Source organism: Malania oleifera, chromosome 1, assembly GCF_029873635.1.
Source record: "Malania oleifera isolate guangnan ecotype guangnan chromosome 1, ASM2987363v1, whole genome shotgun sequence".
Classification (NCBI taxonomy): Eukaryota; Viridiplantae; Streptophyta; class Magnoliopsida; order Santalales; family Ximeniaceae; genus Malania; species Malania oleifera.
This window is the reverse complement of record NC_080417.1, coordinates 92151411-92295589: the sequence shown is the minus strand read 5'-3', so window position 1 is coordinate 92295589 and position 144179 is coordinate 92151411. Positions and strand designations below refer to the sequence as shown.

At 35.7% G+C, this 144179-nt stretch overlaps 1 protein-coding gene across 3 annotated transcripts; it reads right to left on the bottom strand.

The window, feature by feature from the left end:
* Window positions 1-30156: 30156 nt before the first annotated feature.
* LOC131163366 (vacuolar protein sorting-associated protein 54, chloroplastic) lies at window positions 30157-126485 on the bottom strand. 3 transcript variants are annotated; one of them, XR_009139065.1, is made up of 19 exons: window positions 125325-126485; window positions 109680-109742; window positions 108375-108454; window positions 101344-101461; window positions 97142-97216; window positions 89289-89445; window positions 89006-89094; window positions 82444-82700; window positions 65723-65894; window positions 65547-65630; window positions 65042-65466; window positions 63684-63837; window positions 62204-62285; window positions 60821-60900; window positions 57856-58017; window positions 50794-50861; window positions 48318-48398; window positions 47969-48222; window positions 30157-30700 (listed from the first exon to the last, which is right to left on the bottom strand). XR_009139065.1 is itself a non-coding variant. In XM_058119966.1 (18 exons), the coding sequence occupies exons 1-18, from the start codon at window positions 126147-126149 to the stop codon at window positions 48093-48095; spliced, it is 3102 nt and encodes a 1033-aa protein (XP_057975949.1). In that variant the 5' UTR covers window positions 126150-126467; the 3' UTR covers window positions 47785-48092. The 3 variants fall into 3 exon arrangements, 1 of the variants encoding a protein (XP_057975949.1); XR_009139064.1 differs by lacking the exon at window positions 30157-30700 and adding an exon at window positions 38229-38561 and having other exon boundaries at window positions 125325-126467; XM_058119966.1 differs by lacking the exon at window positions 30157-30700 and having other exon boundaries at window positions 47785-48222; window positions 125325-126467.
* Window positions 126486-144179: the final 17694 nt, after the last annotated feature.

Sequence of the window (144179 nt, the reverse complement as noted above, 5' to 3'; positions counted from 1 at the left end):
TCCCATGTATCTGTGATAAAATAAAATAAAAAGATTTAGAAATTAAGGAATTGGAAAAAAAAATTGAAAGACAACTAAAAATATTCATAAATTCACAAAGGGCCAAAGTAACTTTGAAAGACTCCTTGGGGCACAAAGAAATTCCCAAGATAAAGAAGGACTTGGTTTTAATGGAAAGGAAAACTTGAAATAAAAACATTTTTACATGGGTTACTTTATAAGAGAATTAAAGCTTATGCTCCATCTAAAGACTCTTATAAATACACTACATGCTTTAAATGTAAAAGAATGGGTCATATAAAATTTGATTGTCCTTTTAAGAATAAATATGTTAAAATGAAAAAGGCATGGAGAGTTAAAAGAGATTCAAGCACTAACCCCCATGGACCCAAGAAAAAATAGGTACCAAAAACAGTTACTTAAATGTCTATTGCAGGTATGCTTGAGATCATCCTCCTCGAAAGATAAATGGTATAAGGACAGCGAATGTTCATGGATAAAACTAAATTCGCATCCATCACACCAAAGGACGGATGATTTGTCACTTTTGAGGACAATACAAAAGGAAAGATCATAGGAGTAGGTAAAGTTGGTAATGATCCATCACTTATTATAGATGATGTTTTATTGGTTGATGGTTTAAAACATAACTTATTAAGTATAAGTCAACTATGTGATAAAGGTTATAAAGTATCTTTTGAACATGATAAGTGCATTGTTGATTATAAAACTGATAACAAAATTCTATTCACTGTTAAGCGTCATGAAAATGTATATACCATAAGTTTTGATAACTTAACTTCTTAATGTATGACATATGTCTCTACTATGAATGAAATTAGTTGAATTTGGCATAGGAGACTAGGACACGCAAACATGGACTTAATGTCAAAACTAATTAAGGGAGACTTAGTTAAGGGATTGCCTAAGACGACATTCGTGAAAGATAAAATTTGTGATGCATGTCAATTAGGAAAACAAGCAAGACCTAGTTTTAAGAAGAAAAAAGTAATCTTTACTACTAGGTCACTTCAAATGCTACACTTAGATTTATTTGGACCAAACCCAATTCAGAGTTTAGGAGGAAAATCATATGCATTTGTTATCGTTGATGATTATTCTAGATTCACATGGGTACTATTTTTAGGTCACAAATATGAAGGGTGTGAACAAATTATTAAAGTGTGCAAAAAATACAAAATGAAAATGGATTTACTGTCACTAAAATCCGAAATGATAGGGGTAGAGAATTTAAAAATCAAGGTATGGACGAATACTGCGATTCATTAGGAATATCACATAACTTTTCAGCTCCTAGAACACCTCAACAGAATGGTATAGTTGAAAGAAAGAATAGGTATATACAAGAAATGGCTAGAACTATGTTTAACGAGCACAAATTACCTAAGTACTTCCAAGCAGACACTATAAATACCGCCTGTTATGTTCTAAATAGAGTCCTTATTAGACCATCTCTAAATAAGATTCCATATGAATTATGGAATAGTCATAGACCAAACATCTCATATTTCCATGTCTTTGGCTGCAAATGCTTTGTACTTTGAAACAATGAACATTTACGAAAGTTTGATGTGAAATCTGATGAAGGTATTTTTTTAAGATATGCCTTAGATAGTAAATCCTACAGGGCATATAATAAACGAACATTAACCTTTGTAGAATCCATTCACATTGTATTTGATGAGTCCAATCCATTTGCTTAAAATACTGATGAAGATGAAATTGAGATAAATAAAGAATTTGAAAATTTGTCTATTGAAAATAATTCAGATAAGAACACTAAAGTTAAGGAAATATCTTCTGAAGACAATCAAGTACAAAAAGAGGTTAATGAACTACTTAAAGAATGGAAGTACATAAAGAATCATCCTATAGATCAAATTATTAGAGAACCATCTCGTGGAGTAATCGTACGATCCTCACTTAGAAATATGATTAGTCGTTTTGCTTTCTTATCACAAGAAGAACCTTAGGATAAGACAGTTATTGGAACAAAATGGATATATAAGAACAAGAAAGATGAACATGGAATAGTTGTTATAAATAAGGCATGACTAGTAGCTCAGGGATATAACCAGGAAGAAGAAATAGATTTTGAGGAAACCTTCGCACATGTAGTTAGAATGGAAGTCATTCGAATGCTATTAGCTTATGCTGCTTTTAAGGATTTTAAGTTATATCAAATGGATGTCAAAAGTGCATTTTTAAATGGTACATAAGTGCAGAAGTATGTGTAGAACAACCCCCAGGTTTTGAAAACCATAAGCATCCAAATCACATTTATAGACTAACTAAAGCCTTGTATGGTTTAAAGCAAGCTCTTAGAGCTTGGTATGAAAGGCTAAGCGGTTTTCTATTAGAAAATGATTTTACTAGAGGAAAGATTGATACAACACTCTTCATAAAAGCTAAAAATGAAAATTTGCTCCTAGTACAAGTATACGTAGATGATATCATATTTGGAGCAACAAATGAAGAGTTATGCAAAGAGTTTGCAAAGTGTACGCAAAACGAATTTGAGATGAGCATAATGGGAAAACTTAACGTCTTCCTAAGACTTTAGATCAAACAAGTAAAATATGAAATAATTATAAATCAATCAAAGTATATTAGAAACTTGCTCAAAAGGTTTAATATGGAAGATGGTAAAATTCTAGGAACACCTATGAGCTCTTCTTTAAAATTAGACAAAGATGAACAAGGTATACCAGTAGATGTTAAGCTCTATTGTGGGATGATTGGGAGCTTACTATATCTGACTACCAACATGGCTGACATAATGTTTAGCATATATTTATGTGCAAGATTTCAGGCTGCACTTAAAGAGTCCCATTTATTAGCTGTCGAAAGGATACTTAGATACCTAATCGGAACCACTGAACTTGGATTTTGGTATCCTAAGTATACCTCCTTTGCAATCATTACTTATTCAGATGCTAATTTTTCCGATAATAAAGTGGATAGAAAAAGTATGAGCCGCACATGTCATTTCTTAGGACATTCTTTATGTTGACCTTATAGGTTACGCCCGATTTTGATTATGACAAATACTCATTGTATCTAATGAATGTTTAAAACTTTGTGCAGGAACCTTAATTTGCCAAGATCGAGATGGGCACAAAGCAAGTGAAACTTGAAGATCAATTCATGTTTATAATTGTAATATATATTCAATTGTGTAATTGGTCTGTAATAGTAATTAGGGCTTTTTGTATGTAATAATCACACACATCACATGCATGGTCAAATACGTAAACTCATAATACAAATGACCTTAGAATGACCTTAGGGTTACACCGGATTTTTTCGGTGTCTTCAAATTGGACCTAAAGAGACCTTAGGACACTCACCTTTGCACTTACAAATGTTAAGCACTTCAATATGGTGAAAGTGTATTTGAATAAGGACTGAAATGTACACTTTGTGCACTTTCGGTTGACCGACCTTGGAAGTTCATTCTGCCCCAGTCGACTGTATCATTGTAGTTCAAAAACCCCCAGTCGACCGAAACCTCCTAAGGTCAACATTTTGACCACCTCGTCAACCAAGCCCAAATTGCATTGCAACTGTCTGGTCGACCGAGGGTCCTCGAGAGAAATCTCAACTACCTGGTCAACTGAATCACCCAGTTCAAAATAGTTTGGTCGACCGAACCTCGAAAAAATGGAAAAATCGCCTCGGACATACACATCCTATCGATCGAGTCCCAAGTTCAAAAATGGCTCAATCGACCGAGCCATATAAACTTCGGTCAACCGAAAGTGTTCTGGTCGACCGGGTCTCTCAGGTTGCTGTGAATTTTTATCGTGGTTTAAAACATGGTTAAAATGGCTAATGCATCATTAAAATTTTCTAACAATCCCGGCTATGTGCCCAACAGTTATATTTCATGGGGTGTCTATAAATACCCCTTTATTAGGAAAAATTAGCAGCTTGATTAGCATACAAAAATTGAAAATCTTCTCTCAAGCAAAATAGTCTCTACTACCCATATTCTTTCTCAAAATCACTCAAGCTTACCTTCTCAAGTTCATATATCCTCTGTAAATGTATTGAGTGTTGGTATTATAGGTTTGCTCTCTCATTGCTTGTGATTGAATTGATTTTCATTGAGAGCTAAATCTAAGTGTTCTTAGGGAGCTTCACTCATAAGTCTATCCTAGGAAGACTTGTCTAAGCTTCTGAGTATTGCATTTGTACTGCAATATCTTAGGAAGCTTGTATTTTTTTTATTTTTATTTTTTGGCTTGAAAAAACATTTTCAAACTTACTCAAATATCTTGTGGGATTTACATTGATATATTTGTGAAAAGATATTTGTGTTTTTGATATTAATCTTTGTGGCAATATTTGTTCAAATATACATCATTTGTTGAATACAAAGATTGCATAGCTTTTGCAAAACAAGCATATACACTATATTCGTCATGAAGACATCCTACTGCTTGACACACATGAAACTCACTTGATATTCTATGTAAACACATTTTGATTAAACATTTTGAGATACACAGATTGTTGTTGACACTCTCACGTACTCACTACAATGATAGAAAATACATTTGAGAGTAGAAATATTGGACCACACTGAGCTTACGTATTAAATCATTTGTGGGGTATGTGATTGAACACATTTGGGTACAAATCTGCTTTATGTGAAATCACTTCTCTGTTGTACCATTTGATTGTAAAATCTGAGTGATTCCAGGAGTGGCCTGAGGGGGCGGTAATCCAGCTCAGTAAGGATTGTTAAAAAGGTTGAGGTCAACCCTGTGCTAATTGACCTAGTTTGTATTGGTGTCGCTCCACCCATTTAAGTGAGCAAGTTATAGTGATAATCCTTGTGCTTGTTAGCCAAGGCGGGGACATTGGCAATTGGCCGAACCACGATAACATTTCTGCTTGTCACCCTTTCTTTACTATTTTCTGGTGCTTGTGTGATTGATTAAATTGCATTATTTACTTTCTAGTATACATTTACTTTACTTGCACTAGATTGACCATAAGATTGTGAATATACTGGTGTTAGGAGATTGACCTAGGGATTAAATTTTAAAAATACCAATTCACCCCCCACCCCCCCCCCCCCTTCTTGGGATCACGGTAAAGCTAACACTTTAATATCTTGGTTTTCAAAGAAGCAAAATTCAGTTGCTTTTTCCATAGTCAAGGTAGAATATATAGCCGTAGAAAGTTGTTGTGCTCAAATTTTGTACATGAAATACAAACTTATGGATTTTGGATTACACTATGACACAATTCCTATAAGATGAGATAATACGAGTGTAATAAACATCTCAAAGAATCCTATATTACATTCACGAACTAAATACATAGAAATTAGATATCATTTTCTTTGTGATCATGTGCAAAAAGGAGATGTGACACTTGAGTTTGTATGCACAAATGAACAATGGGCAAACATATTCACGAAACCACTTCCGGAGGAAAGGTTTATCCAAATTAGATATGAATTAGGTCTGATGCATAGTCGAGAAGTTGCCTAAATTTACATTCGACTACATAATTAATCAGCAGTAACTTACATTAACATTAACATTTGGTTCAATTTTTCTTTTTTAGATACATGACACATGTTGATGCTCAAATAAAAACTTTTGGACATTAATGGACTTATTTGCTTATCCATGTCTATGAAAATTGAAATATTATGTATGTTTACATTGAAATTTAATTCAACAACACAGATATACATTAGAAATGATGAGAAGTAAATTGAGTAACACAATGAGATATATTTCGTAGTACAATTTTGAAACTTAAAGGTTGAATTGTATTTCATTTTTTTTTTGTTTTTTTTTTTTGCAAAGATGAGATATATTCATGTCAGAACAATTTTTTTTGTATACCTTTTTGTTGATGTCAAAAAGGGGGAGAAATTAGTAAGCAAAAATGGTAAAATGATTTTTTGGAGAAGTTAATAAGAAAAAATAAATTATGATTTTTATTTTGTCAAAAAGAGGGAGAAGTAAGGAAATTTTTTTCCCTTTGAAATAAAGGGGGAGAAGAGTATAGTATAGGCGTATATACTAACAAAAATATTGCATATTCTACAATGTGTATGAACTTCATTGTGTGTAAACTACATTGCTGAATTCTAATTTATGCATTATCTGAGGGGGAGTCTTATTAGGCCTAACCCATTTTTGCTCGTGTGTTTGTCATCATCAAAAAGGTGGAGATTATTAACTCTATGAGTCCAATCCTATTTTGATAATGACAAATCACTTGGAATTTGACATATGAAATTGAGTTTGTGAATAGGATCATGATTTAGAATGCATGAACGGTAAACTTAATATGGAAGCCATGAGGAATCTGAAGTATATATCATTTAACTCAACCCATTGAACTACAAGAATAAAATGATGAAGAAGTGAGCTTCAAGTTCAAGATTTTTCAATGGGAATGGGTATTTAGAATTGAATGTATTCACATATGTCATATAATATAATTCGAAGCTCAAATATACCTTAGGACTCATGCATTTCATGAAAAATACATTTACATTATGTTGACTCTATGAGTCCAATCTTGTTTTGATAATAACAAATCACTTGATATTTGATATGTGCATTGAGAGTGTGAACATGAATATTATTTAGCATGCACAAAAGTTGAGGAAGTCCTGGAAGCCATGAGGATTAAAGAATATACAACCAGGCATAATCCATGGAACTAAAAGAGTAGAAGAATGGAGATGCAAGCGTCAAGCTCAAGATAGACATGGGAATGGGTACTTAGATTTCATTATATTTGCATATTTTAAATGATATAGCTAAAATCTCAAAATCATACCTTAGACTGACCTTAGGACACATGTATATCATAAATAATTTATTTTAAAAAGTCTAAGTTAAACTGAATTTTGAAGGCAAATTTTTTGAGGCCTCGTCGACAAACCCAATGGCCTCATCGACGACACATGAAGGCTACTCGGCGATGAACACCTTGTTCTCACTGACGAGAAAATATCGAGAGCACAAAAATTTCAGATAGGTCTCTTGTCGATGAACGAGTGTTGAACACTTATTGACGAAGGTGTCCTTTCATCGACGAATGTCGGGTGAAAAGCTGCAATTCAGCGGGGATACGTGTGGAATTTTGTCCATTTAAATTGATCTAACGGCTAGGATTGAATATGAGGCCAAGAACACTTATAAACTGGGTCTTAAACCCTAATGCCTCACTTTTGGCAAAATATTGAGAGGCTTGAACATTTCGCACAACTTGGGAGAGCATTGAATACACTACTGAACTCTTGCTTGGGATTTCAAAGCATATACATCAAATCTGAGCTAAGGCTACATTGATTTTCAAAAGGCATTCTAGCAATTGTTGTGCTTTCAACTTGGTAATGAGGTTTGGTAAATCGATCTATTTGTTATTACTTATTCTCAAAGAGTTTTTTTCCATCTCAAAAAAATTTATCATGGAATATTATTTGAGGGATTGATCTTGAGTGTACTTATATATATATATATATATATATATATATATATATATATTGTTTGAAAAGATCACTTTTTGAACAAAGTTCTACCAAAGGTCGAATATTTTGGATTCAAGTGTTTATTCATTTAAAGACTCAATATTTTCGATATTACAAAACTACTTGATTAAATATCCTAAGAGATCATAAATATATATTATTGAGGGATATTTTCTGAAAAATAATATATTAGGTTTTTGTTCTTTGGAACACATATTATATATATATATATATATATATATATATATATACATATTCATATACAAAGATCATATTGTGTTTTGGATATTTGGAACAAAACTGATCAATCTAGATTTTGGGAGCAAAACTAAATTACATATTTGTATTGAGATTATTTAGTTGGATTCGATATTTGAAGCAATAATAATCATATTCTTTTAAACCAAAGATTATCCAGAGATTTTATTGACCACATTGCATACACTTTTTGAGCTTCAAGTTTTATCATATAAATATGTGTTAGGTATTTCTATTGTACTCATCAACTTGTGTAGAAGCGTTATTGAGTTTTTGTAAAGTTGTTATATTGTAATCACGGTTTGGGTTGTGAACCGGGTTTGAGGAGAGAATTGTATCTCTTGTAAGCAGTGGATTAAAAGGACGTTGTACCTCTTGTAAGCAGCGGTTTGTAAGGGAAGCTCCGTCCCAATTAAAGGAGCAGGGATTTAGTGGAATCCTTGAGTGGGTTGCTTAAGGTGAGGATGTAGGCCGGGTTGGCTGAACCTTGTAAAAATTGTGTTTGTCTTCTCTCTTCCCTTACTCTTTTTAATTTTTGCTACACATTTCATTACTTATCTTGCATGCGTGTATGTTAAATAACCTTACAAACACTTGGCAACTAATTGGGTATAACTGAATATAAAATTTTTGGATTGAGTTAATTTCAAACCCTGGTGATTGTTTGTGTTAAATCTTAAAATAGGGACTGATTGATTAAGTAAAATTAAATATTTTCAAAATACCCAATTCACCCCCCTCTTGGGATTACACCTGAATTCACATTTGGTATCAGAGCGTGGTTTACATAGACTTAATCGTTATTTTTGTAAAACGATCACATGGCACACATCGATGTAACTCCAATCGGTGAGGGACACTCGTCCGCTAAACCACCAATTTTATTTGGTGTAAATTACACTTACTGGAAATGTAAGATGGTATATACCTATCAAATGTAGATTAAAAAGTATGGAAAATAGTTTCTAAGGGAAACCATGCTCCCATGAAAGTAGTTTATAAGGTAAATGTTCTTAAGACTAAAGATGAATATACAAAGGAAGACTGGAAATTTGTGCAAATAAATGCTACTGCAATGAACTTGCTATTTCGCGCACTAATGTAAATGAGTTTAATAGAGTGATGGCGTGTAACACTGCTAAAGAAATTTGGGAAAAGTTAGAAGTTACATATGAAGGTACTAAGGAAGTAAAAGATAATAGGATAGACATGCTTGCTAGTGAATATGAGGCAATTAAAATGACTACTGATTGAATCTCTTGGTAAATCTTACCCTACTTATGAGTTGATTAGGAAGATACTTAGGGGACTACTACTAGTTTGGGAAGCTAAGGCCACTGCAACAGTAGAAGGAAGGAATCTGAAGGAGATGTCTATTAATGAATTAATTTGTTCGCTTATTACTTATGAACTAGTAATAAATGAAAGGAACAATGAGCAAAACAGAACTAAGAAAGTTGCAGCGCTTAAGGCATCATCCAACAGCTCAAGTGAGGGAAGCGATTTAGAATCGGATGATAACATGGCGCTTATCACTAAGAAATTCAGAGAGTTCATGTGAAAGAACAAGAAACACACTAGGAAATTCAAGGGCTCAAAAACAGAAAAGGGAGAGTCAAGCAGAAGGAAGCAAAAGGATGATCTTCCCATGTGCTATAACTGTAGAGAAGTTGGACATATCAAGTCGGATTATCCCCAGCTGAAGAAAGTGTCTAAGAAGAAGAAGAAGAAGGCACTAAAGGTTGGCTGGGATACTTACAGTACTAGTAGTTCAGAATCTGAATCCAGTGATGACGAGGTTGAAAATCTATGTCTAATGGCTCACGAAGACCACGAGGTACAATCTTTGTGTTCTGCTTCATCTTCTTATTCCAGTGATTCAGAAAATTAAAGTAGCATGCTTTCTTATGATGAATTGCATCTGAAATATCTGTATACTATTGAAGTGCTTGAGAAAACGAATAAGAAAAATTATGGGTTGAAATTAAAATTGAAAGAACTTTCAAAGTTAGTAGAAAGTCAAAATCAATCTCATGCATCCCTCATGAAAGACAAGGATTTAAAAATTGAAGAGTTATAAAGGGATTTAAAAGATAAATCTAAGATTATCTGTAAATTTACAGAAGGAAAAACTAATTTTGAAAAACTTCTTAGAATTCAAAGAAACCCCCTCGAAAAGGAAGGTCTTGGTTATAATGGAAAGGATAACCTAAAACAGAGACATCTTTACATGGGATATTTCGTAAGAGAGTCAAAATCTTATGTTTTAACTAAAGACTATTATAAAAATATTACATGTTTTAAATGTAAGAAGTTGGGTCACATAAAATTTAATTGTCCTTTTAAAAATAAAGATGTCAAAATTAATAAAGTTTGAAAAGTCAAAAGAGAATCTAGTACTAATCCCCATGGACCCAAGAAAATATGGGTACCAAAAGTAGTTATCTGATTATGTCGTGTAGATGTGCTTGAGATTGTCCTCCTCGAAGGACAAATGGTATATGGATAGCAGATGCTCGCAACATATGATAGGAGATAAAGCTAAATTTGTATCTATCATATCCAAAGATTAAGGATTTGTTACATTTGGGTATAACTCAAAAAGGTAAAATCATTGGAGTTGGTAAAGAACCTTCACTTGTCATTGATAACGTGTTATTAGTTGATGGATTGAAACATAACTTATTAAGTATAAATCAACTATGAGATTAAGGTTAAAAAGTCTCATTTGAACATGACAAATGTACCGTAGAGAATAAATCCGAAAACAAAGATTGTTTATGGCTAATCATCATGAAAATGTCTACACCACTAGCTTTGACAATCTTACTTCTCAACATGTTACTTGTTTTCTGCTATGAATGAGATTAGTTGGATTTGGCATAGGAGACTAGGACACGTATACATGAACTTAATATCTAAACTAGTTAAGGGAGACTTAGTTAAAGTTTTTCCTAAGGCTAAATTCGTGAAAGATAAAATTTGTGATGCATGTCAACTAGGAAAACAAGCAAGATCTAGTTTTAAGAAGAAAAAAGTTATCTTTACTACGAGGCCACTTCAAATGTTGCACTTAGACTTATTTGGTCCAAACCCAACTCAGATTTTAGGAAGAAAATGATACGCCTTCATCATAGTTGATGATTATTCAAGATATACATGGGGTATTATTTTTAGATCACAAAGATGAAGTGTGTGAACAATTCATAAATCTGTGAAAGAAAATTCAAAATGAAAAGCGATATACTATCACTAAAATCCGAAGTGATCATAAGAGGGGGGGTGAACTGGGTTTTAAAAATATTTCACCGAATTTAAACATTCACGCTAATTCATCACGTCTTATATCCTATTTTAATTATGATCATGTATGTAAAATTGAATAAGCAATATGTGCAGACATACATGTGTATCTCATTTAAAAAAAATGTGTGCATGAAATTAGTTATAACCATAAATGAACAAGCATACACATGCTGAATTTAAAGCACAGAAATTAAATGAGATAAAGAGAGAGAGACACACGATATTTGTTATCGAGATTCATCCAAACCAGCCTACGCCCTTGCCTTGGGCATACCCCCTCCCCCCCCCCCCCTAAAGGATTCCACTAACCCTGCTCACTTAAACAGGAAGAGCATAAGCCATCTACAACCTTTCCTTATGGGGCAAGGTAAACCCTAGGTCAGATTACAAGACTGACCCCAACCTTCACACCTCTCATTACGGGGCAAGGAATACCTCAGCTTAATTACCAAGTTGAGCCGAACTGGTCTCCCTTACGGGGCAGAGACTCCCCAGTTCAATTATGAGCTGAACCCAACTGATACAATAAAAGTCATTTTTGTACATAATACAATGCTTCTAAATACAATCAGAAATGTACACATTAAAGCTTAATGCACTCTCTAATATGATATGAATAATGCTCAGTAGAGTAAAGGTGTTTTTCTTAAAAATATTTTTTACACACAAAAATTCATATGATCTTTGATTTCAAAAATGAAATATGCAATAAGCATTTTCAAAGATCTGAATGTGATGAATATGTCCAATAAAAATCATGCAATGAAAATGTTTGGAGAAGTTAGGAGTTAAGCTCAAAAATATTTGTGCAATGAATACTATTTGAGCATTTGAATCTTGCAATATAAGTGCAAAGATTCAAAAGCTACGAAGAGTTTTTCCACAAAATATTTATCAAAGAAAATAATATGGGAAGAACTCTAAACCTACTCTCAAAAATAATTTTCAAACTAGAAGTTCAAGAGAGTAAATGATTTTGAAAAACAAAATGCCCCAACAAAATAAAATGCTCTCTTTCAAAATATTTTCCAAAGAGTAATAAAAAGAGTTGAAGAGTGTAAAATTTTACCTCAAAATGATTTTGCAATTTAAAATGTAAGTGGGGGAACTTTGATTAAGAAAATAATTTGAGAGAAAAATTAGTTATTCAAAGTTACTAATTAAACAAATGGAAGGAATATTTATAGTTTTTCTAAAAAATATGATATTGGGGACACGCTCGTCATTTTAAAAAATGTTTAATAAAAATTAAAACGTGATTAGCACTAAACAATTAAGTCAACCTGAGAGGTTCGATCGACCCAAGCAAGGGTCGGTCGACTGACCATGCAAGTTCGGGTGACCGAACACAAGGCCGGTCGACTTAGCACTCATAGTGAATTTGAATTTAAAAAATGGGTTGATTGACCAATGGAAAAGTTGGTCGACCTAACGAGAGGCGACTAGAGTCTTTTGTAGGTTCGTTCGACCAATGCACAAAGGCCGGTCGGCCACTCTGGAGGTTCGGTCGACCATGGTGATTTTGAACTGATTGGCTAGTCGATTGAGGGAAGTGGAAAGTCAGTTTCTTAAGGGCCGATCGACCGTGAATGTAATGCCCTAGAAAATGATATACTTGGGTATGTAAAAAAAATATTAATTAATATTAAATTGAATTAATTAAATTAAGTAATATGGTGGTTATATATATATACATATATATATATGTATATATGTATATGTATATAATATGATTAATATTATAATATTATCTTAAAATAAAAGACATAAGGAATGTCTTAGGAAGGATCCTGAGACATCCTTCCTAAGATTTGCGTCCGTTCACTCTTTCTCTAGGCGCCTCTCCCACTCTCAGTCTCTCTCCTCGTTCTCTCTCTCACTCTCCTCGATTTTTCCAACCAAATGGGCGTCAATCAAAGATCAACAATACTAGGCTCCATTCTTCGCTACCAACATTTCTATCAGAGCAGATTTGTCGTAGGAACGACATAGGCATATCCCCTGGGGTAAGGTAAATTCTCGTTTTTTCCTCAATTTTTCTTATATCTTAAACCAAATTGACAATCAGACACCACCATGAGAATTTAGGGATGATTTTCTACAAGTCTAGCAGAGCAAATTTCTCATGTAGTCATCGTAGGCATAGTCTCAAAATTAGGATAAGGGGGTTTTTTAGAGATTAATTGTTATTTGATTATTGTAGATTTGGAAATGCTAAAATATTGGGCATTCTAGGGTTGAACTAAGTAAGTAGGATTTTTTTTTTTTTGGAATTTAGGGCTCGGGTAAGCACTGCGAGTATAATTTTGGAATCCCTGTAGGTGTAGTTCAAGAAACAAGGTAAGGGAATAGATTAAGTTAGATTTTTCAGAAAATTTAACTTTTATTATTCAATATATGTTTCAGAAATGTTATGTATGTTATAATTAGTTTTGGGAAATACTGATGTTGAACTGAGAAAATCATGATTTTATATTTAATAATATTTTATCAGTAAATTATGTTTTCTAGACTAGATAATATTATATATAATTATTCACTCGTGTGGCATAAGTATAAATTGAATGTATTAACGGTATATTAGAATATGTTTATATTTCATAAAACAAGCATAATATTATAGTGAATTTAGAAATATGATAATCAGTACAAAAATTAAGATATTTTTCAGTATATTATGATATGACAGCCAACACAGATGCTGTGATAGTATAGCTGGTGCAGATGCAGAGATATAATAGTCAACGCAAATGCCAAGATATGATTGTCGGCGTAGATGTCATGATTAGTAATATTATGATGTTATGATTCAAAAATTATGAAAGAACTTTTTTATTCAGAACTATATAAAAACTAGATTCTATTTCATGAATATGATAATGCTATTTATGCATAGAAATATATATTATGTGAAATGTACTATATAGTATCAAAACTATGATGGTTACTCATGTTAAGAGTACAGTACCGTAGCTAGCTATTCAGATTGATGTAGTCGGATACCCACTGAGTGCCAACCCCCAAAGGTTTTCGGTGAGTAGGTTAGGCGGACCAGATTAGGTATAGCCGACAATGTAACCACACAAGTAAGGAAGTGTGGGTTGGCGTCCGATTAGCCCGAAAGTGTAGGCGATGAAGTAGGATACCCACTATGTTACTGACCCCTTGAGGTTGTTGGTGTAGTAAGCTGGGCAGGTTAAGTTGGGTGGCCAATCGAACATAGTTATGTTATGTTCCACATAACCTAGTAGGGCAGCCAGGTTAGGTCCAGCCTTTGGGCCGCACAACCCAGATCATAAGGGGTGGAGTCATGATACACAGACATCTAAGGTATAATTTCAGTATAGTACAGATTTAGCAAGTGATTTAAATGTTGTGGAAATTCATTATGATATAGTAAGATTATGTTTATAAGTACAGATTTTCATGTAATATCAGTTACAACTTAAGTTATATTACAATTATAATATTTGCAGTATATGTTTATAATATGATAAACTCACGTTACCACACACTGATATTAGTCTATTTCCCTTACTAAGAGTCTCACCCCAACATTATAAATATTTCAGGAAATCCCAATAGACGAGTGGAGTGAGCTCTATGATTGAGGAGTTCGTTGGTTTTACCCAATAGCAAGGTAAGTAGATGAGTCGGGGACATGATGGATTTTTGGGGTTTATATGTTTATACATAGGAATAGTGAAACTCTGGTTATTGTATATATGTAAATTGTATTTTGGTTCTAGTGCTTAGGTAATATGTAAGTATAACCAGGTAAATCATTAGTATCTATGGGTCCAAGTTAACTTTTATTATTTATCATGGTATCAAAGTATTATTAGAGTAATAATATTTTATTAAAAAATGGTTCTAAAATCAAGGCGTTACATTTTGGTATCAAAGCCTAGGTTGTTAGATTCTGTAGACTTTAGTAAATAGCAGAATACAATACTAGAGTATAGGAATGGATTTTGATGAGAATAGGATATGAGTGGATTGAGATATGAGTTAGTGATTGTAAGAGGATGAGTTTGGAATTTAGGGTTCTATGTTGTGACCTGGAGGCAAGAGTTCCATGATTGTTTCTGTGATTTGCCTAGGGGGACGACTTCAGCAAAATCATAGTAAATTATCGCTGGTTCTTGTTTCTGAGTGGTGGGACTGAATCTTATATTGGGATTGAGGATGTTATGATGAATGGTTATAGAAGAATGTTTCATGAGTTATAGTTTGATAAGTGTATTGGTTTCGTGATGGTAATTGAGTTCTGAGACTGGTTGTTCCCTTTTCAGGATAGACCCCTGGAATAACAATGTAAACACTGAAAGTAGTGGCAACGAGAGGGCTTCCAGCATAGGTGGCAATGACCTTGAATAGGTGTTGTGTAGTGCAGGCCAAGAGGTCATGGCAGGGATTGTGTGGAACTATGGGGGATAGAACTGCCCACCAGCTGACCCGGGCTGCACTATTGAACAATTTATCCACATGAATCCCCCAACTTTTATGGGGAGAGCCGATTAAATCATTGTGAAGGAATGGATCCAAGAGATGGAAGATATGTTAGCATGTCTCCGCTGTGCAGACGAGTAGAACGTGTTGAGTCAAGTGTAATCCCAAGAGGGGGGGTGAATTGGGTATTTAAAAAATTATATGACACTAATTTACCTCTTGACCCTTCTTTTATATTTACCAATAAATTCTTGCCACTCAATTACTTAAGTGTAAGACTATCCTATCTATGCATGCAATATATACAATTTAAATGCAATGCTAAAAATAAAGAGTGAAGGGAAGAGAGAGGACAAACACAGTTTTATGAGGTTTAGCTTACTTGGCCTACGTCCTCGCCTTGAGCAACCGCTCAAGGATTCACTAAAACCCTGCTCCTTAAAGTGGGACGGAGCTTCCCTTACAATCCGCTGCTTACAAGAGGCACAGCTTCCTCCTACTCTGCTGCTTACAAGAGATACAGCTCTCTCCTCACACATCGATTCACACACCGAACCATGTATACAATAGAATCTGAAAAATAACACTCAAAACAATGCTTTTAACAAAAGCTGGTGAGTACAATTCAATTTCCTAATACATTAACATATGATATAACTTGAATCTCATGAATATATGAAAAATGATACAATCGTTTTATGTATGATATGCTTCAACACACAAATCCCTAATTAACCAAAACTCTCAAGTAAAGATATATTCAAACTGTTTTGGAGTAAACTAGGGTTCTTGGTTCACTTTGCAAAAATGCACAAATATATTGGAAGTGAACTAGTTAGCAACAACTTTGTCTTGAATATAAACTCAATCAAAATCACAAAGTTTTATTTCATGTACACAATCACAAACTGAGTGTATTAATTTTCAGAAAATATCCCTCTATTAAAAATATAGTTATAAGTACCAAGGATATTTAATCAAGCTCTAATATATCTAAAATATAAATCCTTTGAAAAACACACACTTGAATCAAACCTTTCAATCAATCACACACCATAAATCAAATAATGATCTTGTTTAAAATAGTTATGTATATGTATAGGTACTTTCAAGATCACCCTTTTAATTAAACTAGATTTTTCAATAATAAGCTCTTTGAAAAATATATGTATATTTATATGCTCTTGAATCAAAATTCAATCTACCAAGTTAGATAAACTTTCTCAAGTAATGATCTCTTCAAAAATTGATTTTTGTACGAATAGGCACACTCAAGATCAAAACTTTTCAATACTAGTCAAGAACAAGCAATGAGATGAGATGAAAAGTTCACAAGACTAATAACTTGAAAGATCAAACCTCAATACTAGATTGAAGTACAGTAGAGTAAACAAGTTCCCTTTGAAAATTTGATTTGATATACCCAAGCTTGAAGGATAGAGATTGAGGTGTAGGCAATTGTATAGCACTAGGAGTAGATTTTCAAGGTTCTTGCAATAAGGTGTGTTCTTCTCTTTCTTGTGTGTCTAACCTCTTCTCTAGGGTTTAGATATTCATAATATATAATATATTACCCTTAGGATTGATCTCAGCCATTGGATCAATAAAAAAAGCTCACGAGTTTTTTTAATAAAAATCTGAATTTTAAGTTTTTCACAGGTTCAGGCAACCGAAGTGGGGTTCAGGCTCCTGAAGTGACAACTTCAGGTGCCTAAGGTTCAGGCGACCGAAGTACCTCTACCAGGTTCTGTCTTTCCCATTTAGTTCTTCAGGCTACCGAACTAAATCTTTAGGCTACCGAACTAAATCTTCAGGCTACCGAAGAAATTCTTCAAGCGACTGAGGTTGAGTTCAGGCTACGGAAGTCCCCTTTTCTCAATTTTTATTTTCTAACTTAAAAATTTGCTTTGCTTTCTTTCTTGGCTCTTTTATAAAAACTTTTTCCAAGATTTTAACAACATTTCTAAGTCCATGAATGTCCCCTAATGATGTACATGAAATGCATGAATCTTAAAAATCATTCTAAGTTATGAGCCTCAAATTAAATCATATGGAAATGTAAGTACTTGAGTTATAAATACCCATTCCCAAGATATTCTTGAACTTTTCTGCTTGCATCTTGATTCTAATACTCTTTAAGTTCCATGATGCTTTCCAAGATTTGTAAGCTTTACATGAACGCTTCCATCGTTATCTTTTCGTGCATGCTTAATATAATTCCTGTTCACAAACTCAATGCACAGATCAAATATCAAGTGATTTGTCATTATCAAAACAAGATTAGACTCATAGAGTCAACAGAACATTTTGTATGCTGTTTTAAAAATGACTAGGGAGGTTAAGCGTTGGTGGATGTCGGTAAAGCTACTTGAAAAACAAAAGCCAGAACCAGCAACCCTAACATGGAACCATTTTAAGGAAATTTTGTATGATCAATACATTTATTTTTCTACCATAGATGCCCATGTGGAGGAGGCATGATATCAGAGGAGGTCAGAGACAGGGGATGGGAGGTCGAGCGGTACAGGACAGATCGATGCCCCCTCTTTGTTCCATATGCTACCGGAGACACCCAGAAGAGTGCTAGGTCAGAGAGATGGTATGTTATCGATGTCATCAGCCTGGACATATGGTGAGAGATTGCCGAGCACCGCCAGTTTTTGTTCCTGCTTCTAAACCATACCGAGGAGGTTATCAAGCACCCCAAGGTTGCTAGTAGAGGAATACCGCCTAAGCGCAGGTGTATACGCTTACACTAGAAGAGGCATAGAATGTAGGTGACATGATGACAAGTATTATAGTTATAATTTCAATTAAAGTTATTGTTTTATGTGATTTAGAAGCAATATGTTTGTTTATTTCTTGGGAATATATCAGACTATGTAAGATGGAAACTTAATTATTAGACATCAAATTATTTGTAGTCATACCAATAGGAACAATGGTAAAATGTAGAAATGTGTTTAAGGATTTTCCAGTGGATAGTCAGGGAAGGATATTATCCGTTGGTCTTGAAGTGCTTTATAGGCACTGGTTTATTCTAATCTTGGCAATGGACTGGCTAACTGTCAGTTATGCTAGTTTTGACTGCTATCTGAAAGAGGTAATGTTCAAACCTCCAAGAGGATGAGAGTATAGATTTATGGGGTCATGTGTGCGCGCCCCACCACTATTGTTATCTGCCATTCAAGTGAGGAGGTAGTTGTTGAAGGGTTGTCAGGGATTTATGGCTTGTGTGAAGGAAGTATCAAAAGGGTAAATTAAGGATATTCCAATAGTCAGGGATTTTCCTGGTGTATTCCCTGAGGATTTGTTAGGACTACCTCCTGATCGTGAGGTAGAATTTGTTATTGATCTAGTTCCGAGAACAACACCAATTTCTAAAGCGTCATATAGAATGGCACTGACAGCACTAAAAGAGTTGAAGGAACAGTTGTAGGAACTGTTGGATAAGGAGTTTATTCGGCCAGCATGTCGCCTAGGGAGCACCGGTATTGTTTGTGAGATAGGAAGATGGGTCGATGAGAGTGTGCATCGATTAGATATTTCCATGTTTCAATAAGTTAGCCAAAATATTAGGGACAGTGTAATCCTAAAATTAAGGTGCCCATAAAAATTTAAGATACTAAGTGGGCAACAATTGGACTCCTATATTCTATGGAAATTCTTTATTCCTAGGGAAGTGGGGTCATCACCATAACCTAAAACTAACCATGGGAACAAGATGCCTTGGACTTCACTTTGCCAAGTCTTCCAAAGGATCCTGTGAATCAAATAATACCTAACAGAATCATCTTTATCAAATTACCTAGAAGAAAAGTCATAATGATACTCAGATCTTTAACAATCTGTTATCTAGAAGGAAAACCATGTATGATATGACCTGGAGTTTTATTTTTTCTCTCTATCCATGCGAATCCTACTTGGAAATGGGACACCAATTTAACCGCTTAAGCATCGGCTTGATTGGGATTTAACTTGTATACAGTTTCATGTTAAATCTTCTATGGTTATCTGCAGTTGATTATGGCTTTTGAAGCCATCTTCAAAATCTAATCCTTTTACCTTTAGCAACTCTCTAGTACAAATAAATGCCACCCTTTCCTTCCTAGTCCATTTTACACAAGATTTATGTTACCAAACAATGTTCGATCACTAATCATAGCTTACTAAACAATTTCAGTAGTATTGTATTCTATACTAAAAACCAAGACACATGTGTATTGCATATTTGTCCAGCCAATGGAACAAGATCAGAGTTGGCTTGAGTCAGTACACTAGGACTTAGACTTGCTATAATTGCAGTCCATGCTTTTCATTGAGGATATTTTTCAACTACGTTTTGATATTCAACGTGTGTTACCATAGGTTAGAAGTTGAGTCTAAAAAAAAAAAAAAGGAAAGAAAGAAAGAAAGAAAGAAAGAGACTGTAGGAATCAATTTGGTAGGAAAATGATACTTTACCTTGATTTAAAAGTGAAAGCCTGTGCATTAGTTTGGTATTGAAAGGAATTAGATGATTAGAATTCCAGGGAATGTTTGGGAGTTCATATAATTTTTACTCAAACAAATTACAAAGTTATGATGAGAGTTTTGAAATGTCTTTTATACAATTGATCTAACGGGTAAATGATTACACATCTTGGTCTGAGATGTTCTAGCAAGTATGGTTCTTGATGAGTATAAGTCACTATTGCAAGTTCTCTGTTTAAAGATGAGGCTAACCATTGGTTGTTATCTATTGATCATTCACCTAGTTGTTCGTTTTTAAAAGAAAATAGTACTTAGAGATCCAAATGGAGTGAGGCTTTTCTTTCCAACTAACAAGCTCTCATATTTGACATCTTGAGTGCTTGTGAAAGGATAGAATTTGGGCACATGTCTGGGGTTTGTAGTTGCAATGAAAGAAATATACGAGTTAACGAATCTCGACTTCTTTACCCATAAGTGATGAATTTTTAGATATTTTTCCCAAATGATTTATCGGGGCTACCTCCAAGAGGAGATTGAATTTAATATTGATTTGGTGCTAGATACAGAGCCTTTGTCAACTGCTTCATATAGAATGACATTAACTGGACTAAAGCAACTTAGGGTGCAACTAGAAAATTTCCTCGACAAGGAATTTTTTCGATCTAGTACACCATCATAGGTTGCACTTGTGCTATTCACTAAGAAACATAATGGGGCCTTGAGGTTATGTCAATGTTAGATCTTTGGAAGACTAGAGATGAAAATTGAAATTGTTGAGTATTAGTGTTAAAGTAAGGTGCATTAGAACAAGATGTATAATCCATCAATTTATGTTAGCTATCAGTTCTAATGGACTTGTTTAAAAGATTAACTCAAAACTTATTAGGTTAATGATGGAGTTGACTTGGGGTCGTATTCAACAAATTTCGAAGACAAATTTTTTATTAGGAGGGGAGAATGTAACACCCCAGAAAATGATATACTTGGGTATGTAAACAAAAAGATTAATTATTAATTAATTATTATTAAATTAAATTAAATTAATTAAATTAAGTAATATGGTAGTTTTATATATATATATATATATATATATAAGTATATAATATGATTAATATTATAATATTATCTTAAAATAAAAGACATAAGGAATGACTTAGGAAGGATTATGAGACATCCTTCCTGAGATTTGCGTCTATTCACTCTTTCTCCAGTCCCCTCTCCCACTCTCCGTCTCTTTCCTCATTCTCTCTCTCTCTCTCTCTCTCTCCTCGATTTTTCCAACCAAACAGGCTCCAATCGAAAATCAGAAAATACTGTTGGGTTTCTATCTCCCCACTGGATGTCTCCTTTAGGCTAGCAAGTCAAAAACTGAGACTAATATGTATAAAGAGTATCCAGAACAAACAAACAAAAAAAAGTTGAGTTTTATGAACTCCACACTAACGTCAAAAACTCAAAAGAGCGATAAATGGCTCAACAGTACCTCACAAGGTGTCAAAGTCGCCACGGACGCTCTCTCAGTGCTCAAAAGGAATCCTAAGTGCTACAAGTCACGTGAATGTGTATTTTTAATCTCATAAGATACCATGTAAATACAAGAGTTTATATAGTCAGATTAACATGAATGAACTACCAGTCAACCTTCATGGAGTTACAATTCCTATATTAGTCATATAAAGAGAAACTACACATAAATAACCGACTATACAGCCTAAGTGTATAACTCTTAGGTTATATGCAAGTTTGTGAAGGGTATAAGTCAGTGTTAATCATGGCATAATCATCCATCTTCAATAATCTTTCTTTTATAAAAAAAAAATAAAAATTCTAAAAACTCGGCAAATGGAAATGTACAATATCAAATGCAAATTCTTACCCCCCCCCAAAAAAAAAAAACTAAAGTCGAACATTGTCCTCAATGTGAAAACATAGGGGGAATAAAAAAAATTGTTCACAGGGGAAACAAGCTAATAGAAAAAAAAAATAAAAATAACACAGAAAATACCAACTAATGCAACAGAAAAATAAAAGTAAGGTGCAAATAAAACAAAAAGAAAAAGAAAAGTAATAAGAGAGAGGTCAGAAAACTCCCCTAGGGTCTTGTAGAAGCAAGACCTCTCCATTTGGATCGAAGGGAGTCATGAAAGGGTTGAGCCACTGTCCATTGACCATGAAGCTATTACCATTCGTTGGACCCACAATTTCTACTGTGTCATGGGAATGAACGTGTTTAATGATGTATGGGCCAACCCATCCAGCTTCCCAAGGAATAGATGTAGTCTCAAGTCATAGAAAAGAACTTGTTGATTCGGAAAAAGATGTTTATCCTCGATTTTCCTATCATGCGGTAGCTTCATTCGTTCCTTTGCTAAGCAAGCATTGTCATAGGTTTCCCTCCTGGATTCTTCAAGCTCACATACTTGCAACTTTCTCCAACCTTTGGCATCATCAAGTGAAAAGTTAATTTGTTTTATAACCCATAATGCATGATGTTGAATCTCAACAGGTAAATGACATGCCTTACCATAAACCAACATGTAGGAGGACATCCCTAAATTTGTCTTGAATGCAATTTGGTAGGCCCAGAGTGCATCAACCAATTTCTCTGACTAGTCTTTTTTATTAGGAAAACTCGTCTTCTCAAGTATGATCTTGACTTCTGCAAAGAACTTACGCTTATCCTGAGTTACCCCATGTTCTAGCATTCGATTGATGACAAGGTTGTTCACAATATCATCAAACCAAGGCGCGCATGACATGTTAGTGATAGGATAGATGATGTCAGCATCTAACATTTTCAACACTTCTTTCTTTACCACCTCCATCATGGTTGGGTTCAGTCTCCATTGCGCATCACAAGCTGGTATTGCATCTATCTCTGTGGATTACCCTTCTGATTCTAGCAACTCTCTAATCAAGGGAACTTTTTCATCAAAAACCTCAGGCTGCTTGGGAGATTCACTTTCAAATGCACCATCAGAATCAAATGCCAACAATAGCTCTGAAATATCCAAGTCACCTACCAAATCAACTGCATGTACCTCTGAATCATCACACCTAGTCAGCATCTTGTGAGCATTAAACACGTTCATCTCCAATATCATATTTCCGAACGTGAGCTTAAGTACTCCACTTCGACAATTAATCAAGGCATTAGAAGTATAAAGGAATGGTAACCCAAGAATAATAGGGGCTTAGTATATGGTGGAGGTAGGTTGCTGCATGTCCAAAACAACAAAGTCCACTAGGTAGTAAAATTTGTCAACTTGAACCAATACATCCTCAATAACACTTCGTGAAACTATTACTGATTAGTCTACCAATTGTAGCCTCATGGATGTTTTCTTTAACTCACCTAAACCCAACTACTTATATATCGAAAATGGGAGCAAGTTCACACAACTCCCCAAATCAAGTAGAGTCCTCCCAATACGATATTTACCAATCATAATAGAAATAATAAGAGAACCAAGATCTCTAAGCTTGTGAGGAGTCTGACTCAATATCAACGCACTAACTTGTTCAGTCAAGAAAGTTTTCTTCTTTACGTTCAATTTCCTTTTCACTATGCACAGATCCTTCAAAAATTTTGCATACGCAATAACTTGCGATATGGCTTCCAAAAGTGGAATATTGATCTTCTCTTGCTTGAAGATTTCTTGAATTTCATTATGATATTTGTTCTTCTGACCAGCTACCAAACGCTGAGGATAGGGTACCACAGGTCGGTCCTCCTTATAAGTCTCGTCCTCCACATTAACTGACTTCTTTGAATCTGATCTTGTTTTATCTGATTTTTCTTTTGCTTCATCTGTCTCAGTTGCAACGTCAGGTGTTGGGGCAACTATTTGTTGATCAATAGGTATCTCAAGACAGGAAACTTCTTTTCTGTTCCTCAAGGTGATAACAGCCTTTGTCGTTTCAATAGAATCCCCTGAAATAGTATGCACTGGTTGCTATTGTTGTCGATATATCTGAGGATTAGATTGAGGTTGTGCTGGAAATTTTCCTTTTTCTAAGGTATTCAGATGTGTGCTTATCTTATTAATAGTTTCTCTCAGATCATTGATGGCTTGATTATTCTGACTATTGGTCGTGACGTGAATCTGCATGAATTGATGAAATATATTCGTCATCGTCATGCTATCATTAGAAGATTTATTTGATGAAATAGAAGCTAAATTAGGTTGAAATCCTGGAGGTGCGTAACTTTGAGAAAACTATTACGGCTAATACTACTGTTGAGGAGCTGCAACTGGATGACATAACAGCTGCGGAGGTGGTGCATAAGATTGAGGAAGTTGTTGAAACTGTGAGGAAGATGGACCAGACTAATCATTCCTCCATGAGAAGTTTGGGTGATTCCTCCATCCCAGATTATAAGTGTTCAAGAATGGCTGATTTTGAGATTTGTTGACCCAATTTGCTGATTGCTTCTTATCAAATCTACTCTCCTGAAATACTGGTAGAAGCGGGTAATCCTCCACCGATTTCGCAGCTTTCACTTTCTCTAACTTCATAGCCTCTATTTTCTTAAACAAAGCAACAACAAGAGCCTATAGATGAGTCTCCTCTTTGACCTCATAATTACTTCCACCACCAATTGCTCTAAGAGGTTGTGCTACCATTGGTGTCCGATCATATCATGTGTTCCATTATTGGGCACTTTCAACTAAGTAATCAAAGAATGATAGAACCTCATCTGGTTCTTTGTTGAAGAACTCCCCGTTGCACATAGTCTAAAAAAATTATTTACATTCAGGGATAAGAGCAGTATAGAAATAATTTACTAACCTCCAAGATTCGAATCCGTGATGTGGACATATATTCATTAGATCCTTGAACCTCTCCCAACTAGCCTGGAAGGTCTCGTCACTTTTCTGCATGAACTGACTAATCTGCTCCTATAGGTACTGGGTTCTCTGAAAAGGAAAGAATTTTTGTAAGAACTCATGCTGCATTTTAGCCTAACTAGTAATAGAATTAGGTCTTAGAGAGTTAAATCAGATTTTCACCTTATCTTTCAAAGAAAAAGGAAATAATTGAAACTCGACATACTCATCAGTTCTAACCCTATTAATGAAAATGGTACAGACCAACTCAAAATATGTCCAATGCTGATATGGATTCTTATAATCTATCCCGTGAAACTGGGTATCACAGATAACATATCATGCTTAATTGTGAAATTTGGTGCATCTTGTGGTAAAACAATGCAAGAAGGTGTAGAAATGCGTGTAGGCTGCAAAAAATCCTGAAGTGTATGTGGTTCAAGTGGAGCCATAACTACCTCAAAAATTTCTCCAAAAAGATCACTCAAATCAATTTCAGAATCAATCGTAAAAGTAATAAGAGAACAATTAGATTTTGTACTCTGTGTGTCACTACTGGTGCTATGTGAAATTTTAGACAGTTTATTCAAAAGATATCGAACCTAAGGCATCAAACATCAATTTAAAAGGCAGAAATTCACCAATACAGCAGCAAACAAGCATGATCAAAATTTTTAAATTTTTAAATTTTTAAATTTTTAAATTTTTTTTATTTTTTTCCTATTTTTAATTAAAAATCAAAAATAATTGGTAAAGCACAAATTTTGAAATTAAATCTAGCACTCCTCGGCAACGGCACCAAAAACTTAACTTACTCTAAAAAGAAGTAGCTCAGAAGTTATCCCAAGTATAGGAGTTCAATCATGTAATAATTAGCCCAAAGGCCAAATCATCTCCTCAGAGAATGCAATTTAGTTCCAAAATTTTGTGTAATTCCAAAAGAAAATAAGAAACGAAAATTTTACTAAACACAGTTCGAATTCGGGTTTCTAGGATTTTTGAGATTTTTTCTATGAAATTTAAACCCTAACTAAAAATTAAATACGCATGGAATAATGAAATAAAAGTCAGACGCAACACTAGAATAACGAGATAATTAAACACTACAATCATCCAAAATAAAAACAAACTAAACTCATTAATAAATAAAGCTCAACCAGATAAAAGTACCAAATTTAATAACAAACTCAAACTAGATTAAACGAAATAAAAACACTGACTTTAATAATAAAAACACCCAAATAAATATTTGGATTCCAACGAAAACTTTAAATAAGATAACGACAAACTAAAATTAAAATAACAATGCTCAACTAAGAATATAAATGCAAGTGAGAAAGAAAAACACAAATCAAATCAACACCAGTTAATAACAAAAAAAATAAACTGACTTTTTAATAATAGAAAAATAGACCCAAATAATTATTCAAGATTCAAATAAAAAAAGAAAGAATAGAGAGAGAGAGAGAGAGAGAGAGAGAGAGAGAGAGAGAGAGAGAGAGAGAGAGAGAGAGAGAGAGATGCAAGCCGTCAAGTTAAGGAGAGCTAGGCCGTAGTAGCAGCACAAAAGCCTTGCTCTCGGGTTCATAGGATATTGAGCACAGCAACAGGACTCTCGAGTTGCAGCAGATGGAAGTAGTAGCGGCAGTAGTAGGGCAAAGAGGGAGAGAGAGCTGAGACTAAGGGATAGGAAAGGGGGCACACTCACTTCACACCCAGCCTCACGTGCATGGTCGGGTCAAATCAAGCCTTGACTTTTTCTTCCTTTTTTTTATTGTTCTCAACACACACACGTGCATGGCCCTTGCACACATGGAGGCCCACTCTTCACTTGTTTAGCTCCCTTTGCTTCAAGGCCCACGTGGCTTTTGCATGCTGCCACACACAAAGCTCACGTACACAGCACCTATGCACAATCACGGCACATCCACACGCATGGCTTCCACATGAACTTTAATTTCGACTTCAATTCCCACAAATTATCCTTTAATATCCAGGAAAACCCCAGATGCTCACGGCCTTAATTTGGGCTCCGGCTCACATACACGGTTCTCCACGAACACAGTTCAGCTTCCTATCTTTGACGCATAATCTCATTTAATGCTCACACACACGGCACCTCTTCATGCTCATGATTCACATACATTCTAATCTCGAGTTTAATTTCCAGAATCTTTCCTGCAGTAATAAAATGCTAAAATCCAGAAATTATTTGAAATAAGATTAAATATTACAAATTGGGCACAATGCTAAAATATAGAACATACTTAGGCATTTTATTAAGAATATAATCTTGAATGTACAATTTTAAACGCCTAATTACGCAACTTTGATGCATAATCAAAGAGTACAAGAGAGGTAAAGAGACAAGGCAGGTTTAGGCACTTAGAAAATCAGTATATATGTGTTCAGTGTTGTTTCATAAATTAGCAAAATAGAATTCATGTAATCGACCCCACCTAGTGGGACTTAAGGTTTGGTTTGTTGTTGTTGTTGTTTACGTATTATCTCCTATTCTCTATGCTTTGGAGGGTATATATAGAGTTTGAGAAAAAATTAGTCATTTTAGGCCCATTAGAAAAGTTTTTAGTATAGGTTGGTCAAACGCGTACAGAGCTCAATCGACTTAGAACTAGTTGTTAAAATTAAAAATCAAATCACTATAAGGCAAAACTAGACAAACTAGTCAATCGCCCCCTAAGAACCAATCGACTACCCTAAGCTAAAAGATTGGTTTCGATCTATTTTTTATTCTTGTTTTCAAATTTAAGTTCAAGATCATGTCTTTAATATTTTTAGAGTATTACATAATAAAACAAATTATAATTTGAGAGAATAACAATATAAATTGATCATTCTAAGTCTTCAAAGAAATTTCTCTCTCTTTAACTCCTTACTACCTATAGAAAAAGAGCTAAAGCACAAAGTCCTTAAACCATAATATAGTTTGTTATCATCAAAATTAAGTTAATGATATCCAAGCTGACAAAATTTTAATTTTTAGACACATCCTTTATTATTAAAATTTAATATTTTGAATTTATGATTTAGTAATTTTAGATACAGGTTTGACCTCAAAAGATATAGGTAGGTGTACAATATATCTTATAAGGATCTCTCAATCAACTTGACAAACATTATGCAAAATTCAAGCACTAAATAGGTCCCAATGTCTTTTATCCCTCTAATCTCTTTGTCTATTTCTTTCTCACTTTATTCTCCCCTTAGTCTCCTACCTCTTTTAATCCAAGTTTTTTCACCTCCTTTTTTTTTCTTCCACCTTATTTTTACCATTTTTATGATCTTACCATTGCTATTCTTGCACTTTTGATGAGAGTTCACATAATGAGTCCATTCACAACCAACCTACCATCTATCCATCTAAATCCACACCATCCCTTAAAAAAATTTAAATTTTTTATCAAACATATTTTAAAATGTCATTCACCTTGCAATCTCTTTTTTTCCAAAGCATCACCTATGATGATTTCAACTAGAATCAATAGCATAGAAAGCAACGAGTTTTTGTTACAAATAATATTTGGCTAAAAAGATCATAAGAATGATCTATTGTCAAATTATATAGAAGAAGTTGAATAGGCTAATCCCACCATTGGCCAACATCATGAAGACTCCTTGGCAGCTGATTATAATAAGGAGAAGGTAGACTCTTAACTTGACCAAGCATGAAGAATTTAAGAATTCTTTCTGAACTGAGGACCCAAATTTCACTAAAGGGCAAGGCCATATTGTGAACAAAGATGATCTCAAGCTTGGTCTAGAGATGGCAAACTCTGAAGAGAGAAAAAAAAAAAAAAAATGAGTTAGGTGAGGACCATCCTTTGGCCTAGACTAGATCCAATTAGGTAATTGTTCTCTATCCTGCATTCTTGGTCAATTAAAACATGCTCTAAGAATTATTTACAAAATAATTTGACCAATCAAGAAATTATTTGGTCTAGGAAGAAAGTGAATATAATACATTAAATATTATAAATAAATAAAATTCAATAAAATAAATAGCATTACGACTACTTATTTATAAAAAGTAATTACAAGTAAATGGAACTAGGGAATTGTTTATGTCATCTTTATCCTTCTTGCCTCTTCATCTTTTTCTGTCACGATTGCTTCTCCCTTTAATCTCTTCCCTCTCTATCTCGCCTGACTTCTTTTAATCTAAGTCTTTTCATCTTTCTTTTTCCCTCCTACAATTTCCACAATTTATATGATTTTTACTATGACTATCATTACACTTAAGTTGACAAAGTGATTCCATTCACAACCAATCCATCATCTACCCATTAAAATCCACATGTTCCATTGCCAGTATAATAATAAAATCGATTGTAATGTCACATAAAAATCAGATTTTTGTTGATTAATTCATTACATTTTTTTTTTTTTCACTTTTTTTAAGACCAAATATGAAAAAATAAATTTTTCCATACTATTTTTTTTTTCTCAATATTTTTAAAGTAGCTATAACAAAATCCAAATCTATTTTATTCATGAGAATTACTCAAAAAATTTAGCTCACTAGTACTCAAAACATTAGATGTCTAATTTTGTTGATCACTCCATCTCATTTTTGGGCTGTTTAAATAAAAACCAGTACATAATTTGAACGAAAGCACGACCACACAAATGGAGGAAAGAAAGGAATAGAGAAAGAGGAAAAAGAAAAAGCCAACATACATGGACATGGGCGGTTCTTGAAAAATATCCTCAAATTCTGTGTAGGTATACATATTGTACCATGTATTATAGATTCATTACCACACATATTGGGTATGACTTCTGAAATGAAATGACATACAAAAAGACTAAAATATTAATTTAAATGAAGTGCATAACATAATCAAGTGATAAATTTTATTTCATTTCCAAATTTCATTCTTTGTTGCATCAACAATTTCATTTAAGAAAAAGAAAAACAAAAGCTCATTATATTTATCCTGTCAAATAATGTTAAAAATAAAAATTTATTTTAATATAATTAAAAAAAGTAAAAGTTTCAACGTTAACCATGTATAAAAATTAAGATTTTATTCATTGATTTACTATATATTTTATTCCCTTTTCACTTTTTCAGTAACCAAACATAAATAAATTTCTTTATATTTTTCTTTTATCTCCCTTGTATTTTTCAAATTTCAAATGGAAGCTGAATGAATTCATCCATACATCAATTAATTAATAATTAATAAACTAATTCAAAATAGTTGATGGCACATAACAAAAGAACAATAATAAGAAGAAAGCAAGAAATAAAAATCTGTTAGTACTATGACAAAGAACTAAACAAGAAAAAAAATGCTTTTATTTTTATGATTTCAGTATAGCAGATACCGATACAATATGATCCTTGCCGCCTCCCCCCCCTCTTCTCCTTTTTCCCCCTTTCGGGGGGGAAATGAAGACAAGGAAACCTGAAAAAGAACCCAATACTAAATTTTGTCTCCTAAAACAATCAAATCAGCCTGCTCCATCTAAAAACCCAAAAACCTACATGCCAGAGAGCAGAAAATCGAGGGTCTTATATATTCAGAATGACTTACAAACACAATTGCTGTTGACAAGAAAATGACTTAGCCCTCGCAAAATGAAAAATAACACTAAAAACAAACAAATTAGTTTACTCCATCTAGGCCACAAGCTACAGGCAAAAGAGCAGAAGGTCGAGGGCCCTATTCATTACAGATTTTGTACTCTCCAGTACTCTAGTATGACTGCTACAAAAAAATAAAAACCTCTTTGCTCCAATATGCTTCACGCCGCAACATTCAAATGTGATACAGTAGTGGTTTGTCTATAATATATACCTGAAAAGCAAGCCAGACGCCTGGAACATTTTCCAATCGTTAGCAGTCTAGACTCAAGATCACAATGCAAACTTCTCTATGTCAGGGTACAAGGAAGAAATGATGAACAAGTTCAAACTACACAATCAACCACTGTTTAAAAAAACATGCACCAACTGATATAGCATACATATATCTAATCTCCAATAATACAGTATGCAAAAGGTATCTGATTCATCCACTCACTTCTAGCATTGGTAAATTTGCCAAAACTTTTATCAGTGAAATTGCACTCTAGCACCCACAATATAGTATGCGAGGGCATCATGAGTTGATCATTCACTTCTAACCTCAGTAAAAATTGGGGCAACCCATGGATTTATAGCCGTTTGATCAGGGGGGAGCCATTTTTGCATAGAATGAGTAACTTGCATCTGAAATACAAAGATATGCTCATCAGATTGCTACCATCATGACCGAGTGAGTTCAGCCTGAATGAGGTCTGATAAGTATCATGAAGTGTGCACATGCACCCTAAATTAGGGCTCTATCTGAATATCATTTCGAAGAAATTAGCACAACCCCCTTTATCCAAAAATGAGAAGTCCTGATCCATCCAAAAGTAGGCTACAGCTCCAAAAGCTCTACAACTCTTCTCCAACCAAAAGGCCACATACAATGGCATGAAAGAACTCAATCCCTATAACTTTGCTTCCTTCCCTAAGTATTTAGCTCATCAAACACTAATCTTGATTGTGTCCATTTTATTACGGGAAAGAGAAAAACAAAGATAAATCACCTCCCACATCTAAAGGAGCAATGTAAAAAGAATATGATAGATTCGACATTATTATTATTATTATTTTTTTTTTTTTATAATAATAGAAGATTTCATTAATAGATAGAGAATTTACAAGAAAGAGAATGACCTCTCGAGACAAACTAGGACTATGATAGATTCTTCACCCCACTACAGATATAGCATTTGTTGACCAAGACATGCACTGGGTCTTTTTAAGTTCTCAAGATTCAAGAGCCTTATGCCACAAGGTTTCCTACAAATAAGAAAAGGACTGTAGGAGGAACTTTCGACTTTCAAATAGAGCCATTTTCACAGGAGCTTTCCCAGAAGAAGCTCCTCTTTCCTTGAAAAAATGATAAAATCGTATTCTCTTCAACCACCCTATCTTTAATATTAACAAAACATAGGGGTGCAAAGAGATTTCTTCCACTGCCCAACAAGCACTTCTAAAAATAAGGGACACCAAGACTAAGCTTCCCCTCTAGGTTCCAAGCTAACAAAGAAGCAAATTACAAAATCAACAGGTGAAGTGCAAAGCCACTCATTCCTCCAGAAAGAAATAGCGCAACCACACCCAATGTCAAATCCAAATGCAATGGCTGTGGGACCTACAAGGATAGGGCCATGACTCCCCCCCGCCCCCTCCCCCCCCCCCCCCCCTGCGCAGCCACCCACCCAAAAAAGACCCCTATTCGGCTTTGGTCATTTTTCTCCATTTCCCTGACAAATCTCCTGAGCTGAGCCAACAGAGCCTTAATCCAACACCCAAATCCCCTCTTTTTGTTGGGAGCACAACCACACGTTACCTCAAAAGGTTATATCTTGAATGGGTTCAATTTCTTGGTCTCAAAAGACATAATGGGAAAGAGAATATAAAATATGAGACAAAGGAAAAAAAAAGTACCCTGGGCAAGGGTTATTCTTCCACCGAAGTATGTACAGCTATAGGCAACCAAATACTGAACCGGCATGAGCATTAGAACAAAACCAAGAGTGGGAGCAATAATGTTAGGGCAGTAAAGGCATAGGGTTGAGAGTGTCCAGAGCAAGGCACACACACAATTAGCATTTAACAGACCAGATCTTTATGTCTTCAGGGAAGTAGCGATATACTTCATTTCTAGTGAACAGGTAATGGCCAACCAAGAAACCACCAATGGAGAACTTTAGACATTTATATTGTAGCTACGTTTTTTATTTAAGTCTGGGAAAATTCTAGTTAATTTAGAAGTTTAGTTAATTTAAGTTGATTTGATATTTAGCTGCTTCGGGGTTTTTGTAATTTCTTGTTTTATTGGGGGTTTTATGTAAATATGTGTTAGTAGTTGGTATAAATGCTGGACATGTAAGTTATTGTAACAGTTATTGCTTGACTCAGAATTGCGAGTGCAGCTTCTCTCTCACAGGTTCCTTCTTCTTCCCCCTTTGTTCAGTCTAATTTCTCTCATTTATTTCCTTCTCCCTCTTCTGTTCTCTCCCTATTCTGCTCTGTCCTAACTGGCTGCCCAGCAGCCTCTTCTCTCCTCTTTTGCTCTGTTCTTCTCATCTTCCTTTTTTCCTACTCTCACAATTCTCCCAATTCTCTCTGGTTTCTGATATTATGTCGTTGATCCAACAGCAAATTGGTATCAGAGCAAACCACAATGACCACGCAACCAATGTTCATCACCTCTAACTTTGCCAGAAATTACAGTTGTGGCCCTGATATTGAACACCAATCTCCAAGCACCATTTTACGACACTACCTTCACCAACAAAGGTAGACACTGCTAAAAATCCCTCCCCTGCAATTTCACCATCAACTGACAAGGGACCCAACACCACGTGCCACTTGAAGGAACCCCAGCCAACTACCCCTCAGAATCACCCACTTCCTGCAGTTTTCTTGGCATACTGCCACGGTGCCACCCTCACTGGAACCACCATTTCTCAATCTGCCACCAGCTGGAGAACCATTGCCAGAGATACCTCGCTGGGGGTGCACACGCCCCACATGCCAGCAACCTGCGAGTGAGAAACTGCCAGTGTTCTCCTGCTTCCAGTTTTACAAGAAATTGTTTCCAAATGCAATATTTTCGTTTTTTCCCTGAGATCATGAAGCTGCATCAAGGAAAATTCAAGTGCTAGCGCAGGTTATATGTTTGGGGGGATAATTTCAGCACCAACATTCAGCTTCATTTGTTGCAATTTGTAGGCTTTTATTTTGTGGAGACTTGAGAAATTGGAAAGTTCCTGAGATATTTGGACTGCCAATGCAAATTTCAGTCTTGAATGCCTGCAGCATTCAGATTGAGGCCTAGCTGCAGTATTCTGAGATTTACTGCAACAAATTACTTTCCTTCTAGAGATTTTGATATTGGTTTGAAGAAATCCATCTTCAATTGTTTAATACATATAGTTGGAGGATACATTCAGTGTGCCAGCACCTTTTTCCAAGTACATTTTCATAGCTTATTTGTGAGAAATTGAAGTGAAATATTTGAAGAATCTCTCAAAACTACAAAGTCAGCACAAGGGCCTTTTTGTAATGTTGTATGAACGATTTGGTACTTGTTAGAATTTGCATCAGTCCATATCTGCTCTCCAGTTAAAAGAAGAAGTAGAAAAAATGACTGAGTCAGTTCCATATATTTAGTTTCCCACCTAGTTGGCAATTCTCAAGAATAGAAAAAACCTAGGCGTACAGATTTTAATAGTTGTTTAGATCCTAAGATTTTCTTAGCTTGGTTGGTGGGCACTGAGAATTATTTTAGTTCGTACAGATTGTTTGACCACAAGAGTATCTACTTAGCTAAATCAAAACTTCTTGGTTTAGCAAAGCAATACTAGAAAAAAAGTTGAAAAAGAGACAATAACGTGGAGAAGCTCCTGTCATGGTCTTAAATTTCCCCAAAATTGTTGAAATTTCCGCTTTCCATCACCCTGAAAATCGAAATGGCAGTTGATTTCTATCTTGCATAATTTCCATAGAAATTTCAACGAATCATCTAAAATTTATTGAAATCTCGAAATTTCAGCGAAACTTGTCGAAATTATTAAAGATGAAATTTCTTTCAAATTCAAATGTGAGATTTAGGCACAAAGTGAAATTTCCCTCTTAATTTATCTTATTTTTTATTAACACAAATATTATTACATGGGCATTTGAAACTAAAAAAAAAATTAAATATACAACAAAATTTATCTAATCATTAATGTCTAAATTATCTTAATTTGTATAATATTTACAATTTTCATGTATATTAAGTGGGTATGTTTATATACATATTATATTACAAATTTGTTTAATATTTAATACACATTATATTACAATTATCACACCTCACACACAACATAGATGTATTTAAATTTTAATATACCAATCATAAAACATACATCTTCATAAGAGAATCCATGCTTTATTATTAATTTCCATCGTTTTTTCAAATAAAAAAAAATTAACATTGAAATATCTGTACTTTTAGAGTTCTGAAATTTTAGTCGAAATCGAAATTTAAGACCTTGCCTCCTGTTACCACATGGAGTATTTTTTGTCTTCTTTGTTTTTTTATGATAAATATATAAGAGGGCAGACTCAAGCCATACCTAAGGCTCTAAGAAACAATCGCCAATTTTTTCTATCCTCTGTTATTTTCTTTTTCTTCTCTTCCCTTCCTCTTTTCTTCTCTTCATCATCTCTAACTTTACAACAATTTATTTTTTGTTTCCATGATTTTCCTAATTTTAGAAATAAATAAATAAATGAATAAGGAATGATAACCTATTTGCATATGTTTCATCCTTTTCTGAAACACTGGTCAATTTGTACTTCAAATAACAGTGTAATTTTTAAACATCTTGATCAATTTACTGTTGCAAAATCTAATTTCCTGTAATAAGTCCTTATAAATGCATCTCATGAGTTTAAATGCCATCTCCCTGCATCCAGCTTCCGCACTAAATCTACTTACAATATATTACTATCTCAGTATGTGTAAGTTGCAGTGTCTAGGAGATTACATAAATTTACTGGGGAACTTCCTCACTGAAGTGATATCAGGTCAGGCTACATATTAGTTATCAGCATTCCTAAGCCCAATGACCCCAGCAAAAAGAATTGATTTACCCGTTTTTCTTTTTCATTTTTATGATCAATGAGATTTTAGTTGTTTCAAGTCAAAATTTCTTAAGTGCTTGCTTTTAAGAATAAGGTGATCTGGTGTGATGCACAAATACAGAGACTCGCAAGAAGAGGCACAGTTCAAGTGGAGTGAAGGTCAGCTTACAATAGCTATGCCCCATTCAGGAAAATTAAAGAATTTTATTATTTTTATCTTGTTGGCACATTAAGTAATTTAATTTAATTTAGGAGATTAATCTTTAGTTGTTTATTTCCAATTAGGGCATAGATTTTTCTTCCAGAGCAATAATCATTGTATTTTGGGTTGTAATTGAACGTTTAGTTTAGTGATTATCACCCTCCTAGTTAAATGGTTATGGTGTTTCCCTTGATAGGATCACTTTCTTTGGCATAAAATGATTAGAAGCAAGTATGGAGTGAATGAGAATGGTGTATTACCAATATTAGTTTGAGATGTTCATCGAGAGCCCTTGGGGATCTCTCAAATTTCTCCCTTGTTTTTTCATTTTTAATTTGTGGAGGGGATGGGTTCTCAGATTCGATTTTTGAAAGATCCATGGTTAGGGAATGATATTCTAACCACATATTTTCCACATCTCTTTCATTTGAGCTCAGGGCAAGATAATATGATTTCCTTCTTTGTGATTGATTTAGGTATCCCTTGGAGGGAGATCTTTCGTATCTTACGAGATCTACCAATAATTCCAAACCTAATATTTTCAAAAAAAAATAAAGGAAAAACTTAGTAAATGCGAGAGAGATCCACCAGGGGAAAAAATTGGAATTTTCATTTCAGAAGACTTCTTAACAATAGAGAATGTTGGACCATTCATCTCTGTTATCATTTTTGAACAACTATCATCTTTCTTCAACTATAGATACTTGGTCTTTGGTTTTGGAATGATTCAGGGGTTTACTCTTGCAAATCTTTTTTGAGTTTTTGATCCGTTCTAATTCTTGGTTTCCCCTATATTTCTTCTATTTGGAAGGCAAAAGCTCCCCCAAAAATTAAGGCTTTCATATGGCTGATTGTGCTTAATAAAATCAACACTAATAGCTTGCTGCAGGCCAGGAGACATTTTAAGGTCTTATCTCCAGATGTCTGTGTTATGCTATTTGAATTCTGAAACGGCACCTCATTTACACAGTGACTATGCCTGGAGAGTATGGAATAATTTATTTGGTGTGATGGAAGAATCTTGGGTTTGTCCAGCATCAGTGGAGGAATTGTTGTCAATTTCCTTTGAGGGGCTTGGTAGAAGGAAAAGAGGATGACACTATGGAAGTGTGGTATTTTTGCAGTGCTGTGGGGATCATGGTCGGAGTGCAATGCACAAAGAAAAATTGAATTGGCAGCTAGCTAGGAGAAGATTCATCACCTGGCTTCTTTATGGTGTATTGGACTCGATTCCTTTAAGGGAGTTAGTTTTTCAAATATTCAGTGAAACTGAAGAAATCTTTTGCTCTAATTTTTATGTTTTTTTACAGTGTTTTTTTTATTATTTTATTATTTAAAAAAAAAAAAAAAAGAGAATCCAGAACTTTGATGGGAGAAGTCTTTTTCAACTTCTTGTGAATTCTACTCTTTGGATGAGTAGCAAACTCATTTGGGTCATCCACCAATTCAAAAACTGCAACATGTTTTTCTCATGTCCATGTCTATTTCCCATTTCGAGTATTCTATGTGTCAATTAGGAAAGCATATTAGGACATATTTTTTTCTTGTCCTTATTATTTGACTCCACTTCCACTACATCAATTCCTCAAACATCTCCAATACCTCAAAGCAATACAAGCATTTTCCTACGCCCAAATAAAGAAAGGAGCACAAGAATTCTTGGAAGTCATAGAACTATTTTTAGGAAGACATTCCAAGCAAGGATGACATGTAGCCAAAGGTAATAATTCCGACCCATTTTAATAATTGAGTTCATCATCCTTCCTACATTAATCATACCAATAGAAGATGCTAATTTGACATCATTTGCATTGAGGAGATTAAGCAGGTGCCAGCATCAGTTTGATGTCTAGCATCCTCAAAAATTTCAAAATTTGAGGCTGCTTTTTCCAACTGAGGGAGTGATGGAAGATGCTAGTCCAAACCAAAAATCCAAAACTACAAGTTTCAAAAAAAAAAAAAAAATACCATCCAACTAGGAGAGAATGATGAAAGAGGCAAGTCCAATCTGAAACCCAAACTTGTGAGTTTTGCCCAAAATAAAAACTATTAAGGTGATTTTAGAGGAAATTGTAGTAATTTTACTTTCTGCATTTTTCTAAATTTTTCAGGTTTTTTGGAGCCAAAATTGTAGGGTAATATTTTTTTTTTAATATTCAGGCTTACTGTAGAAATCAATCCTAATTATTAACCCTATTAAATACAAAAATGCAATAGATTTTAACCAAAGTTGAATTATGAAGTAATTGGGTTGTGCGTGCACATGGGTGCTGATGTCCCTTTAATACTTCTCAATCATCACATTTTGTGGAGAAAATGAATGTATAAAGATTCACAAATGTGCCCCAGAATTCCAAAAGATCAATAACAGTTTTATCTCAGAACTGTTTTTAGGCAAAGACATTCTATATCAATAACAGTTTTATCTCAGAAATGTTTTTAGGTAAAGACATTCTATAGTAAGGGTGATTTTTTTATTGGAAAAGATTAAATTTATTAATTTGCACCAACAGGGCACCACCCATGTAAAAACAGTAACAAGAAAAATCATTTTTAAAAAAAGGTGTCAAAAAAGTCAAGAATTGCATTAGTGTCAATGATGTACAAGCCACTATACCAAAAAAGAGTCATAGTCCATCTGTCTTGAATAATATTTAAGGGCATAGCTAATCCTTCGAATGCTTCTTCTATTTCTTTCTTTTTAGGAAATCCAAAAAATGGAAAGGGGAATAAGAGCCAAAGCTTTCCTTCTTTCCTTACTTGAGCCAATGCCTTTCTGTGCCCATACTTCTCCCTCCAATGCTGAAGCAGTAAACAACTGCTGATCAGTAAATTGAGTAGGTTCCAAAGATTTCTGGTCCGAGATAAATGTAAGAGGATATGCTCAATTGTCTAGGCATTTTCCATGCACAAAATACATATATTGACATTGACAAGAAAAAGTACCCTTTTGTGCATGTTCTCTCTTCTAAAGAATCTCCTCAGAAGTTGCTTCCCATACAAAAAGAAAGTAATCTTCTATTTTTTTTTTTTCTTTCTTTTCTTTGATTTTTTTTTTTTTTTTTTTTTGTTTTGGGTGGGGGTGGTGTTCCAAATCACCTTCTGGGGGAATTTGCCGCTAGTTGCAACAGGAGTTAGTTTCCTGTAGTAGAGAGCTGAAGATAAAGCTACATTTTTTTGTCTAGAGTCCCCTTAGGTTCATAGTGATGTTTTCCACAAGGTGATCAAAACTCCCAATCATAGGCATCCTCACCAGTGGAATGTTATGACAAATTCAACAGCCCGATAGTTAGAGGTGATTACTAACTAGAGCATCTCTGTCAGAGGCCAAGCTGAAAATAGAAGGAAACCTTGTGCTAAGGGGTGAAGAGCTGCACCAAGTGTCATGTCAAAAAAAAATTTAATAATAATATCTTCACTTTCCCTGTTAAATTTTAAAAAGGACAAAAAATCTCCTCATCCTCCTTGGATGAATCTACAAACCCCAACATCATAGGATTCATTGACTGCTTTAAAGGCCCAATCATTGTGATGAAGACAGTATTTTGAGGCAAAGATTTTTCTCCAAAAAATAGTCTTTCTCCTTCATGAACCTCCAAAGCCTTTTTCCAAGGAGGGATTTCTAGGTAGCGTGGGAGCCCTAAGCCTCCACTTTGAATAGATTGCTTAACAACCACCCATTTGGCAAGATGGTATTCAAAATCCTCCCCCATGCTTCTCCAAAGGAATCTTTTATGAATGTCCTCCAATCTTTGGGCAATTGAGCGAGGAATGGGAAAGTGGGACATATAATTGACCAAGAGGTTTAAGAGGGTGCTCTTGATAAGAGTGAGTTTACCTATTTCAGAAATATAATTCCTTTTACAGCCAGAGAAAGTTTCTTCTTAAATCTGTTGGGGATGAGAATCATATTCAGACCCGATCAAATGTACCAGAGAAGGCTACGTGAAGCGAGGGACAATAGCATGAGAAGAGTCTGTTGGTCTGAGGGCAAACCGTCAACGGATTGGACCCTAACCGTCGAAGGTTTGAGAAAGAATGCAGAAGGCATTTTTCTTAGCATCAAACCGTTGATGGTTTGGCTAAATCGTCGACGGTTACCGTCGGCATAGATTGTGTATTTTCAAATCGGGAGCTTGTAGAATGGGCTAATCAAAGGGATTTCCTACGAGGGATTGCTACAGAAGTTGTTTAGGTTTACTAGAACTTCTCTGTACGTTTAGGGTTCATACTTAAACAATATTGTAACCTAAAGATGTAAGCTTTGATATTGTTCATAATGAAAACCGAAGTGCTGCTCCCTTGGACGTAGGCTAATGTCGAATCACATAAATCTTGTGCATTCTAGTTGTGTTTTTGCTTCTTCTTATTATTGTTTGATTGCTTCTTGAGTATATTTCATCATTGAGTGATTACATCAGTGGTTGTTGACTGATTCATGTTTGATTGCGTTCTTCTGCTGCATGTATTCAAGTTGAACGAACGTCAACAAGTGGTATCATAGCTATTTGGTTCAACAACGGATAGGGTCTCTTCGATGAAGTTCAATGTGAACAAGCTCGATGGAACCAGTAATTTTGGGCTTTGGCAACGAAGAGTGAAAGATTTGCTAGTGCAACAAGGGATGGTGAAGGCTTTGTACGGAAAGAAGCCGGACGACATGAACGAAGCAACAAGGAAGGATCTTGAAGCAAAGGCAGTTTCCACTATCCGGCATTGTCTGGCCGATGACGTTATGTACAACGTCATGGATGAGAAATCACCGGCTGCGATATGGTTAAAGCTTGAAAGCCAATACCTGTCCAAGTCGCTTAGGAACAAGCTGTATCTTAAGCAAAAGCTTTATTGGCTTAAAATGGCGGATGGTTCAGACCTGACTCAACACATCAATACTTTCAATCAGATCATTAGCGATCTGAAATGCGTTGATGTGAACTTCGAAGAAGAGGATAAAGCATCGATGCTACTGAATTCCCTACCGACATCTCCAACATACGAAAACCTGGTTACAACGCTAATTTGTGAAAAAGAAACCCTAGAGTTGGAGGGCATAATGAGTGCATTACTAGGGTTCCACCAAAGGAAGAAGGCCAGCAAGGATGGTTCACATGCTGAAGTGTTCGTGGCTAAATTTAATCAGGATCGTGGGAGGAGCAATTTCCGAGGTGCATCTAGCAACCATAGGGCTCGGTCCAAATCTAGGAAGAAGAAGGACATCCGGTGTTTTAAGTACGGAAAAATAAGACACATAAAACCCGAGTTTCTGAAGAGGAGGAAGGGAGCTGCTGAAGGCAAAGAAGTTTTGTTAACAATGGCGAATCTAGTTGAAGAAGACTTTGGGAGTGCTGACAGTGATATGCTCTCGATTTTATCAGGGTAGGATGAGTTCGCAGATTCTTGAATTTTGGACTCTGCATGTTCGTATCATATAACGCCCAATAAGGACTAGTTTACTACGTACAGACTGATCAGTTCTAATTCCGCTCTGATGGGGAACGATGCTACGTGCAAAGTGGTCGGGATAGGGAAATATCATAATCAGGATTTACAATGGTGTAGTGCGGATGTTGTGTGATGTGAGACACATACTAAAGTTAAGGAAGAATCTGGTTTCATTAGGCACCTTGGATGGTAACGGTTTCAGTTACAAGTCCAAAGGTGGGATAATGAAGGTGAGCAAGAGAGTTCTGACCATGATGAAGAGGAAGAGAGTGTTGGGTAATATTTACACACTGCTCAGTACCACGGTTGTAGGTGGAGTTGCAGTCGTAGAGTCTAAGTCTGACAGTACTATTATGTGGCATATGCATCTAGGGCATATGGGAGAGCGTGGGATGCAAGAACTTCACAAGAGAAATCTTCTGAATGGGGAAAAATCATGCAAGCTGGAGTTATGCAAGTACTGCGTGCTTGGGAAGTAAAATCGAGTTCAGTTCATGATGGTCATGCACAAGATAGAGGGAGTACTGAACTACATTCATTCAGATTTTTGGGGACCGGTGAGAGTGGCATCATGAGGAGGGACATTTGTATTTTGTGAGTTTTATCGACGACTACTCACGAAAGGTCTGGGTTTACTTCATGCGTCACAAATCGGAAACATTTGTCAGGTTCAAAGTGTGAAAAGCTGCAGTGGAAAACCAGACCAAGAGAAAGATAAAATTTCTCAAGACTGACAATGGGACTAAGTACACAAACTCGGGAACAAAGAGTTCAGGGAGTAGCAGGGCATAAGGAGGCATTTTACCGTACGTCGGACACCACAGAAAAATGGTGTGGCGGAGAGGATGAACCGAACCCTGGTTGAAAAGGTTTGGTGCCTCAGGTTGCATGCTAGGCTCACCATGAATTTCTAGGCCAAGGCGGTTAGTATGACGTGTTTATTGGTAAATAGATCACCTAGGGAATCACAGAATGGGAAAGTTGCTGAAGAGATGTGGATAGGAGAAAAGGTTGACTACTCTAGTCTTAGAGTATTTGGGTACTCGACCTATGCACACATCCCAAGTGAGGAGAGATATAAACTTGAGGCAAAGTCTAGACGGTGGATCTTTCTGGAATATCAAAAAGGCATGAAAAGGTTCAAGTTGTGAGATCTAGTGATCAACAAGGTGATGATCAGTAAGGACATGGTTTTTGATGAGAAAGTCATGTTGCGGCATACTCAGGATGAAATAGAGAAACAGATGCCAGAAAATCGCAACAACAACGAGCATGCGATTCAGGTGGAGTTAGAGACTTAGGGCAAACATGCAAGGAGTCCTAGCCTGAGAGACCAGACAGCAGTGCAGGTGGAGTCAAAAACTCAAGGTGGAGAAGATACAGGGAGTTCTAGCTCAAATGAACAGCAGCCGCATCGGAGCATAACTATAGACAGACCCAGACACGTTGTCAAGCCACCCCCAAGATACGATTTTGATGATCTGATGTCTTATGCGCTTATCACCAGCAGCAAGGAACCTACTACCTATCAGGAGGCGATGCATAGCCAGGAAAAAGGTAGCTAGATAAGCGCTATGGTGGAGGAGATAAAGTCATTGCATAAGAATCAAACGTGGGACTTGATGGAACTTCCAGTTGGAAAGCGGGCAATTGAATGCAAGTGGGTATACAGGAAAAAGGAAGCAGTTTCAGAAAGGAAAGAGAGAAGTATAAGGCTCGCTTGGTAGTGAAGGGGTACTCGCAAAGGAAGAGAGTAGATTATGGTGAAATCTTCTCCCCCGTGGTCAGGCACACTTCCATCAGGGTAGTGTTGGGATTGGCGGCGCAATATGATCTGCATCTGGAGCAAATGGACGTAAAAACGGTGTTCCTCCATGGTGACTTGGAGGAGCTGATTTACATGACACAATCAGAAGGGTCCAACCAACCTGGATGAGCATTTAGTCTACAAACTGAACAAGTCACTATATGGGCTAAAGTAGTCTCCAAGGCAGTGGTACAAGAAGTTTGACGCCTATATGACCCAGATTGGCTGCAGGAGGTGAGTACAATTGTTGTGTCTGTGTGAGAAAACTTGTAGAAGGGTCTCTCGTTTTTCTGCTACTATATGTTGATGATATGCTAATTACTGTTAAAGACATGACCGAGGTAGATCGGTTGAAAACTCTGTTGGGAAAAAAGTTCGACATGAAAGACTTGAGTGCAGCTAAGAGAATACTTGGCATAGAGATTCGCAAAGACAGAACTGTAGGGAGTATGATTGTCTCAGGACGATTATGTTGAGAAGATATTGTAGAGGTTTAGCATTGCTAATGCTAAGCCGGTGAGCACGTCATTGGCGAGTTATTTTAGGTTGTCTATTGCCAAATGCCCAAGGACGTACGAAGAAGTCCGGGATATGTCGAGGGTCCCCTATGCTAGCACAGGGGGGTGTTTGATGAATGTCATGGCGTGTACGAGGCCTGATCTGGCACATGCTGTTAGCGTGGTGAACAAGTTCTTCTCGAATCCAGATCGACAGCACTGGGATGCTGTGAAGTGGATTCTTAGGTACTTGAGGGGTACGACCAGATATGGAATCATGTTCAGTGCACAACAAAGTGATCCGTCGATGGTGGGGTACATGGATGTTGATTACGTGGGAGACTTGAATTACAGGAGGTCTACCACAAGATACGTATTAACCCTTGTGGAAGGACCTATTTGTTGGAGGTCTATGGTGTCACTCGTGGCATTATCTACTACCAAGAAGGAGTACATGGCAGTAGTTGGGGCTGCTAAGGAATTGTTGTGACTTATGGGATTAGTCAGAGAGCTGGATGTCCAGCAAGGTGCAATTCGACTGCAGTATAATAGTCAAAGCGTCATCTACTTAGCGAAGAATCAGGTGTACCATGTGAGGACGAAACAGATTGATGTGCGGTATCACAGGATCAAGGAACAAATTGCTTTAGGGGAACTTCTCCTTAAGAAGGCTCATACGTATGACAATGTGGCAGATATGCTAACAAAACCGATCACGATGGACAAGTTCAAGCATTGCTTGCACTTGATTAACGTCTCCAAGTGCTAGAGGGGAGACGAACACAATCTACAAGCCCAGGAGGAGCAACAGTTGTGCTTTCAAATTTCCAAGGTAGTGAATATTCGCCAAGGTGGAGATTGTTGGAGATGTGGCTCATATTCTGAGCGGATCACATGTACCGGAGAAAGTTATGTGAAGCAAGGGACAATAGCATGAGAAGAGTCTGCTGAGGGTAAACCGTCGACGGATTGGGCCCTAACCGTAGACGATTCCAGACAGAATGCAGAAGGCATTTTTCTCAGCACCAAATCATCGACGGTTTAGCCAAACCGTCAACGGTTACCATCGGCGCAAATTACGTATTTTCAATCGAGGGCTTGTAGATTGGGCTAATCAGAGGAATTTCCTCCGGGGGATTGCTATAGAAGTTGTTTAGGTTTACTAGAACTCTTCTATACGCATAGGGTTCATACTTAAACAATATTATAACCCAAAGATGTAAGCTTTGACATTGTTCATAGTGAAAACCGAAGTGCTGCTCCCGTGGAAGTAGGCTATTGCCGAACCATGCAAATCTTGTGTGTTCTATTTGTGTTTTTGCTTCTTCTTATTATTGTTTGATTGTTTCTTGAGTATATTTCATCATTGAGTGATTGCATTAGTGATTGTTGATCGATTCGTGTTTGATTGTGTGCTTCCACTACGCGTGTTCAAATTGAACGAATGTCAACAAAATCAATCATTGATAGGTACCAATTACTAAACTCCTTTGTCTTTGAATTTAGCTCCCAGAGGGAGACCACAACAGGCTATAGGAAAATCCCCCAATTCGTAGCCCAAATTGCCCACGAGAAGAGCCCCCAAGGTTCTGTCCACCACTAGTATAATTTATGTATTTCCCCAAATAATTTTTTGTCTCAACTCCCAAGACTACTTTAAAGAAGAGCAGAAAGCAACTTAAGTCAAGATGATCATGTAGCTAAATACAATAACTTGCACCCATTCCTATCATTTGTGTTGCGTTTAGTTCACTGAATGCTCTTAGGAATATGATAGATACAATAAGAATGCATTGAAAACAGTATACAGATATTCTAATTTACAAGTCACTCCTGCAAAAGTCTTTGTTATTTCATGCAACATGGAGTACGAAAGGAATACACATTCATATGGTGAAATTTACGAATAGTTATTCCTTGTCTTTTCCATGTTATGGAATCATAAAAAATTTTGTATTGTCATTTACATTAGGACAATGACACATCTACTTTGGTAAGTTATCGAATTTTTATAATATGACCGTTTTATTCTTAGCAATAAACATTTCATGAACCAAGCATAACCTTCGTACGTCATCCCTCTAATATTCATCACAACAATGGAAGAACCAAATTCAACATCGTTCTAATGCATCGTTGAGGAGACTAAGTTGGTGTCAACATTAGTTTGGTGTTTAGCATCCTCGCAAATTTCAAAAATTGAGGTTGAATTTTTTCCAACTGTGTGAGTGATGGAAGATGTGATTCCAAGACAAAATCCAAAACTATGCTACCATCCAACTGGGAGAGAATGACGGAAGATGCAAGTCCAAGCTGAAACCCAAATTTATGAGTTTTAGAACATATATATATAGCTTGGACTTGCATCTTCCGTCATTTTCTCCCAGTATATATATATATATATATATATATATATATATTATAAGGTGATTTATGGGGAATTATAGTATTTTCTTAACAACTGATTTTTTTATTTTTTATTTTAAATCTGCAGGATTTGTAGGGTCAAACTTGTATGGTAATATTCCTAAAAAATAGCCAGGCTATTTAATTTTAGAAGTTAGTCCTAAGCAATGTTTTAAAAGCGAAGGCATAAGGCAACACGTTTTAACCCTTAAGAGGCGCGTAAGCCTTAAGGCGTTGGTGCATAATCCTTTCAAGAATTTTTCTTTTGGACAAAAATATGCAAACAAATTATATATATTTTAAGAATTAAGAAAAACATGCATATAATGTAAACAAATTATACATAGTAAAAAAAATTTGTTGGCCGCTCAAAATTTTCTAACATGAATTCATGACATAAATCATGACAAGCTAACTACTATAAAGTTTAAATTATTTTCATGATCTAAGATACAACTCAGTTATTTTGGAAAGGTTTAGGTTCTAGAGTTTTAGAAACCAACTCATATTATGACATTCATTTATATGAACATGTAGCTAAAATTTTCTAACCAAATCTAACTTGAGAATCGCAACCAAAATGCGTAAGCCTCAATTAAAAACCCACAAAAGGTGTTCATTTTGTAGAAATGCACAAGCCTTAGCGTGTAATGTGTTAGCTTTTTTGGAATTTGGTATTTTAGGTTGAGCCTCAATGCGTTTTAGGCATGCCTTGCCTCAAGGCAAGCCTTAAAAGCCTTTTAAAACAGTGATCCTAAGTACTAGTCCTATAAATATACTTAGATGTAATGAATTTTAAGCAACGTTTTAATTGTGAATTAATTGAGTTGTGTGTGCTCATGAATGCTGGTATCCCTAGCAAAGGTAGCCATATTTTATTGTTTCACTCTCACACTTTCTTCTTCTCCCCAGTGGTCTAGTATTAGATACTCAAACCCCACAACGCCTTGTACCACATATGGTGAAATGATTATCAGTCTTCATTCACTTTTCTATTGGAAAAAGGAATAAAAAAGTAATTTATCATTTTATGATTGTTAAAAACACTTATCATCTTCCATTAAAGATATATTTATTTAATTGAGTTCTAAATTTAAAGATTTTACTTTGAAGTGTAATTACCTTTATTCTTTCTTATTGTTTAAACTTGTTAAAGATTGATACATTGTTGACCCACAACCTAACAGCTTAAGCTTTTAGGTGAAGCAATAATGTAACATGGTATCAAAGCTGTGGTTACGAGGAGGTCCTAGGTTCTAGTCTTGTCGCCCACCTTTATTCTGTGGTATTATTTATCATTAGTTTGTCTCTCCACGTGCTGTTGTGCTGCACGTGCGGGGGAGTGTCAAAGCTTGATATACATTGTTGACCCACAACCTAACAGCTTAAGCTTTTATGTAAAGTGGTAATCTAACAAAACTGTCATCATTTCTAGAGCAAGGATAGCACTTGTACAAGATAGGATAAGGGAAAGAGCAGTTAATAAGATGGTTTGGACACTTGCAACATAGACCAAATAATGCTCCAATCAAACAGCTACTTAATTGTTGTTAGATGCAGTAGAAGGGGAAAAAGTGGATCTCAAATAACTTGGACTAAGGATTTGACAGAACTCCAACTTTCAGAGGATAGTGCCCAAGATCATGTTGAATGAAAAAAAAGGATTCTTGTGGCTCACCCTACCTAATATGTCCCAAGGGGTTTTTTGTTATTGCTGTTGTTGGTTGGTTCTCTCTCTTATATTCAATTAGGTTCTTAGTTTCAAAGTTTTCTATGAAGTGCTTTACCTTTACTTCTTTCTTCAATTTATATAGTGGCTTGATGTTCGGAGCCACAACACAACAAGCCACTCAAATAGCCATCATAAACCCCTAGTTCCATGATAAAATCACCCCACAAATTCCAGTCCAACCGTAGGAGTTCACATTTCAGAACAATATTAAGATCACATTTCCACTGATATCATTTTAAGAAGAAACAAAGAAAAAGAAAGAAAAAATATAGCAATTCATGACACGTTCCATTCAAAATACAATTACTGCACATAACTCTGTTACCTCAATGTAATCGTAGAACACAGATGTGTGGATCAAGTGTGGGTTCTGACATTGCCAAAATGTTCCTCTCAAATCCAGCGAGTCTTTCATCAAGATATGACCAACTAACTATACAATCAATCCATCAAGATGTATCAGCACCAAATCTTTGCAACAAGAACTCATCAAGTTGCCCTGAATTTGGGACACTAGATTTACTATGAGAAGGCAATGATCGAATGCATCCAAGAATATGTTGAATGTCCCGATATAGCCTGGCAAATCAAACAAAACAAGTATTACTTAAAAAAATATATGAAACTATTTTTCATGAGAACATAAACGAGACATGCAATGCAAAAATTAGTACCTGTTCTTTGCTTGTGGAGTGCTGATCTCCAAGTGTGAAAATGCTTCTGAAATTTGTGAATGGAAGATTTTCACCACCTGCCTGAAAAGAGAAAACCAAAGAGATCATTAGATTTCCAAAATAAGCACTCATACCAACATGTAACATGGACACAACACAAAAATCTAGGATATGACATGGTTGGGCACCCCGTACAATATTGAGCTTACGTAAATTTATGATGAATTATAAGCAACATTAATGCACATTCTACAAATAAATTTTAATGGCATTCATTGCCTACTTTCAAATTTCAAAATTTGATACTACATATGTATAAAAGTGAAATCAGATTTATAACATAATCATAAAGGTATCATCTTTAATGAAAAAGCATCCAATAATGAAAAATGAATAACTAGCAGTAAGTAGAATGAAAAATATTGGTCGAAGAACAATAAGTAATAATCTAGAAACAAAATACAAGAAAAACACAAACGTTATGTTAGTCATGTTGGGAAGTGTTAGCATAAGTCAAAAAATAAAATTACTCAATTTAGTTTCAGACACGTATCGGACTGTTGGTGTTCAACAGGTGTCAAATACTCACATTTGAAGGTCCTTGGAGTGCCAATGATCAGAAAAACAGAAACTCAACAGGCAGTAATTTTTATCACGAGTTAGAAAAAGTAACATGCAAGCACCAGAGTCCTTTCAGGCAGTCTAGTTCCCTACAACCAAGCATGTGACAGGAAAATGACGAGGTGAATAAACATGTTTCTCATACAAAATAAAATGGTAGAATCCAATTCGAATTTGCAACAGCTGGTTGCAACTATTAGGTAGCTTGCAGAAAATGCAAGTTTCTATACTACTAAAAAAAGAGTCATTTACCCGACTGCTTTTTGAATGGAAAGAAAACAAAATTGAGAACGAAATTTTTTTTCCTCTAAACTCTTCTCCACAGGATGCAAAAGAATGTGAATCTGAGAAGATTGTATGTTTCCACAATCCATACTTCTATACGACTAATTTTATGCCAGCATGTAGTAGTTTCCACTGAAGCTTTTAAAGCCTGCATCTACTAGTTTCCACACTCCCCACACCTAAATTCTGTATGAAAGATTGAATCCTTTCAAATCCTTTGTGTACATGTTTTCCAAAGCTTTAATGCCCCAATACACAGGTGTCAAATCGAGATTCAAAATTCCAATTTTGGGAATCAAGAATTAAATTGAATTGCAAGATTCGGTACAAATTTCCAAAACCAATTCCAAACAACATGCATATATTGATATGCAAACAAGAAGTAGAATAGTACAATACATTTAAATTTTTCCAATAAAAAAATCATATCTCATGTACACATTTTTCTTAATCAAAAGAATAGGGAATCGAGTCAAGAAATACTAATAAATAAAAAGTGAATCTATGTTGTTTAAGGGAAAGAAATCAAGAAAAAATAAAAAAAAAAACTGAACTATTGGTTTTTATTAACAAAGAAAAAAAAAATCTCATGCACATTGCTTCTCCAAATAAAAATTTTAAAAAATAATAATAACTAACCTAAAAAATGATAATAATTGAATAAACTACTTTAAAAACCAATTTTTGAATGTTAACAATGCAATAAAACATGAGTAACACCTTAGTAGAGTGTTCTACCCCATCTTCTCAATGGCAGAAAACTATACTCCTCCAAGAGTGAAGAATGGTTTTGTGAAGGCAATATAAGACTTAAAGTCCTATGTTCTCTTCTTTTTTGGCACCCAAAAAAAAAAAAAAAACATATAAGGAATGGAAGGCAATCATGTAAAAATAAAAGCAATAAAAAAAAAAAAATGGGGTTTCAAAGTAGTCAGATCTATCAGGATACAACAGTTTTAGAATTGTGTGAATCGGTAGATTCAGATCGATTCTTTTAGATTCGTGAGGTGAATTGATAAATTTGGCAATGGTTCAGCTGTTTTGAGATTCACTAGTAAGGTTTGAATCGATTTGGTGTGGAACTGATACGAATCATGAATCATAAGATTCTAACAACTGTGCCTGCATGTGATAGCTGTCAACCTTCCATAATATTTTAATAATTTTTTTATAAGATGTCCAATTCCATGAAAACAAAAAAAACAAAAAGATTCAGTTCACCATGAGAAACGTTTTTCAATCAACAGAGACCTCAAGCCTTAAAAGAGATAAATGGTCATGCTTGAGGCCTCAGGGCTGTTTTTCTGAGATAAACATGTAATGTCACAAATACTGTTGTGCTATTCAAATTAATAAAATCTACATGCTTCAGCTTTACTGCATTCGGATCAAGATACACAAACAATCAGAACCATATTAAATTGACAGCATAAATGATATCTGCTAATTATATGAAAAGTTCAGTTGCTTCTTGAACATAGAAAGGGGCAAGAATACTGTCAATTTAAAGAAGTTGCTTCCCCAATGACAGATTTCATAAATCTCAGACATTCTATCATGCAAGTATTACCTGAAAATTGCTTGGACATCCACCTCATGTAGAGTTCGAGATAACACACGTTGAAGATAGCCAACTTCCTGGAGACAGTTTGGATAGCGAACGAGGTACAATGAGTAGATAAAATTCTAAATGAAGCAAGAGAGGAAAGGGAAAAATAAAAAAAACTCATAAAAACTTAAAACAGTATTCATAATACACCGTTGGATATTTCTTAGGTTATGTTTCACAAAAGCTGTCTCATTTTAGATAACAGAGGGCACAAAACAAAACATAACAAAGAAAATTTCGTCCAAGGTACAGACAATGGACGATGTTCCAAACCATGACCAATAACAAGAATTGTCCACACACAAACCACTAAGCCACCTCAGTTAAATCAATTGAACAAAATGTATTAAAGCTGCCACCATTACCATAATCATTAGCGAACTCTGCCAATAATGTCTCCCAAGTGGAAATACATTGAGTAAAAAGATCCATGACACATATCTTTCGAAAATTAACCCCCTCGACCATGAGTATGCAAGGTTTCAAATTTCGTTGAAGTTCTGAGAAGTGTCATGATTCTGTTTCACTTCAAAACATTTTAAATATTTCAATATATTTCATATCAACACCTCAGAGGGCAAGTCTTTGATCAAGAGTGAGATTGCTCCTTTGTGATTCATGGGTTACAGCCTCTCTGCATAAGAGTAGAGGTAAGGCAGCATACAATATGATGACCCTTCTGCTACCATCTCAAAGTGGGAAGCCTTGTGGTCCAAGGATGCCCTTTTTATATCAACACTTCAATTGATATGTAATACAAACATGGCCTTAAATTTCCATGAAATTATAGAAATTTTCACTTTCCAGCACCCTTGAAATTGTAATGGTAATCAAATTCTGTTGAAATTCACAAATCATCTGAAATATATTGAAATCTCAAAATATCATATATTTTCTCAAAATTTGGACTCTGGAAAAAAATAATTGCTTAAATTTGAAATTTGAGATTCATAACCCAAGATTAAATTTTTTTTCTCATTTAATACTCTATTTTATTCAAAATGAATAATATTATGAACAAGGATATGAACAACTTCTAGATTTTTGCAATTTATGACAAAATTGATCTCAGGTATTATCTCCAACAATTTGTTCAACATTTTATGTCAAAAATAGCATTATTTGCATAATAAGTGATAATTAACTAATTTATGAATTTCATTTATATTAAATGAATAAGTTTAATACGATTATAGTTGCCTTATATCCCATGTTTAGGCTTGATATACATTGTTGGTCCACAATCTAGCTTAAGCTTTCAGGTAAAGCGGTAATCTACCATGGTATCTAAGCTATGGCTGCCAGCTGGCTCTGGGTCCTAGTCTTCTTGCCCACATTTAATTATTAGTTTGTTTAGAACTATCTTATTCCCAGTAATGGTGATCCTTTGTTTATCTCTACACGTGCAATCGGGCTGCACATGCAAGGGAGTATTAGGGTTTGACATACATCATTGGCGCAGAGCCTAACACCTACATTTAGATGAAGTGGTAATCAAACACATTACATACTTGCCATTGCTATATTTTCTTCACAATATTTTATTTTAAATCTTGCATTACAATGTTTATTACTAGCTTCAGAACTTTCACAATAAAAATTCCAAGATTTACTACTAATTTCGATAAAATTTGTAACTCAAAATTGAAATTGACATAGGCTTCAAAATTTCTATTTAACTTTGTGTACATTTAAAACCTCAAATTTTTTGTTGAATTTGAAATTGAAACTGAAATTTAAACCTTGCCAATGCTTGGACGAGAGTAAGACTTAAATTTATCTTCAAGTCAGAACACAATTGAATACTTTACCATTAAATTCATAAAAAATGAAAGCATTGGGCAAAAGCTCAGTGAGAGGTTATAGCCAAGGTAATGGCTGTGTGAATAAAATTTGAAAGTGAGGACATGGCTATCAGGCTATGGTTACGAATGGAGAGCTGATCATGGTTTTCATGAGCAGCACAATATAATGCCTAGCAAGCGGTGGTGGGAACAGGAGCAAAGGTGGTGGCAGCCAAGAATGGTGATTCTAGTGGTGAAAATGACAGATTTGAGAGTTGACCTGGCTGAAGACCAAAATTTCAATTTTGATGAAAATTTGAGTGTCTCAATTTATAGAAATTTCAATTTAAAGAAACAGCAGAACTTATAAAGGTTATGGAAAGTATGAACAAAATAGGGAAATATTAAAATAATGATTTTGAATATTTCAGAAAAAAATTTAAAAATATATTTTTCTCCTTTTTCTTAGTTTTAGTTTGGACATTTGAAATTTCAGTAGGTGTATCCAAATTTTTGACCAAAAATCCTGAGATTTAGGGAATTATGGTGATATTTCAGTAATTCCTCAAATATCAGATGAAATATTGCAAAAAATAATTTGTATATTGATTTTGTTTTGATCCTCCTGAATCTGAAATTTGGTAAAACTACAGTAATTTGAGATAATGCTCGACATAATATGGTGGTGGCAGTAACGGCAGTGAAAGACTGCTGCAGGCACTGATTAGTGGCATAAAATACAGTGCCAAAGGAGGCCAGTGGTGGGCGCAACATTGAGATTACTGTGCTTAAAGAAAGGTTGAGTTTAGATTAAGATTGTAGTGGTGGCAGGTTAATCAAGGAGGCAATGATAGGTTAGGCCCCCATGCTCTCTGGGATGGTTGTGCTGCCAATGTTTATGGCATAGTGCCAATGGGACATAACAGTCCTGGTAATGATGAGCGCAATAAATTTATTGTACTGATAAAGGCCGCTTCATTCATGTAGGTGACAGTGACTCTGCTATAAGGAATCAAGTATCTAGCAATATGTTACTGCCTCCATCAATATCAAAATCTTAATAAATGTTTCAACCTTAGCATGTTGACGGATTTCTCCATTGTTTGGTCAAATATTTAAATTTTTTGTTACCAACATATTATTGATTGTCATAGTATTATATAAGGCTCAATATTATAGTCAAAATTAGTATTGTTGCATTAAGAATATCCAGTATGGGGGAATCATTATCATAAGGCAACATTTTAATATTATAGGCCATGGGTCTAAAAAAGCAAGTGTTCTCTAGCCAACTGCTTTCTCTCCTCCATAGTACTTTGTAAACTTCACCCTCCTTCTACTTGTATTCCTTTGTCATGACTGATTCCTCTGTTTCACTCCCTTCACTGTATTTGGACTCTTAGCTTCAGTGGAAGCATGCAAAGGATGTAGAAATGTAGACTTTCGCATCTTGAGGGACATAGGAACTGGAAGAACTTCCTCCTCATAAGAAGAGTTTTATATGTCACTAAATAAGCAGTATGAAGTATAATCTTCACGATTCTATTGAAAATTTCAAAGCTGGTTTGATGGCTAGGTGTATATCCAAAAATAAGAGTGTTAAAGATTAGAGGGTAATTTTGATTGGCCATCATAGTAGTTAGATATTAGCAGTGCTTTCTTGTATGGGACCTAGAAGAAGAGATGCACATGGAGCAAGCTGGTATGTTGCTCAGGGAGAGAGTGGTACTAAGGTCAGTAAGTTGTGCAAGACCATTTATGGACTCGAGCAATCTCCTGCGGTTTGGTTTGATGCAGTAGGGTGATTTCCAATTTTTGAATTATGCTTTCCTACTCTCATCATTCTACCTTTTTCTGGGAGATGGAGATAAGAGTTGTTCTTCTGGTGTTTTATGTTGATGGTATAATATCATCAACAGTTAAGTGCATTGCAGTTATTAAATGTTGGCTTCAGAAAACGGTTTCAAAACAAGGACCTGGAAATCTTTGATATTTTCTTGGAATTGAGGTTGTAAGGTGCAGCAGAGACTTAATTTATCTCGAAAATTTACTTTAGACTTGCTAAATGATACATGACAGCTAAACCTAGTCTAGGGACAGTAGATCTGATTTTAAAACCAAGTGTTGGTCTAGGAAAACAGCAACAATTCTTGAAGCCCCAGCTGTCAATATCCAAGACACTCAACACGTGTTAGAACTTAATTTAATTCTTTTCTATTTTCAGTTAATCTAGGAAAACACCAACACTTCTTGAAGCCCCAACTGTCAATATCCAACACACTTAACACGTGTTAGAACTTAATTTAATTCTTTTCTATTTTTGGACACGTTTGAGACACAGCTGGACACACCAGGACAAGGCTGAGGTGCATCCTGGACCTAAAGCGCTGTGTTTTGTTCTCCCTTTTTAATTCTGCCATTGTATAGAACAAAACCCAAAAAAAAAATAATAGATTGGAACAGTTAGGAGAAACAAAAGCAATAGAGTTCAAGCTCTAGACCTTCCAAGCTTTCCTTGCAGAGCCGGAGCAGCCACAACAAGAGAAGTCACTGGAGCAGTGACAGACTAAAGGGGCAGCTGAAGTCAGTAACCAGACAAAGATTTCTTTCTTCAGCTCGAGTTGACAGGTAGGCCAATCTTCTCTCTTCCCCCTATCTTCCTCTCTAAAATCCACCCACTCCCAAAAAAAATAGCAGACATCAGCCACTCTTTTTTTCTTTTCTTTTTTCCTTTTAATTTCTTGATGAGCCACCGCTCACCATCAGCCTTTTACAACAGAACAAAGCCTCTCAGCTCTCTGCCTGACTGCCTCTCCATGTTCTTACGCTTTTTGTTTTCTTTTGGACAAAAGTTTTTAATATTCTAATATGGATTCAGCTAATGAATGTACAATTATAGTTTATACATGAAATTTATTAGTTGAATGTGCATGAATAATACCTATATCTCACTTTAAATATATATAAAAATATTTATTTACATTAATTTATCCCTTCCATGTTAATGTCTTAATTTTTTTCAAAATCGCTGAATGGCCTTGTCCAATATTGTATCATATCCATGTCCCAGGTCGTTATCAGGCATTGGAATAAAATGTTGGTTACAGAGTTGATGTAGAATTTTTCGGTATCTCAAGGGGTCTCATGACAAAGGGTTGGTATACAAGCGTGAAACAAATTTGATATTGCCAGATACTCTGACGCAAATTAGGTTGGTTGGCTTGAAGATCAGATTTGTACTTGTATTTTACATTTAGGCAAGAGGTCATGTTACTTGGTATAGTAAGAAAATAGACTAGAATAGCAAAATCCTATGCTGAAGCAAAGCACCGAGCTATGACACAGTCAGTGAGTTGATTTACCTAGTCTCTTATCTTTGACATGGATTTTTCGGTCACAAAACCAATGGATATGCTATGTGATAATCAGGCTACTATCTTCATTTCCAGTAATCCAGAAGCACATCAAAGTTGACCACCACTTTGTGAGGAATTCTGTGATGAAGAAGATTGAAAACTACTCCATTTCGTAGTTTTCTAATTAGCTAAGAGATTTACTTGCGAAAGCTTTATTTAAACTGCCTATTCTAATTGTTGTAAAAATCTGGGATTAGGTGATATTTACACAACTACAGATTGAGGGGGGTGTTATAGTGGCAGGTCATTGCTTAGGGTATTTTGCATTTTATTGTGTGTGGGGGTCTTTTTTGGCATATAGATACATGATAATATAATAGGTTTCTGGTCTGCAGTGTACAAGTGCGCGCAGGCTGATTGCTTTCTCCCATTAATTTTCCTTTCGATCTCTCTTTCTTCTTCTGACCACCCTAATTTAGTTGTTCCTGAAATGATCAACTAGATTTCCCTGTGGAAACAATGACAACAGCAGTAAAAGAAAGAGTATGGTCATGGTAGAGTGCAGACAAGTGCAGTGAAAATGGCACCAATGCCAGTGGAATTTCAGGTAGTCCTCTCAAAAAAAAACAAAAACAAAAACAAAAAAAAAACAAAAAAACAAAAAACAGTAATACCTAATGTAAACCAACAAATCCATTTCTTTGACATTAAAGCAATACTAGGACATTATTCCTAGCATCCAAAATGTAGCACACAACATACTGTCACAAAATTATCCATATCATCCCAAAATTGACTATATTGTCCCTTCCTATGTAACAGTGTAAATTCAATCCTAATGAAAATTTTCACACCTTGACATCCTTTGTACAATATTATCCATATCAACTGAAATTTGCATTCTACAATCTTCTGCTCAGCACACTTCAGGATCATAAGCACTAATGACATTAGTTATCTCCTCCCAAAACCATTTTAATTTTTTTCTAATTCTATCCCCTGCTCTTTAACATCTGTAACACTATCTTTTAGGTCTTTGTCGGTAATGATGCCCAGCCCAATCCTACATTTTTCTTCCTGGTCTACCAAGTTTTAAATTATGACTTTTCAATTTCTCTAGTTTCCCTCCTATCTGCTGTGTTTCTTTTTTGCCAAATAAGGAAATTTTATTGAAAAGGCATCAAGGGGACACCAGGCCATGGTACAGTAATTCTAGCCACGGTGAAGAGTGTCACACTATTCACAAAACCACTAGCCACCAACGAATGCTTTCTGGATGCCTCCTCAGCACTAGCACTTCTCCTTTCCCCTCCATTTGAACCAAGTGAATGATCCTTGAGAAATACTTTCGTACAATTACCTTTTGTCTGAGAAGAAGAAACAATCAATATATTCTTCTCCTCCTGAGCTGCTTCCAAGTTTAGCAGGACACAAATACCGCTCCGGTTCCAAACAGTTATGCTTAACCAACCTGTTACTACTACAGCACCGTTTAATTAAGTGATGAGCCTTAGAACTCTTCTGAGCAATTTTTCCATTAAAATTGTGGGCCTCTTTAAAAATTAATGTTGGAACACATCAACAAAGCATTTTCTATTGATTCTAGAAAAGATAGTCCCAAAAAAAGGGGGAAAAAGGTTAGAACTTTATTCATCATTTAACAAAGAAAAAAAATTAAAACAAATATATAGATAAGCCTAACAAATCTTTTTTTTTTTTAAGTTTTCTTGGTTGATTGATAATAAAATATCCATACTACTAAATATATCTACATTGTATACTGCAGTAAAATGAGAATAACTGCATACGGTTGCAGAAAAAAGTTTTAAAAAAAACATCAGAGTAAACAACAACACTTATGCATTATAAAGAACTGCAGTTACCTTTGTAAGGGATCGAGCAAACTGACTAGGCTGTGAATCATTATCTTCAGGTCTATTCCAACTCTCAACAATTTGAGGCAAGCTACGCAGATGAAACAACAATCTTTCCCTCATTATTTGAACCAGCTTTGTATGTATCTCATCACGGTGAATTTTATAGTCCTAAATATTGAAGAAATAAATAGTGTAAACAAGAAGTGAATACCAAATTGTAGAACTGCAGATGTTCTTCGCAGAAGTTCTGCGAGAAAAATTACACAAACTTTTCCAGTATTGTAGTTATAACACCTTTTACTTTAGTTTTAACTCATTAGATTCAGTAGCTAACCAATTCTAGTCTTTCTACTCCCTGGCCTATTCATATTAAGAGAATAAATACTGAAAAATAATAAGTTTGAAAACAAAGAGTCAACTCCAAAACCATATAGCCAATTTTTCAATCATACACATCTTTATATTTTAGCAAAATGATGAGAAGAAAAACAAGAAATAATCTACTTAGGTAACATAAATATACAAATACAAAGAGGTCTATACGATTTAGAATAATAGCAACAAAGACTGATGGGACAAAATAGTTCACAATATGCAGCTTACCTTATGAGTATCACAAAACTAGAAGATTCCACATCCAAGTAAAATCATGAGATAATAACCATATTTTTTTTTTTCAAAATATCACACCAATTGCTGCTGAATTAGTTTCCATAAATATTAGTTTCTTGTGTCAAATTTTCATTTTTTTTCCCAGTATAAGAGCTATTCTCAGATATCTTGATTCAATCAACAACTCAACACTGTTTCCAAGAAAACGAGTCTACCACAGTTAATTGGCCATCTTGTTGACAAAAAATGAGATAAAACCACCCATAAAATGCATAAAATAAATAAATAAATAAATAAATAAAATTCATACTTAAAAAAGTAGCGCTGTATCTATTAGACTTTGAGAAATAAACAGTGCCAAGTGACACCAGATAATATTTCTGAATTTTTGCATATATGGGCTGGTAAGAACTCTTAAATATTAGAGAACAAAAGGAGAAGTTGATACTAAAAACCGTTCCGTCCTTACTTTTTGCTTCTTAAATTAACATCACCGACCTGTGCACATGCACACATGTGGATGGACACACATGGAGATGCACACTGTATGTATATTTGCAGGAATGAATGCTAACTGGTAAAAACAATTGAATGCATGAGAAGGATCAGGATTCAGTGTTAAAAAAAATGATTGACATTTATTCTGGCTTTCTAAAATTCGACTTGTCCCACTTTTGCAGAGACACTGAGTGCACAGACATTGACGAGGAGACAAATTGTGTGCACTCATCCATCTCTTTAGCTCCCCTCTCTATACAGCCATGCATACGGATATATACACACGTATACATGTGTATGTGTGGATATATGTACTCGTATTCATCATGCATACACCCAATGTATACAGATAAGAAAATGTGTATGTTTATCAGTGCATGCCTATATAAAAATGCAGGTATATGTGTGTATACAGAAGCATATACACATGCGCATAATATATGCAAATGAGGATGGAACTTGGATCAATGGTAAGGTTGCTCCTTTGTGACTGGTTGGTCATGCGTTCGAGTCCAAGGAAACAGCCTCTCTGCATAAAGTAGGGGTAAGGCTGCGTACACTGTGATGGCCCTCTCCCTACCCTCACAAAATGGGGAGCCTTATGACCCGGGACACCCCTTTACATAATATATAGAGATATTCTTATGTAAATGTATGCATTATGTATGTCTGCCTACATAGTGAGAATGAGAAGACATTTGATGAAACAAGCAACAAAACATAACCATGTTTACGAAAAAAAAAAAGTGTTCCTCCTTTGTTGGACATATATGACTTTTTTAAGTCCAAGATTATAATGACCAAATTCTCCATCAAATGCTGATTAAAATCTACAAAAGAATTTGAAGGATGTAGCAACATGTACCACTTCTCCAGCAAGCAATGCAGCATAGGAGATTAACTCAATTTTGACTTTTTTGAAGCTGCTTTGTTCGTCAAAGGTGTGTAAATGAAGAGGAAATGCAGTTATAGCTAAGGGCATCTTAGGATAGCGATAAAATGCTTACATTTAATTATGAACATTGCAGAATCTACAATGAATTCACAATTGAGGCAACAATATACGTGGAGAAGGCACTACTTCCTGAATTAATGTAAGCAACATTACAGTGCAATACACAGTGAGCTAGCCCAACGTTCCGATAAGTACTTCTTTATACAAAAGCTGTTTACGCTATTTCTAGTCTAGCATAATGAAACTCCAAAACATATAAGGAGACATACTACATAATGCTTCCCTTTTCAAAAATAAGAATAAACTAAAAGACAACAATTGACTTCCCCCTGTATGCAGTCATTGGCATTCTAATCCCTAGACATGTCAACCAATTATGCTCAGCAGGTGAGAATAGTAACGCACTTCCTTTGAAGGTGTTTTGAATTCCAGGAGTTCCAACATTTTTATTTCGATATCCACACTTAGCAAATTCTCACCACTGATTGCTTGACTATGATAGGAAAATTAGTGTCAAATTGGCACTGTACATCCAAAAAGAATGGGAGTTGATTATTTGTTTCTTCATTGGCCAGTGTCATATTAATTGTTGACAATTATGTTTTTTCTAGTTCGAGTTCATTGGGCAATGTTGGAAACAAACTTAGCATTGCTGAAGAGGTAGAATAAGGCCTATCTAAAGGAAGCTTATGAAGCAATTGGACAGCTACCCCTCTCTACTTACTTGGGATTTTGGGAATATACATACATACATACATATATATATATATATATATATATAGAGAGAGAGAGAGAGAGAGAGAGATATCATAATACTCTCACTCAAAATTTGTATTGAAATTGGAGCAATTCATTCTCATTATTTATCAAATGTAGGAAAGTTGAAGGCACTCAATAATCATATACCTGAGCCACGCGATCAATCTCTGAACGCAATAATGCCTGCCTTGCCTCAGGAACTTTTAGAAAAAGGGCCTGCCTAATTTCTTTGTTGGACACAGAAAAATAAAAAAAGTAATGAAATAAATTCAGTAACTTTTACAATTACATCACAATCAAATACACAGAAAATGGTATCTTTTCATTCCAATGAATTATGTTCTATGAAAACAGAAAACAATCAAGTTCACTGAGTGTGTGCCTGTCTGTGTGAATGCAAGCATCATACGTACATGTAGACATGAGTGTGCACACATAACAGTTTCAATTTTGAAAAGCAACAGCTTTTTCATCATTGATTAGCAATTTAGTCAAAATAGGGTTCATTGGGCACAAGTTGTTAAAGCCAGAATTGACCCAAGTAAAACTCTTTAGAGATGTTTGTGGACCATTTTCGAGACCCAATAATAGATTGTGAAGTTTGAAGGAGAAAATTTCCATATTTGCTTAGGCATCTGTAAAACATCCAAAATTCTCACAAAAATGTGATGCAAAAGGCAGGGCAATCCCTTATTTGCAAAATGTAATAATAAGGTGTGATCATTATTAAGGAGCTATTTTGTATTGTTTTCAAATATTTGGAAAACAGAGATTAGATAAAGAAACTAACATCATGAAAAAAAGGGTGAAACCTAAAAACTAGAAACCAATTTAGCAATGTTCCTAAAACTGAAACAAAAACCAGAAAAAAAAAATAGAAATAGATTTAAGCTCTGAAATAATTAAGATATTATCAAAATAATTAAAGATGGAACAATACACGAGCTGAAAAATAATATTACAAAACTTAACAAACCAAATAATTATGCTTTTAAATTCACTCTTCAGTACTTCAAGAATAATCCTAGTGCATATGAAAAGTGTATCACATAATATCCAATAATACCTGTAACTATCATATTCTTTCAAGGCACTAAAAAATAAACATGCAGATGCACACGGACATGCCCACACACACCCCCCCCCCCCCCAACACCCACCTACACACGCCCATGTACACACGCACGCACACGCACACACACACACACACCCACTTGCACACACTCTCAGTCCTCTTAATGCATCAAAAATTAAAGAAAAAAAAAATTAGTAGAATAATGCAAAAAACACGTAGCATCCTGCACAAATAATCATATCCCAATATCCTACAATAACATTTTGTGGGACCTACAATCATGTTTATTTCATCTTAGCTCCAATTTACCAATTGTTTTATGGCTCAGCACTAAGTATCAAGTTGGTCAAGGAATATCTGGTGCACACACTTCAAATAATATTCAAAATGCATGACATGCATGAAAAAAGCACCCAATTTAACATATGCGAAAAATATACTGTTTCACAACCTACCAGGAACAATATCATATATAAAACTGATGACCTGGCTCGCTAGTGCCAAGTGTTTAGACGTGATAGACTTCAAGCCAGCCACCTGAAATGCCACAACAATGATCAATCCAATTAGACTTGACACATTTTTTTGATAAAATAACTAAATTCATTACGAAGAAAGAAAAAGACTGCAAAGAGGACAGTATATCATCAGAAAACAGAAAAAATATATATAGTTAATCAATGCCCTCAACTCTCTGCATATCCAGCAGAGATAGTCCTCAAAACCCATCAAAAGAACATCATAAAGAGGCAAGAAAAATAACACTACTCCAGAGTCCAGACCATATCAAGAGAATTCTTTTTGCCCTTCAAAATAAAGCCAACAAAAACACAATTCGAGGAAGCTCCCTAATGAAAGCTACAAACTTCTGAAGAAAATATACATTCAAAGAACAAGAGCATTCAATTCTCATCAAGAATACCAAACAGTCTAATCCGCATATACCAAGTCAACAAGGCAACAAAATCTGAGCAATGGTCTGGCAATTTTGGATTCAAAGGACACAAAGATCCAGTGGTGAGGGTTGATTACATCTTCAACAAATCAGTAGGGTTAATGTGATTAAGAAATGCGGACGAAGTAACAGCCCTTATTTTTTTAGGGGATTCTAGCTTTTCAAAATTTCAAATAAACGAGTGTGAGGAAAAATGATCAACAATATTGCCACAGGTTAAATGAAGAAAAAAAGATTTTCAGAAACAAAACTACAAAAGCATCCAAAGTCTAAACACTTCTGTCCACTCTTTGACAGGTACAAACAGAATCTAGAATATTCAACAAATGACAAGACCACTAGTCTCTCTCTCTCTCATTCAAATTATCCAAAGAAGTTCCAAGAACTCCCATCAGAAGCATGAAATGTTAAAACAAGAGCATTAAGGCAGATACAAAGATGATGCATAAGAGGGAACAAAAAGAAAACCAAGCAACCCCTAACTGAGAAATTATTAGGTTAGGCCGCATAACCACATCACAATTTAGTCAAGCAATAATATCCTTAGAATTTTGAATGATTTTTAATTATAAAATATATGTTCTAAGTTTAAGTCAAACTCTCCTAAAAATCATTCAAAATCCAAGGATATGATTGTTTATCTAAAATGCGACATGATTAGACAGATAACCTAATAATTTCTCCTCCTAACCAGTGATTTTCCACTCTCGGTTCAATTCTAGGATTTCTAGGCTCAGCATGACAATGATCTGGATAATACAGCCACCAAAACAATTTGTATCACGGTACAAATACAGGAAACCAAATCAATGAAGATGACAATCTGAAAGATCTGTAAGCCAGACACTCATACAACTTCACATCAAAATATACAAACATAAAAGAAGAGTTAATGAAATAACATCCTAACCCACTTTCACTATGTTGAAGCCAAAGCAAGGAATCTAAAGAAGACCTGAATCTCCAATGTTTATATGTACCTGCATGGCACCAGCACCAAGAACAAGTTGACATGACCTTGTATTGAAAAACTTTAAAATTTCTACAACTCGGTGAACAATTTCTGATGACAGCGCAGGCAAAAAGTTATTCATATCAACGTATTCTGATAACATCTTCAGCAATATTAACCCGCTGAAAAAGACAGCATCAAATTAGCTCAATTCAACATACATTTGTAATTGTGGAGAAGTAATGCCATCCCCACCCATGTGAATAAGAACTACAAAAATATTGACAAGTTAACACAGCTAAAGATTGATAAAATATTAGAATTTTAATGTTGGCATATTGATGAAATATTAGAATTTCCATATCTTAATGAGAAATGAACATACTGACTACTGAAAAAGGATAGCATTTCAGAAATGGCATCAAGAATACTGCAAATAGAGACATTGCAGACCGGAGTAAACTTTAGAAGATAGTGACTATAATATGTCGAGTATCAAATGATCATCCATCCATATATATGACTGGCAAGCAGGGTTCAATCAATCATTACATTAAATGATTACTAAAGTACACACAGGATAACAAAAAATAATAATCATAAGATGCAAAAAGGACTTATAGTTATTAAAAATAAATTTAGAAGACTTCCCCTGTATTGGAACTAAACAACAAAATAACCATGCAGTTCATGAGTATCCCCATTTTTTTACTTTTATAATTCCTCTGCCTCCCCCGCCTCCCCCCCTCTCCCCAACCCGGTACTGAAAAGAAAACATGATCATGTTTTTATGCATGATGGCATAGTTTAGCTCCTACCTACAAAGTCTAGATTTGTAAAGTTTCACCCACAGTAGCAAAGTATTTTCAAAATATAATAATTAGGTTCAAATTAATATAGAGATCATACAAATGGTACTAGAGTTTGAACACCATAGAAGTTTTTTCTTTTCTTTTTTTCTTCTAGAGGTAAAAGAAAAGCTTCATTCCATGCTTAAGGCACCTCTAAATGACAATGTGATAATTACTTTTATATAAAGGTTTTGAACACTTATATAATAGTATAACATGCATATCATAAACATCATACAACATAAATGTTAAAATACAATGAAGATAGAACTGATACACACTAGCATTGTATCATTTTGCTTATAAATGTATAGTATTATATCTACTGTATAAAGAGATTGCTTACAAGATTTTGAAGGTTCAAATGGCAGATTTATAAATGTTAATCAATAAAGCATGAACTAATAAACATACATGCCTCCAAAAAAAAAAAACAGCAGGGAAAAAATAAAAACCCTCAAAATAATAATAAGTAAATAAATCACAAAAAACAAAACCAAAGGAAACAAGGAAAAAGTAAAAGGGGATCACTTACCAGTTTACCATGTGATAACCAACATCTTTATATGAAAGGGTTTGGGAGGTAGATTTTCCATGCTCCTTCATCTTACTACTATTACTCTGAGCTGAAGAAGTCATAACTTCAGCATTATTTTTTCCCGTTACCCCACCCAACAATGAAGATTTGCACTGCAAACTATTATCTCCAGATGCATCAAGAGAATCAGACTGCTCAATGTTCTCTTGGGAATTTGATAGTCCAGAATCAGACACGGGTAAACCATCATTTCTTGAAATTGCTTCACCATCACTAATTGCCACATTAACTTGAGTATCATCAAGGTTCCCAGTAAATAAAGGCTCACAGCATATCATTGAAGTGACTATGACCTGAAATTCATCAGGAACATCTACTTCAACCCATGTTTCTTGGTCAAGTACGGCTTTAATTTTGGCCATCTACAGGAAAGAAGTGGAACAGCTCAGTGAAAATGGAGGCCGCATAAAATTAAATGAAATAAAAAGTAGTGAGAACCGACTCGAGATTCATGCTGGAAATCAACAAAGGCTTTAGCCTGAGATTGTAGTGTTCCACGAATGCTATATCCCAACCTTCCACCAATCTGTTTATGTTAGAATAATATGGCATCAATATCACAAATAGATTGAAAATATTTTTAAAAATAATTTAGTACAAAAAAAGTATGTGGGATACCTTCTCTGTAGCAGTTATAAACTCCTGGCTGATGCCATATATGCTTAAAAATTCCTGCAATCTCAATTTTGGGTGAAGAATAGCACGAACACCAAGCAGCTTAGCCCATCGTCCATGAGCAGCATCACAAGCTGCAAACACAGCTTCTGTGTTTTCGCGCAATACATCAGCTCTGTTAATTAGCAAATAAAATCAGAGTACTATAATAATTAGATATTCTCAGAACAGCATATATACTCTGAACCACCGCTGATAAATATTTCAGAACATTCAATAAAAAAACTAACACAGAAATTTTAATTCCATATTTGATTTCGTAGATGTCATAAATAGTTCCAATAATAAATTATCATCATAACAGAAACATTTCTTATAATACATTTAAGCCTGTTATTTTAAAAAAAAAAAAATTTAAGCAAATTTCTTTTTCCTTACAGTCATTCCTTTTTTCTTTTTTGCATCAATCATTTGTTCATCGAAATTACAATCAATACTCAGTAAACATTAGGGATAGAAAGAATCAACTGTTAGGACTTGAAACCTAAAATCCCTCACATCCTCAACCATGTAGTTATGTTTTAAATTGAAAAGCAATAAATAGGAAAAATACTGGGAAGACAACATCCAAACAAATCAGCAAGCACAACTCAACCAGCCAACGTAACTGGATAACTTCAATATTAAGGCCTTCAAAAAGTCTTAGATAATAATAAGATTACTAACATTACTAAGCAGAAGAAGAACTGCAGCAATTTATAGCTTCAGCATTGAAGGCCACCACACATGAAGGCATGTGGCATCAGAGTAATCGACATGTGATTGGCGCATGAGCGCACGTGGAGGGGCTGCTGGCAACGTCTGTAAACAACTGTCATGTAGGTTTCCCAAAAATTGAATGAATCAGTCATTGTGATATGATAGTGTCGTCAAGCAGGTTTCTGGAGACTTCTGACAGTGCCTTTGCTCTGCTACGATGGGAAGAGCCCTCCTAGTGTCATGGTCAAGCACAAGGATGAGGGGTTTGGGGTTTGGTTTGGTGGTGATGGCAGCTCTCTAGGGTTTTAGTTCTCAAGACCATGCTCTAATACCATGTTAAAATAATGCAGTAAATGGAGAACCTTACTCATTGATAGATCTCCCTCTCTATTTATAACATGCATGTACATCATAATGATCATAGCACCCTTATTTAACATAAGATCAGTAACATACAGTAATAATATAAGGTAACCAGAAATACATCCCTCAAAACGATGCACAGAATTAGCATAGCAGTGATGACCCTCCCTCCAGATCCCACAAAATGATGCCACACCTGATCCGCCGTATCCATGCCTATAATAATAAAGAATGCTTCCTTCAATAGAATCTCCTTACAGCTAGAATCTTTGTTAACATCTTACTTTTTATCCACTGGCCACTTTATAACTAGCCTCATTGAAAAAGTCATCTGCTCCTTCTCTGATATTTTTTCAAATCTGTGCACCATAAATACACTTCACTTCAAGCAACCTCCAATGCCCACTAACCAGACCAAATCTCAACACCTCTACATAACTCCAAAGATTCTCTTTTTATTTAAAAACAATGCCACAGTTATTCAATTAAATAAGCCCTATTTATTTGTTATAGGATGAAAATCTAACTCATAATTTGATATAGGCCTGATATTTAAAAAAGGTTAAATGCCTCTCTTCAACTTGTCACCCCAAAAAAAATATAGTTTCTTACTTCTCCTGGTGATGTAGGACAATCAACAGAATTCAGATATAGAGAGAGAATTGAGAGAATTATGAAAAAAAAAAAAAATTAGAAGAGGAAGAGAAGAAGAGAAGGAGAGAAGAATAGAGCAGAAGGAAGAAAGAAGAGCCTGTTGGCAGCAGGGACAGAACAGATAAAGAGGACAGAACAGAATAAGAGAAAGAACAGAACAGAGATGAAAGGAGGAAGAAGAGGGAAAAAGAAGAGCAGCAGGAACCTATGGAGAGAGAGACAGAGAGAAGGAAGCCGCATACGCAATCTGATGCAAAACATTAACTGGACAATGACTAAAATGTCCAGCACTTATACCCACTACTACTACTAACACATATTTGCATAAAAACCCCAATAAAACAATGAATTACATAATAATACCAAAGTACTTAAATACACAAAATTAACATAAATTAACTAAACTTCTAAAAGAGTCAGAAATATGCCAAGTTCCCAACCAAAAATAGAAGTTCCAGCTACCAAATAAACATCTAAAGTTCTCCGTTGATGGTCCTCCATCAAACTTCCTTTGTCGGAGACAAATTGACCTCAAGTTCTGAAATGGTGTAGAAGCTTAAATTCCATGAGTGGAAACAAAGTCGAACATGTAATTTAAAGGGATTTTCAACAATAGCATCCATAATTAAATAATTTTCAACAAACTACGAGGCAATCAATTGATCCTCACTCTTTGGGTTAGAAATGGGAAATTGAGGTTGATGAAGGATGTTATTGATAATCATATTTTTCCTAGTAGATGGCAACTCATACTGATGTTCATTGCAATTCTCAACGACCAAGGTTGGTGGCAAGCCAAGGTCCATCTCTAGCCTAGAGGTACCAACATTGTTTGGGTCACTAAAGACAAGCCAAATGTCTTATTTTGAAAATAAGATTCATGGCTCATGGCCACTGGAGAATCAGAATATCCTTCACTAATAATATGCAAATCATCTATGCAGTCATGATTTTCTGTCATGCAGCAATTTGGATGGGCACATTTGATATCCTTAACAAGTTGAGCTTTCTCCTGAACATCTTGGTCTTGGGTAGGCTTAGGACTACCTCATGACCATTGAGAAATTGATATAGACCAATAAAGCTCTTCAAGATAGGAAATGGTGTTACAGGTTGGTAGTTGGAGGTCTGATGGTGCTCTACAAGTCTGGCAGTGGAGCTAAGGCTCCAAAGCCGAACCACTCCAATGTCAAAAACCTCTTGACTCTCATTCTCTGTACTTCTCAAAACAGTTTTTTGGGGGGTTTTGTTAACAGAATTAAAGGCACAATGAAATGCAGCATTTCAGTGCAAGAAGTGTCCCAGAGGTGTCATTGCATGTCAGGAAGAATCTCAGCAGTGCCCAAAATAAAAATAAATTAACTAATTTGTGGCACACGTCACATACATGTCTGGGAGTGTCGAATAGGCATCGGTATCCAGCACATTCAGAAACAACCAATTCAGGCTTCCTAAGGTGTCGGTGTTTCCTAGGTTTATACACAATCCCCATCAAGCAGATAGCTCTAAAGTCCCTAATGTCCTCCCTTCCTTTTTCAGAGTAATGATTGAATCGTTCATCATATCTCAATTATTCAAAAAACTGTTGAAAAAGTCACATAAGCACATAACATATCCTTTAGGGAGACCCTACTATTGTAAGAGGAAGGCCAAATACCCACCATACGCATCTGGGGCTTTATCCCCATAACAAATATTAAGAAAAACTATCACTTCCACATCACAAAAAGGTGTTTCCCACCAATTATTGTCTTCCAAACAGATAGAAGCAACCTAAAGACCATAAGAAGCCTTTCTACTAGCCGTCTTTTCATAAAATCCCTCATAGAAATTCAATCCCACAAGAAATGTCCTCTTCCACATGGTAGATCTTGCATTTAAGAATTCTCATATTCTTTCGGGGAACATGATTGTTAGATAGAAAAGTATGATACACAAGAAGATTCCTAGACGGCCATCAATCAAAAGAAGTACCAAGATGGTGTTGTCTCAAGGCTAGACTCTTTATTTTATATTAAACTGCTCCTTGGTCTTACATCGAGATAACGTTTGCTTGCATATTAATGCCTACTCCTAAGAATAGAATGATTATAGCATTGACATTTTAGATAATAAAAAGAAAAATGTAATCATAAAACAAATAGGAATACAAAAACTTGTATTAATCCATAAGAAAGAATACACAAGGAATGATCATCCCCATATTTCGCCACTGTCTATTCCATTCTATTCTATGTTTGACGGAAATGGAATAACACATACTTCTGCATTTTCATTTGCTTTATGATGAAAACACTTTTTAAAGCTACCAAATTCCTTTACTAGAGCCATTTTGTTCCTAGCAATAGACATTCCGTAAACCGGACATAACTGAAGTGACGAAAAGTTGATGTAGGACGAGAAGGTGCAAAGCAGATAGAACAATTTTACCCTTTTTGGAAGCCAAATCTGAAGAATATACTCTATGGGTTTTTAGGTACTAAGCCCAAAAGATAGGTTTAACTAAATTTCCTATGCAGGGGTTTACTTTTAAGCAGTTAGCATTAACTGGTTTAGGGTTACATTTGAAGTAGTTAGCCTAGTGTTTTTATTTAATTAGTAAGAGTTTGATTTTAATATTCCAAATTTCAATTTTTTGTTATAAATCAGTACACTGTATTTGGATTGTTGCCTTCAAATTGAATTGATTTAGTGCGTTCCCTACCACCCCTCCTCCCCCTCCCAAGAAAAACCCTCCACAAAACAAGCCACTCTTTTGCCTATATCAAAGCAAGTCCGCCAATAAAAAATTTTAAAAATGTATTTAAAAAAAAAATCCATGTTTGCTTTCTAGATCAATGCAATGGCAATGGCAATCATATATTCAATGATAATTCCACTAGACACTATTGCAAAACTACAAGAAGACCCCAACAATTTCTTTTGCAGTCCCATGACATTAATAGAAAACACACATAAGTAACCCTTAAGTTAGCCTTATCCATATAAATAATGCTTCCCTAATACAAGGACTTATAATTTTGGTTTCAATGGAGATTTAGAGTCTTAACTCTCAATTTACTGAAATTTTGACAGAAATATTTATTTTGGTTTAAAGAAACAATACAAACTAACAGTAAGTTGGGGAAACTATGAGTGAAACATTGGGATATACTAAAATAGATGATTGTGCATAATTTAGAAATAAATTGAAGGGACCATATATGAAAATTGTTAGGTATGTGGAGGCGTGGAGCTAATAAAATGCTTATTGCTAATCATGCAAATAAGTAACACAGAAAAAAAAGGTGAAAAAAGAGAAACAACAACAATCAAAAAATTGAAGTGCTCATCAAACATAAAACTTAATTATTTAACACGCATTTATTAATGACCTAAACTACTCATTATTGAATTTAACATCTAATAATGTATTATGACATCTTAATACACGAATATATGATTCATTCAAATCATTCTGGCCCATTTTGAAGAGACCCTAATATGCGCCTATCTTTTCAATTTTTTTATCAATAATACCAGAATGTTTGCTAGAATCCAAATTTTAAGCTAGAATTTCTGAAATTTCAGCCCAAAATTACAACAAAAATAAAATAAAATAAAGAAACTAAAGTTGAATTTCCATTTGGTTGCTCCTAAAATCCAAAATTGCAGTAATTTTGGCAAAATTTAATATCTCACTCTAATCTCACCACCAAAAGGACCTACCACGCCAAGCTACTATTCTATGAAAAAAACAGCAATTAATGTCATCCATTAAAGTGTTGAAGTAGACCTGGCAAAATGGATAAATATCCGTTAATTCAAACTGAATCCGATCCGTTTAAACTGACGCAAAACCGATCTGCACATTAAATGAGTTGAATATGGTTAACTTTTTTTATCTGCCTCTAAATGAGTCAGCTGGCAGGTTTAGGATTTTATCCAATGGATATCTACGCCTATCCGTTAACAAGTAATGTTTAAATTCATTGATAATCTCATATGCTCCTACTTATTAGGTATCAATTCAATTAGTATAAGCTCTATTGGCCAAGGCCTAATTCTACTCGTAACTCTTGTACTACTATATACGCCTCTAGGTTTGCCATGATCAAAATGAAAACCTCTAAATTCATGTTCTAAAAATTTTTTTAAATTATAACTTTGTGATTAGTTATTAAATGTTTAAAATTATCAAATTATAATTTTTAAAATAACTTCAGTTATAATGTTACAAAATAAATTGTTCATTGGATGGGAAAAAAATTATATTAGGGATGGGAATGACAAATTATCCTCCATTCACATTGATTTTCCGATCCAAACCACCATAAATCTGCAACTTAAATGAGTCGGATATGGATTATAATATCCGCACGCTATAATTTGCCATGAAATCCATCCCGATCTGCTTTTCTAGGTCTAGGTTGAAGTCAACTCTTGAATCAGCCAAGTGTTGCATCAAAACTCTTCTTTTCTTTTCACTGATTGCACTATGAAAAAGCATGCCACTACAATCTTCTTCCTTAAATTATCTCTTTTAGCATTCCACAACCAAGAAAATGGCTACATAACATCTTATTAAGTTCAATAAAATAAGTAATCTGATTCCTAAGCCACAAACATTGAAGACCTATTTAAAACCACATACTTAAGTGAAAAAGGCCCGGGGACTAATATTTCGAGTTTGATAAGAATTTCAAGTCTCAATTTACACAAGTTTCAAAGGGAATTTTGCTCTCGAATTTCAATTTTTATTTAAAAAAATATTGGAACCTGTGATAAATTATGAAAATTGTGGATGAAACTTTGGGAAATATAAGGATATATTATTTTGAATAATTCAGAAACAAAATAAATCAAAAAAAAAAAGCTCAAACTTTGGTCCTTTTTCTTATTCTTTACATTTTTGAAATTTTGTCCAGTGTTCCCAAAAATTCAACTATGGGCCCTAAAATCATGAAGAATCAATAAAGATTTTATGGGTTGAGAAATCATGTTTCTTAAATATTCTTGGATTTTATAGAGCTTGTGATACTTTATACTAAACAAGATACAAAAGAAGGAGAAAATGACATTTATAAACTTGCTAAAGATAGAGAAAGAAAATGCAAAGATTTAGGTGATGTAAAATGTATAAAGGACAAGAATGATCATGTCTTAATTAGAGAAGAATACAAAAAAGAGAGGTGGCGGAGATACTTTGATAAGTTGTTTAATGAAAACCAAAATGAAATATTGAACTTGGAGTGACAAATGAGGAGAAGATTAAAAATAGAAGATTTATTCGCAAAATTAAAGTCCTTGAAGTTAATATGGCATTAAAAAAATGAAATGTGAGAAATCTATAGGATCAAATAAAATACCAATTGAAGTTTGGAAATGTCTAGGGGACAAAAAAAAATTAATTGGTTAACTAATCTATTCAACACTATTATAAAAACCAAGAAAATGCTAGAGGAATGGAGGAAAAGTGCACTAGTAGCTTTGTACAAAAACAAAGGCAATATTCAAAACTGTAATAACTATCAAGAATTAAGATTATGAGTCATGCAATGAAATTATGGGACAGGGGTAAATTAACATAGAATAAGATTAGGAACAAAGATTTCAGAAAATCAATTTTGTTTTATACCTAGGAAAACAACAACAAAATCTATTTATCTTTTAAGAAGTTTAATGGAAAAGTTTAGGGACAAGAAGAGGGACTTGCATATGATTTTTATTGACCTAAAGAAAGCATATGGTAGAGTACCTAGGGAAGTTCTTCGGTGGGGTCTTAGAAAGGAAGAGAGTTTGTAGTAGATATACGGAGGTCATTAAGAATATGTATGATAGAGTAGTAACTAGCATTAGGACGTAGGAGGTGAATCTAGAGATTTTCTAATCACAATAGGTATACATCAAGGTTCTAATTTGAGTCATTATCTTTTTACTTTAGTAATTGATGAACAAACTAAAATTATCCAAAATGAGATCCCTTGGTGTGTGTTGTTTGCAAATGATATCGTGTTAATTGATGATAGTAAGAGTCGAGTAGAATCTAAGCTAGAACTTTGGAGAGTCACATTAGAGCCTAAAGGGTTCGGGATAAGTAGAAAATAAGATAAAATATATGAAATGTGATTTCAGTAATGCAAGGAGTAGCAATAGAGAGAAGATTAAACTTGATAATCAAGAAATTAATAGCACTAATAGATTTAGATATATTGGATCTATTATGCAAGCTGAAGGGTATATTGAAGAAGATGTAGTACATATAATGAAAACGGGATGGGTAAAATGGAGGAGTTCATCAAGTGTGTTGTGTGATCGTAGATACCATTAAAATTAAAAGGTAAATTTTATAAGACAGCTATAAGGTCAGCTATGCTGCATGGTTCAAAATATTGGTAAACTAAGAAACATGTACAAAAAATAAAAGTTGTTGAGATGCGAATGTTAAGGTGGATAAGTGGTTCAACGTTAAAAGATAAAGCAAGAAATGAACATATACATAATAATTTAGGCATAACACTGGTTGAAAACAAGATAAGGGAAGGGGGACTTAGATGGTTCGAACATTTGAAACGCAAACCTAGTAGAGCACCTATAAGGAGAAGTGAGTTAGTTATTGTGTCTAGCATGAAAAGGGTTAAGTTTAGGCCCAAAATAACTTGGAATGAGGTAGTGAGGAAGGATTTAATAGGCCTTAATCTAATAGAGGAAAACACTCGTGAACAAATAAATTCGCAGGACCCCACCTAGTAGAATTCAAGGCTTGGTGTTGTTGTTGTTGTTCCCAAAATTTTGGCCAAAACCCCAAAAATTTTTGGGGCCGTCATTAGAAATTTTGAGAAGCCCCAATGTTTGAACCAAAAATTTTCAACAAAAAAAAAAAAAAAAACTGGAGCCCAATTTCATTTCGAGCCCTCGCGAAATTCGAAATTTCAACCACAATTTTGGAGAAATTACCAAAATTAAGACCATGATTTTCATCTTACAATAGTAACAGCGACAACAAAGCTTTAAAAATCCCATTATGCGGCATTAATAACAGGAATCCTTTTCTGCCATAGTTCTCTATAGAGCAACATGATATCAAAACCATATCATCAAATCCTTTCTTACAACATCTATCCAAATTATTCTAAATCTACCCTTCCCTTCCTATGGCCACGAAACTCAATTGGTCCATATAAAATAGTACGTCTTGTAGATTTTGAAGATTTTCCCTTCTAATTTTAAAAGCATATGACAATTACAATTTTTAATTTTAATAAAAAATTAGCAATTTTTTTTAGGAGCACTGCAAAAAGTGTAATGTCCCAATATTCCATCTAGTACTTAATTTACTCGACATTAAATAAATATTTAAAGTAATAAATTTGTTCCAAGCATGCTATGTTACATAGACAATTTATTTAAACTTGGGGAGTTAAAGAAGAAACTATGGACATATCCAACAATTCAGCATCAATCCTACCCCTTGATATGGAAATTAGACCAATCTGTCACTGCCTGCACCTAGCTAAATACATAATTCCTTTTAATTGCTCCTAGAACTGGGTAATGGCTAAGGAAGATAAGCATAATCTCTTTAACACAAATGCTTGAAACAATAGTGAGCCTCCAAAGCAGCAAGTTTTAGCATAATAGTGCCTGACGCTATTTCAACTTTACATTTTTCCTAGCATTCTATTTTAACCATAGCCTAAATAAGGCCATGTGTTAGGGAGTGACAATGTAATGGGTAAAAAGGGGAGAGAGATACAACTATAATTGTATTCTCCAGGGATTTGGAATGAATATATGATTATCTATGCGATCGTTTGTATGATTATTCTCTTGTTGTTGAATAATATAAGTAGTCCCTTTTATTGTGGTGTTTTGTTGCCTTGGATTGTGATGTCTCTGATTGTTATAGTCTTATTCGGTGTATAAGAATATATTGCTCATGTGATATCCTATTGTTCCTTGGTTTTCTTGAGTATTGAGACTCACCAAGTGCTCGTGATTGCAGGCTTGAACATGTGAGACTTGGCTGACTTGTCGAGGGAGAGCTCTCAACGAGTGCCACACGGCCCTTACTTGAGTCCCATTTTGGGGGTCTGTGACAGTTGGTATCAGAGCACAGTTTGTGCGAGCACCATGAGTGGTAATACGAGAAACAAGTCAGGAAAAGTGGAGCGCATTGAGGCGCTTGAGACACAACTTGTAACCCTGGAGAGAACGTGCGGTGAACTCCAAGGGTTGGTAGCAACATTGATAAAAGAGAAAAGCGTGCCAACAAAGCTTGAGGCCGCTGAAGAAAACCCTAGAGAAACTCTCTTTGGGGTATCAACAGTTGTAGAGAGACTTGAGGAACTTAAAAAATTCATTCCACGTGTGAAATCCCTGGAGAAACAGCCAAGAGAGCTTGAGGCCTTCCAGAAGAGTATCAAGCAGTTGGAAGCCTTTGAGAGTAGGCTGGAACATATTGAGGGCATATTGCCATCTCTTTTGTCCCAACGGGGAGAGCCAATAGAGCTTGAGGCCTCCTTACGGGAGCTAACGGATAATTTTGATTTCCTTGCAGAAGATGTTAAGGAGTCCATTACTGCTTTGAAGGAAGATTTGAAGGAGATGGGCAATGTCCGAAGTGCGGTGGTCCAAGTCCAGAGGGATTTACAACAGATCACTGTGAAAGTGAATGTAGTGGCACAGTTAGCCCGAAGGCCGGTTGCAGATCCCAGTGAGAGTTTTCGATCGAAGGTACCAGAACCTAAAAGTTTTGGGGGTACGCGAGATGCCAAGGAGCTGGATAATTTCTTCTTTGATATGGAGCACTACTTCACGTGCTCAAGAGTGGATCTAGAAGTGGACCGGGTAAATCTGGCAACGATATACCTGGTAGGGGATACAAAAGTGTGGTGGAGAACTAAATGAAATGATATTCAGCACAATAGATGTGTTATCAACACATGGGAGGAGTTGAAACAGGCATTGAAGACTCAATTCTATCCCGAAAATGTGGAGTACATAGCAAAGTGCAAAGTAATGGAATTGCAACAGACTGGCTCAATAAGAAGCTATGTACGAGAATATCAAGCCTTGATGTTCGACATTATAGACATGACCGAATCAAACAAACTAATTCATTTTCTTCGGGGTTTGAAGACATGGCCAAGGAATGAATTGCATCGACAGGGTGCTAGTGATCTCTCTTCTGCTCTCACTATTGCCGAACGGTTGGATGATTTTTCAGATAATTATGGAAAGCGAAATTTCCCTACGTCCGCCAATAATGATTCCAGACCCAGTAAAGTGTATAAGCCCACAAATGGGGGAAGGGATAGGGAGACAATAGTTCTTGGAAAGATAAAAGAGCGCCCATGGTTAAGGAGTGGAGGGGCGGATGAACGGGGGGTGGAGAGCGTCGACCGATGTCCTGTTTTCTTTGCATGGGACCACATCGAGTGGCGGAGTGCCTTGAACGTAAGGCTTTGAATGCTATAAAGGTCCTTCGAGGGGAAACCGAAACCCCGACAGCAACCCCAGAAGAACAACCGAATATGGTGGGAGCATTGAGGTTTTTGGGGGCATTAGAGCGTCAAGTAATTAACAACAAGTCTCAGGAGAAGGTACTAATGTATGTTGATCTACTTTTGAATGGAAAGAAAATCAGGGCCATGATTGATACAGGGGCCACCCATAATTTCATTGCTGATTTTGAAGCTCAACGGTTAGAATTGCAAGTAGATAAGGATGTGGGCAAGTTAAAAGCAGTGAATTCTCCAGCGTTAACCACGGTGGGGGTGGTACCTAAAGTGGCATGCCAAATGGGATCATGGTCTGGAACAATTGATTTCACTGTGGCACCCCTTGACAACTTTGATGTGGTATTGGGGATGGATTTTCTTAAAGTGATAGGCTCAATGCCAATCCCAGCTGTGGATTGTCTGGTGATTATGGGAAGTACACCTTGTGCGGTCCCCGCAGCCTACAACAATTTCGATGAGAGGAAGTTGCTTTCAGCCCTCCAATTCAAAAAGGGAGTAAAAAGGGGAGAATCTTCTTTTGTGGTTCTACCGATAGTCTCAGAAGATGCAGAGGTAGGGAAATATCCACTTGAGATTAAGGAAGTTTTAGAAGAGTTCAAGGAGGTGATCTCGGAACAGCTACCGAGGGTTTTACCACCTCGACGACAGATTGACCATGAAATTGAACTTTTGTCAGGAGTAAAGCCGTCAGCACGTGCCCCTTATCGAATGGCGCCGTCGGAGTTAGCTGAACTTAGAAGGCAACTGAGTGATCTTATTGCAACAGGGTTCATCCGTCCTTCAAAAGCACCTTTTGGGGCCCCAGTGTTATTTCAGAAGAAACAAGATGGTAGTTTGGCTTGTGTGTAGATTATCGGGCTCTTAATAAGGTGACAGTGCGCAACAAGTATCCCATTCCACTGATTGCTGATATTTTTGACCAGTTCAGTACAGTTAGATATTTCACGAAACTGGACTTGAGGTCGGGATATCATCAAGTGCACATTGTTGAGGGAGATGAACCGAAGACCACTTGTGTCACCCGGTATGGAGCATTTGAATTCCTTGTCATGCCTTTTGGGCTAACAAATGCACCCGCTACCTTTTGTTCTCTAATGAATCAGGTTTTTCGGGACTACCTTGATCAGTTTGTTGTTGTTTACCTTGATCACATACTGGTTTTCAGCGCATCCTTAGAAGAATATTAAGATCATCTTCGAAAGGTTTTTCAAAAACTCAAAGAAAATCAGTTATATGTAAAAGGGGAGAAGTGTGCTTTCGCTCAAAAGCGTATTAAATTCTTGGGGCATATCATTGAGGAGGGCCAGATACAGATGGATTCAGCTAAAGTAAAAACTATCAAGGAGTGGCGAGCACCTACATCTGTTAGAGAACTGCGATCTTTCTTGGGTCTTGCCAACTACTATCGAAAGTTTATAGAGGGGTACTCCAAAAGAGTTGTATTGTTAACAAATTAACTGAGGAAGGGGGTACCATGGGGGTGGTCAGAAGAGTGCCAATCAGTATTTGTTGAATTAAAGGAAAAGATTGTAGGAGATCCTGTGCTAATCCTTCCTGATGTGACAAAACCGTTTGAAGTGCAAGTAGATGCCCCAAACTTTGCATTAAGGGGAGTTCTCTTACAGGAAAGGCATCCAGTTGCTTTTGAAAGTAGAAAATTATCGAGTGCCAAACGGAACTATACAGCACAGGAAAAGGAGCTTCTCGCAGTGGTACACTGTCTTCGGGTGTGAAGGCACTATCTCTTGGGGTCCAAGTTTGTGGTAAAAACCGATAATGTGGCAGTTACTCACTTTTTGTCACAACCTGGATTAACGTCAAAACAAGCCCGTTGCCAGGAGAAGCTAGCTGAATTTAATTTTGATTTTGAATATAAAGTAGGGAAGACGAATGAAGTGGCCGATGCTTTAAGTAAAAAAACCAAATTGGCAGCATTGAAACTCATCAGTCATCTATCAACTAGTAGGGTGGTGTTATCTTTAAAGAATCTTATCAGGAAACATTTAAGTACAGACCAACAGGCGCAGTCCCTAAGCACACTAATAGAAGAAGGAAAAACTCGACAATTCTGGGTAGAAGATGGACTAATTATGACTAAAGGCGGGAGAGTCTATGTGTCCAAAGCGGGAAACTTGAGAAAAACCCTACTAAGAGAGTGGCATGATTCATTGTGGGCTGGTCATCCGGGATGGCGAAGAACTCACGCATTGATTACACAGGGGTACTATTGGCCGAATATGCAAGATGATGTGATGAGTTATACCAAAACTTGCTTGATCTGTCAACAAGACAAGGTTGAAAGAAAGAAGACCGCAAGCTTATTGGAGCCATTGCTAGTTCCTACCAGGCCATGGGAGAGTGTCTCTTTGGACTTTATTTCTCGTTGCCAAAAGTAGAGGAGTATGACACAATTTTGGTGGTGATTGACCGGTTCTCAAAGTATGCAACTTTCGTACCAGTCTCGAAGCCATGTTCAGCAGAGAAGACAGCTCAGCTATTCTTCAAGCATGTAGTGAAATATTGAGGTGTTCCAGAAAGCCTAATCAGTGATAGGGATGTTAGATTCACAGGGGGATTTTGGGGTGAACTCTTTCACTTGATGGGTTCAAACCTTAATCCGTCCACCAACTATCACCCACAGACAGATGGTCAGACCGAACGTTTTAATGGGATGCTGGAAGAATACTTGCGACATTTCGTTAACTCCAATCAGAAGAATTGGGTTACTTTACTGGACACCGCACAATTCTGTTTTAACTCCATGAAATCTTCTGCGACTAATAAAAGCCCTTTTAAGATCGTGACAGGTCAGCAACCGACTCTCCCGCACACTCTGGATGGTCCATACAAAGGAAATTGTCCAAAAACATACCAATTCACGAAACATTGGTTGCAAAACATCGAAGTCACTTGAGCTCAATTAGAAAAAGCATCGAAGCGCATTAAGAAATGGGCTGACAAACGGAGACGACCGCAACAATTTGAAGCTGGAGATCTGGTTCTTGTAAAAGTGTCGCCGGAGACATTTTGCTTTCTTCGCGGCAAGGATAAAAGACTATTACGCCGTTACGAGGGTCCAATTAGAGTGATTGAGAAGGTGGGACATGCATCTTATCGGCTTGAGCAGCCAAGTGGATGAAAAGCCACAAACGTCCAGTCCATCCTGTGTTTCATGTAAGCAATTTAAAGCCATTCCACACAAATGAAGCAGATCCGCACCGACAAAAGCTAAGGAGATCAACCATTTCCAGAAGGCAGTCTATCAACAAAGAAGTCCAGCAGATCATTGCAGACAGAGTCGTCAATGCAGAAGGTCATCAACAACAGCAATTTCTAGTTCAGTGGCTGGGGCTGGGGGAATAAGAGAATAGTTGGGAACCCGCACCAAACCTTCAGCATGCCATACAGAAGATTGAAGATTTCAGAAAATTGAAGACAATGACATCAACTTCAACATCAGAAGAGTGAGACGGCCTTCTACAACACATCGACGAGGACGTCGATAAAATGAGTGAGGGAGGATGTTAGGGAGTGACAATGTAATGGGTAAAAAGGGGAGAGAGATACAACTATAATTGTATTCTCCAGGGATTTGGAATGAATATATGATTATCTATGTGATCGTTTGTATGATTATTCTCTTGTTGTTGAATAATATAAGTAGTCCCTTTTATTGTGGTGTTTTGTTGCCTTGGATTGTGATGTCTCTGATTGTTATAGTCTTATTCGGTGTATAAGAATATATTGCTCGTGTGATATCCTATTGTTCCTTGGTTTTCTTGAATATTGAGACTCACCAGGTGCTCGTGATTACAGGCTTGAACGTGTGAGACTTGGCTGACTTGTCGAGGGAGAGCTCTCAAGGAGTGCCACACGGCCCTTACTTGAGTCCCATTTTGGGGGTCCGTGACACCATGCTAGTTGTACTTACAGCAGCTGAAGGGGTTACTATTTGAACCAATTGTAAAACAGAAAAACTTTCTGACAAGGCATGATCCCATACTCTCCTACTAGAATAATAGAATAAATACTATTTAAAGATCCCCAACATGATTAAGTTAGGCAGTTCAAAATCATTCATGCTGTCAACCCTCCAAAAAAATAAGAACTTTTAATATTATTCCAGTTTTGTCACATGGGTGGCAAGATAGCCCCAAGTTATATACATTAGTTGCCCAACCCATGCCATAGAAATGGCAGCAATGCACAACTTATAGTTACCAGAAAACACTAACACCCTAGCAAACCACGTGTTTATATAAATGTTGCAAAACATGGGATATTTTTGTTCCAGAATGCTAAATCTAAATATCCTAAGTTTAAATTCAATATTTTTCATATAACATAATTTTGTATTAGTTCAAGTGGAGAATTATCACATTATAATTACATCCTAATTCATTATTTACCTATTTTTACCTATTTCACAATAGAAAATATTTTCTAGATTTTGAAACACCTCAACATCCTCCCCAACACATAAAAGTGCATCATATGTTTTTCACCAATATATAGATTTAAGTCTACCCCTAATGTTTCATATTTTAGCATGTGACGTACCTTGATCCTGTTCCCCTTCCATGAACCAGAACGTTCCACATTATAGGTAACATTATGCAACCTTTTTACATGTCATTTTTGTCACGATAAACATATTTGAGGAATGCATGTCCAAGTGCATCAAGTGAACGCAATCCATCACAATGAAACACATAGAAACCCCATAATACAAATATAAACTGAACACATAGAATTATGTACTAAGATTTCAACAATGAATCCAGGTTCATGATACTTTCTGAAAATCATAAAAGAAAATAATTGGGCAGAAGCATCATCATCACCCTTGCAGAGGCATTATATTATTTCATTTCTAAAGAAGGAAATGAAAGGCAATTTCCTCTACTTCAAAAACAATTTTCATACAAAATTAAAAAAAAAAAAAGGCCAACTTCCAAAAAATTCCAAGGTACAGGCAACAGAAATTTAGAACCCTCCCTTGATGGATTTGTGCAGTAACCAACTTTCTATCACACAACTACTTCCAACAATCTTTTTGCTTGGAATTTTGATAATAAACAATTAAAGAAACATCATACAGTCTGTTTTACACTCAATATAAACTTTAACCAAAAAGAAGCTCCTATTAATAAACAATCTAAGATGGTTCCAATATAGCTAGTGCACTGCCAAAACCTTCAAATTCTTTACGCGATAAGAAAAAATTTTAAAGAGGAGATTTGTATTATAAGGCACTTACTTTCTATAGACACATGATTATAGCGAAAATAGATCAAATGAGCATAAGAATTTAAAAACAAGGATATCTTTGTTCTGAACAAATGGTAATAAACTTTGCTATAGGTCAGGAAGTTCATGCAATGAGTGGGCTCAAAATCATATGAAATTTTTACAAGATAATGCATAGAAGGTACAAGAGATCACCGGAAATTTCTTGACATATTTGATGAACTCGTTGCATCATTTCCCTTTCCTTGGAACAAAGGAACCTTGGTAGCATTCTTTTGAGGAGAATATAATTGCAATGAACCAAATTGACCATCACTCTCCTGAGTTGCATCAGCAGCAGCTGCACCTACTGCAATTGCAGCAGCAACTGAATGGGCGGCATAGTGGCCATCAAGGTTGCACATAATCCACTCAATGGCCTTTTTAACTTCTGCAGCCCGCACTAAATGAGCCTGCATTAATTAAAAGAAAAAGGAAAATAAATTATATGGTAAATTCTAATATTTAAAATGCAGAAACTAGAAATTTAAAGGAAATTCACTATTTGTCAATATCACATTTAGACGTTTAAATCCCATGATTTTATGTTCATAGAACTGCAGAATGTGTTAGGGCTCATAAAATTGATCTGTGATGAAGTCATTGTAGAACTTGCTTGATCATCCAAATTATTAAAACACTGATCCATTTAACTGTCAAGTAGCTTTGCAAGGTGTCCAATCTGGGATTGGTATAAGGAATATAGATGCCATAGCAAGTCCATCACAGAGAAATGACTAAAAACCAGAAAACAATGCCATTTGTAATTTTGAATGTTTCATGAGATTCCAAATAGCTCCATCATAGGGATAGATTGTTTATCCCTTCGTCTTTTCCTCCCTCTTTATCCTCTCTCTCTCTCTCTCCGTCGGCTTGATCGACAAAGGCAGCTTAGATTGAACAACCACAACAGGTTCAGGTTTTTTCCATCTCAATTCAATAGATAAAGCTATCAAGATCAAACCCATGATCTGTGTTAATGCGCTTTGGATCAAGTCCCTCTTCCCCTCTCTCTGTCTTGGTTCGATCAATAGCACATGGGAGAGCTTACTCTTACCCTCTCACAGCTCCTTGTTCAAGAAAGGTTTTAAGCTCTGTTCCACTATCTGATGAAGGGCGAGTTCCCTATTCAAGCCTAACATAGCTCCCTCATATATTTTACTACTAAATTTTAAGCTAGCTCTTTTTTTCTCACTTTTATTCTTGTCCGTCATACAAACAATTTAAATTCACTGATAGATTAACATTCAATAAAATCATGATTATTTTTTTCTTCCTTTGATAGCGCTTATGTTGGCGTTTGGTTCCACTTTTGGGAAACCAAAGAGAAGATTATCTCATGATATTTCGCCTTTTTGTGTTATTGTTATTGATCTTAGTGATTAAAATGTTAATTGACTTTGATACTCAAGAATGTGATAAAAAGCTTATTTGGCACTTTCTGAAAGTATATGTAGTCCAATAAGTTGGATCCTCATGCTATCAAATGTATTTTTACTCTTTTACTCAAAATGGACATCAATGTCATAATCCTTCTTTACATCGACTCTATCTCTGCTAATGTGACCTTCTTTGAGTCTACACCATACTATTCAAATTCCATAAGTCCTCATCACACGGATGAGTCCCTTCCTCCTTCTAGCCTTCCAAATCCTTCTCTTATTTTTCACATCCCTCTCGCCACTTGGATCATCCTAATTTGCAGGCATGCACATGAAAACAGCTCGAAGGAGGAGAGACTCCATTAACTTCTACTTCAAAACCTCTAAATGCCTCATCTAATGACATTATTTCCCAAGATGTTGATCTTCCTATAGATGTTTCAAAAAGGTAAATAAATGCACCTGTACCAGAAATCTAATCTCGATTTTGTTTGCTATGGTTTCTTGTCACCCTCACATTATTGTTTGTTAGGGCTCTATCAATTGTTGCTCTTCCTAAGTCCATCTCTGAAACCTTATCCCATTCTTGGTAGAACAGCAACAATTGAAGAGATAAGTGCAATACAAGATGACAATGCAAAAATGTACCTATTCATGTTGATCAATTTGCGATTGGCAATGAAGGTCATTTCTAATGGTTCTATGGCTCTTTAGAAGGCATGCCTCGTTGCTAAAGGATTACCCCAAGTTTACAGTTTGAATTACTCTAACACATTCTTCCTAACTACCAAACTAGCTTCAGTTCATATGTTAATCTCCTTAGCTACCACATGTCTTTGTTAGTTAAAGGTGAAGAATCCATTCCCACATGGGACATTTATAAGGAGCTCTATATGGAACACCACATGACTTTGTTGCTTAGGGGGAGTTAGGGTTAGTATGCTGACTCAAGAAATTCTTGTACGGTTTAAAGCATTCTCCTAAAGCAAGGTTTGGTTGGCTGGAGTGTGTAGTAGATCACTATATTCTATTGCTATACTACTTCTTGCAGGAGTTTCTCATTGTATATGGATGATATTCTGATTACTGGTGATGATGATCAAGGTAAGCATTTTCTACAAACTAAATTTCAAAAAAAAAAAAAATTTTAAATGTTTGAAAAACATTTTGGGTATAGAAGTATCTAGATCTCATATAGCGACCACACAAAAAGTATGTTCAAGATCTTTTAAAAGAGACTAAGCTATTGGGATCCAAATACACCCATGGATCCTAATAGCAAATTAGTGCCAAATGTCTATGATTTGTTGGATGACCCCAGTCAACATTAAAGACTTATTGGAAAGTTGAACTATCTCATAGTCATTCGATTAGATATATCGTTTGCACAATGACCCAGTTTCTTGATTCTTCAAGGAAAATTCACCAAGATGCAACCATTCATATCTTAAGATACCTTGAAGTTACACCTTGAAGAGGTCTCTTATAACAAGATCAAGGGCACATTCATATTCAGCGATATAAAAATGCAGATGGGCTAGGTCATCTTCCAACAAAAGATCCATAACCTGGTATTTTCGTTGGTGGTAACTTGGTACCCTAGAAGAGTGAGAAACATACTGTGTGGCCAAATGGAATAAGTCAAATTATCGAGTCATAGCCCACACTACATGTGAGCTTGTTTGGCTAACAAACATGTTGGAACTAGAAGAACTTGGTTTTCCACATTCTCAACATATGAAGTTGATGTGTGATAATCAAACTGCTACTCATATTGCCTCTAACCACCATCTTAAATTTTGGCAAAATTGTCAAAATTTCCATCGAAATTCCCGCTTTCCATCACCGTAGATATTGAAATGGCAATCAATTTCCAAATTACAAAAGGTTCTTAAATTTTTCTACAATCACCCAAAATTTATCAATTCCTCAAAATTTTACTAGAACTTACCAAAATTTTACCTATTGAGGTAAATTTCCATGAAATTCAAATTTGATATTTAAATCCAAAGTGGAATTTCTCTCTTACTTTATCTTATTTTTATTTAAATCAAAACTTATTACCAAGTCTTCAATATGTATATGAAAAATTAAACTTCACTATGAACAACACTTTATTTGACCATATGTGCCTAAATCATATGTATTTGTATAATTAATAAATAATAATTAATGTCAACTGACTATTTATTAATTTCATTATATTAACTGATATGTTTAATATAATTATTATATTACACCTATTGTACCTTATACACAACATACCTATCATTGATGTCTTTAATTTATGATTTTTTTTTTTCCCTAAAACTTGCATAGTTTTGTTTATTAACTATTTCTAAAGTTTCATAAAAGAACTTCACACTTTATTACTAATTTCTACCATTCTTTAAAACAAAAATTGAAATTGACATTGAAGTTAAACCATGCTTTTGAAGCTCAAAAATTTTAGTCAAAATCGAATTAAAGACCTTGCCTCTAGGCTCCAACCTAGCCTTCCATGAGCAGCACATTGAAGTTGATTGTAGAAACTTGTGCAGAAGCTCATTACAGCCACTCATGTGATATCTAAATTCCAACTTGCTAATTCTTTCACTAAAGCCTTGGGATGCTCAATTTAAATCCATTTGTAACAAACTAGACGCATATGATATCTATTCTCCAGCATAAGGAAGAGTTTACTTGCTACTGTAGTTAATTAGTACTATTGTTGTGTTGGTTTTCAAATTGTCAAAAGAAACTGCCCACGATTGTGTAAATTGGCAGAAAAGGATTCATGTAGCTGACACCACCTAGTGGGACTTAAGGCTTGGTTTGTTGTTGTTATTTTTAGTATTATTGATGTGTTAGTAAGCATCGATATGTGAGATGGTAAGGTTATTATAGTCATTGTAATGTGCTTAGCACATGTTACAAGTAGAGGGAAAGGCATATAATTGTGATTAGGTTTCAAAGCTAAATTTTGCACGATAGTCTAAACAATAATTTCACTGACGTTATCACTTGCTAGTACTATAATTGGCAATCAAATTATGGGAGTGGATATAACTGCTAAAATCAGCAGATCTCAAAGATTGATAATATTCCTAAAATGTTTCAAAAGGCTAAATCAAGGCAAGGGATGCCTAGTACGCCTTAAGGCTCAATCCAACTACCAAACCCCAAAATGGCTAACACATTAGATGCTAAAGTTTATGCATCTATATAGAAGGCACGCTTTCTATGCCTTTTTATTTAAGGCTTATGCCTTTTTGGGGTTTTGATTATCAAGCTCAATTTGGCTAGAAAACTTTAATTACATATTTGTATAAAAATAATCTTGTAACGTGAGCGATATCAAAAATCTTGAACCTCAACCTTTCCAAAAATAATTAACACTTTTTTCTTTGATCTTGAAAATAATTTGAACTTTGTTAAGTTATAGCCACCTCTTTTCATAATATGCATACTGAATTCGAGTTAGCAATTTTAGAAAGGCCAACAAGTAGCTTACTAATTACATTTAATTTTTTTTAACATTTTACCTGTGACTTTATTTTTTTTTTTTTATTTTCAAAATATATTTAATATATTTACATATTTTATGTAAAATAAATTCTCAAAATGCTTGCGACTCAATGCTTTAAAGCCTATGCCTCACCTCATAAGAGTTAAAACGCCTCATATTACACCTTCACCCTTTTAAAACATTGGTTTCTAAAAAGAAATTTGCCCCAGAAATTTAGGAAAATTATGAAAATTTGCTATTTTAATTCATATTGCTGAGATTGTCACTTTTAGTCACTGCATTTGGCAGTCAAATCATGACAAGAGATGTAAGTGACAAAAGCTGAAAATCTTAAGGAAGGTCAGTATTGTTCTTGAAACATCAAGGGAGGACCTTGCAACAATGAGACCAGACAAGGAGGCTCAACAAGGGTATTCTATTATACAAACTATAAAGTATCATAAGCTCTATATTTAGCTTCACTAACAATATTTTTTGCATTTTTTATTATACAAACTATAAAGTATCATAAGCTCTATATTTAGCTTCACTAACAATCTTTTTTGCATTTTTTCTTGCCTCTTTATACTTTTCCATGTTTTCTATATTTCTACAACTTTGCGATATTTTACACTAGTTTATTTTTGTCTTAACGGCTCTTTGAGTATCTTCCTTTGGACTTACCTAAAATCTCTTTTGATATCTTTACGAAGTCAGCCATCTTATTCCAAATAGTATTTGCGACCACCTTACCCCCCCCCCCCCATTATCCACTCACGCACTTTGATGACTTTATCCTTGAATTTTACTATATTTTCTCCCTTCGAACTCTGCCACCTAGTCGTCTTACATTGATCTATGTTACTCTTTCTCTTCCATTTTTAAATATATATATCAAATACTAGGACTCTATGCTCTGTAGCCAAACTTTCACCTAGAATAACTTGACAATCCTTACAAGATAGACAATCCTCCTTCCTAGTTAAGAAAAAATCTACTTGTCTTTTATTTTGCCCATTCTTGAACATTATTAAGTGTTCTTCTCTTTTTAAAAAGCAAGTCTTCAATATAACCAAATCATAAGACATTGCTAAATCTAAAATTTTATCACCAAGCACATTTTTATCTCCATATCCATGACCTCCATATATCCTCTTATAACCTATAGTATCCTTTCCAATGCGTCCATTCATATCAGCTCCTATCAATGTATTTTTTGAAATTGGCATCCCTTATAAAATACTATCCACATCTTCCCAAAATTGCCTTTCTAGATTTTTTGCCAAGCCTATTTGGGGAACATACACACTAATGACACTTACTATCTCCAGACTTAAAGATATCTTGATTTTAATGATCCTATACAGCTATACCCTATTATATTAACATCTACTACATTATCTTTTAAGTCTTTGTTTACAATAATTCCCACCCTACTTTATGTTTCTCTTTTTCAATGTAGCAAAGTTTAAATCCTGATTTTTCAATTCCTCTAACTTTCTCCCCTATCCACTGTCTCTTGAAGGCAAACTAAGTCAATTTTCCTTCTAAACATTGTTTCCACTATTTCCATGCTTTTCCCATGAGTGTTTTTAAATTTTAAGTTGCTAATTTAATCTTAATTTCTTGTGCTAGCTTCTTAGCCCCTTCCCTTATATATTGACTCAGTCTTAGCCCTTAACCTAGGTGGCCTCAATATTTTTAAGCAGGAAAAAAAAAAACCATGTAACAACTTGCGATGATGCATTTTACATCCTTAAAATTTTTTAGAACCTCTAATTTATGTAAACAATCAAATCCAAACAAACCTCAATCTGTCTAAATTATAAGGTACACCAATATACATTACCTGCACAATCTTGAAAATAGCACACAAAAGTTGGACAAAGCTATCAGATGACAGACTTCTCAACTTGCTGGCTAGTGATGAACCTCCACCTGAGTCAAGAAAAAGCTACTAAGATAAAACAAAAACAAAATATTTGAAAAGAAAAGGAACAGGACAGAAGAATCACAAAAGAGGTCTGACATGAAGCTTGACATTATAAAATATATACAATTAACTAGCCAACATATGTACAGCAAAATGTGTAAGAGTGTAAAGAAAAAACATATTACATTCTTAGACTTACCATCTGCATCAGCAGTTCTCTCTACTTGTGTGAAATCTGAATCCAGAGGTCGAGCCACAAGAACTGGAAGCAGCTCTGCAACTGCTGTCTTAATTGTAGTTTTCATATCAGTAGTGAGTGTGTCACGATATACCCTCAAGACAGAGGGAAGTTTAGCCTGAAAGTAACCATCACACTGTAAGACACTCCCTAAACTTATTCAGCATTACAGAAAACAGAAAACAGCTGCATTATATCAAGTTAGACAGGTTAATTTAACAGGACAGTTATAACATCAAGAATAATAAGGAAAAAACCAAACAGCGAACAACCACATTTACTCAAAAAACAAATGCAACCACAATAGATTTCAGAATTTTCCTTTTCATGATGCTCTATGGACTTTGGAAATTAAGAATATGTCAATGTTTCAGCCTTAAAAGTCACGAGAGAGAGAGAGAGAGAGACACGTCACTGCATTCATTTCCTATTAAGGGGCAAAGGCTTAGCCACTTTCATTCAAACTTTGATTCCCAATGAACATAAGAGCTCCCACTAAATTCGGAAATTATTGGCAACACAAGTAAAATGTGTCAGTGTAAAATGGGGGATCATTATGTACCAGATAATACATGAAAATGTAGACATGGTTTCACATGTTCAACCAACAATTTCAACAGGTAAAGCCAGTTATACAATTCTCCCAAACATATAACTTGGCAGATGTACAGCAGGGCGAAACTAACTAAGAGATGCAAGCAGCCCAAGCATAGCCTCCCCAGGACTAGTCATCCAAAATATAGTAACCCCCAAATAAAAAGCTAAGGTTTGATAGTCAACATAAAAAAGAGTGAATTGATTCTTCTGAGATGGAATGCAGAGAAGAAGCTTTGCAAATATTTTGGGTTGTCTGTTGGCCACCATTCCACAAGTGCATTTAGGCTGCCTCTTGGCCCTAAATTCAACAAAGAAACTATTTGGGATACAAACATAATTGTTGAAAAGTTCAAAAAGAAACTAGCTGGGTGGAAAAGGAATTACCTGTCAGGCTGTCGAAAGGGTAAAGCAAACCCCCATCAAGAAGCAAAGTTCCAAATCTGCCAGTTTACTTTGTCCCTTTTTTTAGCATTCTCATATCTATTATCTTCTCTCTCTCTCTCTCTCTCTCTCATGCGTTTCTCTTCTCACCATTGTTTCCAGAAAAAGATTTTCTTAGTTGTAAGAGGAATGATGCGCTCTCTCTCGTTTCTCTCTTGTTCCTTTTTTTCTCTCTTGTTTCTCTTCTCACCATAGCTTCTGGCAAGTGATTTTCTTGGCTGCTTGTTTTATGCTTTACGGGTGTCCATTATACCTTTAAAGCTGATTGGATGGTGTTTAACTTAGACTGACGGGATAATGTTTCTCCTCATATCTCAGGATTTGCGGGGAGAGTCAAGAGACATACATCATTCTTGTTGCTGGAAACAATGAGTTTTTGTGTGTTTTAAGGAAGATGGGTTTATTCAGGTCCAAACTAGATGGGACCAAGAAGGTTTTTGGAGGCCATATTTTTTCAGAGTAACAGAGGAGCCATTAGTGTAACACCCCAGAAAATAATACGCATATAAGTAGATATATTTATATTTAATTAGACTCTATTTGAATTAAACCCCCTTAACGAGGAACATTAAGTATATTACAAAAAAAAAAGGAGATGGTACCAAAATGTCGACGGTTTTGTGGGACTCGGGAAAACCATCGATAGTTTTCGGTGGGAAGGTTTGGTTTGAGACCAAACCTCCGATGGTTTTGGAAATCTCAAGAAAAACGTCGACAGTTTCAACTACCGAGAGGTTTTTGAAGAAGAAATTGGTTTGGTAAGTGTTTTCCTAAAACCGTCGACGGTTTTCCTCCGGGCCAGCTTACCTATAAATAGGTGTAAGCTCATTTTTTTTTTAGGAAAATAATTTCTCTCTCTCTCTCCTAGGGTTTTGGAATTTCCCTCTCTAAAACTCACCCGGGTCTACCTCATGCTCTCTTATCCTCTCTCCTTCCTCTCGACTTGCCGGTTTCCTTTTCCTCGGCGAGTTTGGGGAAAAGCTAGGATTCGTTCCAAGGAACGTGATGGGCAGATTTTTAGGAACAGGTAAAGGGAATAGATTATGTCAGGAATTTTTTATAAATTAACCAATTAAATTATGATATGAGATTACAAGAATTATATATATGTTTTTCTGAATATTCTGGCATATGGAAATTGGAATTTTGAATTATTATTGCTATATGTATATTTTTGGGAAACATGTAAGGGGAATAGATTATGTCAGCTATTTATTAAATTTGAACCAAGTAAACGAAAGTATAAAATTGTAGGGTTAAAGTAAGGGATTTTTTTGAACAATTTGAACAGTTGAAATTATTAGTTTGAGTTATTAAACATGTTTTGCAAAGGATTAAAATTAGTAGGGTCGATCATCTCCATTCTCTTTTAAATATGAATTCTTAGGTTATTATAAACTATGGAGATGATCATATCCTTATTTTCAGGAATAATGTATTCAAGCTTATTATGGTATATTTTAACAAGTTGTATATTACGGTATGGTTAACACTTAAATCGTATGGCATGAGATTAATTCTTCATAATAAACCGGTTGTGATTACTGTGGTGGATAAACTTATATGTTTGGGTGATGTGTGGTTATTCGTGTATTTCACATTATAGCGTTGGCAAGCCTGAGGAGTTCATTATATTGTCCTTGATATAAATCGCAATATAACGTTGGCAGGATATGAGGAGTTCGTTATATTGTCATTTATATAAATGGGGTCAAACGTTGGCAGGCCAGAGGAGTTCGTTTTACCGATTTACAACGAATAAGTCATTGTGAAAGTGTATCAGTGGATGTCTATTGTGAAGTACGTGCTGAAAACGATGGGGAGGGATGCTCAATACGTAGAGGGAACGATGGGGAGGGATGCCCTGAGAACCACGGGAAGTGAAGTATTTGTGCATTCTTCTTTGTGGGTGTGAGTATATGTATGTGAATTAAATGTACTGTGATTGTGGATGTGTTATGGTATTACGTATAATACGTGGATGCAGATTTCTGTGGTATGATTGATGATGTATGTGTGAGTACAGTTTACGAGTGTCCTTATAGTTGTAGTTGATTAACAAACGGTTATGTTTTGTATACACTAAAACTCATGCTAGCCACACACTGGTAATAATCTATTCCGTCTTACTGAGAAGTGTCTCACCTCATTATACAACTCATTTTTCAGGACCTTCTGGTGATCGAGCTTAGCCAGCTCCAGGGCAGGGTTGCATAGTTTAGAATAGTGTGAGTGGTTGTAAGAACTTGAAGTATTTAAGTTTATATTTTAAATCCCTGGTTATGCAATATGGTTGAATGGATACACATTTTTAGATGCATAGTATAGTACTCTGGTATTATATTTGAGGATGTTTAATTATTTTCTGCTACTTAGATGATAATTATGGTATTAGAGATCAGTAAATGGAACACATAACACCCCGGGCCCCACTCTCAGGTTTGGGGCATTACAATTAGCCTGAAACTTCTGTTGAAGGGGTTGATTCTTGTGTCTGGAGAAGTTTACAGGTGAAGGATGGTTTCAAGCTGTTCACCTCCCCGAGGGATTGGAAGCTTCAGAATGGCAATCATTCCTCCTAGCATTGATGGATTTAGTGACTGTTCGAGATGAGTTGATCAACGATTCAGGGCTTCAATGTGTCGATTGTGGTCTTGTTAATGTTCAGAGAGTTAAGGCGCACGGAGAGAGGATGAGTGCTTTTTAGAGGCTTTTGCTGTAAGTGTTGAACTACTCCAGGAGAATTGTCATCTGGAACTGTAGGGATTTGAGGGATATTTTTACAAATTCAGTTCCTTCTACATGATTTGATGGAAGTGGTGATCCCATTTTAAATTTCCAAAATAATGGACCTTTAGCTAGGGGGCCAATAAAAGATGCGGTTTTTCTTAGATGGGTTAAGAAGAAAGGCTTAGTAAGCTCACCGAGGGATATTTAGCTGAAGGATTGGGTTCGGGAAAGTATTTGGGACGGGCTTGGTCAGGGCTGAGGTGTTGGGAGTAGAAGTTATGCAGCCCATTTGGAAGAAGAGAGGGATGGCATTATGCTAAGGGGCAAAGAGCAGAGGACAGATGGCATTCAAATGGGAGTTCACCTGTTATGAACTTATAGCAGATGGTCCAGTCTCCAAGAAATACACAGCAGATGAAAGTTTAGATTCCACTTAGAGAAGCAAACAGTAAAAGGCTAGGGAAGGATCTTAAGAACAATTTGACTAAACCTGGTATTCCTGTTCAACGTGCTTTCTCTTCTCTGATATCTGCTTTAAGGAGCGTGTTGCAATCTCCTGTTGATTCTGGATTAGATGGAAGTTCATAGCTTGATTCTGAAGATGATCGGCAGCACGCGTGACTCTGAGAAATAATGTTGTTAGATCAGTTGATGGCAGAGCATGGCTTCGAAGGGCATGATACTCTATCTACTTACCCAAGTTGTCGTATTAAAATTGATTCTGAAGATCTAGCGGTTGTGGAAGATGTTTCCTGGAATGATCAGAAGCAAGGTGAGGAAAGTAATACAAAGACGATCTCTAAAGATGCTCAGGCTGATGTTGACCATTTGTAACACTGATATCCAGGTAAAAGACTTGACTGGGAAGGTATTTCTAGCCATCATTCCTTCTCTGGAGCAAAATTCAATTGATATTCTGGTCAATAAAATTCTTGAGGGGGTGAGTGATGATGTGGAAGAACTTCAATTGGATGCCCTGAGAATTTCTGAGTCCAAAAAAGGTATTCTTCACGCCCTGAGAATTTCTGAGTCCAAACTAAGTATTCTTCACATTCCTATTCAGTCTAATTTTACATTTAATACCATATGCCAAAATTCTAACAAGGAAGATGCTTCTGTGGTTAGCCCTGTGGCGGGTGGGGGGGAGGGGGGGGTGTGGTGAGGAAGAGACTAAAGAGAGTAGCAAAAACTCCCAAAGGAGATGGGCTTAAAGTTAGTAAGCCCTTTAGAGAAAGAGGTGAAGGTGGGGGTTTGTCCCAGTCTCCCAGAACCTATGAGAGGAAAAACGGAAGTTCACAAAGAACTTAAAAATTTAGGAATGTTAGGGGCTTTGGGGATTTTAAGAAGTGGAGTCTGATTAGGGAGACTTTGGATGGAATTCTCCTGACATTGTGTTTCTTCAAGAAACTAAGCTTGAGAGTGTAGATGGGGGAGGTAGGGAAGAGTACTTGGGAGGATAGGTGCAAGGAGTAGGAGTTTCTCCCGTCTTGGAGTTCGGCTAAAAGCATTCTTATTATTTGGGATGCTAGCTCCCTTTCTAGAATAGATAGCCCTATCGGTTTTTTCTCCCTTTCAGTCTGGCTAGGTGTGAAAGATATCGGTCAATGGTGGGTCATTTCAGTTTATGGTTCTTCTAGTCCCACTTTTAGGTATTCTTTCTATGATGAGTTGTACGTTGTTTTTGGCTTTTGTTCCCCGAGGTGGACTGTAGGTGGTAACTTCTAATGCAATAAGGTTTCTTGGGGAAAAAAAGTGGATGGGAGGTTTACTTCAAGCGTGCAAAATTTTGACAGATTCATTAGACATTGTGATTTGAGGGACCTCTATTTGGGTAACAAACTAACACACTTTCTCTTGGTCTATTGGTGGTGAGAGGGGTGTTACTAGTTGGTTAGACAAGTTTTTGTTTTGGAGAGAATGAGAGGATGAACTTTCTAACCTTTCTCAAAATGCTTTGTCTAGACCCATGTCTGATCATTTTCCTTTTTGTTGGAGTCTAGCAAGGCTAATTGGGATCCTATTCATTTTGAGAATATGTGGACAGATCATGTTTCTTTTTAGCATTTGGTTAGGGATTCTTGAAATGAGAATTTGGAGAGGGATTGAGAAGGGCTTAGGGCACTTAGCATCTTAACAAGACCTTGGAAAAAGTGGAATAGGGAGGTGTTTGGCGATATTAGGATTTGAAATGCTAGCAACTTGGGTGAGATGGAGGATTTTGGCAATCAATGTTTTTTTCTTTTTTATCTCTAGAAAGAGATGAACAACAAAGCTTTCAAGTTAGGGAGCCGCCTTCCCGTGTTTAAAGGAAATATAGCTCCAGACACTTTATTTTTGGGATAGGATAGCTTTTAGCTTAAACTATAATGACTTGGCACATTTTGTTGAAAGCCTCATTTTCTTTCAAGATTTTGCAAAGGTAGTAGTCGAATGGCTGTTATGCACTCCTCAACTCTTTCATCCAGTCTTTTTCAATGAAACTTAGTATTTTACTGAGCAAAAAAAACATCATTATTTTTTCTTTTTTATAACAAAAGAAGGTATCATTAATAGAAAAAGAATTTACAAGAGGGAGAAATATCTCCCGAGACAAACTGACACACTCCAAGACTTAAAAACATAAAAAGTACCCAAGAGAGAGAGATTATCAAGTCAACCTGTTCCTCCAATCTCTTTGAAACTCCTGAAAGCTTGCCCTTTTAAAAAAAAATCCATAATCAACACATGAAAAGAGACCAAGAACGTAATTTTTTCCCAAACCAGCACCTGGTTTAATTTTTTCCCAAAAAATATCATATTACATTCCATCCATGACCCCATAATACTGAGAAAAAGCCACACTTCCATAAAGTTTTCCTATCCTTTCTTCTACCAAAGCCTGCGAAGGATATTATTAAAAAGTCTTCCACTGGGGGAGGACAAACCCAGCTTTCTCCCATAACGCTGAAAAGCATATTCCATATACTCAAAGCAAACTCACACTGCAAAAGAAGGTGAGAAGCTGTCCCAGAGTTCTTGAGTTCCTGTAACAGAGCATATGTACATCCACAGAGAGAGCCTTCATAGGTCTCCTAATTCGCAGCAAGTTATTTGTATTTATCTTATTAAGCACAACCAACCAAATGGAAGTCTTTATTTTAGGGGGAACCTTAGCCTTCCAAACAGTGGAGTATAGCAGGAAAGAAGAGTTGGAATGAATCAAAATTTCAATAAAAGATTTGCAAGAAAACACTCCTGACTAATCAAAAGACCAAGAACAAACATCCTCCTCAAAGAAAGGTTACTACCACTCAATAAAGATAACAAAGATGACAATTCCGCCATCTCCCAATTGTTGAGAGGTCTCCTAAAATGAAGATTCCAGGAATCTAAAGGACTGCTCAAGTCACCAAAAAAAACAAAGGAAATGGCTTTATTTTGCTCAGAACTTAGATGAAAGAGGCAAGGGAAAGAAGTGGAAAATGGTGCAGTTCCCAGCCAACGCTCTTTCCAAAAACGAATATGAGAACCCCTCCCCACCTCAAGTTTAGTGTAAGGGGTGAAAGAAGGATAGGCCTGAGAAATGGACCTCCACGGACTTCCCAAAGAGCATCATAAATTAGCATTGGTATCCCACCCATTCTCATCTATCCCAAACTTACTTCTTATTACTTTATGCCAGAGGGGCGATTCTTCTATAGGGAAGCACCATAGCCATTCATCTAGAAGAGCAGCTTTTTAGACACCAACTTGCAAAGAACCCCCCCCCCCCCTCCCTTTTAGATCTACAAACCTCATCCCAACTCACTAGATGGTCCCTATGACTCCTCGTGGCAGACCACAAAAACTCTCTCATAATCCTCTCAAGCTTGCTAGCAATCCGCACCATAATCTTAAAAACAGACAGGAAATATAATGGGATCCTAGCAATAAAATGATTGTGATGCATGATATAGTATACATGGAAAAGGCAAAATAGTTACAACTTACAGAATCATACTATCAAGCATACAAACAACTTCATAGAAAATGGATGGTTCCACACAAAACTACAAATATTAACTCACCGTTCTAAGCAACCCAATGATGACAGGGAGAAGACGATCTCGAAAGTTCGAAGTTTCTTCCTTATCCAAATTAACCTAAAAACATGTCAACGCAAATCATCAGTTTGATAATTGCATCACTAAACTTGCAATTAAAAGTTTATAAAAAGAAACTTGCATGTGAAAGTCCATTATACAATTTGAGTATAAATAATGAAACAAAAATGCTATAAATAATACCATGTCTATAATAAGGAAAAATCAAACAAGTACTCAGCCAAATAGTGAACAAGCATTTTTCCTTTCAAGTGTGCATGTGCGCTCCCAAGAGAGAGGGACAGAGAACAGATATGTCAAAGAAATCTAAAAACAAAACAAGCAATGTAATTTGAAGGGCATTTCATTGGCCCAATTTAATTTCTTTGGAACGAGGAAAAGGGGAAAGAGAAACTGGATGAGGAGAACAAAGTGGACAAATACCACATGCAAGATAACTTTTTGAGATTATGTGAAATCATGGCAATTCAAGATCATGGTGATAAGCTTCACAAATCATGGCTAGAAACATGGTCTTAAACTTCCACAAAATTGTCAAAATTTCGGCTTTCCATCACCCTTGAAATCAAATAGCTGTCGATTTCCATCTCGCATAATTTCCAACAATGAATGATCTGAAATTTATTGAAATCTTGAAATTTCAACAAAACTTGTCGAAATTTTAACTGTAGAACGAAATTTCCTTGGAATTCAAATATGAGATTTAGACACTAAGTGAAATTCCTCTCTTAATTTTTCTTTTTTTTTTATTAATTATCTTTATTTGTATGGTAAATAATAGTTAATTGGTTTACGAATTTCATGTATATTAACTGAATATGTTTAATAGACATATTATATTACAAATGTGTTTAATAGTCAATAGGCATATTATACCACAACCACTGCACCTCAGACACAACATAGATGCATTTAAAGTGTAATATTCTAGTCCTAAAACGTACATTATTATGCCTATTAACCATTTCTAAAGCTTCATACGAAAATTCCACCCTTTATATTAATTTCCATCGTCTTTTTCAAATCGAAATTGTAATTCACATCAAAATCATAAATTTTCATACTTTTAAGGTCTTAGAATTTTAGTCGAAATCAAAATTTTAATTTTGGCTAGAAAGAACATCAGCCAACAGCAAGAGGTGGGAAGATATGCAAAAGCCTTTAAACATGAAAGATGCAACAGCACAGAAACTTGACAAGGCGAGGCAGATTTCTAAGAGGCTATTTGGTATCATTTCTGTTTTGTGTTGTGTTCTTGCTGCAGCACAATGAAGTAACCGATTATGACAATGCGTTTGTTTGTTTTGCTAGTTCTCCGTTTTAGTTCTCAGTTTTCATCTGTTTTCGCAAAAACTGAAAACAAATTTTATTATTTTCAATTCCTTTATGAGTAATTTAATATCTGGAATTCACTTTTCTGGATTAAATCATTCATCTTATACATAATTTTTAATTTAATTTATAATTAAATGACTATGTGAGTTTAAATACAATTAAAATAAAATATTCATCAAATTTCTAAAAATTTATTAAAAAAAAATTAAAAAATCACAAATAAATTATTTTTACTTTTTTTTAAAAAAATTTCTTTACAATAGAATTGTTCTTGGAGAACTAAAAATCAGTTCTAAAATATGATATTTTAGTAAAATAGTAATTATTATTAATTTCTATGTTTTGTTATAATAATTTTTAATTTGTATTACTTATTTTAGATTTGAAATATTAACCAAACAAGTTGTTGATTTTCAGTTTTTTGTTTTTGTTTTTAAAATTTTAATTTTGGATTTAATAGCCCTTGATTTGATGGAGGAAAACGCTCTCAATCGAGTAAATTGAAGGAAAAGGATTCATGTAACTGACCCCACCTAGTGGGACTTAAGGCTTGCTGTTGTTGTTGCTTTACGGATTTTAGTTTTTGTTTTAGTTTTTGTTTATAATATTTTATAGTGATACCAGATGGCTCCTAAGAGTTTTACTAGGTGTATTGTGAAAACAGAAATGATGAATACCTGCCTTCTTACTTCTTTTGTGATTTTTTATTATTTTTCTGCAAATGTTTTTGTCTCTTTTCTTTACTGCTTATGGCCACCCCCTGCTGATCAAGAAAGTCTTAATTTTTTGAATCACTGAATAGTATTTTTATTAATAAAAACATACTGTAGGAAGAGGCAACACATAATTCCTCTCTTCTCTGTTATCTTTCACTCATCTTGTTTTCCTTTAATCTTTCAGCATCTCACTGCAGATTCATGTATCAGATTGGGGCCATTGGGCCTTTGCCCAACTTTCTGGATACTAAATCCTCAAAAAATAAAAGGAGATGTATTAAGGTATAGAATGTATATCACTCATCTTGTTTTCCTTTAATCTTTCAGCATCTCACTGCAGATTCATGTATCAGAATGGGGCCATTGGGCCATTGCCCAACTTTCTGGATACTAAATCCTAAAAAAATAAGAGGAGAAGTATCAAGGTATAGAATGTACAATCAAAGTAAGGATACTAAATCCTCAAAAATAAAATAAAAACAAAATAAAAATTCAAATAGAAAAAATAAAATAAAAGAACTAAATTTTAAAAACAAAAAATAAAAAATAAAAGCTGCAAAATCAGCCAAGAAATCCCCTCTTTAAACCCTTCCTATCATCGTAACCAAATACTTCAAATTAGCTAATTCTCCCTGGCCCTTCTTCAACCTGGTTTTGCCACCATCAAGCCTAACTCCATTACCTCCCTGATCAGACAACATGAGGCCCAAATCGTCCAACAACCTCTGAGTTTCAATGTCGTCCCAAGGAATTTTTTTTTTTTTTTTTTTAACGGGATTAGGCAGAATTCCATCCTTAACCTTTTTATCATCTTTGGGGACCTCCTCGTCAAACAGATTAATACCTTCTAAACTTTCTGGACTGGTTAGAGAAAGACATTGGTATAATTTTTTTGGAGGTTCTTTGGTGACTAGACCAAAAGGAGGACAGAATTTACATCTGCTGACTGAAGGCAAAGGACCAACCCACTAGGTGAAGTTTGTAGGGGAGTCTGCCAAAATTTGCGGAAGTAGCTGATGCAGAAAACTGAGACAAAATAAATCTGGTATTTTTCCAGAGATATTAGAGACCATAAGAGGCAACTGAGTATAGGAGATTGATGGGCTAGCAGTTAAAAGCATCTCAGAGAGTCCAGATGTTAAGCATGGTCTCAAATTTCCACAAAATTGTTGAAATTTCCATTGAAATTTTGGGGCTTTCCATCATCCTCAAAATTGAAATGGCAATCAATTTCCATCTTACATAATTTCCATCAAAATTTCAACGAAACATCCGAAATTTATCGAAATCTAGAAATTTTAGTGAAACATGTCAAAATTTTAACTAGAATAAAATTTTCTCAGAATTCAAATGTGAGATTTAGATGCAAAATGGAAGCTCTCTTAATTTATCTAATGTTCAATTGAAACAAAAGAAGGGGAGCTTAGGCGCAACGGTAAGGTTGTCGCCGTGTGACCTAGAGGTCACGGGTTCGAGGCGTGGAAACAGCCTCTCGCAAAAATGCAAGGTAGGGCTGCGCACTATAGACCCATTATGGTCCGCCCCTTCCCCGGACCCCGCATACGCGGGAGCTTTGTGCACCAGACTGCCCTTTTTTTTCTATTGAAACAAAAGATAATTAACCTAAAATGTTTAATACACATGTTATATTGAAATTATTGCACCTCATACACAATATAGATGTATTTTTTAAAAAATTATAACATACTAATCCTAAAATTTACATTATTATGTCTTTAAACTCCTCTAAAGTTTCATAAAAGAATCCCATGGTTTACCATTAATTTCCATTGTTTCTTCAAATTGAAATAAAAAATGACATCGAAACTGAAATTTCCATCAAAATTTTCGTACTTTTGGAGTTTCAAAATTTTATTCGAAATCGAAATTTAAGACCTTGATTTTAAGGACTGGGAGTGGCAGGTTCTTCTATGGTATTCTTGTGATTTGAGACGCTAAGGTTGTAAGGCTGACAGATTTCTTTAATAACCAAAGAGGACCAAGGATAATAGAAAAACACAAAGATTCAAGTACGAAGGCAAAACATGGACATAGGATAATAGCAAAATTGAAGGATTACAAAATAAACATTATGAGTTATGCTTAGATGCTTACTTCATCATCGTTTCCATTTGCAGGAGTGGTAGCCCTTGTCTTTGCATTTGATAAAATAATCACATCCAAATCCTCAGCATCGTGTAAAGAAGCACGCATAAATTCCACCGAAAGAATGCTACAACAATGAATTTGATATGTTATGATACAGACATACATGATGATATGCTTCATCTAATAAGCATTTAAAAAGAAGTGGCCATGCGTGCAGATAGAAAGCAGATATATTATAAAACATACATATCATTACAATTATTATTCTTTTTTTATATCACGCTATGAGAAAGATCAATTGAAGGATATCTTAAATTAAAGAAACATCTTAAAATTAAAAATTAAATGAAATAGCATGTCATATATTCCTGAACTGCTCTTTTGCTTTGAATATATGAAATAAGTGTTTTGGTCCTTCAGGAGAAATTTGGGTTTGTCTGGAGTTGGTGGAGAATATGCTAGTCACTTCATTTTCTGGTTTTAGTAAAGCTAGGACGCACATGCTCCGTGGATGTGCAGTTTTCACAGTTCCATGGAAATTATGGCTCGAATTAAATGCTCATATATTTATGGGGGAAAATCTGAATTTATATTTGTTATGGGAGAAGATTCATTGTTTTGCCTCGCATTGGTGTCCTTCCGCTAGTTGTTTTAAAGAACAAAGGTTATCCGATATTCAAAGCGATTGGCCTGCTTTGTTAGTCTGATTGTTCTTTACTTATTGTTTTATGTTTTTTCTTACTTCTGTTGAGGAGGATTTCTTATTCTCCTTCTTGTATATTCTTCCTGTTCTAATGAACTCATCATATTTTGCTATCAAAAAAAATATTTTAAAAATTATCATTATAGGCAACTTTAAATCAAGCATACTTTAGAATACTGTGCATCATGAAACATGTCTATTAGGTGACAGAGATGCATATTTTGAGAGGAAAAATAGCCAGGCAAGAAAGACAATTTAGAGAGGAATTTGTTCAAGTAAAGTTTTGATTCTTTTGAATAACCAAGAACCTGATGAGATCATGAGAGCCAATCAGAGACGGTAAATTGGAAATTGGAAGTGATGACTAAGAGAGCATTAACTGTTAACATGCAAGTTGGGTGACAATTTGGCAGCTCAAAGCATAAAACCTCAGCCTCAGTTTTACCAAGATTCCCAAAATACAAAGCCTTTACCTGAGCCAAATCCATGTTGTACAGGCTAGCCCAAAGCATAAAGAAACCTACCAAAATTTCCATGCTTAAAAGAGGACTTGGATAGGACTAAACACTTGATAGAAAATTTCCTTACCAAATCAGCAACCCCAATTGCAAATTTCTCACGGACACACAAACAAAGAGGTTTAACTCTTAAATGATTTATAATTGTGGAGCATAAAATTTGAAGCAATAACAGAAGCTTTAAAATATTAAAATTCTTTACTTATTTTCATAAACAAGAAAATTTCTTGTGTATAGTGTATACAATTTTCAAGAAAAAAAGATGAGTACATGAGCATCTACTCAACATTAGTCACCTTTCTGCTGAAATAAATTCTTTAAGACGTCAAGAAAGATCCAGCTATCCATTCAAAACAAGGAACTTTGAGTTTTTGGTAATTGTTGATGCATTAAAATCCCATGTGATAAGCCTACCACTTGATTCATGTTAATCCAATTAAACTGCATGCTTTTCATGCCTTGTTATTGTTGAAGAAATGCAAATGCTAAGGTGGATGAGTGGTAAAACATTAAAGGATAAATTAAGAAATGAAAATATTTGTAACAAGTTAGGAACAGCATCGATAGAAGATAAGATAAAGGGCAGCTTAGATGGTTTAGGCATTTGAAACAAAGGCCAAGTAGTGAACCAGCAAGATAGTTATTGTTAGGGGTAGATCTAAAATAATTTGGACTGAGATAGTGAGGAAGGATTTAACCGCTTTTTAGTTACGGAGAATGCCCTCGACCACGTGAATAGCAAAAAAGAATTCATATAGACAACTCCACTTAGTGGGACTTAAGGCTTGTTGTTGTGATAAGACCCTAGGTTTTTATTGTTGAGAAATTGAGGAAATTAAAAGGATGGAAAATAGAAAGAGAAAATAAGGTCAATCACTTCGAGAGGATCTGCCTCCAAATTAGCCAAAGGCAATGAATTATGTCATTGCTTGAATTAAAAAAGCATCATAATATATATATATATATGTATGTATATGGTACGGAACCCTACTCCAATTAAGAACGTAAAATATCCCAATCCAAGTCCTTAATGGGCACAATCCTAATTAATTTGGGAATCCTATCCATGGTTCTAAATCTCAGTAGCGGGTAGCATAACATAACTGTAACAGGTGTAATGGAAAGCAGGAGTAGCGGATGTTACATAACGGGAAGTGGGAGTAATGGCCGTGATTTTTTTCAAGCACACACAACCTTATGCACATTAGCGCACTTGCATGTTTCAAGCTTTTAACCCTTCTTTGAAAGAGTTTTAGTGTATTTTGGATCCTTTAGTTCATCTAAGTTATTTAGTAAGGGCAAGAAGTTTACATTTGTTTTAAACCACGACCGACGGAAAAATTATGTGTGTATTTATACTTCTTATGTGTGATAAATTCTTATGTGTGCTAAATTAATTAATAAAACAAAATACATTATACACTCCATTAATTTATTAAACACATAAACACATAAGACATACAAATAATACAAATATAAAATAACTAGAAAAGAAGGAAGGTTGAAGTTGAAAAATATAGAATATAAATATCAAATTACTAATATTATCAAAATAAAATATTTCCCTAACAAGTTAGTACTTTCAAATTGTTAATTAATGCAACACTTGTGAGTATTTAAAAAAATAGTAATTTCATACCATTGTCATCCTCATTATAATCTTTCCCCCCTCTTGCCACGTAGTATATTAAGAATGATTTATGAAAGAGGTAGAAAAGATAAATAAATAAATAAAAATAAAATAACATTTTTGGCGTAATAGTCCTGTAGCAATTACGTAACAGTCGTAGCGGCCTTTACGTAACGGCCGCAACGGCCATGATTTTTCTTCCCACCGATTTCGTGGTGTACAACAGTATAAGTAACCCAAAAAATCGTTACGTAACGGCGTTACGTTTATGTAACGGTTGTGGCCGTTATTTAAAACCATGATCCTAACACATTACTTAGAAATCCCAATTGATTCAAGAATCCTAACATTCCTGCCTCCTTCAAATCAGCCTTGTCCTCAAGGCTAAGAAGCAATAAACTTCAAGAATCTCTCCTCTAAAGATTGATAAGTTTCCCAAGTTGCATTAACAGCTGGTAAGTGAGACCAATGAACTAAAACTTCAGTGATGTCTCAACTTCTACATTTGACCACTTAGCAATCCAAAATTGCTTGTGCTTCACCAACAGGTGCACTATTAGGCAAGTGGTGCTGCCCCTAACTTTTTGAGGCAAGAGCCATGAGAAAATGGATGTACCTTAGAACCTATTGGTAAGTCGTGACAATGAGCAACAAGGCCTATATGATCAAGGATTTTATAAGGCTCATAGAGCTGAGGAGACAACTTCATCAAAGAAAAAACAGACATAGATATCTGTCTATAAGGTTGTAGCCTGAGAAATACCCAATCTCCCACTAAGGATTCCTTTTCACTATGGTGCTTATCATCTTGTTGTTTCATACGAGCTTGAATTACAACAAGTTTTTCCTTAAGGAGTAGAAGCACTTTGTCTTGATCATGTAAATTGTCAACTTGATCAATTCTAGATGATCTAGCTGAATACCTAGCAAGAACAAGAGGACCTCAACCATAAACAGTCCCAAATGGAGTCAACTTGATGGAGGATTGATAAGTGGTATTATACCACCATTCGGCCCATGGAAGTCATCACACCAAATCCTTCCATTTGCATAATGAACAAGCTTCAGCAAGTATATTTAAAGCTTGGTTTGAGCTTGGTTCAAGCTATAAAAAATTTAATAAACAAGCTTGATCATGACAAAGCTCAGCTCAGCTTGGTTCAGTTTGGCTCACCCCACTAAAAAGCTCGTGATGAATGTTTGTAACATATACGCACACACACCCACACATTTACATACAAAAATTACAAAATCTTAAAAAAAAAAAAATTAACATTATTTAATGAAGAAATCCCCTCTTTAAATCCATTCCACTGTAATTCACCAAACACTTCAAATTTGCTAGTCCCTTCTAACCCAATCTTCGCTTAGTTTTACCAACATGTATGCGAATTTTGTTTCCTCTATACTACCTCTCTACCTCACTCCCTCCCAAACATGTACATTTTCTCCATAAATTATTTACAAAACATTGAAACATGTAAATTTCTTGACAATCTACCTTCATCTTGGTCTAGTTTCTTTGTATTGCACATGAATATATTGATATAAATTATTTTCTTTATATTGGTTTATTTGCTCTTTAGTTTCAAATCTTTTTACTTCCGACATGGTGGTCATGCACAACAACATTCTGTAGCTCTTGAAATATATAAGTTGCTGCTTTTTATTAAAGGAGAAAAGAGGAGGAAGAAAACCACCCTTGGCTGTAAGCTCGAAGCATTCCCTATTACCTATCTTGGCCTCCCCTTAGGAGCCAAGTTTAAGGATAAAGGCTTCTAGGATCCCGTTGTTGGTAGGTTTAAACAAAAAAAAAAAAATCACTAGTCGGAGGAACCTTTTGTCAGAAGACAGCAGACTCACTCATTAAGAGTACTCTGTCCAATCTTCCAGTTTACTTCATGCCTCTTTCCCCTATCCCCAGTACGGTTGCCAAGAGATTGGGGGTATCCAAAGAAGATTCCCCTGGGAGAACATGGGTAAGCTTTTCAAATAGCATCTTGTTAAATGAGGGTGGTTAAACAACTTTTGCGTTATCTTTAATAAGGCCCTTTTGGAGAAATGGCTTTAGAGATTCATGACAAAGAAAAATCGTTTCTAGAGGTATGTCATTGTTGTCCTGTATGGTCTCCATCATAATGATTGGACCTTAAAAGGTTCAAAGGAAGCTCACACTACAGGTGTTTGGAGATATATTATAAGAGGACGAGAAATTTTTTTCTCTCTTCTACCTTCATGCGGGGAATGGAGAGGATGTGTTCTTCTGGCATAATATCTAGTGTAGCAAATTCCAGCACAGCTCCTTTTTCCCTCCCATCTTCAAACTAGCTTGTGACAAATAAGCCCTCATTAGCCAACACAAGGAATTTAGTAGTCAAGGGATTGTATAGGATATTCCCATGAATGGGAATGTTTTCGATTGGGAGCTTGATAGTAGTCTCTGTAAGATTCACTGGACACTTCTAATGAGCCCAAATAGGTCTTGAGCAAGGATGAGAACTTCACGGTCAACTCTTTCTACAAACACCATAGCTCCCCAACTAAGAGCAGCACAAACTTCCCTTGGAAACTTATCTGGAAAATGGCAACCCATACCAAGGTCGCTTTTTTCACATGGGAAGCTACTCTTGGAAGGATCCTTACCATGGACGATCTTCAAAAAAAAAACGTTTCTCTTGTCAATAGATGCTTTTTATGCCAGGAGTAAGAGGAAACGGTTGACTTGCTTGATCATGTCCTTTTGCATTGATCCTGGACCAAGAAATTGTGGAACATAGCCATATCCATTGTAAAACAGAAGCGGATCACTGCAGCAATGTTGGGAGGTGAACAGTGACCTTGGAAAGGGATCAGATCAAACAAGAAAGGAAGAAAAATCTCTCTCCCTCACTGCCCTTGCTATCTTTTGGGCTATCCCAAGAGAAAGGAATAGAAGAGCCTTCAAAGGAACTATATCTCCCATTCAGGCTATCATGGACCGTTGGACTACTATGATCTCTACCTGGCATTCTAGGCTGGTTAGGAGGGGACCCTTTTGTAAACCTTGATTTTCTTGAGACTTTTCAGTATCGGATGTTTCTCTCTAGTTGTTTCCTTTGTACTTTTGTGGCATCTCCTGGATGCCTCTTTTTCATAAAATTTCTTTCAGCTGATCAAAAAAGAAAAGGCAAAATACATTATTATATGATTTATAAATACAACAACGGCGGCAACAACAATAACCAAAAAAAATAGAAGTTTAATTGCAGAAAAGAGAATTTACATAGAGGAGCATAAGAAATCCTCCTTATAAGAGGAGAACCGAAAAGAAAAATAAGAAAAAACATCAAAACAAAACTGCCTTCAAATCACGCTGAGGATCAGGAAAAGGCGGCCCTTTAAACCAACCAGCGGCAAAAGCCCACAAAGAAGCCATGTAATGTATCATTTTATCCTATTCTGAGCATAGAAAGAGATATCTTTTTCCCCATGAAACTACAAGCCTTTGACTCCAACTGAACACCCTATAAGACAACATTCCACTCCTCCACAAAGCTAATACATCTCTACTTCCAAAACATCTAAAAAATATGGTTAATAAATCCTCTGCTGACTCTTAATTGTTTCTAACCCTCCAAGAAAATGAAAAATGAAGGAACAAAGGAGATGTGGATTCTGAACTTACAAAGCATAGTGAACAAACATCTGGATTCTGGAGATAGAGCCTTGAAAGGCCTCCTACTTTACAACATATAGTTACTGTTAACTATATATGATACAACATAGATTAAAAATTAATATTAAGACATAGTATATAACATAATATGATAATAGTATATGGTTGTACTACAATATAAATTAAATATATGCTCTCCAATGGCTTATAGGAGGCCATAAGCATCTCCCAAATTAGGACTTATAAATGGTAGGTGATGTGAAAACAAGATATAAGTACTTATTTTTAAGTGGTAACCAAGGAGGCTCAATCACTTTCAATTCCCACAAGCTCAGAGCCTTCAATGCAAACTCCAAAGATAACCTGCATTGCTATTAAAATAATCTTCCTCCATTCTTCAAGAAAAAGCAATCAGGATATCGCCAAGAACAACTAGATGCAGATTAAGAAACTCCAAAAAGGCACAACTGTGCAAGTGGTTGCACAGAGATATTTTAAAAAGTAATACTGCAATAACTTTAACAGACAAACCTGTTCACAGAATCCATTGAAGCCGCCACATGTTCTCTAAGGTGCCGAAAGCAATACAAACCAGCAAGCTCATCACCATCCTATCCAGAAAGGACAAGGAAGAAAAAAGAAGAAGAAGAAGATTTTAACGAAATAAACCTAAAAGCATCAGCTGATATTCATTGGTTGCAGATATATTTTATATGAAGTGTATTTTAAAATAAAAGGGGTTAAAAAATTTAAATAAGATCTTTAGAAGAATCAAGATGCCAAATGTTAACATTTTAACAGTTAAATTACAATAAAACCGCTATAATTGAAGCGCATATTTTTTCTATATTCAAATGATGGATGGCTGGATTCAAACCTCAAGAATAAACTTCTGCAATTAAATAAGTAAACAATCCTAAACAAACTCTCTCAATTTAATTCTTTGCAGTAAAAGGATTCTGTTTATTTATATTTTCACTGCTTGGCTTTTGGTGGAAACCCTGCTTTAGTTCAACTCCATTCACACTAAATACAATTTTAATTTTCATGCGTGAAAAATTTCAGTGAGGACAACCCTTGACCCAATGTTAAGGATATTACACCCAAATCTAAGGTAGTGTTTGGGACCATGGATTTCAAGGGATTTGATTTTGTGTGGATTTGGAAGAAAGTCAATAAAATTTTGTGCTATATTTTGTCCAGGTTCATACAAATTCAAATCCAAGGCCCAAATCTGTGCTTCCAAACGTAAGGTAAGGGTTTAAGTCACTGAAAAAGCCTCTCCAAATGTAGAGGTAAGGCGCCAAATAGCATGTCCTCCCCAAACCAATATGGCATGGAATTTAGTGGAAGCCTTGTACACTAGCCATTGAATTTTTTTTATCAAAATTTTTTTCATATGCAAATGCATGTGCGCCCTTGAGTTGGGAAATAAAATGCACCACCCCAGCTATTGGTAAAATGAAAAATGGTACTAGTCAATTGCCTCATTAGAGATTTTCAAGAGTTCAGAAAGCAAAGAGTGGTCTGCTTCAACCAAGAAAGGCATCAAAAGCATAGGGCATTGCTTGAGTATACAGACGGATTTTCCGAAGCAAGATTCAAGAATCATGCATTTGTTCCCATAGAAGATAATTGTCAATAGAAATTAGGATAAGAGATAACAAAGAAAAATACAAAGAAGATTAGGATAAAACCATTGTTACTCGTAAGGAAAAAACACGGCCAATGCTTTATAACCATGACAATAAGAAACATTTTTAACCCTCATAAAAAATAATGCAAGAAAAGCCAGAATTCTTATTTAAAAAAAATCATAAAGTAAATTATGTATACCAGCAAATGCTGCAAATCATCAATGACATCCAAGGCTCCAGCACAATCTGCAGATGCAACAAGCTGGTATGACCAAATAAAAAGTATATCAATATACATAATGCATGCATGTGACAAGCGGGAAAAAAAAAATGGGTTAGATAAATCCAATCCATTCCAACATGTAATGAGCGAAGCCATAAAGATAGAACACCTCGCATAATCTCCACTGCTTACACTCAGGCTACAATAGAATAACCAATAATAGTTTTTTGCAAGTAACCACTAATAACATTTTTTGTACAACATTGCAAAATCAAAAAATGAATTATTTACTCATAAATATCTACACCAATCGTAAGGTGGCTGTAATGAAAGTGAATAAAGGGTTATTTTTTGTAATTTCTTGGTCTACTTGATATAAATATGTGTGATGCAGAATACATATGTTTTCTGTTCTTCATCTTCTTCTTCCAGCAACCAGAAGAGTCATCTTCAACAACTCAGAACTCCAAACAACAAGAACAGTCTAGAAGGGGCAGATGTAAATCCTTCCAGCGCCCTGGTCATTTCTCTCTGCTGAGTGTGGTTGCGAAGTTAGTTCTTAGGCTTGATGCCAAAAGATAGGCCATAAAACCTAGTTACTGAGGTATGCCTGGACTCGTTGATCTTCTCTGCAACTTTATCATCTGTTGACTGCTAACCCCAGTGTTCGGTCATGTCTCTAGAGGCAATATTATTTTAAAAACGATTCTTATTTTGTTCATTTTTTTACTAATTGGCTGGTTGATGCATTATGTTGCCTTCTTTGCAATGAAAAGTGCTCTGTCCCACCATTTACGGTAATTCCATCAAAAAATTGCTTCTGGAGACTAGAATTGTGTTGATCAATGACTTAATAGCCAGCTTCCAGGTGTATGTTAGTGGGGGCTGTTTCGATGTTACTAGCTGGGAGCTAGTAGCTGTTAGAAAAGGCCATATGCATTTAGTTGGCGTTCTTGTATTCTTTTCTTATTTTCCTGATAGGTTAACTGCTGGTTATGAGTTCTGCATAGCATAATTGGCCTATTTCTTGATGTTGTTAAAGCTCGATATACATTGGTGGCCTACAACCTAACAGCTAAAGCTTTTAGGTAAAGTGGTAATCTAACATGGTATCGGAGCTGGTTACTAGGAGGTCCTAGGTTCTATTCTTGTTGCCTGTGTTTATTTATGCTGTGTTCAAAAAAATATTACATTCCCTGTAATGGGTGTTAATGAACGTGTGTTTAACTCTCCACGTTTTATCAGGCTGCACGTGCGAGGGAGTGTTAAAGCTTGATATACATTGTTGGCCCACAACCTAACGGCTTAAGCTTTTAGATAAAGTGGTAATCTAACAGTAATTGCTGGTTGATGATCTGTTTTAGCATTTGCAGACTGTTTCCTTGAAACAAGGATTCGGAGATCTGGTGACTTTGATTTGTTTTCCGATTTGTTGATTCTATTTGATTTACGTTGATTGTGCTGTATTGGCGATTTGTGATGAAAGTTCTGTGCTTGCTTGAGTTTTTCTTATGAGTTGACTTCATAAAATGATGAGTTCATCCAATAGCACTGGCACAACCACTTATAAGAATGTTGTGGTGTAAACTTTTCTCTTTTTTTTTTTTTTTATTTGTACCAAAATAAGAGATTTCATTGATAAGAGAATAAGTTACAAAAACGAGAAAAAGCTTTCTCCCGTCAAAATTCTGGAATAATCCACAAATAATAACCTAATAAAACAAAAAACTGGAAAAAAATAATATTCGAAGCAAATGATTACTCCAATCACACTGAACCTTCGAAAAGCTTACTCCCTTAAAGCAATCGAAACCAACACACCATAAAGATGCCAGGTTATGAACCTTCTCCCACACCAGCTGCCAATTCAATTTTCTCCATTAAAAAATCAGTGCACGACACTCCAACCATAATCCCCACAACACTGCAAATATACTGCATTTCCAAAGTGCAACCATCTCCTTCCTTCTACCAAACCCTTCAAAAGCAATAGACAACAATTCCTCCACTGATGCTGCGCAGACCAAGATTCTCCCATCACCCCAAATAATCTATTCCAGATTCTCCAAGCATAATCAGAGTGTAAAAACAGATGAGGTTCCGTTTCAGAATTCAAATAACATAACATGCAAACATCTGGAGATAAGGCCTTCAAAGTTCTCCTGATCTGCAACAGGTTATTAGTATTGTTCTTATTAAGCCCATCAATAAAATAAAAGCATTAATTTTTGGGGAGCTTTAGCCTTCCAAATAAATTAATATAGGGGAAAACAAGAATTAGATTGAGTCAAAAACACAAAAAAAAAAAAAAGGATTTACAAGAATGCACCCCCGAATCATCCAAAACCCAAGACCAAGAATCCCTAGCTGAAGAAAGATGACAATTGTTCAATAGCAACAACAAGGATGAAATTTCCAATAGCTCTCTATCATTAAGAGATCTTCTTAAATGAAAATTCCACGAAACCAGCGGGCTATCCAAGTCAACCACAAAGAAGGAGATCATAGTATCTTGCCCTAAGCTCAAACGAAATAGACAAGGAAAAGATGTGGCTAGAATATTATTCCCCAGCCATGGATCTTTCTAAAATCGAATCCAAGAATCCCTCCTCACCACAAATTTAATGTTGTGGTGTCAACTTCTAATAGAATCCATATCATATGACTTCAATTAAATTTAAGAAGGGAATTATATCTTCCAGGCAGCAGCTGTAGAAGTTTCCCTCAGAGTTAGTGAAAGTTGAAGTGTTTTCAAGAAGACCCACCTGTAATAACATCTGAGAAATATGTAGGATGGCTATAAGATTGATGCTCAAATTCATACTGTATTGTGCAGTAATGTGGAACCACAGGTCAGTTATAGGGTAATGTAACTAAAGTCTGCAAAATTAGTTCATGAACATCTAAAGGAGTTGTATTCCAATGTAAATAACATCACTTGAATCTACCAGGCTTCTCAATCCTACTTGAATGACAAGGAAGACAACATAAGGATAGAAGAATACAGTTCTGACATGTATAGGGTTTTTATGAGCTAAACATGTTCTTAGCCCATTTTCTCTCACGTTTCTAATATGACTAAGCAACATGATGATTTACTGCAGTTAGATATTTTGGGGCCTAGGGAATGAGTTTGAGCCTATTTGTGCACAGATTCTTGGAAGTTTAAAAATTTAGATAGAACAAGAAAATATATCAGAAGAGGAAAGAGAATGTACAACAAAGAGACAAGAAATCATTATATGAAAAGGAGAAAAAATAAAGTACAATCGGCCCAATAAGGCCTTCCAATCCCGTTTAACATCCTAAAAACAAATACCCTTAAAACAGCTGGTGCTGAAAGACTAAAGATATGCCAAATACTGTATCCCGTCCCAAAGCAAAGGTAAACCAGTAATTCCTTTGTTGGCTGAAGCTTTTTCTTGTCATCATAGAGCTACATTGACTGAACAAAGCAAATCTTACAGGGTTTCAGTCAGAGAGATACGGTTTTGAAGCTAGGACGGAGATCATCATGATTGAAGCCAAGGTAATCATATTCATGGTGGTAGAGGAAATCGTGGAGGCCATTTTGAGATGGGAGAGGATGCATCATAGCTTATGGTGGATGAGGTTCCGGTTGAGGTAATGTAGGTAGCATTGTAATTATGGTGGTGATTAAGAAGTTAGTTGCATAATCGTGGCCACATATGTCACACTTAAAATTATTATTGTAATATGTAGGACTCCATAACTGCTTCTGCAGGTTGTAAAGAACCAATAGAGATGAAGTCTCATAGTAGCTCCCCAGCTCCCAAGCCAGCACACAATAACAACCAAGTGATTATTTCCAAAGATAGCACTCCTAGTATTGTCTGCTTAAGTTCCATCATCATCCAGTGCTAGTCTGGACAAATCTAATGGTGGTCCTGCATGCCTATTATCCTCTTCTGCACCACGGATTTTGGACTCAGGAGCTTCCAGCCATATGATCAAACCCTTTACTTAGTTATCTCAGTTCCACATTTTGCCATTCCCACCTGGTTTAACACTTGCCTGACAGTACATCATCTTCTATTTGTGCTATAGTTATTGCCCATCCATGTACAGACGTGTCCTTATTATATGTTCTGGTTGTTCCAAAGATTCCATTTAATCTTTCATCTGTTAGTAAATTATTTTGGTCCTAGAATATTTTTTATCACATTAAATCCCTCTACTTGTATTGTTTAGGATATCAAGACAAAGAACTTGATTGGCGAAAGGCATGAGTCAGGAGGCTTATACCACTTGGATGTTGGTTTTGCTGGTAATGCTCATCAAGTCTCAACCACATCCACTCCTTTCCAGGGGCATTATCGCTCTGATCATCGATTGCTGGGCAAATTAAAGTTGCTTGTTCCCTCATTGAAGTCGGTGTCTATTGTAAAATGTGAAGCATGTTAACCAGGTAAAACAGTTAATGGTTTATTTAGTCATTTAGCATTATTATTATGTATCTAGTTTGGTTAGTAATAAGTGTGAGTTAGCAAGGGTATTATGATAATTCCCATTATACTTGAAATATATTGTAAATAGAGGGAGAGACCTATCATTGAGTTTAGGTCTTCCATTTTACCCAATTCAACAAAATTAAAAGAGCATCTTACCCTGCTAAAGTTATTCGTACAGTTAGTGTGCCATTTCATTTAGTTCATTCTGATGAATGGGGCCAGCGCAAGTCACATTTTGTCATAGATTGAGATATTTTGTTACTTTGTTGATGATTACGCAAACATGGCATGAGTGTTTCTAATGAAAGACCATTTGGAATTGTTTACTATTTTCAATTTTTTTTCTGATAACAAAATAAAGTACATTAGATAGAAAGAATACAAGGTACAACATGCGGGACAAGGAGTCCACCAAACAAAAAAGAAGAAAAAAAGAAAATAAAAAACACTGGAACCTAAATAATAATAAATAAATAAACAAATAAATAAAAACTAAACGAAATTAACCAAGAAACCCCCTTTTCAAACCATTTCAATCATAATTTATTAAACTTTTCAAATTCACCAATTCCCTTCGACCATTCCCCTTTCAACTTCTGCCACCATCCAAATGCACTACATTTCCTTCAATATTGTTCAACTTTAAATCCATTTTATCCATAAGAATTTGAGCTTCTATCTCCTCATTGAACTCTCCACCGCTGGTGTGGGAAAAATTCCATCCCTACGCTAAAACTGATTCACCAATCCATCATTATCAAAAATAGAAACACCCTCCAGACATTCCAATGGGGTGGGTGAACATAATATAAATCCCCTAATTCATGGTAGGAGTCAGAAACGTATCCATATTGTTCCTGAATCTCATCCAACAGCCCCCCAGAACAGTCCAAATCGTTGTTATCACGACTTTTTGAATCTAAAAAATCCCCCCAATTCTTCACCTACTTACCTTCTCTAACCTCGTTAGAACCTCCAACATTCTTCTCAACATGAGGTACTTCCACAGTACTGAACTCACCCTTAGAGTCTCTCCTACGTACCTTGGTAGTTGACTCACCAGAAATTTCTCTCTTATCTTCAAATATCTTCTTCATTTCAGCACCCCAACAAGCTGCCTTTCGACAAGCATAAACCTTTTTGCCTTCAAATTTATCAGTATAAGGATGATAATCATCAGATTTCTCCCCCAACCCTGCTTTTTTCACTCTTTTCTGTATCACCTTCTAATACATCTATGGACCTAAACGCAATTTTATCACCACATTCTAGAAACAAATCTAGTCTTCTAGCATCCTAAACTTCTTCCAACTTGGACAATACGATTTACATCCTTAGTAACTGGAGGCCGAAAAATATTTTTATTAATTAGAGGCTGAAACACATTTCCGTTACCAAAAGATAACTCATTCTCCTTTCCCGTACTTGTCTTCTGGGAAGTCGGAGCACTCATTTGGACCTGTCCATTATCCGGACCCAACAATACAGAACTTGGGCACTTGAATTCTGAATTATGGGTCTATTTATTACCGAGACCCTTTTGTGGGAAATCCATAACAGGAGAGCCTTCCTTAGGATCCAAACTGCAGCCGATATCATACTTTCTGAATAATGGGTCCTTTCAAATAATTGGCCCAATTTAGTCAAAAATGAGATACCACCTTCTTCAATTACCTAGGCCAGGTCCAAACTGAAAAGCATGCAACCCAGCCCAAATCTCTTCACTGACTCCTCCCCAAACGCAACCCTAGCCGCCTATCTAAACATCTCAGCTCCATCGAAAACCCTAGCCACCTTTCTAATCATCTCTACTCCATTGGAAACCCTATATTCCTTCCTCTAACCATCGACCAAAGCTGGCTGATCTGCAATGGCCCTGGATTCATTCAGATGCAACTTGTTTCCACACCAACAACACAGCTCTTGCTTCCCAACCTTCAAATCCTGCTTCACGGAGTGGACATGGCTGCCACAACCCTCACCGATATAATTTTTGCCTTCCGATACTACCTGACTCCACGATATGTGTCATGAAGAGTTATTGGCTTGTAATCTCCCAAATTCCTCACAAAAATCCTTCGCTAACTTGCAGCAGACATTCATGAAATTTTGCCAACCATTGCCATTTTAACCTTGAGGAATAAAGATTGAAAACCTCTCCCCTTTTCCATCCCAACCCCAACTCCAAAAACTTTCCTACCTTCATCCATTTAATCGACATCCAAATATTTGTAATGCCCAACTGAACAGATCAAAACCCCTTATGCAATCAACACAACACAAGTATGTTATCAACAAACCAAGACACAGCCTCCCTGAAAAATATAACCCACCTATTACGAGAAGCATTGTCCTCAAGCACAAGCAAAGATGCAATCTCATTGACCCCATCTAATCACAAATCGATTTCCTTTTCTTTGAAGTGATCACTTCAGCATCAGCCACCACAAGTACTCCCAAGGCATCGAACAAGCGAAAGTGGGTAAGGAAAGGTTTGTGCATGATAGGGAGAGAGAGAGAGAGAGAGAAGCATTAAAAAATCGTTTAATTATCGCATATCATTTTTTTATATGCTGAAATTTGATCTCAATCTGGTGTTGAAATTCATGCTCTATTATTTAATAATGCCCCCCTTGGAATATTATTCTACTTTTATGCAAGCTCGAGGGATTTGTCATTTTTATTCTTGTACACTACAACAAAATGACGTAGTTGAACAAAAGAATCAATGTCTTATACTTGAAAATGCCATTCTTACATGTGATTCAATCAATCATTAAGCTTCTTCTATGCTTCAAAAATGAACTCACTTTTTTATGTTTTCTCTATCTCAAAATCCCTTCTCTCTTAAAACCTCTTTTGCTTGTATTTGTTATGTCCTCTTGGTTTAGATGAAATCCCTATTCTTCAAATAACACAAATTTTAAGGCTATTTTCATACTCATAGAGGGTATTTTTTTTCATCCTCCTATTGTCTACAACTTAACACCAAGGATGTCACCTTCTTTGAACCCTCTCCATATTTCCCTCTGAAGTACACCCTCCTATGTTCATCTAGTCCTCATCCTTTCATTCCTTTGATGCTACTGTTCAGGGTCACAAAGGTGTACAAGCATAGAAGTAGACTGCAGCCCATGCCTTCATCAAAATCTAACCCATCTAATGGTCCATCACCAATCATGTTCTTTGATGACCCTATCTCTATTGCATACTCTTGTTCCAAAAAAAGTTGGGGCTGCTAACATCAAGGATTTTCGCCCCATCGGTTTGATGGGAAGCATTTATAAAATCATTCCCAAAGTACTAGTTGAGAGGTTCAAAAAAGCAAAACCAAAAGTCATTGGTCAAGATCAGCATGCTTTTGTGGCTAGGAGGCAGATTATGGATGTTGCTCGTATTACTAATGAAGTGGTGGATGCCTATCGGAAGGAGGGAAGAAAGGGAATAGTGTGCAAACTGGATATGGAGAAAGCATTCAATCGTATCAATTGGAACTTCCTTCTTTATCTCCTCAAGAAAACTGCCAGTGTGGAGCTATGGTGTAGTTGGATTACTCAATGCATCAAAACCCCAAGCTTCTCAATTTCTCATAATGGGCTGCCCTTCTGATTTTTTCACTCCTCAAGAGGCTTGAGACAAGGAGATCCCTTGAACCCTTTTCTGTTTTTTTTGGTCATGGAGGTGCTTAGCTTCATGATGATGAAAGCTACTAAAGGAGGGACCTTTAGAAGTCTCAAGGTGAGCAGGAATGAAAGGCTTACAGAAGTCTCTCATCTTCTTTTTGCAAATGATACTATTATTTTTTGTGAAGATGACCCCCTTCATATCCTCAACCTCCATTGCATTTTGTTATGGTTTGAGGTCATCTCAGGCCTAAAAGTGAACCTTGGTAAAAGTGAGCTTATTTCAATTGGGGTGCAAGATGGGAACCTTTCCCACTAATTACCTCAATCTCCCCCTCAAAGCCAAAATTCAAAGATAAAGGAGTCTGGAGCCCTATTATTGAAAAGTTTGAGAGGAGCTTGGCAGGATTTAAAAGAAATTTCTCACCAAAACGAAGCAGAATCACTCTTATCAGGAGCAGTTTGATGAATCTTCCATTTTCCTTCATGTCTCTCCTTCCCACACCAGCCTCAATTGCTAGGAGATTGGAGGGAAATCAAAGAATATTTCTTTGGGGAAGCTTAGGGAAGGAGTTATCACCTTGTTAGAAGAGGAGTGGTCAAACAACCCATTTGTTTAGGAGGTTTGGGGTTGAAATCCCTCCTCACTTTTAATAAAGCCCTCCTTGGGAAGTGGTTAGGGAGGTTCATGAAAAAAAATACCACTTTTGGTGGGATATTATTGTTTCTAAGTATGGGCTTGAGCACAATTATTGGACAACTCAAAATAGAAGAAGTCCCTATGGAGTGGGAGTATGGAAATTCGTCAAGAAAGGATGGAATGATTTCTTCCAATTTGTGACATTTCAAGTGGGGAATGGGGCCAATGTTTCTGGCATGATGTGTGGCCTGAAAATCATAATTATACAGCTGCATTTCCTTCTATCAACAGCTTGTCTTATGAAAGAAATGCCCTTATCAGTTATCATCTCCAAATCATTGATCAAGGAATTTTCAAGGATATTCGTTTTACAAGGAACATGGCAGATTGGGAACTTCACACACTCCCTAACTTCTACAGATTTCTCTACGAATTCCGTCACCAGAACTTTCCCAACGAGCCAAAATGGGCTTTGGACAAAAATGGCATTTTCATTTTTAAATCTTTATATAAGATCTCACCGTTGGGAATAAATTGGAGTAACTTCCGATGGATTCACATTTGGAGGACAGTAGCCCCTTCAAAAGTTGCCTTTTATGCTTGGGAGCCCGTACATGGAAATACTTTAACCCTTAACAATTTGCAGAAAATAAGTCTTACAGTCACAAATCAGTGTTTTCTCCATATGGATGGCGCAGAATCAGTCAACCACATTCTTCTCCGCTGCCCCTAAACAAGGAACTTGTGAAATTTGGCTCTTTCCTTGGCTGCGCAGCAGTGGATTACGGCAAATTCAGTTGAAAGGAGATTTTGGCTTGGAAAGGCATCAGACAGAAAGAGAAACGAAAGGCTTTGAACCTCATCCCTCTCACCAACTTTTTTTGTGCTTGGAAAGAAAGAAATAAGAGAGCCTTTAAAGATTCATCTACTTTGCTTCAGACCTGCAAAGACCAATGGATTGCTGCGGTCTCCAGCTAGCTCAGTGGGAAAATTGTTTTTAAAGGGCAGCCCGGTGCACAAAGCTCCTGCGTATGCGTGGTCCGGGGGAAAGGCAGACCACAATGGGTCTATAGTACGCAGCCTTACCTTGCCTTTTTGCAAGAGGCTATTTCCACGCTTTGAACCCATGACCTCCAGGTCACACGGCGACAACCTTACCGTTGCACCTAAGCTCCCCTTCTCAGTGGGAAAATTGTTAATGAGCATTTTGTAATCCTTGATGTTTGCAACACAGCCAACACTCTTCAGAGTGGTTGACGTTTTGTATCACGGGTTGGCATCCCCTTGATGCATTGCTAATATATTTTATTTTTGCTGATCAAAAAAAAAAATCAGTTTCTACCATTTCTCCATCAAATAATTCAGATCTCCCTATTGCAATTCAGAAGGGATTTGGAGCTTGTACCTCACATCTTGTTAAATCATGCTATTGTTATTTTTCCTTAGTCCACTGTAGCATTGCCTCATTATTTTTCTCTCCATTGTCTCTTCCAAACTTCACATGAAGTCATGTATGATAACAGTTAGACAGCTGCAGCTGAGGAGATCCAAGCCCTTCATCATAATCATACATAGAAGCTTATTTCTCTTCCTGTGGGAAAGAAAGTTCTTGATTGCCAATGGGTTAATGCAATTAAATTTCTACCTGATGGAACTGTTGAGTGGTTAAAAGCTAGGCTTTTTTGGTACAGGTGGCCGTAAGCAATGCCCTCAGAGAGACAACCAAATAATCCATGTCCCTCCCACCCACCCCCACCCCCCGGGCAAACAAAATCCCCACTGGGATCAATACCTGAGCCTTTCACAAGGAAGGCAGCAAATCACAGTGCTCAAGGAATGGTTCAGTTAAAAGCTGAACTTGTAGCAAAGGTATACACCAATGCTTGGAGACTAAGAAAACTAACTTCAGAAACCTAAATAAACTGAAGTAATGATTTCTTAAATAATACACTATAATCGTACTTCCTAAATAATGATATCCTATAATCTTGAACATATGACCCTAATAATATTACCATAAATAAAACATAGGAAAATATAGTACGAATTAAGAAATAAAATAGATCTTGTCTCCATGTTGCATCATTCTCCCTCAGTTAAAAAGATTCTCAAATTTAAAAATTCAAAGGATGAAAAATAAAGACCACAAATGAGCTTGAAGGAGAACAAGGCAATGAATGTATGATGGAAGAGCTCTTGGAGTTGTAGTTGGCAAAGTTACTATGAACCATGAATTCAAGACAGTTGAGTCTGTGCTCCCAAGAGAGTGATTCTTTAATCTTAATAGTAGCTTCCTCAACATGTTGGGGCTCAGGTTCCCAAAGCACCTGATCTACAATTTCAGTAGCAACTTCCTCAACTAGCTCTTCATGCTGGACAACCTCTTCTTGAATGGGTGGAAAGGAAGGCTTCACTTCTAGCTCACAATGCATAGGCTCAAAGAAAGAAATAAGAGTTGCGAAACACAGATCAATCTTGTCCTTCCCAGGCCAATTCAAGCATTTTATTCCTGTCTGGCTGGTTTGATCTGGTTTGATAAACCAGATTTGGCTCATTCTGGTACAAGAGAAAAAGGTTTGGTCTAAGTGAGTGAGCCTGCTCAGCCTAATAGTTAAAGTTTGTTTTCTGTTTGAGAGTAAAGCATCGAGCCTCTCTCATCTTCGTCAAGAATGAAGGAAGGCTGTGCTAGTGGCAGCTAGGATTCGCTCCTCAGCTAATCTAAGTTAATAACAGCAAGAGGTGCTGCCAGTGATTATGGCATGGACAAATGATGACAACACGGTTATGGAGACCCATAAAGGGTGATTGAGGCCATGACAGAATGACAAATTGAGGTGGAACTATTGTTGTTGGCAGAGATGAAGGGCGGTGATTGGCGGGTGTTTGATTCCAAAGAAGTTGAATTCCAGTGAAGCTGATAAAGAAGATGATGGAAACTTGTCATGATGGAGGCTTGCTCTTGTTGATGTTGGGAGCACTAACGAATGAGGTCATTGTCCTTCTAGAACTCACAGGTGGGTGTTAAAGTCTCCATTTGGTCATAGTGATTCAGATTTTTTAAAATGACTGCAAATGAAAGAGGATCGAGGAGGAATATTTAAAGGCGGGCAAGGTGACAGCCTGGTTGATGGTGAGGATGGAAGTGGATATGGGGATAACACAAGGTGATTTGAGTCAAAATTGCAAACCCTTCAAGTTTGAGTACTTATAGACAACCCTGTCAAATGCTGGCACATGTGGCAATTTGTGTCAAAATCGTGAACCCTGTCAAATGACACTGACAGTCAAATGCCAACCAACCCTGTCAAATGACACTGACGGTCGTGTTGGATCAGAACCTGCTCTAATACCACTTGGTGTAGGACCAACGTCCAACAACTTAAATTCTCAATTCCAATCTTCCCAAAAAGTGATGCATAGGAGGCCTTTATAGACTTCCAACGCTTGGAGAATAACAAAACCAATTTTTAAGAAACCTAAATAAACTAAAATACTAGTTTCCTAAACAATCTAGAATCTTGCTTCCTAAATAATAGTATCCTAGACTTTTGAACATATGACACTAATAAAACTGCCTTAAATAAAACCAACGAAAATACAATAAAAATTAGGAAATTAGAATATATCTTATTTGCACGCTGTATCAATTTCTTTTCCAAGAGGACTGTCTGTCTAGACAAGTTGCGCATCCTTCACACTTCTTTCAAGGATTTAGTAGTTTGTGAATTGCTAAATTGCATGCCAATGGGTTAGTTGGTCATCTAGATAGTTTACTTCGGTTGAGGAGAGATTCAATTAGCCTTTCTTTTGAAGAGAGATGTAGCTAGGGCAGTCTCCAAGTGTCATACTTGTCAGCTAGCTAAATATAGAAAACAGAACACAGATCTTAACCCTCTTCCTCCGCCCCACGTCCTGGGCACACTTTAGCACAGATTTTGTTCTTGAGCTCCCTAAAAACCCCAAGCACATGATTGCATCTTTCTTGTAGTTAATCAATTCTCCAAAATGGCACATTTCATCCCATGTGGTAGGACCTACGGTGCATCACATGTAACCAAGTTGTTCTTTAGGAGGTTGTCAAACTCCATGCTTTGCCAAGTTCTATATTGTGTGCTAGGGACATCAAGTTTGCTAGCAACTTTCATAAGACACTTTAGAAGATGTGGCACTAATTTGATATTTTGCTCTGCTTGTCACGCCCAACTAATGGAGAGTCTAGGAGAGATAATCATAGTTCAAGTGATCATCTTAGATGTGTGGTAGGAGAAAAAAGGGAAATTGGGACTTCGTGCCACCTATTGTTGAGCTTGCTTAATAGACCACAAATAAGAATCATTCTAAGTGTTTTTCTAGCTACAAATCACATGCACTTATTCACCTCGTTCTTTTACGAGTAGATGCCCATATTTTTTTACCCACATAGTCTTTTACTTGCATCCACAAACTGCACGTTGGAGTTAGGCATAAACATGCAATGAGGAATATGAATTATAAACTTGCTACTAGTGTACATTGTAGGGCAAGAGAATTTAATGGGTGATAGTATCATGTTCATATTAAACCTAAATGCTACCCCAGGTATTTTTTTAAGAAGCTTCATGTCCATGACGTTGGCCCATTCTCCAACCTTGAAACTTGGACCTAATGTATATTTGCATGACTTGCTTGGTCATTTGAATATTGATCATGTTTTAAATTTTGAGGACTTGACACTTTATCGAGACCCTTTTGAGCCTCCTGCCTCAAATTCCAATGATCATGCATATTCTACAATCCCTTAGGCTCCTTTCATTTCTCAATCACATGATATAGTCAAGGCTACTCTAGATAACGTGATTTTGGATTCTTAGTGGGTCCTCAATGATCTTTGGTCCAGTGAAGAGGTTGCTATGCTCTAAAGACTACATGGCTCACCTAGGACAATGTTTATCAAACTATTCTAGAGCTCTTGGAGTGGCTTTTGACAATCACACTCTCCGAAATTGAGTTCCCTGCATCTGAAGAAGTATGATGAAGGGCAATCACCACCATTTAGGCAACCTATTTGGCATACTCTAGGTGTAGGTTTAGGACAACAACGTAGATATAGTAAACTTTGTTTATTTTGTGCCCTTCTTTATTGAAGGGTTATTGCATGATTTACAGTGAATATAAACATTTTAGTAGTCATATGTCAAGGTCAATTATCAACTTGGAATTAGAATTCTCCATGTTTCTCTACCCTCCCCTCCAATTTACTATTTCTTCTCCTTCCATTATCCTTCTTCTTCCTCCTATGTTGTTCTTCTCTTTCTCTTTCTTCTCTCCAACTACCTTCCTTTCTCACTGCTATCCAACATTAACCTACCCCCCACCAAAAAAAAAAAAAACAAGTACAAGCCTAAGGCGAGGGTCATTAGCAATAAGGACAACATCAGCATTTCAAAAATGTCCCAACCCTTCTCTATCCAAAATTAAATCTCACAACCCAACCAACCACTATGTTCAATCCCATTGCCAAACTTCCAGTACAATCTTGTAAGCCCTTACCATTAGAGTAATAGGGTGAATATCTTTTACATTAATTACACCACTCTCTTTGGGATCAAAGCCCAAAAAATTTCAAACTATTCATGAAGTCTCTTTATTTTTACAACTCCTCAAACTCATTCAACAAATCTATTTTCCACTTTCCAATTTTCTTGCCAAAAAACCAACATGAGCCAAAGCTTTGTCTCCATTACACTCCTTCAAAGCTTTCACAATTTCCTCTTCACTAGAAGATCTTCAAAGCCAAGTGGCCCAAATCACCACCAAAGGTTGGAAAGTCCAAGTCACTAGAATGTCTTCCATTAGCCAATTCAGAGCAAAGATTCTTGTATAAGTAACAAACTTGCATTTTTAATCTCACTCTTGCCTTAAAAATCATCCCATCTATCCCAACCTAACCAAAAGAGGTTTTTATCTCCATTGAATGTTTTCTACTTTATAAAAGAACTTTTTCTCCACCTTCTTTTAACCAAATAGCCCTATATTTTTGCCTCCAAGAGATCTTTGGGCCAAAAGCAGTGAACATCTCCCATTTTAAGAAACAATCTTGTATTGGAATAGACATCATCTCTAAAATGAAGAGGTATGCCCCAACCCACTACTGAACCACATATGTGTTGGCAGACTGTACCCTAAAGCACCAGATACGAAATTTCATTTAAGATATGCCAAAAGTATACGGGACACTGGTCTAAAGTCTAAAGAGGATATCCAAAAAAGTGTTAATGTTTAATGCAAATAGATAACTTCTTTTTTAAGAAGTGTCCATGCTACTTAGTACTAGAACCCAAAGTTAATTTATGTCCAGCAATTTGACCATATTAGAAGAAATTGACATCATAAAATTCTGAACTTGTAGTAATTGCATGTGCATAAGACCTACATTTGCCAGGGAGAACCAAGAGACATACAGAGAGAGAGAGAGAGAGAGAGCTTATTTGTTCTACAACCTTAGAAATGCAAAAGTAAAGCCAATTTTGAGTTTACATTAGAATATTAGAAACAATCCTGTGCTTCACACATCAGCACTTACAAACAAGTAACCGGATGAAATAGCAAAGCAATCTATTAATTCTTCATGCCAAATGAGTTCACTTTTCATCATCACTAGAACAATGCACAAAATAATCTCAATTCAGAATGACCATATTGATGCACAGGCTATAAACTTCATGCTTTAATTCCAGTTTTTACATCTAAAAATGACAGCAAATCAAGCTTACAATTGCGAACACTAAGCATGAAAAACAAATTAAGAACGGATAGTATAACCTAGTGCTGTGGAACTAAGAAAGTATTCACGGTAATGCATGACATGCAAGCTAACATTATGAGTAGATATAAACAAAAGGAGTACCAATTTGAGAGCTGAGAGAGCTTGGTTGACATATAATATAAGCCTCAACTTTTGTTGAAGCCCCAACAAATTAGTCCTCGTCACATTCAACGCTGAAACTTGCCTCGCGGACTCTACTAAATCCGCATCCAAAAGCCTTATGGTCTCCTTCAACTCCCTGATCCGATTACAGCCTTCCACAATCTTCACATTCAAGTCTTGCAATTGCCCCTGAGCCTCGAAAAACGAATTGGAGCGCAACGAAATCTCTTTTACCAAGTGCAATTCAACCACGTCGAGATACTGCGACAGCTTCTCTTGCAGCACAACGTTCTCCGACACCGTCAAGAAGGGGCACGCCGCGCGGAACGTTGCGCCATCCTCGAGCGCAAAATCTTCCTTGAAGTATAATGCCGGGACTTCTCTTAAGCACGCGACTAGTGCTTCCCCCTGACCCCCAATGCTCTCCAAGTCAAGACTTTCCTTGCTCGTGTGATTCCTGACGTCCTCAAATCGACCGTACGGTTCAGAAATCAAACTCAAGTACTGCTGAAAATCGGATCGATTAACTTCCGGCAAGGCTTTGTTCGGCACCAACGGAGAGAATTCAGGAGGATTTACCGCGGTGGAAGAGGACCACCACCCGACCCACGACGCGTCGGAGCCATAAACACCGGATTTGCCGACGAGGGGATTGTTGAGAATGGAAGCGAGGCTCTGGGTGGACCCATCGGAGAGGGATTTGGCCAAGGAAGAGCCGGCTCTTCCGAGGCCCTTGTCAGGGCTGCCAAGGGAGGTGGTGGCTTCGGCCGTGAACCTTCCCGATTGGGAAGGCAGCGAGTCCATCTTCAGGATCTAGAGAGCATGAATTCGATAGAAACTTTGCTCACATCAAATCAACGACGGGTTGACGATGGCGAAAATTTATTAGGATGAGGAGATCAGCAGAGTAATGTGAAGTGGGATGCGTGGATTTGGAGGATCAGCAGAGAAATGTGACAGTGCAGCTTGCCAATGTCAGGGGAAAGGGCAGTGCAGGGGGGAAGCGGAAGGCGGAGATGCGGAGGTCGTGGCGGCCCGGAGTCCTCTGCTCCAAGAGTAATTCTTCAATACCAGAGGGTGTATGCTATCTCTCGGAAATTATTTGGTAGTATTTCCTGGTCATTTAGATCAGCAGATCTTAGTGAATTATTTGCTTTGCCGATCAGATATCTTAGTGAATTATTACTTTTTAAAATCAACTCTAATTTTTTTGTTTTTTAGGATATAAATGTATTTTTAATCCTTTTTATGTATTTAAATTTATGCTATTTTTAAAAGAAAAAATTATATTGAAAAGTGAAAGGGAAAAAATTTAAGTTCAAGACCTAACATAGTCTTATTTACTTGAAGAGAAGAAAAAAAGATTACATTTCCAAGTATCATGGATTTTAATTTGAGAGTATGTATAATTGCTCAAAAATATAAAATTATCCTAAAATATAAATAGATTATAAGAGTTTATTTCTTAATTTTATATGATGTGTCATGTCACAATAATATTTGTAAATAAAAATATATATTTTTCCTAATAATTATGAAAAAAGGATGATAAAAATCACTGTTCTAGTGATTTCTTAGCAAAAATTATCTTCAAATTATTATTTATAATATTTTATTATTTTATTTATTTATTTATTTATTTTATAACCATAACTTTTATTTGGGCAAGCCCTTCAGACTTGTTCAAGTGGTACCAAATTGGAGGGATGAAAACATTATAATTCACTTATTGACACATCCATAATAATTCACCAAGCATACAACAAGACACATTATAAAGAATTACAATAAAATTTTATAATTTACTTGTATGTCAACTTTATAATTTTTTTTTCAAGTAAACATTCTCAATTTTAGATTTATTCTGCTAGTGTACTTATTTTTTTTATAACTTAATTTATTTTTTCCCTTTCTTTAAGTAAATATTTAAGAAAATAAGAACATATTGTTGGAATTTAAGTATTCCTAAGAGGGAGATGAATTGAGTATTTAAAAAAAAATTTCTAGGTTAAACTAGATTCCACAAGTAGTATTACACAAACCTAGAGTCTTTCTATGTAATCACAGACTCAATCAAATATTCAAATAATAAACATAAACATACAGGTGTAGAAAGTAAATTATGGAAAATATAAAGTGCACACACGATATGTTATTAAAATTCGGTCAACACTACCTACGTCTTCGCCTCAAGCAAACAAGTAAGAGGATTCCACTAGTTATTCACTTGTGAGTGGAGTGACACCGTTTACAAAATCTTACAGGCTGGTGCATCTAATTCTCCTAATCGGGTCTGAACCAATCTGGTGCTCTCATAACCGGGTCTGAGCAAGTTCGGGACTTTTCACAGGACAAGTCTCCCTCTTCCGATCACATATCGGGAATACAACAGATATAACAATTTGAGTACAATCAACATATATAATTACAATGCTCTATGCTAAGCAGATATGTACCGATGCATTCAAACAATAACCAATGCACTCACAGATAATAGTTTTTTTATTTAGGTGAAATTGGTCAAGTGAAGTTACTCTCAAGATAATGTCAATATGCAATAAACGTGTGAGAGTGTGTCTAGCAAGCTTTCTTTGAAACAATATATATATAAATAATCAACCACAAATATAGTTTCAAAGATTTTGAAATCACAAACAAATACCTCAAAAATTAATTTTCAAAACTCAAGCACATGAGATATTTGTAAACCAAGCTTGTCAAAAATATTTATACAAAGTATAAGACAAGCTCAAGAGTCTTGCAATACAAATGCAGAGACTCATAAGCTAAAAAGTTTCCCCACACAATGATTTATTAATTAAATTGGGGGGAAGACTTTTAGTTAACTCTCAATAAAAATCAATCAAACAATCAAAGTAATGAAAGTTTAAGCTTTAGTAAGCAATGTAGGATGGTTTTGAATACTCTCATTCAAATAGATTTTGTAAAGGAATGATAAAAAGATGAGTATTTAGCTTTGAGTATGAAGAGAAGCTCTCAAAAAATTCAGAGAAAATATTTACTAATTAAATCACTAATCTCATCTTAATCTTGCAAATGAGCTCATATTTATAAACATACCCAAAAAAATAATCATTAGGGGCATAAGGGTAATTATTAAAATTATTTTAAACATGTTTAACCAAAATAACCTTAATTTACCCTTAATTACCTGCAGTAAAAATTTGACCAACTCGAGAGTTTTGGTCACCCGAGTCATTTGTTCGGTCACTCGAACACTCACAACATGAAAAGGTAATTTTGAAGTTTGGGTGCCCGGTGAGAACTTCGGGTGGCTGAACCAAAACGATTTCCAAACTGCTTGAGGTTCTGTCACCCGGTCCTAAGTTCGGTCGCCCAAGGTCAACATGACTGTGGAGTTCGAGCGCCCGAGTTGTTGGAAAAGTCTTCAATATGAGTTCGGTCAACTGAGAACACTAAGTTCTTTTTAGTTCGGTCGCCTGAAGTCAAGTCAACAATTTTTACTTTCTCAACATTCGGTTGATCGAGGCATTTTACCTTGCCTGGTTCGATCACCTGAAACCCATACAATTTTAAGTTAAGGTCTAGATTTTAATTTAAATGCACTCTTGATGACATGTGAGTTTAGGGGAATTTTCTTAAGTGCTACTACAAGGACTTAGGGTTAGTCTACGCTCTATGCTTTTCAATTAAGCTTAAAACCTGATGTCGGTCAACCGAAGTCTAGTTATGGTCATTTGTTTCCCTATGATCAGACTAAGGTATCTTGAGCATAAATACCTATTATGCATGACATGCAGATTATTACAGACCATATAAATTATTATTACAAGCCCGAATGATAAATATAAAAAAATACAACTTGAAACAAAAAAAGGCTTCATGCTCTACTCCTCGGCAATTCTATGGATTGCGCCGAATGATGTGTGCATTTGAGTATTTTTTGGTTTCCATTTCTCATTTGTCATCTGTGCTTAGAAAAGTTAGCATGTTCATACACTTAGTACACAGATGAGATACTATAGTTTGTTATAATCAAAATAGGAGATGGACTCAAAAAGTCAACCCATGTTATCTCTTGAACTCTTTTTTTTTTTCGATTTTAATATTAGTTTTCTTTAAAAAATAATTATTATGGGAAGGAATAATTATATATTTTTAAAAGGAAAATAATACTGAAAATCAAAGAAAAAATGGAGTTCAAGACATCACATAATTTTATTTACTTGAAGAAATGAAAAAAATGAATTAAGTTATGAAAAAAAGTAAATTAATTGGTAAAATTGATATAAAATTAAGAGTATATGTTTACCCAAAAATAATGAAGAAAGAATATGAAGTTGACGTATAAGTAGAGTATACAAATTTTCCTTAACTCTTTATAGACTATAGTGTGCCTTATGGTTTACCTAGCAAATTATTAGGGATGCATCAATAAGTGGACTGGAATGTTTTCGTCCCTCCAGTTTGGTGCCTTCGGGCCCGTCATGTAGGAGTTTAGTCATAAAATAAATAAATAAATATATAATAAACAATATATATTTTTATATATTTCCTAATATTATATATTTATATATACTAATATTATTGTAATGTGACATATCTTAAAAAATTAAGAAACAAACTTTTATAAACTATTTATATTCTAAGACAACTTTATGTTTTTTAGCAATTATATATATTCTTAAAATGGTAATTGGTAATGTAATTTTTTGCTTCTCTTCAAGTAAATAAAACTATGTTAGGTGATGTAATCTTTTGCTTCTCTTCAAGTAAATAAAACTATGTTACGTCCCAAACTCAAATTATTATTTTTTTACTTTTTAGTATGATTTTTTCTTTAAAAAATTGTATAAATTTAAATACATAAAAATGGAAAAAAAAATGCATTTATGTACTAAATAAGAAAGGAAATAGATCTTATTTTGGGAAGGAACAATTAACTAAGATTTTTTTATGTGTCTACTTTAAAGTTGTCAGCATTTAATTAGATTAGTCTATAGATAATGTGATAAACCTTTATATGGCTTTACATTAAACCAATGATTTGTGTAAACATGAAATAATGAATAAGGTGGAAGGAAAAGGGGAAAAAAATTAGTATTAAAAAAAATAAAAAATATCTTCAAAAATAAATAATATATATTATCAATGGACCGTAGTTGGAACCTCTTAAAAAAAAAATGCTTATTATGCTTATCACTTAAGTTAAAATAAGCACTTTTATAAAAATAAAAATAAAAAGGTGGCTTTTGATTTCCCTACAACAAACACTTATTCAAATAAGTGTTTTTTTTTTAGAACCACTTCTTTTAAACCTATCTAAGTGAATTTTGATAAGCAATTTAAGATAATTTTTATTGTCACCGATGTCAATTTTGTAAATATAAGAAAACTTGGTGACTATTTTATAATTTAAAAAATACATTAGAACCAACTAGCTTTGGGTTTGAGTGGCATTTCACCCCTAACCATAATTCATTGCTAATTCTCAAACTTTCACTTAGTTTCACTGAAGCTGCATCCTAGTCATGGATAGATCACCTAGGTTTATGTCCATAAGTAGCGATAATTACCCTATGAAGACTCATTTTTGTTACTGCTCTAGTTACTTCCCTTAATTAAGCCACTGCCTATGAGTCGTCGACTTACTCTTCAATAGGAATCAACTAAATCCCTAGGCTCCTCTTACTACCTAGGAACTTATGATTTCATGTTCTTTTGATTTTGCATTAGGGGTTTTTTCACCCTTCCCTCAAAAAACTACTTTGCTATTAGTTACCTATAAGGATTTAGCTTGTAAGGTGGTCCTTGTTGATTAGTACAGGATTCTATATGCCCTATGCTATTCAAGTTAGAGCATAGGCTAGTGATGTTTTAGCTATTGGACTTTTGGCATTTATAGTGCAACACTACACCAGTTTTTCCTAGGGCATAATACTTGGATTGCTTTACCACAACCATGTTTTTATAGTTTAAGTTACTCCTATTTTACTCTGTTAGCTTTATCGTGATCCCAAGAGGGGGGGTAAATTGATATTTTAAAAATTGATGCCCTAGGTCAATATCCTAACAACAGTATTTTCACAACCCTAAAGTCAATCTAGTGCAAGTAAAATAAATCAATTGCAATATGTAGCAAAAATTAAATGACACAATTTAATTAACTAAGTATGCACCAGAAAGCAGTAAAAAGTAAGTGACACCCAGAAGTGTTATCAAAGTTCGACAAATTGCCTACGACCCCGCCTTGGCTAACAAGCACAAGGATTACCACTATAATGCTCACTTAAACGGGTGGAGCAGCACCTAAGCAATTAGGTCAATTAGCACAGGGCTGACCCCAACCTTTACACACAATCCTTACCAGACTGGATTACTGCCCCCTTAGGCTACGCTTAGAATACAGCAGTATTTTTCTTAATCAAACTGGTACAATGATTATGCTTTCATGTAAAGCAGATATGTACCCAATACGTGCAATCACATACACATCAACAATATGGATATAGTGTAAACTCAATGATGCAAATAGTTGTGCAAACAACACTCAATAGGGTATTATCAATGAAATGCTCGAGAGTGTTCAATACAAGCAATATCTTGGAATTTAAGCAAAGCATATTTCAATTTCCAAAGATATTAATCAGATATTCAAACTAGTTCAAGAAGATTTTCTTCAATAAAATAAGCACATTACTAGTTTGAAAAATATTTTTGCTTGTTGAAAATATTTTTGCACAACAAAAATCGAAACTATGGAAGTCTTGCAACAACTATGAAAAGACCCCTAAGCTTGCTAGTCTATCCCAATAAAGATTTATAATATGAAATCAATGGGATAAAACTAAGCCAAACTCCCTGAAGCTAATATCACCATCAAACAAGCAAATGAGAGTTTTAGCACAATCTAGCAATCACAAGCACATTATATACGCTCTCACAATCTTATAATGTATCAAGGGAATAGAATTTTGAGAGTATTTGGACAAAAAGAGTATTTGCAAAAGAGAAGATTCTTGGCTAATGAATTGGTTAATTAATTACTAATCCTAAAAAATGAGCCTATATTTATAGGCAAGGTAAAAATTATAACCGTTTGGGACTTATTGGGAATTCGTAGAAAAGTTCTAAAATGTTTAAACACCATTAACCCATATTAACCTGTATTTACCTCAATTAAAATATTTTTAACCCGGTAGAGTTCGGGTGGCTGAACCGTGGTTCGGTCGCTCGAACAGACACAATTATAAAAGCCCTTTAAATTAGTTCAGCAGCCCGAGTTCCAGTTCGGTGGCACAAACCAAAGTCAGAAACATTTCTTCAGATTTTTGAGTACCCAGTCCTAGATTCGGTAGCCTGAACATACATGTTCGGTCGCTCGAGACCTATTTTGAACTAAATCTCTCAGTAGCCTGAGTTGGTGATGGGTCCCTTTCAAAGGGTCCGGGCGCCCGTGGAAGGTATGCATAAAATGGTTCAGTCGCCTGAGAGCGTAGGTCAACTGTCGACTTCTTAACAATTCGGACGCCCAACGAGTTTTGAACTCTTGGGGTTCGGTCGCTCGAACTCTCTTAAACTCCCTAATAATATTCAATTAAATGCATTTTTAACACTCCTGAAATTTGTATGATATATGTGCATCAGTGTTGGGACCTAGAGTCATACTAGAGTCTTACTGAGCTTACCATATATCCTATATGCATAATATGTAGGTAATTATTACAGACCATATCCTTAGTTATTATTACAGACCCTTATTACACTAATTGAATTTACAATATGAATTAAAATCTTAAGGGCCTTCATGTCTTGCTTCAAGTGACATTCCTTGAGATGCTCATCTAAGCCTGCACATACACTTGAAAACCATCAAATACCTAAGTATTTGTCATTATCAAAATCGGGTGTGACCTATAAAGTCAACATTTTCCCCATTTTTTAAGATGACAAATACATCATACAAAAAATGGGTACATCCTTAGAAGACTCCCCCTAACAATGTGCATCATGTAAAAGTATTATTTTCCTTAAGTGTTTGTGACCCAATTTTTTGCCTCCTATTCATCTCCCCCCTTTGGCAACAACAAAAAGGGTTATAAAAGTAATAGCCTTAAGCAATGGGTAAGATTGTATACAAGATAAGTTAGCGAATTTTTTAAAAAATTTTGGCAGCATGCCGTTTGAAAGTAGAACATTTCCTAAAAAAAATCATGTATAAAGATAACTTGTTTTGAGTTTTTAAAACCTAACAGTTTATCCACAACTAGTCAACTCAAATAGTTCTAGTATGATCAATACATAAAACATAAATGCAATCATCATCATGCAATAGATATGAGAATTGTGTATTGCAAAACATAATCAATTTCATAAAGTCCAAGCCAATGAAGAATATCAATAGTTATATTAGTTGTTAGACTTTGAAATTATTTAAAAGCTCCCCCTAAATTAATGCAAACTATGAAATATCTAGGAAGCATCTCTACTATGCATGAGACCTAATTCACGTCTAATTTATATGAGCCTATCTTCTGGAAGTGGATTAGTGATTATGTCCGCCCATTGCTCACTTGTAAGAACCCGAACTGTGATAGGTGGGTTTAATTAATTAAAAGAGGGGCAAATTAGGAATTTAGTAGGCTTCGTCAACAAAGTCCATGCGTTGCTCGTCAATGAAATTCAAAGGCTCGTCGATGAGGAGAAGCCAAGGGGTTTTGGGAAACCGATAATATCAGGTTCATCGACGAGGTCCTTGTCTCATCGATGAGCGATCTATATGGTCTCGTCGACGAGGACGCCAATCGTCGACGAGGGCGACCGAGTCAAAGGAGCTATAAATATCAGTTTCCTTACTTCTCAGCTAAGAAATCTCATTTTCTCTCTCTATCTCTCTAGAAACTCAACCTACTCTCCATCTTTCTATATTTCTTCACCGTTCGTCGCAAGAATCGTTAATCCGAAGTTACCACGAGTATTGTGGAAGGATTCTCTACAAGTTCTACGGATTGAATCTTCATTTCGGGTGTTCTCAGGTTTTAGCCCAAAATCGAGGTAAGGCTCAGTTTTCATTTTTGTTCCAGTAGTTTTGTAGAGAATGGAGTCGTGAGTATATTATGTATGGTACGTTCTAGGTTTTGGAACTCAGTTCATGGTTTAGGGGCCTTGGAGTTCGGGATTGACCGTTTGGGGAAAGTTAAGGGGAGTTATGTTTATGTTGATTATTTTTGAAATCGAACTCGGTAGAACTGTGGTTCGCAGTACTGTGTGCGTTTTGGTTACTTATTTGAGGGGATCTAACAGGTAAAACTATGAGTTTTTTATCATTACAGTTTTGAGAAAAAAAGGGTATTGGGTTGCATCCCTGGTTTTGTTGGAAACCCATATGTATATGATGGTTTATACTGTGTAATAGGAATGGTCATGCCTTAACTTTATTTAAACCGTATATGTTTGGAAAACCATGATTTTAGATTATCAAATGAGTGTGGTGTGTTTGGTTATATGAGCATGCATGGTTGTGTTTTTGTGTGTGTTGACCTTATAGGTCACGCCCGATTTTGATTATGACAAATACTCACTGTATATAATGGGTACTTGAGATTTTGTGCAGGAACTCAAATTGTCAAGATCATAATGCACATGCACATGGAGCAAATGAAGATTGAAGACCAATTTATATTCAGTATTGTAGTATATATTTCATTTGCAAAATTGGTCTGTAATAGTTAATTAGTGTCTTTGGTTTGTAATAAGTACACACACACACATCACATGCATGATATAATACGTAAGCTCAAACCAAATACAACCTAAAGTGACTTTAGAAAGACCTTAGGTTTCAATCGACCGACACCGGATTTTTTCGGTGTCTTTAAAAGGACCCAAAAATGACACTAGGACACTCACCATTGCACCTATGAATGTTAGACACTTGAATAGGATTTGTATGAATCATAACAGGATTGAAATGCACGCGTTGTGCACTTTGGGTCGACCAACCTTGGCAGTTGATTCTACCCCGGTCGACCGAACCCAGGTCCAGGTCAACGGTTGACCAATGCCCCTGTTGACTGAACCATTGTAGTTCAAATCCCCTAGTCGATCGAAACCTCTTGAGGTCAACAATTTGACCACCTAGTTGACCGAACCAAAATTGAATGCCAACTACTTAGTCGATCGAGGGTTCTCGGGAGAAATCTCAACTATTTGGTTTACCGAACCATTTGGTTCAAAATAGTCCGGTTGACCAAACCTCGGTAAAATGGAAAATCGCCCTTTGGACATGCACTTTCGGTCGACTGAGTCTCCAGTTCAAAAGTGTCCTGGTCGACCGAACCATATGAACTTCAGTCAACCAAAATGGTTTTTGGTCGACCGGACCTCTTGGGTTGCCCTGATTTTTTACCGTGGTTAAAATATTTTAAACATGGTTAATTATTTTAAAAATGATTTAAAACTTTCCTAATTATTCCCAATAAGTCCCTAACGGTTATATTTCAAGGGGTGTCTATAAATAACCCATAATTTGGAATAATTAGTAATGGATTAGCCACTTTGATTAGGTGAGATTCTTTGAAATTCCCAAAACCTATCATACTCATATCTAAGCCCCAACCACTCATACTTACCTTCTATTATCGCCTACATCATTTGTAAGTTGATTGAGTGTTTGTGTTGAAAGGTTTGCTCTCCTTGTTTGGTGATTATTTGATATGATTTTTCTTGAGAGCTAAACCTAAGTATTCTTAGGGGACTTTGTTAATAAGTCTCTCCTAAGAAGAGTTGTATTAAACTTTTGAGTATTGCATATCCATTGCAATATCTTGTGAAGTTTGTATTTGTTTGTGGATTGCAAAATCTCTTCAAAACGTTTCCAAATATCTTGTGGGATTTATTTTGATATAACTTTGAAAAGATATTTGTTTATGTGATAGTGATCTTTGTTATAATATTCATTCACTTATATATTATTTGCTAAATACAAAGATTACACATCTTTTGCAAACCAAGCATATACATTATTTGATATTTACATGCTTGAGACATCCTGCTGATTGAAATATTTGAGACTTGATATCTTTGTGTGAACTTATTGATTGAATATCTTGAGATACAAATATTTCCTTTTGATACTCTCACGCACTCATCACACTCATAGAAAATATATTTGAGAGCTGAAACATTAGACTAGACTGAGCATATTAAATCATACTGTGGTGTATGTAATTGCGCGTAGTTGGGTACATATCTGCTTTACTTGAAAGCATAATCACTGTACCATTTCATTGATTGAGCAAAACTATTGTATTCCAGGCACGGGCCTAAAGAGCGAGACTAGCTTTAGAATAGTCCCGGATTGACTTAGACTCGATTAGGAAAGCTAGGTATGTCATCCTGTTAAGGTGTGTAGGTTGAGGTCAACCCTGTGCTAATTGACCTGGTTGTAATTGGTGCCGCTTCACCCTTAAGTGATCTATTAGTGGAATCCTCGGGCTTGCGAGCTAGAGGCGGGGACGTAGGCACAGTTGGCCGAACCCTGATAACATATCGTGTGTTTGTTCATATTTCCATACTTCATATTTACCGCACGTGTATGTTATTATGTGAATGATGCGCTTAATTTAAATTTCTGTATATTATATTTATCGACGTATTTGGAATTGCATAAAAAGACCTTAGGTTGTAATATTCAGCTAACATTTAGTTCAACCTACGAGAAAAGTTTAAAATTCCAATTCACCCCCCCTCTTGGGAATACACCAATTCTAACAGTGTGAAATGCAATTGGAAGTGGATTCTGAGTTGTTCCAAGTACTGAGAGTGTCCGAATCTATATCCGAGGGCATATGAAATCGCTAGCCATGGGTTGGTAGAGTGTTTGACTCTATATCTGAGGGCGTGAGCCTTACCGGCTGATCACCGAAGGATGTGGATCCACCAGTTTGTACTGGTACGATCCCATGGGAGTCTGGGACTTGCCATGTACCGGGGATCCTGGATACTGTGGGTCGACTACGGGTTGGATGCTGGGTACGCGGGCTGGCTTCGGGCCGAGGGGTCCGAAGACATCGGATTTGATCATGTGTGTGTGTGCTTGTATTCACTGTGTTGAAACTAGAACTGGAACTACATTTAACTGTGTATGTATTGTGTATCATGATAACACTCGAATGCCACACATTGATATAACCTATATTCTTCCTTACCGAGAGGTGTCTCACCCATGCTGTACATAGAGGTGTCTCACCCCTGCTGTACATACATATTTTCAGGTCCTTCAGGTAACCGGAGCTAGTTTCTTGGTGTAGGAGCGTAGTGGTCAGTGTACCACAGATAGCGCTTGGGTAAGTGCTAGGACTTTTGTGCTTAAGTTGTCTTTGTGGAGTATGGTTGGTAACTGGGTTATGTTTTGTACTATGGAGCTTAGATTCCTATTGTATAGACTCTGGTATGGTACTGTATGTATATAGAAAAACCTTTTTCCGCTACGTATATTCTGTTGTGTATGGATGTGTATAGGGTGTCTAAGAACCCCACAGGGTCGGACCCTCATCCATTGTCTTGTATTTTGGTTATATTTGTTCAATACAGGGACAAGTTAGATTTCAATTTCACCTTTGGATCCCATTTTCGGGTTCGAGGCATGACATCACTAGTGCATACAAACTCAAGAGCCACATCCCCTTTCTACACATGATCATGAAGGAAGTGATGTCTAATTTCAATGTGTTTTGTTCATGAATGTGAGATAGGATTTTTAGAGATATTGATTGCACTAGTACTATCACATTTAATCGGTACTGTATCATAGATCAACCCAAAATCCATAAGTTGTTCTTTCATATAAAGAGTTTGAGCATAATAACTTCCAGCCACAATATATTCTGTTTCGACTGTGGATAAGGCAACTGAGTTTTATTTCTTAGAGAACCAAGAAATGAGAGATTGTCCTAAATAGTGACAAGTGCTTCTAGTACTCTTTCTATCAACCTTTCTACTGACAAAGTTGACATCAGTATAACTCACAATCTCAAAGGTAGTATGCTTAGGGTACTATAAGCCTAACTCTATAGTTCCAACTAGATATCTAAGGATTCGTTTAACTGTTAATAGATGAGATTCCCTAGGAGCGACCTGAAACCTAGCACACATGCACACACTAAACATAATATCAGGTCGACTAGCAGTGAGATATAGAAGACTTCCAATCATGCCACGATACAATTTCATATCAATAGGGATCCCTTGCTCATCTTTATCAAGTTTAATGGAAAAACTCATAGGGGTACCAAGAATTTTACAATCTTCCATATTAAATTTCTTTAGCAAGTCCCTGACATATTTAGATTGGCATATGAAAGTTTCATATTCAGCTTGTTTAATTTGCAGCCCTAAAAAGAAACTAAGCTCACTCGTCATGCTTATTTTAAATTCACTTTACATGCATTTGGCAAACTCATTACATAACTCATCATTAGTTGCTCAAAAAATGATATCGTCAACATAAATTTGAACTAGGAGCATATCATCATTTTTGAATTTGATGAAGAGTGTAGTGTCAATCTTGCCATGGGTAAACCCATTTTCTAGTAGAAAACCACTAAGCCTCTCATACCAAGCTCTCGGAGTTTGTTTCAATTCATACAAGGCCTTAGACAACTGGTAAACATGATCTGAATATTTATGATTTTCAAAATCAAGTAGTTGTTCTACATATACTTCCTAATTAATATAGCCATTTAGAAAAGTGCTTTTAACATCCATTTGAAACAATTTAAAATTTTTAAAAGCGGTATAAGCAAGTAGCATACGAATGACTTCCAACCTAACAATAAGAGCATATGTTTCATTTAAATCTATTCCCTCTTCCTAATTATAACCTTGAGCAACTAGTCTAGCCTTATTCCTAGTTACTACCCCATTCTCATCTTTATTATTTCTATATACCCATTTAGTTCCAATAATTGTATGATCATTAGGCCTAGGAACTAGGGTCCACACTTTGCTTTTTTCAAATTGATTAAGCTCTTCTTGCATAGACATCACCCAAGACTCATCGTCTATGGCTTCTTTAATATTTTTAGGTTCTTGGGACAAGAAAATGAAATGACATACTAGGCTTTTCAAGGAAGATCTTGTGGCTACACCACGGGATGATTCACTTATGATTTGATCTATAGGATGGTTCCTAATGAATTTCCAATCTCTAGGCAACTCCTGAGCTTCATTTTCATTGTCATTATCTTCAGATGGTTTATCATTTACTTCTGAATTTTCACTTGCATTTTTTTAAATAGATAACTTATCTAAGCATTTTCTAATGTCAATGTCATATTCATCATCTTTCTTAGAAAATGAATTAGATTCATTGAATACGACATGGATAGATTCAATGATAGCCAATGTTCTTTTATTGAAAAATCTATATGCTTTACTATTACGAGCATAGCCTAGAAAAATGTCTTCATCAGATTTAGAATCAAATTTCCCGAGATGTTCATTATCCCTAAGCATAAAGCATTTACAACCAAAAACATGAAAATAGGAAGTATTAGGTTTATGGTTGTTCCACAATTCATAAAGGGTTTTATTAAGTGACGGTCTAATCAACACCCTATTCATGATATAGCAAGCAGTATTTATGGCCCCAGCCCAAAAATATTTAGGTAGCTTATGTTCATTCAGCATAATTCTACCTATTTCCTATAATGACCTATTCTTTCTTTCTACCACGCCATTTTGTTGAGTGGTTCTAGGTGTAGAAAAATTATGTGATATGCCCTCTAGGTCACAATAATTTTCTATGCATTCATTTTTAAATTCAGCGCCTCTATCACTTCTTATATGAGTTGTCTTATAGCCTTTTTCATTTTGAATTCTCCCGCAAAGCTTAGTAAATTATTCACATGATTCATTTTTATGTGAGAGAAATAACACCCATATGAACCTAAAAAAGTCATCAACAATGAAAAAAGCATATGATTTACCACCAAAACTTTGCCCAAAATTAGGACCCAACAAATCCAAGCGAAGCATTTCAAGTGGTCTAGTGGTAGATATAAATTTCTTTTTCTTAAAACTTGATTTTGTTTGCTTACCCATTTGACATGCATCACGGATTTTATCTTTCACAAATGATGTTTTAGGCAAGCCTTTTACTAAATCTTTTCTTACTAATTTGGACAATAAGTCCACGCTAGCGTGTCCTAATCGCCTATGGCATAACCCATTAACTTCATTTATTGCAGAAAAACAAGTTACTTGGTATGAAGTTAAGTTATCAAAAGTGGTAGTGTATACATTTTCATGGCGATCTGCAATAAAAAACACTTTATGATCTGATTTACTTTCAACTATGCATTTATCATTTTCAAATGATACCTTATATCTTTTATCACACAATTGACTTATGCTCAATAAGTTATGCTTCAACCCATCAACTAATAGAACATTATCAATAACCAGAGAAGGATCCTTACCAACCTTACTTACGCTGATGATGCATCCCTTTGCATTGTCGTCAAACGTCACATACCCTCCATCCTTGGGAATAATTGACGCAAATTTTGCCTTGTTGCCGATCATGTGCCATGAGCACCCGCTATCCAAGTACCACATGTACTTGGAGGAGGATGATTTCAAACACACCTGCAAAATAGACTAAGTAACTGATGTTGGTCCCCAAATTTTGTTGGGTCCGCGGGGGTTAGTAACTAGATCACCCTTAACTACCACACTTTTCTAATTTTTGCATGCTTATTCCTAAGTGGCCAATCAAATTAAATATGGCTAATTTGTTTACATTTAAAACATTTCATTCTACACTTAGGATCCTTAGGCGGGACTTGAGATTTTGATTCGCGTGTGAAATGTCCCAAGTAAAGATTAGGCCATTTAACATTTTCAATGTCATTAAAACCTAGACCCTCTTTACTTAGAGAATTTTTTTGGGCACCAAGTAGTTTTTCAAAATTGTGTTTGCCCTCAGTGAATTTAAAAACAATTTTGGAGCTATCCTCCAATTTCCTCTCAAGCTTGGCAATAGTCACATCTTTTTCTTTCAAAATCAAAGCATGAGAGGTTTTTGCAATTCCAAATAATTTTGACCAATTTTCACATTTCTTTTTGAAGTCATCATTTTCTTTGGTCATTTTATTCAATAGTTTAGATACACGAATATATTCAAATTGTAATTCTCTAAACGTAGGCATGTAATCAGAATCACAATCATCAGACAAATAGTATGAAGATAAAAAGGAAGAGGATGATACATCATCATCGTGTGCCATCAAGCACATATTAGCAATCTCTGAGTTGTTGCGGTCTGAGTCTGAGTCACAACTGCTTAATTTATCCCATGAAGTGTCTATTTTCATGGCTTTCTTCTTTTTCTTAACTTCCTTTTTCAGTAGTGGGCAGTCCGTCTTGATGTGCCCAACTTTGTTGCAATTGTAACACATGTGAGCATTTAATTTTTTTGTTTACTAGACTCTCCCTTATCAGATGTAGACTCTCTATATCTTTTGTATGACTTTCTATTCTTCCTAAAGAATTTGCTGAATTTTCTAGTTAGCATGCCCATATCATCCTCAGAGTCAGGTTCGCTACATTCACTAAATGTATTAGTTGAGGTTTTCAATGCAGTCATCTTTTTCGCCCTATTATGTTCATTAAGTCACTCATTTATGGCTAATTCATAGGTAATCAGGGGACCTATCAATTCATCTACAGTCATGGCCTTAAGGTCCCTAGCCTTAGAAACGGTCGTAGCCTTAGCTTCCCAAACAGGAGGCAAGCCTCTAAGGATCTTCCTAATCATCTCATATATAGGATAGGTCTTACCTAATGCATGCAGTAAATTTATAATATGTGTGAATCAAGTGTACATGCTCTGAATGGACTCACCTACATTCATCCTAAAGGCCTCATATTCACTAGTCAACAAATCTATTCTACTATCTTTCACATCCCTAGTACCTTCATACGTGACTTCTAATTTATCCCAGATTTCTTTTGCAGTAGCACATGCCATTACTCTATTAAACTCATTCACATCAAGACCACAATATAGAATATTCATAGCTGTAGCATTCAAACTACTAACTTTCATATCATCATCATTATATTCTTCCTTGGTTTTAGGAACTCTAGTTGTACCCTCTATTTTCATGGGAACATAATTTCCCTTAGAGACGATCCTCCACACCTTCCAATCTATATTTTCAACGTAGATGCGCATCATTTGTTTCCAGAAGGTGTAATTAACACCACTGAAACCGAAGGTCGTGTGGAAGATGGTCCCTTAGGGAAAGGGGTCATGGAGCTATGAGTCATCTAAGATCTTTTGCAAGATAACTATTAGTCTATGCTACGTGGCTCTGATACCAATTGTTAAATTTACCATAATCCCAAGGGGGGGGTGAATTGGTATTTTTAAAATTGATGCCCTAGGTCAATATCCTAACAATAGTATTTTCACAACCCTAAAGTCAATCTAGTGCAAGTAAAATAAATCAATTGCAATATGTAGTAGAAATTAAATAGCACTATTTAATCAACCAAGCATGCACCAGAAAGCAGTAAAAAGCAAGTGACACCCAGAAGTGTTATCAAGGTTCGGAATATTGCCTACGTCCATGCCTTGACTAACAAGCACAAGGATTACCACTATAATTCTCACTGAAATGAGTGGAGTGGCACCTAAACAAGGCCAATTAGCACAGGGCTGACCTCAACCTTTACATACAATCCTTACCGGGCTGGATTACTGCCCCCTCAGGGCACGCCTGGAATACAACAACATTTTTCTCAATCAAACTGGTATAGTGATTATGCTTTCATGTAAAGCAGATATATACCCAATACGTGTAATCACATACACATAAACAATATGGACATAGTGTAAGCTCAGTGATGCAAATAGTTGTGCAAACAACACTCAATAGGGTATTATCAATGAAATGCTCAAGAGAGTTCAATACAAGCAATATCTTGGAATTTAAGCAAAACACATTTCAATAGCAAATTAAGATTCCAAAGATATTAATCAGATATTCAAACTAGCTCAAGAAGATTTTCTTCAATGAAATAAGCACACTACTAGTTTGAAAAATATTTTTGTACAACAAAAATCAAAGCTATGGAAGTCTTGCAACAACTATGCAAAGACCCCTAAGCTTGCTAGTCTATCCTAACAAAGATTTATAATATGAAATCAGTGGGATAAAACTAAGCCAAACTCCCCGAAACTAATATCACAATCAAACAAGCAAATGGGAGTTTTAGCACAATCTAACAATCACAAGCACACTATATACGCTCTCACAATCTCATAATGTATCAAGGGAATGTAATTTTGAGAGTATTTGGCATAAAGAGTATTTGCAAAAATGAGGATTCTTGGCTAATGAATTTGCTAATTAATTACTAATCCTCACAAATGAGCCTATATTTATAGGCAAGGTAAAAATTATAACCATTTGGGACTTGTTGGGAATTCGTAGAAAAGTTCTAAAATGTTTAAACACCATTAACCCATATTTACCTCAATTAAAATATTTTTAACCCGACAGGGTTCGGGTGGCTGAACCGTGGTTCGGTCACCTGAACACACACAATTATAAAAGCCCTTTAAATCAGTTCAGCAGCCAAAGTTCTAGTTTGGTGGTCCGAACCAAAGTCAGAAACATTTCTTCGAATTTTTAGATGCTCGATCCTAGGTTCGGTAGCCCGAACACACATGTTCGGTCGCTTGGGGCCTATTTTGAACTAAATCTCTCAGTAGCCCGAGTTGGTGAGGGGTCCCTTTCAAAGGGTTCAAGCGCCCATGGAAGGTATGCATAAAATGGT

What these genes read in the sequence shown, in the direction of transcription:
- LOC131163366 (XM_058119966.1), bottom strand. Translation starts at nt 126,149, where the DNA reads ATGGACTCGCTGCCTTCCCAATCGGGAAGGTTCACGGCCGAAGCCACC. An exon ending in CAAATGGAAACGATGATGAA is followed by an intron (nt 97,217 to 101,343) that starts GTAAGCATCTAA and finishes ACATGTTTTTAG; the next exon opens with GTTAATTTGGATAAGGAAGA. An exon ending in GAGAACTGCTGATGCAGATG is followed by an intron (nt 89,095 to 89,288) that starts GTAAGTCTAAGA and finishes TTCTTGACTCAG; the next exon opens with GTGGAGGTTCATCACTAGCC.